The sequence below is a fragment of the Protopterus annectens genome, chromosome 7.part0 (assembly GCF_019279795.1).
Source record: "Protopterus annectens isolate FY-2018-M chromosome 7.part0, PAN1.0, whole genome shotgun sequence".
Classification (NCBI taxonomy): domain Eukaryota; kingdom Metazoa; phylum Chordata; order Ceratodontiformes; family Protopteridae; genus Protopterus; species Protopterus annectens.
Genome location: NC_056739.1, coordinates 158,987,537 through 159,131,715, shown reverse-complemented (window position 1 = coordinate 159,131,715; position 144,179 = coordinate 158,987,537).

Genomic DNA, 144,179 nt, shown 5'->3' with positions numbered 1-144,179 from the left:
TTCACAAAAGTTCACAGTTCCTTGAACCAAGTCCCTGGTGTTAAAAATATCTCCCCTTACGTCTTCTTCTGTTGTAACTTTCCTGAGTTCCTTGCTGAGATCGTTGTTGCCTCTCTGATTGGTTGTCACCATTAGATGATTCAGGATCAGGGATACTCACAAAAGAGACACCTTTTTTTGAAGCTAGATCACCAGAGGAAAGTGAGGAATCTTGAGGAATTTCTCGGCCATTCACTGGTCTGTTTTAGACCTTCCTATATGAGACTTACGTGGCCATTGATATAGAAGTCTTGTTTTGAAATCATTCATGTCTCGAGACAGTTTTCTCTTCTTCCTAGTAATGATCTCACTTTCCATTTTCTCCAATTTTGCTATAATCTCATTTTGTGCTGAAACAACAGTCATAGAGAAATCTTTATACAAGGATTCCTCCGTTAACAAAATATCATTACATATTTTATCTAAGTGCCTGTTGTTATGTTTGACCAAGATTTTTAATGGCAAAATCATCCTCAACAGTTCTATTTATTACTGATGTACAAAAACAAAAAAAGTAGACAAATACTTAAAAAAATTGGAGTACTTGTAGATCATGACCTTTCATTTGATACTTATACAACTGCTACTATTCATAAAGCATAAAGAGCTGTTCAGTTGATCCTCTATGGGGCGAGAGTTGTGTTTGAGAGTTATCCCCTTTATACAGCTGCTATTAAGACAATTATAAAATAGTAGACTTTGTTCTGTAACCTACTTGCACACTATATGGTGCAATCAAACAAGGGGCAAAGATTCAACACAAAATGAAATGAAGGATCTGTAAAACACTGCATTTTTTTTTTATCTGTTTCTTATTGTCTTCCTGCAGTTATTTGTGTCTGTCATACAGAGCATTAAAGGACCCTTTTCTATTTGACATCCTTTGTCCAGAAGAGCTCATGGTGATGTGACCAGAAGAGGACACGTAGCATCAATAATAACTTGTATCATCTGTGACATGAAGCCTGGCAACATCATATCTCAAAGGCTTCAATGCCTATGGAATAAACTCCTCCCAAAATTAAACTTAGCCAATCATTTTATACCTTCTAGAATGAAATGGATGATTACAAAGGCACACAAAAGTTGTCCAGAATATCATGTTACTCAATGGCCAGTAAGTCTTGAGCTTGTTCACTAAACCTATGAACCTAAGGCACTAGCAACCTAGGGCAAGCCCTAGTACTAACTGCTACCTGTGCTATTAAAGAAGGAGCTGCTTGCATGTCTGCACAAGTCAACACAAAAAGTGTAGTTGGTTACTGATCTCCCTAGTAGAACAGATAACTCTTAAACTTTTTAGGTGATTGACACTCAGCATACTGAAAGCTGTATTGCTATGGTCTTAAAATCAGCAGGACAGAAGCTATCAGTGCTGACTACATGGATAACGGAAATTCATACTACAAGGTTAACTAGCATGTGACTAGAAGTAAAAGTCAGATTTCCAGATTTAGCATGCAAGAAAATATGAAAGTTTGACTGCTGAGGTGTTTGTGTGCTTGTGTCTGTGTTTGTATTTGTATATGTAGCTAGAAGGACAACAGATGGACTAGGAAGTTTTATTTCCCATGAATGGGAATCTAGAGTGAGTTTGCATGCAGAAATGGTGAAAACAGCAAAGCAAAGCAAAACTTTATTGTCATTCAGACTGTACAACCAAAAAGTGAACAGCTGAATGAAATTATGTTTCTTCTAGCTCATTTATACACAGCACAGACTATTAACAACAAAAAAACAAGCACATAAAACACATAAACAACATCCACACATACATAACACAAAGCCCAAACAATCGAAACTCCATCTCCACACCAAGACCAATCCAATTCCACCGATCCAGCAGAACAAACTCCAGATCAGCACACATCCAAGCTGACAGTCAGGTCTCCACCATCCAGCCTCATCCAACCCAAATGACCACAGTCTCCACAATCACAGTCACCATCCTCTCCTACACCAACCTTGTCTTTGCCAGCAACGGTCCAGTTCCACTTCCACAAACCATCTGGAACAGCACCCTCCAACAACATCCAGCACTCGATCTCCACCATTCACTCCTCCAGGCTTGTCCTCCTCACACAGGCTCAAATAGCCATGACCAGGCCAACCATTCTGCCACTCCAACCACTTCACACCACCCAAGTGAATCCAGCAACCTCATTGTCCAAGCGATCCACCGATCGACCAACACCATGACCACCTCCTCTCCAATCTCGACCACCAGCAACCAAGAAAAATGATCCGACTATGGGAAACTATGGAAACTATGGAAACAGAAACAAACAATAAAAGCAAACGACAGGAGCCGAAGAGGCAGCTGCCACACAGGCATCTTACGTTTTACGTTGTTTACATATTTTACGTTTTAAAATTAAGCCAACATGTCAAATGTTAAGCTCTGTACATGGATATTTGAGCATTAACATACATTTAATTATGTAAGACCAAGTCTTTTTTCAGGGATGACCTTGAAGCTCTAATCTGGGTATGTACCTTGCTGCAAGTTGCATGAAAGGCAAGTGGAGACTGCTGGAATCAAATACATGACTAGAAAAGATTGTCACAGTTGATAGCCTTGGTCCTCTGTGTTACTCTGTCAAACATAATGGAGTATTTAGCAATAAACATTTTCATGCTGCTATGTTAGAGGTTTACAATGCATCTGTAACCGATCAGAGCCAGAATAGAGCACCCCTTGCTGCCTGGCCATTAGAACTCCAAGGCCCAATACTGCAACTTTTTATTATGTGAGCAACAAACTGGGATTTCAGTAAGAAAATAGCAGACTGTAATTGTCACTCTAACACAATTAAAACATTTTGTAGGGGGCTTAAACTCCTAGTCAGCCAACAACCTTGCTGAATTAGAAGAGGCACCCCCAGGAGTAAACATCTGATGTCTTTGCAGTAAGAATGCATTAGCTGGGAGGGATAAATAAGGCCTGCAGCCCCAGTACTAAGCATTGTAGTTTTAGCAACAGGTGAACATGAAAAAACTGGGTGGGAACACAAACAGAAGCAAACTTTTTACACTATCTTAGCTTGTTGTTGCTTATTGTAGTAATAAGAGGGCTGTGTTAGTCCCCCAGAGTATTTGAAGGATTTGATGTTGTGATATTTCTTCTGTCTTATTTCAGTAAGGCAGTTCCTCAATGAAAAAGGAACCAATAATGGCATATAACTGGGTTCATTGTATACAATGTCCCATATTAGTTCCACATTTTAAATATAGGACCACACATGAGGTTAACTCATAATACAGTAGGAGCTGGTAAAACAGTGATGCATATAGAAAATTTTCAAATACATTTTCCTAAGCAGATTGTTGAACTTGTCAGATGTTAGTTAATTTATTCTGTGGTACCTGTTTTATCCCATTCAAGATCATGGGAGCCAGTTCCCTTATTTAATTGATATAAGGAAGAGAACTAGTTCTGGCTGGGATGCCAGTCCACCATTTTGTGCATAGATACACACAAACACATACTCACACACTTAACATCTATGGGCAGTTGAATGGCCCATTAGTTCAGTTCATGTAGCTGCATGTCTCTAGCATGTAGAATGAAAATGAAGTACCTGCTGAAAACAAATGTGGATGTAGACAAGGTAAGCGACTTTGTAGAGAATGTATTCCATCCAAGAACCAAACTAAAGTACCAAGAGTTGTAAGGCAGCAGAGCTAACAGATACAATACTGAGCCCTTGGACACTTTGGTCTTATTAACTTTCCATTTACACAGCAGCATTATCAATGCATAACTATTTTTCAAGAACATATGATTACTATCACAGCACATTAAATATGGTGCAGAAAGAATATATAGAGATATGGAGAAACTTGCTATTTTTACAATGTCTTTTTTTAAGTTAACCAAACCAAAAGGTAAAAAGGCCATAAAAACAAACCATTCTAGTTAAAACTGAAAGAAAGAGCCAGCCAAGCTAAAGTTTTCACTGTATAATAACAAACTTCCTGTAGTGGGGGCACATGGGATATATGCAAATGATTCCAGTGGGCATACCATTCCCATGACTTTTTACTTTTCAGGTCTTCTTGGGTATATTCGGGACATCAAGCTTGATGTTAAGCTCTGTGTTTCTAAAGTTTAGCCAAACAATCCACTTAAGCTGGACTGACATGGTCAGAAAAAGGACAAAAGTGGCATATATACAGCTAGGTTAGGCTTTATTGGGGTGAATGTACCATAAAGACTTAAAAAGTAAAAAAAAATCATGGGAATTCTGAAGCCACAAAGGATGCTAAGTTATTGTTGCTGTATCTTAATACTTTTGCAAACACTTTTTTCTAGCTTGTGAAACAAATATGTAAGAGTCACTGTAAACCAACCTGTCACTTTTACTGAGGATTCTCAAATATTTCTCACGACTTCCATTCTAAGTGAACAGAACTGTGATGTAACAAGAGAGAGACTCGGGAGACGTAATCTCATAAACTGCGCCTGCACAGTGTATTATGAGCATAGGATATTTGTCCCAAGAGGACATACAGGATTAGAAAAAAAGTAAAATTAGTATAATTGTTATTATCAATTTATTTGACATTTGTTTACCATGAAAGCCCAAGTGGGATAATATCCCATTTTCAGCAGAAGCCCAAGAAGAAAATCACCACATTGACATAGTATGTTTACAGTTAAATAAACTCATTACAAAACCCAATGTGGAAAATGACATGTTAACCCAGTAAATTTCAACTTCATTTGTATTCACAAATTCATCGAGATGACAGCAAACACAAAGAGTAAACTCTTTGAACAGATTGACTAGATAATATAGCCTGGGATAAAATTATATTTGTCCTTTATCTAAGAAATATATATATATATGTTCAGAGACAAGGAATTAATCAGAAATATGCTGGGGATAGAAGGAAGGAAGGACTAGTTCAGCTTGAGGTAGTACAGGAGCAGAGCCAAGTCTTATATAGGTGGTCTTTTAGAAGTAGTTTGAACTTGGAGAGGTTAGATCTAATTTGCAGAGGGATAGAATTCAATTCTTAAGCAACAGAATATGAGTAGAGGCTTTGGCTAGAGGATTTGTGGGGTTTATATATGCTGAGAAGATGTTCGTTGAATCAAAGTACTTTATTAGGGTGATATGAAAAGATAATAGGAGTAAACGCAGGGCAGTCACTTTGCTGGTGGAGATAAGCTGTGTGTAATCTAAGTGGTCAGGCAGATCTAACCAATTCAAAGCCTTCAAACAAATTCAAAGCCTTAAGCACACTACAGGGATAGCTGTAGTATTGTTTGTTGATTGCAAATTTTGCAGCCCTATTGCAGCATGCCTTCAGCTTATTTTTAACTGCATTCTGAAGGTTAGTTTGGTTGGGTGCACCATGTGAGAGAGTTGGGAGAAGATACATAGTGACAAGAATGGTTTTGGTGGTGTTGCTAAGGAAATTTTTATGTTTGTAGAACATTCCTAATTTTTGGTGAGTAGTTTTTATGTTAGTTTGAGCATGCAAGTTAAATTTAAGGTTATTATTTTTAATCACTCCAATGAGTTTTGTATGGGAGATTATTTCAATTTCAGTTTTGTTTAGTAAAAAGATTTTGAAATTTGCTTTATCAGGCTGGTGTGACTTGGGGAAAATAACATTAACTTTGTTTTTTAGGGTTGAGTAGTAACTGAGGAAAAAGCTCTTGCATAATATGGACTAGCTGAGGCAGATTATTAGATGCACGTAAAAATATGGAATCGGCAGCATATTGTATCATAGATGCTGGACCAGTGGAGGTATAGAGGTAATTGATAAAAATATTAAAGAGGAGGGGACCAAGAATAGAGCCCTGTGGAACACTAGTGAAGACTTGCTGGTGGGGGGGAGAATATTCTGCTATTTTGCAGAATGAAGCCTGTCAGCTATCTACTGAACCACAGTTATGAAGAAGGGGATAGTCCATGTTGTGGTAGTTTATAGATGAGTTTAGGGTACTGATGGCTTTTGATAAGTCAAGGAATAAGGAGGAAACAAGTATATCTGAGTCCCTCTACTTGTTTATGTTGTCAGTGAATGACAGAAGAGCAGTAGTTTTAGTGTGTATTGGGAAGTAGCCATGTTGGGTGGATATAAAAAGCTATTCTTGTAGAAGAAAGTGGTGGAGTTGCTTATGAATACATATTTAAAGTCTTTTTGAGGGAGTGATAATATTGCAGTCAGTTGTATAAGGAGGAGAACATACTGTAACTAAGGGCACTAAGAATGAAATTTAGATGCATGTAGTAGCATGACAAGTAGATGAGGCAGACATTCATTTCTGTGGTTGGGAGGGGTGAGAGTCTGTGAGTGGTTATTTGTGAGATGGTTATGTTGCTGCAGGTGGGAGGAGTGAGGGGTCCTGTGATAGGTTGGAATTTGGATAGGAAGTGCTAGACCCAGTATAAAAGATGTGATGTCGGTGGTGGGTAGGAATAGGGGTAGGGTGAAGAGTGAGGAACAGCTGAGCATAGTGAGGTGAAGTGGAATAGGATCAAACTGAGTCCTGGAAGAAGGCAATGTGTTCGGATCAGCTGAAGGTAAGTACAAATGTCTTAACAGACTAAGACAAAGCAATAATGATGGTAGTGTTAAAAACTATCAGCACAGAGAAGATAGTATCAACAGGAGGTAAAAATGACAGTGTACCAAATTACAGTGAGAGGGTGATAAAGGATTTAAAACTAGGTCGGGCCAGATGGAATAAAGTAGACAAGGTGTTAGGAGTAAGATATATGCAACAGACAGTGGACTGACAGCAGTCAAAAGATCAATAGTAAGTCTCTGTGCCTTACAACTGAGAGACAGGAGAGCGTTTAGAGTACAGCAGTAGAGTAATAAATAAATGGGCTCCAGTAGGAAGAGAACCAGGTATGGAAAGTATCCCTTAGACACCTCAGTATTCATGAAAACAGGGCAATGCACTTGAGCTTCTCCATGTTCAAATCACTATAGGCAAAATGCCATACCACTTCCTTGCTAGTTATAGGTCCCACTGTATAGCCCAGGAAACTCATAACATGTACTCAAGCTTTTTAGAAGCACTAACCACCAAATCAAATACCATATTCATAGGTGACTTTAATTATCCTACTATTAACTGTGAATCATATACAACACCAAATGTGCAGGCACAGAGATTCCTGGATTTTGTAAACACAAACTCCCTGTACCAGCTTGTCAATACACCAAGCAGGGGTGCAAACATATTGAATCTGGTCTTCAATAGTATGGGAAAGTGCTGCACACCCTCTAGTGTAATGTCTACTCTTGTAAGCTCAAATCACACAACAGTCTCCTTTGATGTAAAAAAATAAAACCCAGAATTCCGGGTAACCCTGAAAAGTTAAGGAACATCTCTAAGGCTAACCTCCTATTATTAAGTGATAACCAGGCAAAATTTTAAGCCCACATAAACCCTGAGAACAATGCTGACTATGTGGTACTTTTCACAGAAACACTATAAAAGCATGTTAATAGCTACATAAAGACAGCTGTACCCACCAGGAAGAAGTACAGTTCTAACTCAAAAAACAAACCACCCTGGTGGAATCACATCATCAATACGCTGTATAACAGAAAGAAGAAAATCATGGCAAAGAGTAGGATGCATATCACCAAGCAGGATTAAAACACTCTCATCAAATTAAAAATTCAGAGGACAAGTAAAGTCTACCAAAGCCAAATTTGAAGTAAATGTGGCCACCCAGGTGAAGTACAACCACAAGGCATTCCATAGCTATGCACACATCTTCGAAGGCAATACACAATTGTATGTGGAGCTCACTGTTAATGGAGCCACCTATACTGAGCCAGAATATATAACAATCCTACTGGAAGACAAATTCATCTTTACCCCTTTCTCCCCTACAATCTCAAATCAGGAAATACCATCAAGTATAACTCCCACTACTGTCACCAGGGAACAGGTTCTCAATGCTCTCTTTAAAGCCAAGAACACTGCATCAATGGGCCTATACAGTATCCCAGGATGCTTTCTAAAGAGCATGAAACATGACCTACCAGGCCATTTGGAACTGCTATTTAACTGTAGTCTCCAAACAGGCTTTGTGCCTCATGAATGGAGAAAAAAAACAACAGTTATCCAGCTACACAAAGGTGAGCCATCAACAGAAACTGGAAACTACAGACCCATAAGTCTCACTAGTTCCATATGCAAAGCATGGAAAGAATTATCATGGAAATGTATTATGACATAGGAAACCTCCAGGCACTGGGCGGTACTCAGTTTGGTTTTGTCAAGGGCAGGCCGTGCCTACTCAACCTGGTAGACTTCAGGTCACCAGAGCAATAGTTGAATGCAAAACAGTGCTCACTGTCTACCTTGACCTGACCAGTACATTAGATAAAATATTCCACTTAGGCATTGTTGACCAACTGAAGAAGTTAGGTATAAACCCTTATGTCACCCGTTGGATAGTCAGCTGGCTCACAGACAGGACCCAGGAACATAGAATTGGGGAGCCCACCTCTACAAAGAGGGCAGTCACAAATGGAGTCCCTCAGGGACTGGTCCATGGACCGTTCCTTTTTGGCATTGTCTTCTCTGAAGTCAAGGCCAAGGATGGCCTATGGCTGGCAAAATTTGCAGATGATTGCAAATTAGAAGCAGTCATTGAATCCCCCAGTGACACAAATGTTCTCCAGGAAGGGCATGGACTAAAACTAAATGCCAAGAAATGCATAACAGTATCCTTTGGAAAGTCATCCAACCTTGGGGACTATCATATTGAAACACACCCTAAGAGTTTACTCAGTAATCAGGGACTTAGGGGCACACACAGACAGTAATCTAGCCTTTGGCCATCAAGTGTCTACAGCAGTGAGGAAATCATTCTGTGTTGTGCAACTTATAAACAAAGGTATGGTGTTTAGGTCCAAGGAGATCATTGTTCCACTGTAGTCAGTATTTATCAGATCCCTAATTGAGCACAGTGCCCCCTTTAGTATGTACCTAACCAGACACATCCAACAATTGGAACGGCCACAGAGGTTCCCCGTTAAAAGAATGCAAGGTGCAAGTAAAATGTCCTTTGCAAAGCACTTCATGGTCTTATCCCTATATTCTGTCTCCTACAGGCTGTTGAGGGGGGAGATCTGTGTCTGGTATACAAGGCATTGTCAAACCCCACCCTGATGGACCTGCATATCTGCAAAACAAACAGCACTAGAATTAACCATTGCAAAAGACTTAAACCTTACCTGGGATATAAATAGGACCTGCTGGGGAGACAGGTATGTATCTCAGAGACTACCCTGTCTCTGGAATAGACTCTCCAGCCATGTGAAACAGAGTTCCTCCCTAACCTAATTAAAGTATAACTTGGACAACTGAATGGGGAACAGGAAAGTCATCCCTGGTTTGGCACCTATGTCTATCATGGTCATAGACAGCCTGTAAATGTCTGATCTCCCAGGACCCTGCTTATTAATGTTTCATCTCCCAAATCCCTGCTTACACTTATCAAGGGTACCAGTCAGAGATTTGGGATGCATGGCTAGGCTTAAAAAAGGCCATTGTGCTTGTTAACCTAGTACACACCTATGAACCTATGAAGCTATAAGGAAAAATGAGTCAGTTGGACTCATTCTAAGGCCGGAGATACCAGCAACAACAGTTACAATATAGGCAGGGTCCTTAATTAAGGCACTTCTTTGTGACCTCTCACTGTAATGACCTCTGGTAATGAAATAACTGGATGTCCTGACCCTGCTTAGGGCCTTGCCTGATATTACCAGTAAGGTCCCTCTAAATTGGGAGGGGGGGGTAGTTGAGCCTAGTGTTGCTGTACATAAGGCACTTCTTTGTGAACTCTCACTCTAATGCGATCTGGCACCAAAATAACTGGCTATCCTTACCCTGCTTCAGAGCCTTGCCCGATGCCACAGATGATGCCACACTGAATGGGGGGGGTTGAGTCTAGAGTTGCAGTACTTAACTACCTGGAGCTGATATGGTGGCACAGCCATGTGTCTGTACAAATTCAGCTGCTGGAAGGTTTGGCTTGTGTAGAACTTTATGATGATTACATTTTTTTTTCTGTTTATACCTGTAAGTGATTCTTTAAAATATTTTCTGCTTGTGTATCTTAAAGTAACTTTTGTGGTTCTTATTTTCCTTTTGTCTTGCATGCATATTAGGTTGGCAGAGTTTTTATTGATGAATTGGCACTGTTGGAATTCAGATTTTCTGATTTTTACCATTTTAAAAATCATCATCTTGGCAAATATAAATTAATTGAAATTACTTTTCAAAATGATATACAAGAATTTTCAAGAAATGCAATATTTGGTTCATGTGGAAAATTGAGTTTTTTTGTTTCTCTAATGTTGATCAAACTTGGAACAAGAAAATTTTAAAAGGAAAGGTGGGGGTTCAAAATTGTGTACCTTTATCCAAAAATATATTGGTTTATTGCTTCCTCTTTACATATTTATATATTTAGGCTTTATTTTTATTTATTTAATTATGTTTGTTCACTGGTAGAGTGAGTTGGTCCAAGGATCCTTTTTAGCTATAACCTGGGTGCTGAAAAACAAAACAGTGGGCATATATCGAGGCACATGAAACAGAATGAAGTTGCAATCTAAAAGCACTTACAGTAAAATTAGCAAATTAAATGGAAAGTATACGTACAATGGCAAAGTCACTGATAACAGAGTTAGGATAAGTAACTTGACTCCAACAGGAAGAACATTTACAAGTTAGAAAGTATAACAGAGCTAGGATAAGTAACTCAAGTCCAACAGGAAGAACACTTACATGTTAGAAAGTGTACTTACATACTCAATTTTCTGCATGTTGTATACCCTAGTTTTTTTGCATTATAAGTAACATAAGAGTAGAGCAACACACTTATGGATTACATACAGAGTATTAATTGAACAAATACATATATATGTCAGATTTATGACATAGTGACTCATGACTATAGTGCACAGCAGAAAAATTATCCCAATGTTTTAGTAATTATGGAGAGAGAAAGGTTTTAAGAACTAAAGGAGTGTATAACTAGAAATGAGTATAGAAAACTTACAGACTGAGGAGAGAAAAAATAATAAGTAGCTGGTAATGAAATGCTTTCTGCATTGATGTGCCTCTCAGTTTTCATTTTTAGTATTAACGATAAACATTAAAACATTTAAAAATTATGCTTGGAAAACTTTTGTTTCATTTTTTTCTATTCATAAAATGATACTTGTAGTATCTGCTGTCTGAACCAGGACTGACCTGCTATAATCTAAAAATATATGACTGGTTTCTAGCATACTCCTTGAAAATGTTCCTTCAGGAAGTAAGCAAAGAGCCAATCAAGCTTTGTTGCATTGCCAGCAAAGCACTAAGTATACGAGGCAGCGTCTCACTGGCTTTAGTTATTCATGATGTGGAGATGCTTGATGCAGGGAGTACCTGGAGGACAGTCAACATTTTACTTAGAGAGGGAGGCTTGATCACCAGTGGAGCAATGAGATGAAGAAGTTTCTGGATGCTGTTGTTTAGACTTTGTTGACATGACCAAGCAGAAAATCACAGACACGAAAGAAGCAGCTGGCATGCAAACATGCAGGTGGGAAAAAATAAATTACAATGCAAAGCTCATCTACAAACACAGTGAACCTTTCTCAAGAAGTGGTATTAGATGGCAGGCAGGTGGTCTGTGGAACAGATAACTGTTTCAATGCCACTGTAATGTTGATAGCACAATACCGTTACAGCCCCCAGTATGCCATATCACAGCTTATGATGGTAGAGGGAGCACTCAAGACCCTCATTATCATGTAATCCCATTATAAACACTTATTTAAAAGCTATTTTAGGGGAAAATGTATAATATGGAGAAACAGTGCTATGTTTCTGCATGAGTTTTTCAGTGACTCACTCCTGTTTCCATTGTCACCATTGTGACTTTAACCTGTTTATGGTGAGGCTGCTGTCACATACAATAAAGCAGAGCAAAGAAACATGGTGCATCTCTGTCCTCTCTGGTACTTTAGCATCTCCAGTAACCTTGTTAATGTTTGTACTAAATCTTTGATAGCATGACAAGAGTTTCCTTTTGAATGCCTACCAACCTGACAAACACATATGCCTGCATGCATGCACACACCTTCACTGCCCTAAATGAAGCTCCTCCTCTGCATCTGTTATTATCATTTGTTTGCCTAACATCTTAATTTCTGTCTCTTTCTGGCTCTTTTCTATATGGGCTAAGTCATCTTTAGTGCATGCCTTAAAAATAAAATTCCTTTCTTTTTAGTATTTTGTGTGTCTAGGGATCCTGCATACCTCCAGCCTAAGAGATTTAGTCATGGACTGAGTACATTCTGTGATGCCCGTGCACTGTCCAAGTAATCAAGGAGCCTCAATCCTCATCACTAACACCAGTGAGGGCATCCACATTGGGAAGGATAACAAATATGCACACAGTAAAGTACAATTTCCCTTATGAGCACACAGAGATCACAGTCAGTCTGGGGCTGGTTTCTCCCTTTCTCTCCAGATCCCCAGTAAGACTCCCCACTGGCACAGCTATAGAGTGGGGTCCTTAGCGAGGGTCCCAAGCCAAGTCCTCCTAGCACTTTCTGTTTCCAACCAGTGCTTCGTGTCCCTGCCCAAGTAGCTGACACACACAAACACACTTTGAGATATGATTTATATACAACCACACAGACACTCCTTGGGAAGGCTGGCACAGGTTCACTAGCTGTGCCCCTTCTTCCAGGCTATAAGGTAGTAATCATTGCCACCAGGACCCTTACTTATCAGCTACTAAAAGGACCTTACCAAAGGGTGTCCAATTATTACTGTGCAATATTATTATCCAATTAGTAAGTGTGACCAGAACTTTTTAAGGCTTATTGGAGTGGCTTGGCCAGTATCACTATATGCATGCAATGTACTCTAGAGCTTAAATTATCTCTACACAAAACAGCCACAGTTGAAAGGTTTAAAAATATTTAATAATAATAATAATAATAATAATAATAATAATAATAATAATAATAATAATAAAGAACACAAGACAATACTTCTTACTACACAGTGCTAGTTAAGAGTTTAGAGATCACAGGAAAATGCTTAAAATAATACAGTACAATAGTTATGATATAAATATAGAAACCAGCTAGTCTAAACTTACTGTTTTCTATCTATTCCTTAAGACAAACACAAAAGTCTAAGATCTTACATACAGACAGAGCAAAGCAAGTGCTGGTGAGTGGTCAGTTCTGAAGACAAATGCAAAATGCTCTCTCTCTCTGTCTCAGGGAAAGTCTTTTAAATTGATAATACACCCTGCTGACTCATTTTAGATTACATCATTCTTAACAATTCTCTGGTTTCCCAGGCTAACAGAAACTCTATATTTACATCTCTTAGTAAGCTTGCACCTGGTCAGGAAACTACAAGAATTAAAGACATTATATATGTAAAATCTAGCAATTAACTCTGGTCTCAAAACAATAGAAAGAATCTGCTGGTTCAGAAACCACTGATCTGAGTTTCAGATCAAACAGTCATACAAGCCTTGACTTATCAGCTTTCTTCCAGCAGAGTACACTGTTGTTACATTTTTGATGTTCAATATTTAACATCATTTTCTTCTATTTAAGAGAACAAGCCCGTGGCTTATATTAATATTTACAAATGACAGTTATCTACAAAATCCTATCTATCTAGGCTGGCAGCCTTCACATATCTTCACACATTCTGCCACCTTACTGCTAAAATCATTCCACAACTACACCACTCAGCTTTACAGCATCATTCATGCTACAGCTGCTGTTTCCTGTAGTATGGATTCATTTGTGCCTTCACTGCATCCTCCTAGGCTACAGATTTATTAATGATTCAAATATACCCTCCTAGCTTACATATCTATTTATTTTCCAACTGCACCTCTACTTACAGCTTTGTCCATGCCATGATTACACCCTTCTGTCTTACAGCTTCATCTGTGCCATGATTACACCTTCTCAACTTAGAGCTACATCCGTGCCCTGATTACACCCTACTGTCTTACAGTTTCATCTGTGCCATGATTACACCTTCCCACCTTACAGCTTCATCCATGCCCTGATTACACCTTCTCACCTTACAGCTTCATCCATGCCCTGATTACACCCTACTGTCTTACAGTTTCATCTATGCCATGATTTAACCTTCCCACCCTACAGCTTCATCTATGCCATGATTACAGTCTCTCACCTTACAGCTTCATTCATGCCATGATTATACCCTACTGTCTTACAGCTGCATTTGTGCCATGATTACACCTTCCCACCATACAGCTATATCCATGCTTTGATTACAGCTTCTCACCTTACAGCTTTGTACATGCTCTGATTACAGCCTCTCACCTTACAGCTCTGTACATGCTCTGATTACAGCCTCTCACCTTACAGCTTTGTACATGCTCTGATTACAGCCTCTCACCTTACAGCTTTGTACATGCTCTGATTACATCCTTCTGTATTACAGATACAGTCATGTTCTGAATGCGTCCTCCCACCTTATGGCTTCAGCCATGGCCTAAGTGTACCATCCCACATTACAGCTTCAGTCATGGCCTGACTCTTTCCTCCCACTTTACACAGCCTCAGTCATGTTCTGACTATGCAAGTCCCTCCTTTCAGCTTCAGTCATCTACTAACTGCATTCACCCACTTTACAACTTCACTCATGGCCTAACTACACCTTTTGAATTTGAAGCTTCAGCTGTAGCTGCACTCTCTTACATTACTGATTAATTTATGCCCTGATTACACTCTTGTACATTACATCTTCACTTCAGGTTTTCACAATACCCTCTTGCATTGAATGTTCATTTGCATTTCCGCTATACCCTTCTACCTTACAACCCCAGTCATTCACCAGCATTACATGTCTACTTCCTGCCTTCTGTGCCTTGACTGCTCCTTTTTATTTTATGCATTCACTCACCCTCTGACTACACACTTCTGCCTTACAAATGTTTTCATGTCACAGCTGCAATGTTCTGCATTAAGTTTCATTTATGCCCAAAGTGTACCATCCGAAAGCAAAGATTCATTTCTGCTTTGATTGTACCCATAACACCTCATAGATCCATTCTTATCCTAATTGCATAATCTGTATCAGTTTTTTTCTATTCCTTGTAAAATCTAGCATTCCAGGGTGAGGCAAGAGCTTTCTGCCCCATTTGTTCCTGCCAAAAAGTCCAGTGAGACCATTTTTTCCCCCAGAAGTGAGAGTAAGGTGGTAGAGACTGGGTCAGCTTATTGGATCACAGGGTGGCCCATACTCATCTGTCAGAGCATTCCCCCTCTCCTTTGGAAAATTGCTGATCCGCAAGGTAAGCTACTGTCACATGAAGCATGTCTCAGCATGCTGAATCCCTGCCGCTTATACAATGGCAGTGCATTCTCGCCTAGCCCATGGTACATGCCACTCATTCCCATCCGTCCCTGGCCAGCACCTACACATGCCCAAGCTGCTATTTGAACCCTGGTTCACAATGGCAGTGCATGGTCTCCTAGCCCTTGGTGCATGTCACTCATTCCTATCCCTCCCAGGTCAGCTGCTACAGATGCCCAAGTTGCTGTTTGAACCCTGGTTGCCTGCATATACACAGGGCCTTATCCCTCTATGCCATAGAGCTGGCTGACTGTGCCATCCTATATTATAGATGCATTCATGCACCAGCTACACAGAGTTGCATTTAGGAAGGAAACTGAGCAAAACTTGCACCATGGGTTTATTCTACTCTACTTGTGGACTGGAGACAGTGCAGATAATGGACTGCCATCCTCGCTGGATGCTACATGTGAGTATGTGCTCTGGTACGTATTTCTTCCTCCACAGACAAATGTCCATAACCATTTGCAGTATACCCTTTTAACCAGGGATGAGGCAAACACTATCTCATCTGCTACCCTCCTACCCAGTAAAAGACAAATAGCTGGCCACTTGAATTATAGTTATATCAGCCAGCTCAGCTGTCTAATAATCAATTCCACGACTCTGGAAAACAGACTGCTATCATGAATTCTGGCTAGAAAGATGGCTATTAGAAAAAATAAATCTTATTGGCTTTGAGTTGTCAGAGATGGGGGTATCTAAATGAAAACAGATCTTAGACATGGTCGCTAGAAATGTAAATGGACATGCATAATAATAACAAAACAATCCAAGCTATAACCTAGGCTCCCCAGAATGCTAATACAGTTGTGTAACTTTAGCACTAAAAAGCAGATGAAACTGTGCCTGCCTTTTAAGGAAATCAACTTTTTCCTCGAGTATACAGACAGTCACTCCAGTGCCTGTGATTACAAAGTGAACAGGTTATGGTAGTTCATGTTTCTACAGAAATCCAAAGAATAGGATTATATATATTCTGCTGCAGTACCACCGTACTTCAGAACAGAGTCATTCAAAGATGCATTCCACAGTGCATATGAGATATAAGCTGAAGGATGCATCAGTCTAAATATTTCCAACTACGATTCTCAGGCAGGCTTATGTGATTACTGTACTGGAGAAGAATATGTGCAGTGCACTAGGCTGAACGGGAGTTTTCCAGCCTTGTCAGAGGAATACTAAGAGTTGGATTCAGAATGCAACATGCAGCAAATATGTGCAAGGCCACATGCAAAGTATAGCAGTCTGTGCTCCATAGAACAACACAATGCAGGCAGCCCTTCAAATTCTGTGCATGGATTTCACCTTAATGCAATGCATGAATGAACTGCTTGGTAGATGTACTGCCTACTGCTGTACTCACCTCCTCCAGGAGCAGTAATGCAGAGGATGGGGATGTCTCTCTCTTCCCCTGAATGGGTGAGTGTGTTTTGGCTGCTCACTCTGCCCACCCCAGCTATCTCCTCCATTACAAAGACTCCTATTAATCCCAGATCATGTGGCTAACACTCAGGACTTTATTTCTCATATAATGGAGTTATTAATTTTGTTGGAACTGCTATGCACACTAAGCGACTCATTTACATCAGTTTTACAGAACAGTAATAGGCTTGGTGCACATTAACATATCTCCTGCATAGCTCTGATATTCTGTTGCATTTAAATTATATACTGGCATTTTTAAATGATCATTATATTGATCAGTGCTGCAGTAGCCTTAGCTATATGAGTTATATCCTGCACAGGACATAACAACCAGCCAGCTTTCAAAGTTTTTCGGAACCTTCCATGCACCCTTAGCATTAGTCAGCTTGTGCATAGCTGATTAAAAAGACTGATTTGTGCACCAAACCCTTTAAAGCTTTCCTGTCACCAAACAGTATGGTCCACTGAGAATGTCAAAGATCAATGGTTGGTTTATGCTATTATTGCTGGTCAGATTTTTTTTCCTTTGGGGAAAAACAACTTTCCTTTTAAACTATTGTTTGTTTAATAACACCTTCTTGTTCAGGAAAGTTATTTTAAAGCTAAGAGTTTGTGATTTGATTGTACTTTTAAATGACAGTGGTCTTTTTTCCTGTCAGTTAAAAAGTCATATGATTTAAATGAAAATAATTTTTTTTTCCTGTGGAGAAATTGGGACTATTTTAATTTTTGTGGCTTGAAAGTGTTTTAAAGTGCTTTTTATTGTATTTATATGTGAAAAAAAGCGAATGTAAGTTTTACTGGCTTTTACTCTTTATTTTCACTAGTAAGGAGGCACCATATTTGGACTGGCTCATCCCCATTTGGGTGACTCTGCTATGGTTATTAGTTGTACCTCAGACAACTTATATTTTACCGCAGATCCCATTGGTGTAGCACTTATAGCTACTGTGGACCTGGAGATAGCCATGTCCTCTGTGACTGTTAGGGGGCCCTCAGTGGGTAACTGAAAGTCACTCTTGTCAGTTCTGAGAGAGGGAGCAGGGAAGGCTTCCCTGTTTTGTCAGAATATATTGCCCATCCCTGGAGAAGCTGCTGCTGCCATTAACAACAGTTAGCCCCATCTTTCCTGTCAAAAAGAAGCAGAAAATTAACGTATCTACTCAAATTTCCTTAGACAGGCGTAGTTTACTGGGTATGGGTCAGAGTTTAATTTAGGCTATAGATCCCTCTTATGAAGTAGTTTCTGGTAAAAGAAAGATGTACACCTCTTTTCCTGAAGAGATTAACAATTCTAAAACTGGACAGGAAAATGAAAGTACAGATAGAGTTTTTTTTCTTCAGTCTTCTGATTAAGTATCAAAAGAGAGCTCAGTTTCTGATGCTATATGTAAGAGTTTCTCCTTCTATGACACTATTTCCAGAATGTGCCAGTGTTTTTAGTGGGAGAACATTATGGTTTCTCAGTCTGTCAAAAAATATCATGAGGTATTACAGAAGGAATTTCCAGAACTTCACCCATTCCTCCAGTTCTGTCAGATTCAAAGTATGTGTGTTTTACTGTCTGCAATTTTCCTGATAGTCAGCCAAGATGTATAAAGTCCCTCCGTCTAAGTTTTTATAGACTCTTCCAAAACTTGACCCAACCGCTATAACTTTAATAAATCCTATTTCTGCAAAACATTTAATTAATTCCAATCCAACTCTTTCTGATAAGGATGGGGAAAAATGTAAGCTTCTGCAACTATGATTTTCAGAACTTTGAATTGTCAGGCTCATATCTTAAAGTTTGTTCTGACTAACTGTTAAAATATGAGGAGTGTTTTGTCTGCAGTTTCTTCTTGTGAGGAAAATCTACTTTAATGTAGTTTTTTCCATTGTACGGAGGAAAATCTACTTTAAATAACAGTTTCTTCCATTATACAAGTCACTAGTCATTATTTATAATGTGTTTATGACTAAGTTAATACTTCTTCCAGGGAGATGGCCATTGGTACTGGTATGAGGAAATTTGGCAGGCTGCACTCTCAGAAATGCCCAGATGATGCCAAAAAATAAATTTTAAACACTCATTTGAACAGAGATTTAGTTTTTGGTCTGTCTGCTGTAGAAGTGAAGAAAAGTGTTATAAGAGGGTTAAGTTGATACAGTGAGTCTCTAAGATATTTTCAGCCCTCTTTTTCCAAATTTTCTAAGTAATTCTATAATCCCTCATCCAGTTTTGGCAAAAAACAAAATAAACAGCCCCAACAAAATGCAGGTAAACAGACATTTAAGATGAAATGGCAAGGGGGTTCCAAAAAGAATTCTGGACCTTCCCAAAACCAAGGACAGTTCAACAAGCCAGAATGACTATTAAGGGACCCTGTTACCCCCACTCCCACCCTGGCATTCCCATTTTTCTTTAAGAAAGTCTGAATCTCCACTTTTCCCTTTGACAACAGAAAATTTCAGGCAAATGGATTCTGAAGATCATTCATCAAGATTACAAGGGGTAGGGGGCTGAAATTCTTCCTGTCCATGGAGTAATTCCTCATCCACCACACCAGACTTTTTTCTTTTCAACTGTGCCTCATACACACTGCCCCAGGGAATGACAGAACTAGTTCCTCCATTTCATGTGGGAAAAGGTGTTTATACATGGATGGTTTTAGTTCCAAAGAAAGAAAATGCTTGAAGACAAGTTCTGAATCTTTTTTTTCTAAACCTGTTTGCAATAGTGCCCAAATTCAAAACAATGTCACTTTACAACCTGTTACCACTTTTTCCTCATTCAACTTTCCTGGAATCACTAGATTTAAAATATGTTTTAAAGCACATTTCTATTCATCCAGAGTTCAGGCATTTCTTAAAATTCTGTGTGTCTGGATCACATTATAAGTTCTCTGCCCTACCCTTTGGGACTATCCACTGCACCAAGAGTGTTTACAAAGGGTCTAGCTACAGCTATAGCTCGTTGCAGACTACATGGTATCATAACTCTCAACCTCTTAGTTCAAAAAATCTGGACAAAGCCTGACATAACGGGGGGACAAAGCCCAAAAATAGGGACAGATTTTAAATATTGCTCTTATAAACTTAGAAAGTTGCTAGAATAACTGGATTTGTGTTAACATGCATTTTATGAAGGATTTGAAATCTGAAACTCAAATGTATGCCATTATGTAGTGAGTTCATTCCTGAGATCATCCCAGTGATTTGCCAGAAAACCACAAATTTTATAAGGCAAAAATCTAGACATTCTGCAAAAATCTGCACAGTTGAGAGATATGCAGGGTATCCACACTGTTTCCATATTTAGACAACTTGCTAATTTTTGCAGTCTTTTTCAAAGTGTCGGGAATCTCTGTCTTGGGTGAGAGACATCTTACACAATCTGGGATTCCAAGAGAGCATTCAAAAGTCTTTCTTGAATATTTCACACAGGATTGTGTTCCTGGGGTGTCAGATGGCACCACTGTTTAAAGAGCTTTTCTTCCACAGGAAGAAACTAGAGCTATATCTACATCAATTTCTAAAGTTTTCCACTCAGACTTCAGTCACTGCAAGGGAATACCTAAGGATTTTGGGTCTCATCACATCTAGGATTCCCATGATAGCCCTGGCAAGACTCCACATGAAAAAGATACAATGGTATCTGAAGTCTCTTTTGTTCTAGCACAAACATCCTTGTATTTTCAAATTCTAATATTGGGTTTGTCAGAAGAGAAATCACTGTGTGGAGAGAGTTGCTATCCTTAAATCCACGTGTCCTTTTCTCCTTCCCTATCCCAAAGCAGTCAGTCACCACAGATGCCTCAATTACTTGTTTTTTAAAATTAAAGGCTTTAGATAGATAATCTTTTATGAGGTTAAACAGTTTAATTATTGTAGATAAATGATCGAATATGAAGAAAAGCTTGGAATTTAATGTATGGTTTTAAATTGAGAGTGTATATATACACATATATGTGCACACTTACACATAGATATACATACACATATTGTATATAGTTTTTATAGTATGTGTAAATATATTTATAAAATGATTTATTAATGCATTATTTCAGTATTATTTTTTATATATTTATGATTGCGTAATTATAATATATGTGGAATAGGTTGCATACTATATATGTATTTATATATGGTTTTATTAAATTTTATATTTTTAATTTCTTGACCCTGTCTTTTGATCATATCTGGCTTTAAGTCTGATAATGTTCTTTATGTGGATATGTTTATATATGGAGATGACTGGATGCTGTTACTGTTTTATTTAAGCTTAGGGATGCATACCTTTAAACACAGCATTTTAAATACTTATGAATTATTCATGTGTTTTGAGTGCTGATTGGTCCACCATTTAATTACTGTATTTTAAAAGTGGTGTCTCAATGGGCATTCTATATCTTGTTAAAGTCTCCAACAATGGAGATGAAAGCACTTGATTTTTTATATATTTCTTTTATTTTGGTTAATAAAGAGTTCTTTTAAACATTAATATGCTGATTCAGATCATTTTTCACTGTCACTCTGTTTTTCACTGTTGCTCCATTTCCGAACTGCCAAGGCTTTTGTGTGGTTGTCTAGTTTGCTTTTATTGGATTTATACAAGTTTTATTATACTCACCAATACAAAATTATTCCAAACAGGGTCAAGGTCCACTGTACCAGGACCTTGGCTTCATTTCTGGCTTTTTGGAAAGGGTTGGATTCTAAAAGCTGCAGCTTGATCCTCTGTACATACTTTTACAAAGCACCATAAGCTTGATTCCTTCTCTAAGTCTAGATTAGGTTTTGCTATGACCATTCTCCAGAGCTCCTGGGCTTGGGCTCTTCTCCTTCTACCTCCCAAATGTAGTAATGTAGGGTAATCTATCCATATACCTAGGGCTACTGCAGTGGTAGATGTTCAAATGATCACTGCTGCAGTAGCTGCTCCCTCCCATCCACCCCCCTTGTTTTTGATTTGTTGTTTATGCCACCTTGGGGCCACTTATTTTTGGTTATTCCTAGCATTGTCCTTTCAGGGCTCAGCCTTCTTCTCTCTCTTGGCAGGAAATCTCTGAAGGATTTGACATCCAAACCTGTCTTATTAGTCAGCTCAGATCAAGCTGACTAATGGTTTGGGTACGTGGAAGGTGACTTGAAGCTTTGGAAGCTGTCCGCCTGTTATATGCTATGCAGGATATAACCTATATAGCTAAGCCTACTGCAGCAGTGATCATTCAAACATCTACTGTTATGGTTATGTTTACTTACACAACTGTATTTTCTTTCTCCTGCATACTCTGTACAATGCTTCTGCATATGTCTCAATCTTCTGTTTCATGCTTCCAGTCGGCACAGCTATCTTTTTTTTCTTTCTCCATCATGCATATGTTTAAAAAATCCCTCCCTTTGAACTATAGTCATATGCCACCATAAGCGGTAGAATGTACACTCTTGATTTCCTTTCCTGGTTATGGCTAAACCTAAGTAGATATCTTGATGGGTCTATATTACATAATCGAAGAGACACTTGAATATGTAATCATCGACCCCTAAACACCAAAATGCAAAAAACGCAATTTTTTTTCCTAGGGAAAAAATTCAGTTGGCTGTTCCCGGAATTTACCCTTTACCCCAATGTAGAGCGATCTCAGAGTTGGTATATTGAGTTAGGGTGTGTGTGAGGGGCACAGCCCCACCACATCGGGGGTTTGGGGGGCAAAGTCCCCCACTTAAATTACATTTGAAATGTTTATCATGTTTCTATGGCCCCACAAATTTTTTCCCTAGGAAAAACTTTGCGGTTTTGGCCATTCGCGGTTTTTGCATTTCGGTGTTTCTGGGTAGATGATTACATATTCGAAGAAGTGTCTCTTCGATTATGTAATATAGACACATCTAGACTATACCCAGTCTGAATGTTAGATTCAGAGAATGGACATCACACTGCAGCATTTGATCATCTGCATTTTTTTCTGTCTGTCTATTAAGTCCCTAGCTACTTGGTAATATAAACATTAGTCCGTGTGACCAAATTGACTAGAGGCAATGTTGACGTAACCCCCCCCCCCCAATTCCATGACACAGTAGAAAAAGGGAGCCATTGACAACTGTGAGATTAAATCTTTCTGGATATATATTTTATGGTGGCAGATCATATAACAGTGTTATGCTGACTGCAAAATACTCCTACACAATACAGTCTAGTGTGAATTTCGCTGCCAATAAAGTGCGTTCATTGTAATAATTACTAGATAAGAATGCAAAATAATAAATCCCCAGTGGTATGCAAAACATAGTGCAGATAAGCGATAAGCTTAGTATGTGTAACATATATATATATATATATATATATATATATATATATATATAGTTTCACTTCATATTGCCGAAATGCTGAAATCTCGAATTTCAGCATTTTGGCAATATAAAGTTGAAAGTTTAAAATGTGGAAAGTGCATAATCGCAAATTTGAATATCTCAAATTCTCGTTTATGACTTTGCGTTATGTGACGCGCGGTGTTTACTTGGGATGTTGTTGGATGTGGTGTATGGGGTGTAGTGTAAGGTAAATGGTTGTTTTAAATGGTTTTGGGTGGGAATTTGAGTGTGTGTCACTTTGTTTTTAAGTTGTGTGTGTGGGTTTAGGGTAGCTAGGTTAACGTATGAGTGTGTGATTGTTGGATGTGTTGCCATTTGTGTGTGTGTGTGTGTGTGTGTGTGTGTGTGTGTGTGTGTGTGTGTGTGTGTGTGTGTGTGTGTGTGTGTGCACGCGCGCGCGTGCACGTGAGGGACTGTGGAATGTCTGGGTGTGAGTGTTCTGTCTGTTACTGTTTGTGCGATCGCGGAGTTAGTATATGTAAGTAGGGTGTGTGGGGGGTGCAGGGTGGCTTGCCCCCCTGGTTTTCTATAGTGTAGGTGTTTGTGTGTTTGGTCTTTTGTTGTTTTGTGTTTGTTTAGTGTTGTGGATGTTGTGGTTTGTGTGTGGTGTAGTGTATACTGTGAGTTCGGTTTTCTGGTTTCGGGTTTCTGATGTTTCGGTGTTGCAATGGTTTCGACTTCATGGTCTCAAAATGCTGAAATTCGAGATTTCAGCATTTTGAGAATACGAAGTGAAACCATGCACATATATATATATATATATATATATATATATATATATATATATGTGTGTGTGTGTAAGTCAGATCCAGATTGTTATTATGAAATGTTTTTGATCAAATTATCAAAAAGCCGGTACAGCTGATCGAACTCTACTGGCTTCTCCTGCACAAGATTGCAGTTTAGCTGCCCCCCCCCCCACTGTAGTACAGTTTTGGAGTTGATAGATGTTTTATTTTTCTTTTTTCATTTTTGAATATTTTCAGGATTGACTATTTGGGTTCCTTCCGTTGTGGTTCGGTGTTATTACATGTGTATATATACACACACACACACACACACACACACACACACATACACACATATATATATATTTGTGTCTGTGTATGTGTGTGTGTGTGTGTGTGTGTATTCATAATACATGCAGCACACTACAGAGTGACGTCTGTTACATAATTCTAATAAGTATCATGTTTTCTCAAGCATTATAAACATTATATAAGGTGCAAACCAGTGATATGTTTTTCTTTTGACATCTAACCATTTAAACAAAAATGATGCTTCCATGATTTTAAGAAGTGAATAATCCCAGGCTATTTCATTAGCTCCACAGACATATGGTCATGCAAAACAGCAATCCTAGATACTAGTAGAATGTTTTTTTTTTTCAAAATGGCTTAGCTTCTGATTTATTTAACTAATTAATTCAGCGCAAAGTTGCACATGATACTTCAAGATAGTTCAGCATATTTATTTAACATTTGTTTACTAGGAAAGTCTGACTAGGACAACGCCTATTTTCAGCAGAGGCCTGGGGAGAAACATTCCAGATGCATGTCTTTGTAATGTGGGTGGAAACTGGAGCACCAGGAGGAAACACAAACACATGCAGGGAGGACATGCAGACTCCACACAGAAGGCACGTGCCTCAGTGGAGAATTGAACCAGAGAACCTCTTGCTGTGAGGCAACAATGCTAACTCCTATACCACTGCACCATCCATGCAAGTTTCACTCTAGAATTTTGCAAACAAGCAAACTACAGTCTATAGTGTTTTTCCAGTGGGAAACATACCTTTTAACTGTACAGATTTTTGCAGAATGCCCAGATTTTTACCTGATATTTGTACTTAATTCCTCATAAAATTTGTGCGTTTTTTGGCAAATTATTGTGAATGGAAGTCACTAAGTAATGATAGACTTTTGAGTTTCAGACCTCATATCTTTCAGAAAATGGATGCCAGTTTAAGACCTTTTATTCTATAAACCTTCTAAATTTATAAGAGCATATTTCAAATTTGTCACTGTTTTTGAGCATTTGTTCCCCCCCCCATCTTTGGCTTTGTCCAGATTTCTTGGGCTAACAGGTTGAGAGGTATGGTGGGAAAGATCACTGCTGATGTCAGTAGGCATTGTGCCCCTCCCCCACTTGTGCATTCTATTGTAGAGGTCCTGGCCTCACAGAAAAATGGCAGAAAAAATAAACAAACTTGCATTTAATCTTCAAAATGGTGTACCTACAGAGTTACAAAACGTAAGTGAAAGATGCCAGGGCACAGACATGAAAGCTATGTGGGAGGCTACATCCCAGAATAAAAGCTTGAAGGATTTTTCTTATTTTCTATTGGATTACAATGTGTTGCACTCTGAAATCTTTCAGTTTACATTCCTGTGCTGTGTTTGTGCCTTGCAAGGTAACTTTGCCAACTTAACATTCAGATTTTGCATTTCTGTACTGCATGTGATTCACATTTAAACAGAATATCTATATTTAGCTACATAAGGCATCTTCAACCCACTGGATTTTTATGTAGGACTGATGTTCTGCTGCGTCTTGGTATTTTAAAGTTACTCATTCAATCCCACAGCAGAAGAGTACAGAGCTGAACCTGTATATAGCTGCAGCTATTGGTACAAAGCTGAACCTGTATATAGCTGAAGCTATCGGTATTTGTAAGGCAAAACCATTAGGCATTTATTGCTTTTAACTGACATCATCTGACTGTTACTCCTACTGCATTAATTCTCCTTTGAAGTGTTATACTTACAGTGATCAAAGATTGGGAAAGTCAGTATTCTGAAAGTGGAAATCATCTGTATAAAACAATTCTTCAGCAACGCTTCAGTCATCGACTCAAACTGATCAATAATAGCATCTTTGACTCAGGTGTAAAACATAAAAACAAAAAGGGGTTTTAGAAGGTGAATAAGTACACCCACATCCCTGCAACTATCTATCTGTAGATAGCTGCATACATACTTATATATAATTGGTATATATATAAATATAGATAGATTATATATGCACTCAAATACGTATAGACACACACACGCATATATATATATATATATATATATGTGTGTGTGTGTGTGTGTGTGTGTGTCTGTGTGTGTGTGTGTGTGTTTATATATGTTTATATATATAAACTCTGACTTCAGAAAGTAACAGTGATAAGGAAGACTTCCCTTATATATATATATATATATATATATATATATATATATATATATATATATGTATGTATATTATAAAATACTTAAGTATATAATCTGTGTGTTCAAAAAATGCAGTACATCTAAAAAGTATAAACATATATATAGAGAGGCTAAGCATAGTAAATATATATATATATATATATATATATATATATATATATATATATATATACTTATGTATTTTATGAATATATTTGTGTATATATATATATATATATATATATATATATATATATATATATATATGTTTTTTTTTTTTTAAATGCATGGCTTTATAAAGGTATTATTAGAGTTTTAAATGGTTAGGATATTTTTATAGTTGTTGACTATTTCATTTTATAACATTAGCACCTTGGTGTGCTCGCGCTTTAATTTGTACTCCACATGCTTTTATGTCTTGTTTTTATTGGTTGCTATGTGATCTATGAGTCTGTTTAAAATGTGTTGTTAAACCTGTTTAATGTTAGTCTGATGAAGTGGGAGTTGTCCGCGAAAGCGCTTACTTTCTTTGTGTTCTATTATATTAAAAGTACTTTTGCTAACATACCTGCTGTGTGCTACCAACGTCTTTTTCTTTGAATTTTTGGTTATTTATTTGTTTATTTCAGTTTGATGACCAGGGAAATCCACTGGGCCTAAGAAAGAGCCCATTTTTCATGGAGACCCAGGGAGAAAAGCTCCAGTAACAATGACAAACATATTAGCATATACACATACAAAGCAAAAAAGTCATACAGCTTTATTCAGCATTTTACAGTAAAAAAAAATTCTACATTCTACAATAATAATAGTAATAAAATTTAGCAACTGTACAGTCTAGGAGTCATTAACAGTGAATTACATTTGAAATTTTACATTCCACAATTATAGTAGTAAAAATCTAGCAACAGTACAGTCTAAGGGTCATTAACAGTGAATTACAGTTTGCATTTATTCCCTTAAAGAAGAAAGCCTGACAAACTAATAGAACAGTTATGTGAATAGCATGGGATTGACTCCTGGTGCAGACAAAATGATAGGCTTATATTGTTGCTCAGTATCAGGTTGCATTTTTTATAAAGTAATGCATTTCTCAACAGTATGTTAGTTGTGGTATGCTAAGCAATTGCAGCTCTGCAAATGCATGACTCATCATGCACTTCACTGGTTGTTTGCCTCCACTGTAGAAATACCTGCAGCTCTGCAAATGCATAGCTCATCATGCACGTCATTGGTTGTGTGCCTCCAGTGTATAAATACCTCCAGCTCTGCAGATATGTGACCCATCATGCACTTCACTGGCTGTGTGCCTCCACTATAAAAATACCTGCAGCTTTGCAGATACGCGACCCATCATGCACTTCACTGGCTGTGCCTCCACTGCAGAAATATCTGCAGCTCTGCAGATACGGGACCCATCATGCACTTCACTGGTTGTCTGCCTCCACTGTATAAATACCTGCAGCTCTACAGATATAGAACATATAAACTTATGCATCCACTTTCTTCTGTAAATATTTTCTACAGTGCAAAACAGTACGATAGACTATAAACATTAATTTTGTCATACATTATTCTGTAGCATTTCCCACAACTATCATTCTATATAACTGTAAAGTGGCCGGCTGAAATTTAACTGTTTTTTTTTTTTTGGTATTTGTGTGCCTCCTAGAATATGGTAATATGATGAATGCAAGTAATGTGAAACAAATGGCCATTTTTGCGAAACATAAGTAGTGATGACCTGCGCATGTGGCAGCCCCTCTCAAACCATAATATACCACTGGCATCCCTTTAATCAACTGGTACTGCCCACTTACACAAGTAGTCACATGTATGGTCTCTGTAACGTCTGTGGTTTGTAAAACTAGGAGTTTCAGTCTGGAACTTCACAGATAAGAGAAAGTACCATAAATGCTATATACAGTGACCAGGCATTGACATGAGGAAAGTGTACCTGTAATGTAAATACACTGTACAAAAATGGTTCATTGTCTGACTTGATCCAAAGTCTTCATTAGCTGACATTTTACAAAAATTACTTCTAGGTTTAATGTGCTGTTGTTTAGAGTCATGGAATGTACAGTGGATATAAAAAGTGTACACACCCCTGTTAAAATGCCGGGTTTTTGTGATATAAAAAATGAGACCACAATAAATAATTTCAAAAATTTTCCCGCCTTTAGTGTGACCTATAACCTGTGTAGTTCAATTGAAAAACAAATCTGTTAGGGGGAAAATTATAAAAAATAAAAAACATACAATAAGCTGATTGCATACGTGTGCACACCTTTAAACTAATACTTTGTTGAAGCAGCTTTCGATTTAATTACAGCATTCAGACTTCTTGGGTAGGAGTCTATCTGCATGGGACATCTTGACTTGGCAATATTTGCTCACTCTTCCTTGCAAAAATAGTTCAAATCTTTCAGATTGTGAGGTCATCTCTTGTGCACAGCCCTCTTCATGTCACCCCACAGATTTTCTATTGGATTTAGGTCTGCGCTCTGACTGGGCCATTCCAAAACTTTAATTTTCTTTTAGTGAAGCCATTATTTTGTTGATTTGGATGTATGCTTGGGGTCATTGTCTTTTTGAAAGGTGAAATTCCTCTTTATCTTCAGCTTTCTAGCAGATGCCTGAAGGTTTTGGGCCAAAAGTGACTGGTATTTGGAACTGTTTATAATTCCATCCACCTTAACTAAAGCCCCAGTTCCAGCTGAAGAAAAGCAACCCCAAAGCATGATACTTCTACCACCATGCTTTACCATGGGGATGGTATTCTTTTGGTGATGCAAAGTGTTGTTTTTGTGCCAAATGTACCATTTAGAATTGTGGCCAAAAAGTTCAAGTTTGGTCTTGTCAGACCATAACACATTTTCCCCACATGCTTTTGGGAGACTTGATATATTGTTTTGCAAATTTTAGCCAGGGCTGGATGTTTTTATGTGTAAGAAAAGGCTTCTGTCTTGCAAACCTACCCCATAGTCCAGATATATGGAGAATACAGGAGATTGTTGTCACATGTAGTATATAACCAGTACTTGCCAGAAATTCCTGTAGCTCCTTCAGCATTACTGTAGGTCTCTTGGCAGCCTCCCTGACCAGTTTTCATCTTATCTTTTCATCAATTTTGGGGGGACGTCCACTTATTTGCAACATCATTGTTGTTCCATATTTTCTCCACTTTTTGATGACTGTCTTCACTGTGTGCCATGGTATATCCAATGCTGTGGAAATTGTTTGTACCCTTCTCCTGACCGATACCTTTCAACAATGAGATCCCTTTGATGCGTTGTAAGCTCTCTGCTTTTGCTGTAGCAGGCAACTGAGTAAATGTCAGGAAAATCCTGCTAGGATAGCTGAACTTTATTTGGGGTCAATCAGAGCCTGTTTAATTGATGGCAGGTGTGTACCCAAGAAGACTGAACGTTGTAATTAAATCAGAAGGTGCTTCAACAAAGTATTAGTTTAAGGGTGTGCACACTTATGCAACCAGCTTATTGTACATTTTTTATTTTTTATACTTTTTCCCCTAACAGATTTGATGGTTTTTCAATTGAACTGTACAAGTTATAGGTCACATTAAAGGTGGGAAAGGTTTTGAAATGATTTATTGTTGTCTCGTTTTTTTATAACACAAAAACCTGGTGTTTTTAGAGGGGTGTGTACACTTTTTATATCCACTGTATGTGATTACAGTTTTTTCAAGGAATACAGCTGTCTCGTAGATGTTGGTACTGTACAGCCTCATTTCTTTTCTCTTTTCCTTTTTTTTCAATTTAGCAACAGGGAACTTATATACAATAATACAGAAACAGCTTAACATCAAGCAAATAGGATATAGTTAAAATTCCAGCTCTCTTGATGTGAACTTTAGATTTCTATATAGAAACAGATCAAGAAGACATGCTTGTGACATGCCTTGTTATTAGGGGAAAAGTTACAAGTTTTACTTTGTCTTAAAAGGGTAATGGCATCCTTGAACATATACTGCAGTTTCTTTTTAGTTCCTAGTCACTTCTGCTTTTTTAACCTTCACTCAGTATATCCTCTGTTTTTCCAGGAGTCAAATTCTTCATTATGACTTGAAACTCAGAGGGAAATGCCTAAGGTATCATGTAGTTTTTACTAATTTTCTCATAATCTTATTATACTTACAATGGATTACATATGGCTTTGTGACTGTCTCTCTGAATTCTTGCTGGCGTGCCTTCAGTATTCCCTTCCTGACAGTTTCGTTTTTGCTACTGCTTCAAAAGTCATCACTGCTGAAGTTAGTGCAAAGTTTATTCTGACTTGCACTTTGATAGCTCACTGGAAGACAGTTTCTCATGGTGTTTGCCCCCTTTCTTTGTGCCCTGTCTTTCCTTTTTCTCACTTAACCCTCATAGCAGGCCTCTCCTCATTAATCAGCTCCCCCTGGACTGCATTGATTTTTGCCCCAGTGCATCTTGTTTGTTCTGATTTCCCCAGTGAAGATACTCCAGATAAGCAGCTACATACATGGAGGACTCCTGTCAGAATATCATAGGTTCATACTAGGCTAACTGCCCTTGTGAGCCTAGACAATTATCCCTTGTGAGACTCAAACCCTGCACCTTGTGTTTGTAAGGCAAACACCTTAACCATTAGGCCACCATCCCAACCGTAAATATGACATGAAAACTCTCAGTTGATAACATTCACTTATGGTGCTTCTCTACTTCTGAGTGCATTAATTATTCCTGTAATGCTGTAAATTACTGCTTCAGAGTTCATAGCAGTAAGGCACATGCATACATGTCTATATCGCATAGTCACACGCTTGTCTGTCTGTATGACTTACTTGGCTCTTTGTGACTTACATCTTGTGGTACTAATGTCTAATACTCAGAATTCACCATAGGTTTCCTCTGAAAAAGGGCAAGTGTCTGAGGTAGACAATCCAGTCATTAATTGCAACAAATAAAAAAGTAAACAGTTATTGTGGAAGTGATTTTAATTCCTTTGGGCTGGTTAGTTTTGGAGGGTAAAGGAAAAATGCATGTGACTGGTTTCTACTGAATTTTCTGTAGTAACCTAAGCAACAGACATGGTTCTGGACATGCACTGGATCTTTAGCACAGCTATGTTGCTTGAAAGGAGTACTGTAGGAAATATAAAGGATTATCATGATAAACCACACTGCTGCTTTAAATTAATTACTTTAAAACTAATCCTTCTTTACCAGAATACCAGATTCATGATGTGTGAAGTGCAACAACACACTTGAAGGTTCATCCACACAAAAATCATTACAATACTGTACAAATGTAGTGCCATGCCATTTTAGTTCAGGAATATCAGTCAATAAATAACAGAATGTTCAGCATTACTGAAGATGGAAGGACCTTGAGTAAACATCCCAGTCAGCTAAGCTTTATGTACTTAGATTTCAGTTTTATTAAAATTGTGGAGTCCAAGTTTATAGTGCATTTAAAAGCACATCATTGTAGTTGTTAATCAATATCTAATATGAGTATAATTATATCAGATGGTTATTATGTGTTATCTCTTGAAGCTTTCTGCATTTACAAAAGATAAAGTCATTCTGATTTAATTATTAGTAGTAAAAGTTGAATCAGCAATTTATCTGGTACTGTAATCATCCTTCACATATGAATTTTAATTTTGTCTTTTTTCACTCAACATTCTGTCTAAACATCTTTTTTTTTCATTGCTTCATAAAATATTTTTGATTTTACCCTATCCATTTCACAGTTCCGTTTTACAGCTGGTTGCAAGCTGGCACTGTGGCAAACATTTGAACTAGTTGCCGCTTCATTTACAGTACTTCCAAGAAGAAAGACAAAGCAGTGATGAACTGATTTGTTGAGCATACACTACTCTTTTATTTATAGCCAGGAACCTGATCCATGATATCTGAACTGTATGCAGACCATCCTTTTTCTTGTCAGTGCAGTGCTACCTTCTGAACATTTGGGGGCGCTATAGCATCTTCTGTCTTTGCAGTGCACAGCATCTAGAGCCAGAAAAGGTGATTAAAACAAAGTAGTAGAATCAAGGTGTAGTTAGACATACTTTTTGTACTCTACTGAGTACAATTTTCGGTACATTACTTAGAGAAACCATGTGTTTTAGGCCATACTATATCCACAAATGTCTAAATTAATGCCATCAGTAAGAGTTTCATAGATTAAAAAATATCTATCTCATAGTTTTAGTGGTATATATATATATATATATATATATATATATATATATATATATATATATACTTTCATGCTCTGGGTTGACATGAGGGAATTACTCAAAGTTAAGTGCTGGGCAGGTTCACTTTTTTAACTGACAGGTCATTTAGGGGCACCAATAAGACCACACAAGTATGACATTATATTGTCTGGTTACATCCCTGATTAGAATCATAGATCATAGGCACAGAAATGAAATTAAGGTACATGTAAATTACTTTCAGCAAACAAATTACCTACAGAATGTGTGAAAAAGTGGGCATCTTTTAAAGATCATGTACACCCATTTTTTTGTACATACCTGCAGTCTTTCTCTTTCTTCTGACCTGATATAATGGATGCCCACTCTGTAGATATACTTCACTGGGTATTCTTTTGTTTCATTTTACTATTTCCTGTGTGCAAACTTTGGCACTCTGCAGAGTTATAAGGACAGTACTTGTTGTCTTTGCATCATCAGGCCTGTCACTTTGATGATACAAGTTGGATCTTTTAAGCATTGGTAGGCTGGGTCTGTTTCCTCACTAAATACGTAAATATTATGTTAATGCTTCCCATGGATTGAGTGCAGTATGTTTCTTACAAAATGGGACATATTTTGCATTAGCATGCATTGCAAAATAAACTATAACCTATGAAACTCTAATATCCAGCATTAGAGTCCAACTATATGAAACATTTTATAAAGGAAGGACAGGATAAAACTGAGGCAAAATCAGAAAGATTCTGTAAAAATGTTGAAGGATGAAAGACAAGATTCAGTGATATTAGGCAAAATCAGACAAAAGTAAGAGTTATGGACTTTCTGCTGCTCTTGATGTGCTTGTCTGACAATAACACAGAAGCAACTGTCACATTTGCTTTTCACACAAAATGAATACAGAATACATGAGGGTTTGAAGAGTGGATTAACCAACAATGTATAACTAACTTCAAACTGAAATTTAGACAAAAGTGCCAGTAAAATTGCCCCAGTCTTAACATTTTCTCTCTGTATGCACACTGGCAGTTAGTACAGATGTTAAGGTTGTGAGCTGTTAAGTCCTGTGGTACAGGGTTTTGAGCAAGTCTCTTAATCAGACATTGCTCCCAGGTTGCCCCTGAAAAGGGACTATGTGTCCAGTGGGCTTATCTGGTTAACAGATGGGATTATTATTTATATGCCTCTCCCTGCTGATGATTAGTTAATGGACTCTACTGACCCTGATGTGATGTCAGCAAGGAAGCAAAACCTCCCACAGAGTAATCAATGAGGTTGCAGCATATTATGGCTATAAGGGACATTTTTATGGAAGACGTCTTCCTTAAAAAGAAACGTGAGAATGCAGACTTAAATGACAAAAAGACAGCCAAGGTAAACAATTACTCAGGAAATGCATTTTGAGAACAGACAGACTTCTTTGATTCTGTCAGTTTGCACATGATTGTTATATTTCTTTGCAAATATTTTTATTTATTATTTGATTCCGTAAATATATATGTATGTCCATGTGAGTATGCATGTATGTGTGTGTGTGTGTGTGTGTGTGTGTGTGTGTGTGTGTGTGTGTGTGTGTGTGTGCGCCTCTCTCTCTCTCTCCCTCCCTCCATATATGTTTATATGTGTCCCCTTCATGTGATCAAACTTTCAAAAGTTCGACTTTCATATGGCCAAGACCATATGATCGAACTTTTGAAAGTTCGAACGTTCATAATGGAGATCTCCATACAGAACGGAACAGGAAGATTTCCCTTTTCTGCACTGTAGTGCAATCCCGGAGTTGGTATATATAAAAAGCAGGGGGTGTGGGGGTGCAGGGGGCCTTGCCCCCCCTGCTAAAACCATTCAGGCAATTTTTTTCTTTTTTTCTTTTTTACTTTTTTATTAGATGTTCAAACTTTCAAAAGTTCAATCATATGATCTTGGCCATATGAAAGTCAAACATTTGAAAGTTCGATCATCTGAAGTAGACCAGTTTATATACATATATACACACACATATATATATATATATATATATATATATATATATATATATATATATATACACACACACACACACACACACACACACACACACACACACACACACACACACACACACACACATCATATAAAACCTATATATATTTTCATACATACATGCACCCACACAATGTACCAGTGATGGTGATACAAAATATAATTAGAATTGTTTTGGAGTCATTAGATGGCACTGCCTAAGGACTGCCTCTCTATTCTCACACTACAAAAAAAAAACGTTGCTTTTCTGCACTCCATAGAAGATGATGCCCTTGTGGCAGAGGTAATATGCAGAACTAGGGCTTTAGAGATTCTTTCCCAGACAAGCTTTATCAGGACTCCTGGAAGGAGCCCCGACTATTCCCCTCTGGAGGCAGTCAGGGGTCATTTATTTATGCACCAGAGAGCCTGGCTATCTATCACAAAAGATTTGTGGGTGCAGAGGATCAAACCCAGAGGTTATACCATAGCATTTTCCCTATGTCCTCCCACACTTGTGAAGAAAATCCCCAATGTTCCACCCAGTCAGAGGGAAGCAGCATTCTTGGAAATAAAAAAGCTGCTAGAAAAAAAGAGTCATCCAAGAAGTCACCTCCCAGACCAGAGAGGGTCTGGAACCTATTCCAAATTTGTCTTAGTGCCAAAAAAGATAGGAGACTTGAGATCAGTTCTGGATCTTAGCAAGTTAAACCAGTTTGTTTAGTATACAAAGTTTTGGATGATCACAGTACAGTCTATTTTGCCTCTATTGTAAAAGGATGATTGGATGTGCTCGATAGACCTTCAGGATATATACTATCACATCAAAATGAACAGGCAGTCTAGAAGATACCTATGCTTCTGGATGGGAGCCAGCCATTTCCAGTTCAGAGCACTGCTCTTTGGTGTCACCACAGCCCCTATGGAGTTCACCAAATGCATGGCTGTGGTAGCAGCTCACTTGAGACTGCTGGGATTCTGGGTTATTCTGTATCTAGAAGACTGGCTTCTTACTGCCCCAACCAGGCATCAACTTCTACAGGCAAGGGAGTACTTGCTTCAGTTGTGTTTTCATCTGGGAATAACGGTCAACTACAACAAATCTCAGCTCACCCCAACATAGAGTCTGAAGTTCATAGGTGCTTGTTTGGACACAGTCAGCCAGTTAGCCTCTCTTCCCTCTGCTGAAATAAACACACTGTGGTCCCAAGTCAAGAAAGTGATCCAAAGTCCATCTCTACCAGCCCAGTTGATACTACAGGCTTTGAGTTCCATGGCAGCAGCTATCAACCTTACCCTTTGGCCAGGTTCCACGTGAGAATCCTTCAGTGGACTCTGTCAACTCAATGGTCCATTCTCTGACATCCATTTTCCATCCCAGTCAAGATCACACAAGCATGCAAAAGGTATCTTTTGTGATAGATTCATTTGAACCAGTTCCACAAAGTCTGTCCCTTTGTTTTTCCCATGCCCAAAGCCATGGTTACCACAGACATCTCCCAGTTCAGGTTGGGGTGCACTACTTGGGAAGGACATTTCAAGGTATGTGGTTGCTTGAAGAGGCCAAAACACATATCAATGTCTTGGAGATGAGAGCTGTCCTTCTAGAGTTGTAGGCCAGGCCGTTTAAGACATTTTCTCATCTGGGACAATTGCAATCCAGATGGATAATATGTCAGTAGTCTGGTACATCAACAAACAAGGGGAAACCAGATCTTACACTCTTTGTCGAGAAGCAATGAGAGTATAGCAATGCGTGATCTCTTCCAATCACTTTCTAATAGCAATGCACATTCTGGGGAAATCCAGTGTGATTGCAGACAAACTAAGTAGGTCTATTATGATGTCTAATGAGTGGTCTCTCAATGCCAATGTGGTGGAGAGAATTTTCTGTCAATGGGGTCAGCCATGCTGTAATCTGTTTGCCTCTCCCCTTAACAACAAGTGCAACAGGTTCTTTGCCCTGATCTCTGTATTTGGGAGTTAGCGAGAGATGCTCTACACCATGACTGGCCATCCGGTTTCCTTTATGTTTTTCCACTCTTGGCACTAATTCCCAAATTTCTCCAGAAAGCAGTTCAGTTGAAGAGTGCAGTTATCCTCATTGCACCATTTTGGCCTCATCAGATTTGGTTCCGCTTCCTCTGGCCTCATCTTCATTATTCACCCTGGATTCTGATTCAGCTCCAGACTTCCTGTGTCACCCAATGGGTGCGACTCATCTGGACATAACTAAATGCATGGTTTCTCCAATTCTACTGATTGCTAGGCAGCCCAGGCTCTCCTCCTGGGTCCACCATATTTTATTATCTTCTCACAAGGCTTCTACTAGAAAGACTTACAAGAGTGAATGGAAAGGATTTGTCTTCTGGGCCCTTAGCAAAGATATGGACCCTTTTGCAATGCATGTGCTTTTGATGCTTGAACTTTTAGCTTCAATCTTCAATGGGAGGCTAGTTTCTGAACTATTAAAGTTTAATTGGCTACCATTTCTAATTGCCATCTTGGCGAAAATAATTCTTCCTTAGTGTTTTCTAAACTATTCAAGGCCTTTTTATGGGAGCTTCTTTTGATTAGGCCACTGTTAAAAGATCCTACTCTTCCTTGGGATTTAACTGTAATGCTTCAGCCCCTAACTCCATCTCCTTTTGAACCTTCAGCCAATGCAGATCTAAAAATTTTGTCTTGGAAAAACATTTTTCTGGTTGATATTACATCAAATAGATAAGTATCTGAACTTTAGCCTCTATCCTCAAAACCTCCTTACCTGATTTTTCACAACGACAGGGGTCCTTGCAATCAAGCCCATTCTTTGTACATAAGGTCATTTCTGAGTCAAACATAAACCAGGTAATTAATCTCCCAGTTTTCTTTCCCAACTTTTCTAATAAGGGAGACTACATACTGCAACTTTTTGGATGCACATAGACAACTTCACTTTTACCTTCAAGACTTTAGGAAATCTGACCAGTTATTTGTTTCCTTTTCTCCTAACAGAAGAGGCAAACCTGTATTTAAAGTTACATAAGCCTAGTGTTTGACTGATTATATAACCTTTGTCCATGGTAAATTAGGATTATCTTTACCTAAATCTCACAGAGCCCATTCCATGAGGTCTGTGATGCCCGTGCACTGGCCCAGTAATCAAGGAGCCTCAATCCTCACCACTAACACCAGTGAGGGGCATCAACATTGGGAAGGATAACAAGTACACACACAGTAAAGTACAATTTCCCTTAAGAGCACACAGAGATCACAGTCAGTCTGGGGCTGGTTTCTCCCTTTCTCTCCAGAGCCCCAATAAGACTCCAACTGGCACAGCTATAGGGTACAGGTCTCAGCCTAGTGGTCAAGCTAAAACCTCCAGCACCCTCTCTGTCCAACCAGTGCTTCATGTCCCTGCCCAAGTAGCTGACACATGCACACTTTGAGATATGAGTTATATACAAACACACAGACACTCCTGGGTAAGACTGGCATAGGTTCTCTAGCTATGCCTCCTTCTCTGCCCAGGGTATAAGGTAGAAATCACTGTCACCAACCACTAATATCAGCTACTTAATAAGGCCCTTACCAAAGGGTGTCCAATTTTACTTTGCAATATTATTATTATCCAATTAGTAAGTATGAAGAACAGCAAGGATTATTGGAGTGGCTTGGACAGTATGACTATATAAATGCAATGTACTCTAGAGCTTAAATTATCTCTACACAAAACAGCCACAGCTGAAAGGTTTAAAAATATTTAATAATAAATAATAAAAACACAAATCTCCTCAATTCAACACAGTGCTAGTGAAGAGTTCAGACACAGGAAAATGCTTAAAATAATATCGTAGAATAGTCTGACATTAATATAGAAAACAGTTAGTCTAATCTTACTATTTTCTATCTATTTCTAAGAGAAACAATGTTCTAAATAACTTACATACATACAGAGCAAAGGCAGAGTACTGGTGATGTTCTCAGTTCTGAAAACAAATGCAAAATGCTCTGATTCTCTCTCAAAGAAAGTCTTAAATTGATAATATATCACTGCTGACTCACTTTAGATTACATCATTCTCAACAGGTCTGATTTAGCTTCCCAGGCTGACAGAAACTCAAAATTTATATTTCTTTTTGTAATGTGCACCAGCAGGAAGCCACAGCAATAAAAGACATTAGACATGTAAAATCTAGCAATTAACTCTGGTATCAAAACAATAGAAATAATTTGCTGGTCCAGACATCATGGCTCCGAGTTTGAGATCAGTCATACAGTGCTTGAGTTATTAGCTTTCTTCCAGCAGAGTGCACTGTGGTTACATTTTTGAAGCTCAGTCCACAATATAGTTTAATCATAATATATAGTTCTCTTTTAAATTTGTAAAACCAGCCTGTGGATTATATTAATATTTACAAATCATGTAGAATTATTTACAGGATTCTATCTGGCTGGGCTGGCAGCCTTTCAGTTTTTCACAAGGTCTATGGCAGTTTCTTCAGCTTTTTGGTCAAAAGCTTCATTAGTTGGTATCTGTGCAATTGCAAGTTGGGCTAATCCTCACACTTTCCTTGTTCATTAAATGTTGGATTTAATTTTCAGGAACAGAGTGGCCTTTGGCTCAGCAGTGCTCCAGAATATCCTTCCATAAGGCCCTCCCAAGGTTACTGTAGCTGGGGATTCTGTCTTATCAGTTGAGGAATGAATGAAAAGGACAATATCAGATATAAATGTTATGCACCCATCATAACGATCCATCTGTGTTGTCTGTTTTCATTCTTCCTTAAATTCCTGCTCACCTATCCATATCCTTTGCTTCTGAAAAGCTCAAATAGTTGCACAGAAACCCCTGTTCCTTGTTTGAGCTCCAGCTTCCTTTTTCCTTTCTACCTCTGTTTTTTTTTTCTTTAATAGGCTGCCTTATTATTTTTAGGGGCAGAAAATGTTAGGTCGGTGGGACATTATGGGTAAAGGGAGGAGCTTGAGAGTTCTAGGATTCAATGATCTGGTAGAAGCAGTCGAGTCGGATCTGAACCCATCATTTGAGGAAGAATGAAAATGGACAACACAAATGGAACATTATGGTGAGTACATAAGTTTTTTATATCGTAATTTGTGGTGATTTCCCTTTGGTCACAGTTATGCAGCTGTGGTGTTAGTATATATAGGTTAGGACTTCTGGGTTCGAAGCCTCCTCATGTAATATTGAATGCATCAGGTGTGTGTGTGTGTGTGTGTGTGTGTGTGTGTGTGTGTGTGTGTGTGTGTGTGTGTGTGTGTGAATGTGTGTGTACTTTTTTTTTGTTTGTTTTATTTTCTGGTTTTGTTTGATCAAAGATATAAACTGTGTGGTTTAAATTAGCAGTCAGTTTAGTGGGATCATCTGTGCCACAGTGTTTGGCATCTTGTAATGCCATGGTTTTAATATGATCATGTATTCATTTACCTGCTCTTACTTGTTATGACAAGGACTCATTTGAAGATTTGTACATATCCACTTGACTTGGTAGCAGATTTTTCTTTTAATGTCTGGAAATGCTTGCTATACATATAGATTTGTTGATAAATACTTTGTAAATAAATGTTTGAAGACTAAGTGGAGTATAAACCCTGTTTATCTTGATCTCTCTACAATGCTGGGTCTGTACTTTGAGATAGTAAACATACTACTGGAACACACATTAAATCATGTTTTAGCTAACTGGACAATTAACCTCTGACTAAAGGAAGGGAAAAAGTAGACGTTAGCAGCCCTAGGTCATAATTAATGACAGCTACCGGGTGATCCAGAGAGCTTGGGTTTTGGGTCCTGGATTGTTTAGCTTTTTTGCATTCTCTCTTTTCTGTTCGTGACTCCAGACAGTAAATTTACAGACAGTAACATAATAAGCTGTATTACACAAAGTGTGAAGCAGTAAAAGGCAATGAACAGTTATTTGCAGTGGTATTACAATATGAATTCCATTTGATGTAATTGAGCTTACACTGATGCAATTCTTAAAGCTCAAATGAAATTCTATTACATCCTTTAGAAGGAGGCCCAGTTAAGGTGGCAGAGAGAATTAGGAATTTAAAGAGCATTCTGAATAGTAAATTACTGTTTAGGAAATGCAGATATTATTATAACTAAGGCATAAATTGGTTATAAGTTTTGATCCAGAGTTCCCGGGCTTTAGAATGAATTATTTAAAATAATTATTAGGCCAGTGCTAAATTTTTTACTTAATCATTAACAGATGCATACAGAATGCAATCTGTTCAAAAGATACATAAAACAGTTTCCTTTTATAAGTTATTTTACAGGAAATTATTTAAAAAGCCGCTTTGTAAGGGATCATTTATAAACTCATCTGAGGGAAATTGTATTTTGGCCTGCAAAGCTTTTCACAATCATTTTTAATGTCTACCTCAGACTTATTTCTCAGTGAAGTGGTTATGAATAGAAGAATGAAAAGGCTAATATTAAATAATAATTAGTATTAGATATTAAAGTGATAGCTTTGCTTCACAGGTTAAACCTAGATTAGAGAATAATTATCAAAGAAGGTTATTTGGACATAGGCATGTGCACTTTTTAAAAGGATGCTGGATGCCTGAGTTAAGGGTTCTGTATCCTGGCATGATAACTTGAGGCACAAACAAGCATATTAACTGGGAAACTAATGCCAGAGATTGTCATTTCTAGCAGGTTGCTTCAGACTTGTAATTCTTAGCAGAAAAGTTTTAGCTACATAATCCATCATAATTTATTTGATAGGTTCATAGGTAATTACTATGCTCACAGCAAAGGACACCATTGAGAACTGCAGCCCCCTCAAACAGTAGTCCTGGGAGGCTAACAATGTCCACCATTAAACTGAATTTCCTCATATATTTCAGCTGAAAATTTGTGATCACCTGTCCGGTAGACTGGCTTTAAAGATTGCTATGGAGATTTTCTGATCTACATGTAAGGATACTCTGTTCCACAAATGAGGAGTATGCTGGGTTAGGTACCTGTTATGCCATTTTGTGATGTTGATGTGGTGATATAGGTTTAGGTCCCTAAAGTGGCTGTTTTCTTTACCGCTGGTTCATTTTAGGTGAAAGAGTTTTGTTTTAGTGGGATATTAATGCAATTACTGGAAATAATTTGTGGTAACAGTAACATAAACAGTCCATGTTCATTCTGTTCATTGTGCTAATTTACAAATAGGTCTTGCTTCTTCTATTCTATTATGGATGTGTGGTAGGATTATGTGGTCTAAAAATTCTATTGAGGCCTGGCTTTTACTCACTATATCACTACATTTATTTACCAGTTTACTTATTTATTTACTTCCAACATTTTATTCTTCTTAAAGACAAACTTGTATCAGTTTCTGATTCATATTTAATATGCTGAGCAAATGCAAAGGTCCAGTATCTCCTGTTTTAATTTTCTTTCATATTTATCTGCAAAAATCATACCCACATTCAATTATTAGGAGATAATGTGGTAACACTATTTATATATGATGCAATTATAGGACAACACCCTATAACAATGACAATTTTCATTATTTTATAGATTAATAGACCTCTTACATATACATGAACATAATGACCATCTTTTCATTATATTAAAATAAGCTTTTCTCCCATTTATAATGAATTGTGCTGCTTATTATAAAACTAACACTAGGATAGCTTTTGAAGGCTACTTGTAAGGTAATAATATTAGAAAAGTGTGCCAAAACATGTGGTGATGGTATATGTAGTAGAAAGAAAAATCAGAACTGTATAGTTTTCCAATTAAAAATAGTACGTTTTAAATGCAGACTTCTGACAAAATGGTTGCCAGACCACATGAGTAAGGAGTCAAGCGATATAGCTGATAGGTGTAGGAAGAGTAATTAGAGACATATGAAGAGGGAATCATTACCTAATTAAAAAACCTCAGCTGGGAATATTTAAAGGAGATACTCCCATGTGCAGTACTAGTATCAGCTGCAAAGCAAATAGGCAACAAAAAGCAATGAAGGCATGGAAAACGTTTTGAGAGGGAATGCAGCGACATGCATGAGTGGACTGTCTGCACTACTAAAGAAATGCAACAAAGAACTTTAAGATCATTTTTTTTTTGTATTCGTAAGAAGCTAAGTCAGTGTACAGAAAATAATTAACTTTTTAGTTATGCAAGCAAATTATTTAAGGATAGGAACTGGAAGGATCAAGTTTTATGGTGTAGTTGCTGTTTGGCATATATTTATTTTTTTTATTATTTCTTATTATGCAGCCTTCTATTGTTTTGAGACAATATACTTTCTCATTTATATTTGGACCATTGATCTGTGCTGCCTATTTTAGGCATTTATCTCTGGAATATATTTTGAACATACGTGTCACATTTATTCCTGCAGGATTTTGATTAAATTCATCTTTGACAGAGCACAGCATCAAGCGATATGATGCTATGTTTGCTTGTCTTGTGACATAGGGAAGTCATTCTTGGGTCCACTGGGAAGGCATAAAGTGGCGTGTGATAGTGACACAAATCTTTGTAAGAATAGTGGCAGTGATGTGATATAGGTGATTGTACTTCAGTAGTACCAATATTTGTGTGACTAGTGAATACCAAACACACATCTCTGGGTCTTCTTAGGCAAGGGCAAATAGGCACTACCATAACAGTGACAGCAAGGAGTACAATATGCTTCTGCTGTTACATTTCTGCTCTTCCCCTGAATAAAGAGGTTCACAAAGGATTAAATGGTCTTATGGGAGCAGATGGTGATGCTGCGGTAGCATTGTCGCCTCACAGTTAGACATTGTCCATTCGATTCTCAGTTAGAGCGTCTTCTGTGTGGCGACATGCGTGAATGGGCATTCCTTTATTGAAGCTTGTGCGTTAGGCCCGGCAAGCCAGCACGTAAAACTCTACTGCCAATCATTAGCGGACCGGAGTTCCGCTGTGGCGACCCCTAACCGGGAAAAGCCGAAAGACACAACAACATGGGAGCAGATGGATACATAGGTCAGTATTATTACAATGATGTATACAGTCCACACGGGTGGAAATCTGACTGTTGGCTGTTAAAGCAAGACATGTACATTTTTGATATAAAGAAATAGAAGTATACAAATGTACATTCACACTAAGCCAAAGATACACACACACACACACACACACACACACACACACACACACACACACACACACACACACCGAACACTTAAAAACACAAAATACTGGATACAGGGATGTATATAAATGTATATATGCACAGAAAGCAGAAGCCGGTCCATGCATGGGAATGCTTAATACAACATTCATATTTAGTGATTTGTTTTCTCAAATAGGTAACACACAAACATGCAAACAATGGCATTTTGTATTCTTCCTTTTAGAGAAAACTACTGCCAGAAGTTTAGAGATGTATATATTTTTTGGATTACTGTAACATATGCTTGATTTTGTCCATTTATAATCCTGCTTTGTGTTCAAAGGAAGAAGCATGACATGCATGTGTATGCACACAACACAGAGATGACATGCATGTGTATGCACACAGCATGGAGATGACATGCATGTGTATGCACACAGCACAGAGATGACATGCATGTGTATGCACACAGCACTGAGATGACATGCATGTGTATGCACACAGCACAGAGATGACATGCATGTGTATGCACACAGCACGGAGATGACATGCATGTGTATGCACACAGCACATAGATGACATGCATGTGTATGCACACAGCACAGAGATGACATGCATGTGTATGCACACAGCACAGAGATGACATGCATGTGTATGCACACAGCATGGAGATGACACGCATGTGTATGCACACAGCACAGAGATGACATGCATGTGTATGCACACAGCGCAGAGATGGCATGCATCTGTATGCACACAGCATGGAGATGACATGCATGTGTATGCACACAGCACAGAGATGACATGTATGTGTATGCACACAGCACAGAGATGACATGCATGTATATGCACACAGCATGGAGATGACATGCATGTGTATGCACACAGCACAGAGATGACATGCATGTGTGTACACACAGCATGGAAATGACATACATGTGTATGCACACAGCACAGAGATGACATGCATGTGTATGCACACAGCACAGAGATGACATGCATGTGTATGCACACAGCACAGAGATGACATGCATGTGTATGTACACAGCATGGAGATGACATGCATGTGTATGCACACAGCATGGAGATGGCATGCATGTGTATGCACACAGCATGGAGATGACATGCATGTGTATGCACACAGCACAGAGATGACATGCATGTGTATGCACACAGCATGGAGATGACATGCATGTGTACGCACACAGCACACAGATGATATGCATGTGTATCATACCTCTCAACCTCTAAGTACAAGAAATATGGACAAGGCCCAAAAAAATGTGGGGTGCAAAGGCCCAAAAATAGGGACATAGTTTAAATATTGCTCTTATAAGCTTAGAAATTTGCTAAAGTAACAGGGTATGTTTTAACATACATTTTCTGAGGGATTTGAAGTCTGAAACTCAAATGTATGCTACTATTTAGTGACTTCAGTCTTCAGATCATCCCTGTGATTTGCCAGAAAACCACACATTGTATTAGGAACAGACCAAAAATATGAGCTAAGAATCTGGACAGTTGCGAGGTATAATTGTGTATGCACACAACACAGCAATGACATGCATGTGTGCACACAACACAGAGATGACATGCATGTGTGCACACAACACAGAGATGACATGCATGTGTATGCACACAACACAGAGATACAACTAGCTTAGAAAAATGTGTTTTGTTTTTAGGGATATTTTGTCACTGGTAGGTTTGATAGTAACTTAAGAGGCTCAGAGGTCACAAGTACAATGTCTCAGTGCAAACTAATATTGGTAGGTTCTTATACGCTATGTGGATAATCAGTATGGACTCTTGATGCAGGGCATAGATGTGATGTAACATCTGGAGTCGTGATATAACATTCATTCTGTTTAGCCACACAGAAGCACCACAACATATTGTCATCTCATCTGTTGCAGGGTAGGATCACTATTTAATTTCTCCAAGTCTTCGGGGTTTCTAATACCATGACGGGAATAAAGGCCATTCCTAAGTCAGGGTACAGTTAGAATTCATGAAATTAGTATTGTTTCAGTTTTTTATGCTAACTAATAGTGCCTTCTCAGTTCCTGCAATGTGTCCAGAATTACCTCCTTCTGTAATTCGTATGGGGTTAAATGTATTGGTAGTATATCTAAATATGACAGAAAACTCTTTTTTATTAGACCTGTTGCTCCTACTACTATTGGAACTGTCAATCCTTCTTCCACATTGCTCTCATTTCTACCTGCAAATTCTGATATTTTATGACTTTGTGTCTCTCTGTACATAAGACGCTGAAATCACTGGGTGTAGCAATTTCAATGAATAATGCCACTCTTGCCTTTTCTTCATGGACTACTATACCTGGTTTTCTTGTATTCATTTTCTGAACTGTTGGTAATGGGTGATCCCATGGGTGATCCCATGTGATATAAACTTCATCATTCTCTATAATGCTTTATAGCTCATGTTTCCAATGCTTCTCAGCTACTTCAAGTATTGTAATGTTTGCACAATCTCCAATGTGACAGTCTTGCTGCATTATTATGCCTTTCAGTATACAGGCCCTCTGCCGTTAGTGTAACACACCCAGCAACAAGATGTGTGACCATTTTCAAATCTGTTTTACAAAACATGTATTTGTCTGTTTCTCCCACTTTTTCAGTGGATTCCGTAAAAAAACATGTAGATAGTCCACTGTCCTGGGCTGCCATTGCTAACCTTTCTAGGATCTCTGTCGTTTTTAATTTCTCCAAGTCTTTTGGGTTTCTAATACCATGATGGGAATGGACCCCATTCCTAAGTCAAAGTACGATTAAAGTTCATGAAATTAGTATTGTTTCACTCTTTGATGTCAGCCAAAAGTGATCTTCGCAGCAGCCGCAATGTGCCCAGTAATGACTCCTTCTGCAATTCGTACAGTGTTACATGAATTAGTCGTTGGGTCTTTCGGCTTTGTTTGCACAATCTCCAGTTAACAGTCTCACCACTTTATTATGCCTTTCAGTATACAGTCCCCCTGCCATTAGTGCGACCAACCAGCAACAAGGTGTGTGACTGTTTCCAATTCGGTTTTACAAAACCTACATATGTCTGTTTCTCCCACATATTCAATGGACTTTGTAAACCAGCATGTATGTAGCGATATGTGTGGAGTCCCACGATTGCAGATCTATACATGTAATCAGTTTCAAGGAGGCCCATCCCTCCTTCAGAATGGGGAATATCTAATCTTGGTATACACTGAATTTTATAAGTCATTTGGTGAGCATGAAGCATCCTTCTTGTTTTAATATCCAATCTAGCCAAAACTTTTTGGGGCCAGTCAGTCACTCCAAAACTATAAGTTAGGACAGGAAGAGCAAATTCATTTATGGATTGAATCTTGTTCCTAGATGTCAGTGCTGTTTTGAGGATTAATTTAAGTCTTCTAAAGTACTCCTTACTGAGCTTTATTCACATTTGTTCATGTTTTATTGCTGATCCTTCATCAATTACCAAGTATTTATACACTCCCTCTTGCTCAAGTTCTTTTATATCACATTCTTGTCCCAAACTGATGTTTTCCTGGTGCTGCAGTTTTCCTTTTTTAAAAGTTGCTTTTGCACATTTATCAAGACCAAATGACATTCCGATGTTGGGTCTTTCGGCTTTTCCCGGTTAGGGGTCGCCACAGCGGAACTCCGGTCTGCTAATGATTGGCAGTAGATTTTTACGTGCCGAGTTGTCAGCCCTAATGCACAACCTTCAACGAAGGTACTCCCATTCACGCATGTCTCCACACAGAAGACGCTTTAGCTGAGAATCAAACAGGACAACGTCTTACTGTGAGGCGACAATGCTACCGCAGCACCACAAACGTTTTGACAACCTGCAGCTGTGCTTTCAGTTCCTCATCTGATGAGCTATACAGTTTTAAATCATCAACAAAGAGAAGATGAGAAGTCATTAGACTTTGTTGTTTTCTAGGAGCCAAATTGTAGCCATGGCCTAAGCTGTTAAGTAAACAGCTTAATGGATTAATGGCAAGGCAGAATAGCAACGGTGACAAAGAGTCACCCTGGAATATCCCCCTTTGAATTTTTATCCCTGGGATAATAATCTGTCCTTTATCATGGCTTAATTGCAAAGTGGTCTGCCACTGTTTCATGGTTACTGTAATGTAGTTAATCAGTGTAGGGTGTATCTTATACAGTTTTAAGCACTCTTTTATCAATGAATGTGAGATATTATCAAATGCTTTTTTGTAGTCAATTCATGCCATACTTAGATTCTTCCCTTTCTTACAGTTCTCCAGTATAACTTTGTTTAACAACAAATGATCCTTTGTCCCATATGACATTCTTTTATTGCCCTTTTGTTCTACTGCCATAATTGAGTTTTCTTCTAAATGACTGTAAGCTCTGTCTGAGTCAATTCCTGTGTATAGTTTATACGTCATCGGAAGACAAGTTATTTGTCTATAATTTTTAGGGTAGCTTGCAGGTTCACTCTTAAGTAAGAGCATTGTTTTTCCTGTTGTTAACCAGTGCGGTGTGTGTTCCAGTTGCGCATATAAATAGTTCTTACTCATGGCTAAATCCTCATGCAAAGAAGTTAATACTTTAAGCCAAAAGTTAGATACTGCATCTGGGTTTGGGGTGTTCCACTTAGATGCTTTTCTCAACTTTGTTTCAATCTCTCTGGCTGTTATTTCATCCCATTTCATATCCTGTACCTTTAAACTTCTTATTCTTTCTTTTACTTCTTCTATCCATTTAGCATATTTGTTATGTTCCACAGGACCTTCATAGATACTTCTCCAAAATGTATCTACTTCCTCTTTTTTGCTCTCTCTCTGCTATAGGAGTGGTCTAATGTTACACACTGTATACAATGCATGTCACCAGATGCACATATTTATGAGGTATCCTAGACAGGAAGCAACCCCAGGGTTTGAGAAGACATAAAACAGCACATAGACTGGGGGGAGTTTGACATTATGCTTCTTTTTAGTTTGTACTGTTGTCCTTAACTTTTGTAACAAGATTAAAGAACATGATAGTTGTATTGAACATAAAACAGAGCATAGGCTATAGTTTCAACATTTGAATGAATGCGATTTAAGATTTTATTTTTGTTTACTGCCTTGGATATGTTACATGTTAATCCGATGGGCAGGGATTTGGACACAAATGTTTTGGTGGTGGAGGACAGTTTCTCCCTTTCAACACTGGGGGTTTGGGCAAAAAGTGAATATTCATAAGTGATCAGCAGAAATAGGAGACAGACAAAACAGCAGGTTGTCACTTGCCAGTCAGCTGTTTATAGCCTAGGTACAAAATATCTTAAAATGTACCTAGTATTGTTTTTCTTTCTTTTACATTTAATATTTTTTATGCCTCTGAAGATTTCATGTATAACCCCTTCTCCTTTTCTTTATGTGCATCTTTTCTCTTCGAATTCAACTGTTACGGTATTACTCTCCATCTGTTGAAATAACAACAACTTCTTTCATCCTGTTCTGGATGTTATACCAAAAAGCCTGCACAATATATTATGTGCTTTGGATCTCAGTGGTATACTTAGTTCTCTGTGTTGTAACGCTCTTTAATCTCCTGGACTAGACATTATGCTTTTGATGTTATCTGTTGGCATTACTTCCTGGAAAAGTGCAGTGACTCAGCAAACAGATCAGAAAAACCTTTGGATTACATGCACTTTTAAAGGGTGATAGCAAATAATTATTACACAGTGGACTGCACTTCTGTTTCACTTTACACACTGGTTATACACACCTAGGCACACTGAACATGTCTTTGAATAGTTTTCCATCAATAAATAATTCAATTCAGCTTTTAGGACCCCTCAGAAGTGAATTAAGCAGCAGACAATCTCCACATCATCTATTTCATTTTAATTTTATATTCTAAGACATCTGACAACTCTAGTACTGTTGTTCAAATCTTTGCTCATGACTAGCTTCCATGGATGCTATCAGCATTTGTTTTACAATAAAAGCATGGCATGAAAGGATTATGCATCTGGATACTAAGTTACATAAAACTAGAAATGGCATTATAAGTGTATGTTACAGTAAATACACCAACAGATTGTGACATAATATTAACATTACAGTTGTTGCTATCTAATTTTATCGTCAGGAATATTCCTAAAAATGAAATTGGCAGACTACCTGACAGTACAGCTGAAGATCAGGAATTTGTAGAACCATTGAATATAGCGAGTGAAAAGTTCACTAAATAACATATAAGAGCAACAGGCTGGTAGTAGTAAGAGTAAAATTAGCTTTTTACATGACCAACCAAACATGATCAGGACATATGTACAACACGTTATGTCCCATTTATTTCAGTTCATGAACAAAGAACAGATGGGCTCAATATAGTATTTTTAGACACCTTGCATATTTTTTGTCAAATGATAATTAAAAGAGAAAGTGGTGTATACTGCGAGGACAATGTTAATCTTTAACAGAAATCAGAATTTAGAAGGAAAAAAAAACTAGAAACTGTATTTTTTTATTTTTTATTTTACTTCACTCTTTAAAAGTGCATGTAATCCATAATTTTCTGATCTGTTTGACAAGTCACTGCACTTTTCCAGGAGCTAATGCTAACAGATAGATGTTTGGGGTAAGATACAGAGCAAATATAAAACTTTCAATGGCCACAAATGTATAATCTTTAAACATATAAAGGTAAGTGATGTGGCTTTAATCACATCTAGTTTATACTTTTATGTGACAAGCCAGTTACCCAGTGGGATTGTGCTTACTTTTAATTTAGTGAGACTAGCAAGATACATGCTGGCAAGATTAAAGAACATGATAGTTGTATTGAACATAAAATAGAGCATGTGCTATATTTCTAATATTGAATGAATATGTTTTAGGATTTTAGTTTTGTTTGCTGTTTTGAATATGTTACATATTAATCCAATGGGCAGGGATTTAGACAGTTTAGTCAAGCTACAATCCAGATGGTGAATTTTTATAAATGCTTTTGCAACCTTTGGGGTCAACTACAGATTTTCTTTGAAATCAAGCCTTTAAACCAACAAAAAAATCAGATTAATAAAAATGCAGTCTTCTTTAAGGATATAAGTAAATTTTGTTAGATCATTAAACTAATGACGGACATATGATTGTATAGTCCTTGTAACAGAATACTTCTTTTAGGAGTCTGAAAAAAAACTATTACCGATAAACAAAGATTGTTTAAGCACTGATGATTTTTTTCTTGCTTCAGGTTTGTTTTAATTTCATAGCATTAGTTCTTTTATCAAATATAATTGTGTTAGTTGTTTGTTAAAAAAGGCATTCTTAACTTCATTTATATTCTTTGCAGACATTTATTTTCCTAGAATCAGTCTTTTGTCATGTAGGATATCATTTCCTTCATAAGTCTTTGCAGTCTTCCCCATGGGTTCAGGTCCCGCTAAAGGCTTGCCAGCTGACTTCAAAGTCATTTAAGCACTGGAAGTCCCTCATCCCTCCAAAGTACCAAATAGCTATAGTACCTGCAAGTCACAAACCTTTAGGATGTGGCCATCAGCCTGGATGAAAATCTATCATCCCCACATTTTAGGCCAGCTGCTTGGAATAACATTCTGGTCCTTGTATTGTAAGAAGACCATATTTTGTAGTAGTCAATGAAAAAATAGATGCAGTCATTGAGAAAAATGCATTTTTTCCATGTTTCCAATGTCATTTTTCTTGCTTATATTTAACTGGAATTTGTAAGGCAATACAACAGGGAAAAGCTATCTGTAAGAAGTGGAGAAAGAATAGATCTTGGTAGCAATTTCTTAGATTAAAAAAATGACAGTTTTAATCTAAGTGTATTTAGGTGTTTAATCCTAATCACTGTGCAGTGTATATAAGCAATGTGAAAAATACAGAGCATGGGTGAAAATGATAATAAAATACTGCTGAAAATGACTAACAAGTTAAAAAAGCAGGCAGACAATCTAGTAAAAAAGTTGTCTATTTGGCTTTTGGCAAACCCTCCTAAATAAATGTTATACAATGAACCTCCAAAATGAAGCGTCAGTCTTATATGCCTAAATTAGTGAATGCAACTGATTCTAAAGGAATGGTATACAATATGCATATTAATTTCCTTGTGAGTTCTGTGCCAGCCTTAGTGATAACTGACATTTTCTTGCCCAAGGATCTGAGTGCCTTGGTTAGGAAAATGGATACAAGAGCTGTTGTAAGAGGGACTCAAAGTGTATGGACACAATAAATTTAAAAACAAGATTTTAACATCGCACATCATTGTAGCAGGCAGTTGGCACAGATCCTACTGCACTAGGGTAATGTGACTGGTGTAAAAGCCCCAATAATCACCCTTTCTGTGGCAGTCTGCATCAAGTTTTGGTGGGAAAGGTCACCATCACTAAGCCCAAAGAAAAGACAACAAAGCCAAAGGCATATCAAATTTTCAGAGTCTTTGGATCTAAACTATCTTGAAAGTTAGATCCAGGGAAAAAGTTTTATATAGTGTCCATACCTGGAACTGAGTCCTAAACCAAAGCACATTATTATAAATGTTTTGTCCTTCGTAGAAAAAGAAGTAATCTTTAGAGTGATAAGTGCCACAAGAGATATTCTGTATTTTGGAAGGACAGTTTAATTTGCTAATGACTTTTCGTCCAAAATCACAGAAAAAAGGATTAACAGGCAGCCCATCCTCTGGTTCTTAAAAGAAAAAAATAAAATAAAACCATAAAAGCCATCACAATGTACTTTACCTGTTTAAATACTTCCCATATTGGAGGGAACCAGAAGTTCTGAGCATACTGACTGGGCCACGGAATTCCTTTTGAAGAAGCCTTCTGGCAGATTCGAAAAAAAGAGTAAATTGGAAAAAAACATTGCAACAAGCATGCCCACCCAAGGAGTTACTTCACCTTCAACATCACCAGGACCTAATGATCCCAATAGCGCTACAAAATGAAATAGGTAGTCTCCCAAAAGAAAGCTTGAATGGATAGTATTAAATGAGCACATTTATATTGTTTAACAATCCCATTTTTGAGAATGCACTTGGTTTCCTGCATTTCTTATGGTATGCATTAGAATTTTAAACTAGCTAGTTGTGATGAATCTGTCTGCCTTTAGATGACGTGTGCTTTTTTGTTTTGTTTTGCGTAGTTTAGGGACTATGCTGCTGTTTTTAACTTACTTATAGGAAGGTGGACATTATACTTTTGTATGTACTATGGAATATGTTTGTGTAGAAGGAAGCCAGCCAATGAATAAGGTGTAACTACATTGAGTAGACATTTAATATGCAGTTTACAACTATCCCTTTTAATGTGACATAGCCCTGTACATTTTGCGTTTATATTGCGTGATTGAACAGTGAAATGTTCGAACACGTAATAATTGACCCCTAAATATCGAAACGCTGTAATGTTGAACAGCAAAAAAAAAAAAAAACGCCCAAACCATTAAAATGCTTTAAGAAGGGGGGCTAACCCCCTGCACCCCCAACGCCCCCCACTACTTAAATATACCAAACTCCGAGATCGCACTACATTGCAGACAATGGAAAACTTCCATGTCCGCACTGTACGGAGATCTCCGTTGAACCGTTTGACATTCTGACGGTTCAATATTTAGAGGATGATTATTACGTGTTCGAACATTTCACTGTTCGATCACGTAATATAGACCCTACATTTCTGATGTATCAGTTTATTTGGAGTGAATGAGAAGCTCCAGGAGAGATAACTAAGTGGTATGCTGTCAGCAATCATCCTATAGTGGGTCAGAAATTAACTTCCTCTTACTATGCATCCATTTCATATTATGGCACATAATCAGCAGCTGGAGGACTTGCATAGATGGCCAAAGACACTGGTCACCATAGTAAGAGCTCGTATCTTCCAGTGTTTAGGCAAAGTCAGATATGAGACTGCGCCACTTCCCGGTAAGGTCAGACTGGTTTCACTGGTATTCGTGGCTTGTTGTGTAAGAAGAAATTCCACTCTGACATGAGTCGAAGTATAATGTTTGGTGTCATCTCATACCATAGCTCAATAACTGTTAAAGGCACAGCAAGAAGGAGTGTGGGACTGCAAAGGTGAACATTTCTTGTGACTGGTACTGCCAGATTTGGTAGGTTGCAACTCGTCTGTTTCTTTTAGAGTCAGCAATTTTGCCTTACCTTTTCTTAGTTTTATTCCTTTGTTGCTCAGCCAGAATGCATCCTCTATTAAAATAGAAGGCTGATGTTGTTAAAATGTTAATGATATCAATCATTAAGGCTGAATATGCAGTTCTGAGTCTATAACGCTTGTTTTTCTGGAGTTTAAGTGACACAAGTTACTTGAGATTACCATGTTATTTTTATTTTTAAACAAGAGAGGGCTGTAAGATATGGCTATATGTAATCCTGATATTTAATTGGGAACATAACAATATAGCTCTGAATATGGTGATGTGCAACATACAGAATCACCATATCCCCATGGCAGAGTTTGTGGAAAGTGAGGGAGAAAGCAGCAACTCCCCCATTGCCTTGAGAGCAACTCATTTTAACACGTATTTAGTAACTGGCTTATGAATGCTTCTTTGTGGTTTAATGTACTAGTATTTCAAACTATTACAGGGTCATTGCATGTCTGTGAGCTCTGGAAGTTTGAACCATATCTGGGTGAGCTAATAGGAAACGACTTAAGCAAACTGAGTTATGCTTACCAGTAGTACCTGGTAGTACCGGTAACAATCCAGGCACCCTAAACATGCTGTAGTAAGCTATTACATATAAATATCAGAGGTCTGTATACATTCATTACATTCATTAAAATATTGTAGGTTTTTACACTCTTTGGGACTCCATCTCTGAATAGTTTAGCTATTCAAGAAGCACATTTCCTGCCTGATGAGCATCTTAAATCATTAAAATAAGGTAGCACTTGTCTGGCATTAGTTGAAAAGGGAAAGGTGTGCTCAGCCTATAGGATTGGTGAGCTGGCTTTTGGTTTGCTGTAATCTATAAACCTTTAAAATTCAAAGTATGGTTATCAATTTATGGCAAAATTCTTTTTGAAGAATAAATTTCAGGTGTTCTTTGTTAAATAAAATCATTTTTATTGTAGTGATATTGTTTTCTTTCCAGGTAGATGAGATGTTTTGTGTTAATGTTATAGTTTTGCAATTGCTGGGTTTCTATTTGTTGGAAAAGGGGTGTATTACCAGCCAGATCCTCCTCTTGGGTAGTGTTCTTCAGTGGGCCAGAGGTGGGCATCCATGGGAGGCAGAGTTTGGGTGGGCCCACTCTGAGTCCCTATCACAGTTATTCACTTAACTATTTACATTCCAAATGTTAACAAAAGAGAGCTTACATATTTCCACACTTCGTCTAATTTGTGCCTGAAATTATCATTCTTCCAATATGATCAAGATTACATTTTATTATAATTTCTATTTGATTGTGGCAATTTTTCCAGTAAAACTTTAAAAATGCCAAATCATAATTGCTTTACTGTTAAGCATATTCTGCAGAGCTTTTGTATGTCTTCCTGAGATCTGCCTTAAAATATTTTACTGTAATTTTTTTGTTTAAGGTTAGTTGATGGTTATAATTCAGTATTTGCGCTGTCTTAAGTTGCTTTTAGTTTTGCTGTTAGACTAAAAAAAATTTCAGTTACAGTGCCACTCAGTGAATTCCAAACCCTTATTATTAGACAGCAGAAAATAGTATTACATCGTAATACAGAACATTTCAGTGATTATCAAGCCCTTATCAACAGAAAATAGTATTATATATTTTAAAATAAAGTCAGGCATAGCTTTCAAAACTTTTTTCAAAAAAAAAAAAAACTTCTTGCATGCTCAAAAGGGAATCTCATTGTTTGTCCATTGTTTCTGGGGGCCTGTAGATGAGGGTTCCTTTAATAAAACATGTGATGATTAAGTTTCCTTAGATTAAGTATGCAGTTGATTGAAAAGGTAATGTTTAGTCCTGGGGTTTTTCCATCTAAAAATCTTATCTGCCTTTCTATTTCCTTCTTTAATTTGTTGTTTTGACACTCTCCAGATGGCTGTGGTTGATTTGTTCTATGATGTGGAATTTAAAGCTGATGTGTCCTCCAGATTCTTTTGCATGTTTGGCCAATGGGTTGGTTCTTCTCCCTTGTTGGATGTTTGTGTAGTGCTGGGCTATCCTGTCTTTTGTTTGTTGATAGTCTTTCCAAGGTAAAATGCTTGCAGTTGCCATAAAATGTGCTTTTAAATTTCTTTTTTGATGTTGGGACATATGGACTTGGATTTATTGTTCATATATTTGTAATAATTACAGTCCAGGGGACCACATGGGTAGGTACCTTTCCATCGGGAGTCATCTTCTGTGGTGTGGTGGCTTTCCATGCAGTTCCTAATGTTTTTTTTTTTTTTTTTTTTTTATAATGGTGAATCTGGTTAGTGGGGGCAGAATGATATTGAAGGCTTTGTTTTTACTGATGATGTACCAGTTGCTTTTGGATTTCTGCATAGCTGAGTAAACACATGATGGTTATGCTGGAGTTCCACTGGTCATTGTGGTTATGTCAGGTTTGGTTCCTATGTTCTCTGTGTAGGTGGTTTGAAGAGTGTCCTAGGATGGGTTGTTTCTTTCTTTCTGGTCTATGATGAGTTTCAGGATTTGATCAATGAGATTTTCACTGTAACCTGAAGTCAAAAAGTCATTTTGCAAGTTTATGGTGTTTTTAGTGAAGGCTTCCAATTCTTTGGACCATATCTGTTTCCACAAGAGTACTGGTTATAACATATGAGGTGGAAATAGCTTTTCTGCTGAATGCTACTGTGCTGTACTTTTGTGCATTTAGCTTCAGACTGTTTTAGTATACCAGGTATGTGCATATTCCGGCCCTTTTTGATGCAGATTAGTATCAGTTGATGAGCAGATAACAGTACCTAGCTGACAGTCATTAGCAAACTTGATCAATCACACTTGAGTGATATTGGCTTGGATGTCTGAAAAATTGTGTGCCAAACAGGAGCTGGCCTATGACTGAACTCTGTGGTACCCCTTCAGTTACAATTTTACATTCAGAGATGACACCAACACTTTTCACTACTTGGGATTTGATGGACACCCAGTTTGCAATCCAGTACACAATGTGGGGGGGGGGGGGTTACATTAAGTTGGCCTAACTTTCTATTTACACTAGTATAGGTGATGGCACCAAAAGCCTTTGCCAGGTCAAGATAAGCAGAATTAACCGAGTGACTTCTGTCCACAATCTCAATATTTTTTACAAATCAAACTGAATGGGGTCTAGCTCCGTTAACTTGCCTATGTCTGCAGAAATGAGTTCTGCATTGATACATTCCATGATGTTGCTTATTAGGCTGATGAGGATGATAGGCCTATAATTATTTGGATCTACAGAGGATGACTCACAGTGGCTGTTTTTCAGGTAAAAGGGACAAATCCTGTGGATAGGATGAGGTTGAACAGTTTATGTAGATGCTCACATAGTACATACATGGCAAGTATTGAGAATGCAGTCTGTTATGTTATCTGATCCCACAGAAACATCATTTTTAGTTTTGACAGGGATCCTAAGACTTATTCCAAGGTGATTACAGATGAAACTAAATTTTCAGGGTAGTAAGTACAACAATGCAGACAGGTAGAGTAAAGTTAGCAGTAAATTTGTCTGCTAATATGTTGGCTATATCCTCGGAGGTCATATGAGTAGTATTACTATGGATAACCTTAGTAAATTACTACAGATAACCTTAGTATGTAATGGGATCCTATCTCGCCTACATTCATGACAGATGGGTTCGGAGCCGATCCATCGGCTCCGACTCGGCAACTTATATACTAGCACAAAGTCTCTCATTGGCTGGGCTACTCCCTATCCCAGGATGCACTACACCTGCTTCCCCAGATCTCGTTTGCCACTTTACAAGCTGGACGTGGTCTCGACTTGGCTGGAGCTAAGTGTTTTATCTTTACCTTTACTGGTCTTTGACCTTGGGGTTTTTTGTCAGATATTAACCAAACAGCTGTTTTAACAGCTTCTTTATTCTATTTGTGAGAGTTTGAGTGCTGAGTGTCGTCTAGTACTTGTTCCTTTTTTGTCGGGCAAGGCCCGTTTTAGTTAGAGGGCCCTTGCCCTATCCTTGTGTATTTTTAGTTAAAAGGCTTTATTTTTCTTTTAATTTAATTCCTTTGTGGTTATTTGTCTTTCGGGCCAAGCCCGTTTAAATTAGAGGGCTTTGGGCCGTTGTTCTGTTTGTCAGTTACTTGTGAGGTAAAATTCTTCTGAGTGCTTGCGCCAGTGAGTCTCGCACTATTCAGTTGGCGCTGTTTTTCTTTATAGTGCTAATTTTTGTGGTGAACTCTATTGTTCTTGAACCGGTACTATGTCTAAAGAACAAAAGTCAGGGTTTAAAAAATGTACTCGGTGCAGTTATAAAATGTCCATAACAGACAGCCATTCTATTTGTGTTTATTGTTTGGGGCCGAAACATCTACAAGAGACTTGTAGCGTATGTCATGCTTTTTCTGCTAGGGTTCTTCAAGAACGTAAGAACAAGCTTATTTTGAAAGGGCTTATTAAACCCTCCTTTGAGGAAGCTTTGAATCCTCCTGTTGCTTCCAAAAAGAAAAGATCGTTGGCTCCGACAAGTCCGTCGGAGCCGACTTCTAAAAGAAAAGTTGACCTCTTCTTCCTCGGCTCCACTGACTTGGGGCCGAGTGTCGAAGTCTGCCTCGATACCTCCTACTTGGCTCCATTGTCTTGGAGCCGCAAGTTGGAGTATCGAGGTGAATCACCTCCATCGGCTCCAATGGCTTCGAGCCGGTGGAAGTGTGCAGCTCAGACTCTTCCCCCTCGGCTCCGAAGAAAAAGGCTTCTTCGGCGCCGATAGTGATCCATGAGTTGGTGGAGTCGGCGCCGACAGTATTGGAGCCGTTTGAGCCGGTCCCCTTCTCCCTTGGAGCCGAGAGGAAAGTCTTCTCGAGTGTCTACCTCCTCTAAATCCTCGAGACTATCGGATTCGGACCTGGATAGGGTTTTACAGAGGCTCTTCCAATCTCCAGTATTTGCTAAAATGGTCTCGGCTCCAGCACAGTTTGCTTCGGAGCCGATCCCCCCCACTACACTTTTGATTCCTCCTCCAACCTCTTCTGAGTTGTTGGAGCCGGTGGTGGTGGAGCAATGTGGAGCCATACGGTCGGAGCAGAGACCCCTATCAGGCCTTTCGGCTCCGACCATGCTTCCTACCCTGTCCTCCGGTTCAGGGTTTGGTACTGCGACCTCTACAGCCGGGCCCGAGGGGAATACCTTGGGATTAGGTGCCTTGGTACCTAGTCTTCCTCTCGGAGCATCGGCTGCTGGAATTCCCAGTGCCATCGTGGCCTCTAGACCAGTGACTTCCTTGGATTCTGGAGGTCCGGCCTTTGAGGCCATGAGGAGAGCGCTGGCCATGCCCTTGCCGGTTCAACTAGACTCTACCTCACCATCCCTAGATTTGGAGACTGGTGCCTCTGTTGCGTTGCAGCCCCCCGGCAGCGGGGCCCCAGGGCCTGAGGATACCCCAATCGGGGGTTCCCTTCTTCCGGGTGGGCCATCCGAAACGGCTTCGGACGAAGCCCCGCGGAAGAAATTGTGTAAGAGGAAGCACGTAGACTCCCAAGATGAGTCTATTACATCGGATACTGACCTCGATGATGCTGAGGGGTCCCCCAAATCATCTTCGGATGATATCTCCTTCTCAGATATCTTGGAGATTCTGAGACAGAGAGGTGATTGGCAAGCCAAAACCCCTTCAACTGAGGAGTCAGTCTTCCTCAAGGCCTTTGGGGCCCAGCCCTCCGCCTCCTGGGTGTCTCCGCCTTGATGAACTCCTTGATTTGATTTCTCGAAGGGTGTGGGAACACCCTGATTCTGTGGAACCGGTGCCTGCGAGGCCCAATAAATTCTTGTCAGCTCCCCCACAAAAAGAATTTCTCACAAAGGGTGTACCGGTAGATGCTTTGGTGGTGGCTTCTGCCACACAGCAGGACGTGGCAGAGGCTTCGACGTCTATTCATCCTCCTAATAAGGATTCTAGGAGTATGGATAGGTACGGGAAGCGTACCCTGTCCTCAGCGGCTTTTTCCTTACGATCGCTGAATTATTTATGTCATTTTACAAGGCTCCAAAGGGATCTTCTCAAAGAGCTAAATGACTCCCTTGTTGGTAATCTACCTGAAGCGCTGGCCTCGACTGTTGGCGCACAGATGACTACTCTTTGTTCTATTGTTAACTTGTCCATGAGGCTCATCTCGTATGCGGCCGAGGGGGCGAGTAGAGCAGCGGGAACAGGTGTTGCCCTTAGGAGACAAGCCTGGTTACGCTTGTGTTCGTTTACGGAGGCCTTCAAGTCTTCCTTCGCCGACGTCCCCTTTGATGGGTCATCTTTGTTTGGACCCAAGGTGAAGGACACACTAACTCGGTGCGAGCAGGAGGGCAAGACTTTGACTGCCGTTGGGGCCCGTTATTCCGCTCCTTCCAGGCCTTATCCCAAGGCTGGGAGAGGAGGGAAAATGTGGTTTAAAAAATCCCAAAAGTCTTTCTCTACTCCACCCAGTGATTCCCCCTCCAGAGGCAGGGGGGGGGGTTTTGGAAGACGCCGCCCCAGAGGTGTTAGAGGCCCCCGTAACTCTGGAGACTGCGATTCCTTTCGTGGTTCTTCATACAACCAGCGTTCCTGAGTGGTTGCCCGACTGTGCAGCTCCGGAGCCAGTCGGGGGTCGCTTTGCGGTGCATCCACAAGCTTGGGAATCCATAACAAGCGATCAGTGGGTGCTTCGCATTATTACCGGAGGATATATCATCCCTTTCAACAAACCCCCCCTTTCTTTAAGGGAAATCCCGGACGTGCCACCCAGTCAGCGGGATCAGGCAGCATTAGAAATTTCAAAGCTGCTAGAGAAAAGAGCCATCCAGCCTGTCCCCACCGACCAGATCGGATCAGGAACTTACTCAAAATTATTTTTGGTACCAAAAAAGACAGGGGACTTCAGGCCCATTTTGGACCTCAGTTCATTGAATCGTTTCGTAAAGAAGTCCAAATTCCGAATGGTCACTCTTCAATCTATTCTTCCTTTGCTGGAAAAAAATGCATGGATGTGCTCCATAGATCTCCAGGACGCTTACTATCACATTCCCATAGCTCAAGAGTCCAGGAGACATTTACGCTTCTGCCTCGGAGCCAGTCATTTTCAATTCTGAGCACTGCCCTTTGGTCTCACCACAGCCCCCAGGGTGTTCACCAAATGTCTGGCAGTGGTAACTGCTCACCTGAGAAGTCTGGGATTCCAGGTGTTTCCTTATCTAGACGACTGGCTCCTTACAGCCACCTCCGAGCATCTACTTCTCCAAGCGCTCAGAGCCATGTTCAACTTGGGCCGTTTCTTGGGGATCACATTCAATTTGCAAAAATCTGTACTACAGCCTTCTCAGCGTATTACTTTCATAGGCGCAGACTTAGACACAAAAAGAATGCGCGCCTTCTTACCGGCAGCAAGAATTCAGATCTTACAAGATCAGGTCAAATCCTGCCTTCACTTACAAAGAGCCCCGGCCCATCGGATCCTACAACTGTTGGGCTCGATGGCGTCGACTATACTCCTAGTTCCCTTGGCCAGACTTCACATGCGAATTCTACAATGGCTACTGTCGGTTCAATGGTCTTATCAGGAACTGCCCTTGAACCACTTAATCATAATCACTGAGAGTTGCCGTCGAGATCTGCGTTGGTGGCTTCTACAGTCAAATCTCGACCAAGGGCGATCCTTTATTCCTCAACGTCCCATTGCCACTGTGACCACGGACGCCTCCCAGGTAGGGTGGGGGGGTCATTACCTGGACAGGTCGGTCCAAGGCACATGGCAGATCCAGGAAACACATTTGCATATCAATGTACTGGAGATGAGAGCGGTACTATTGGTACTTCAAGCTCTCCATCACGCTCTCCCACAGGGCCCAATTGCGATCCTATCCGACAACATGTCAGTAGTATGATACATAAACAAGCAAGGGGGTACCAGGTCTTACCCACTATGCAGAGAAGCCATGAGACTTTGGCACTGGGCGGTAGCTACCAACCGCTTTCTAATGGCAACGCACATACCGGGGAAGTCCAATGTGATTGCGGACAGATTAAGCAGGACCATTCTCTTGCCCCACGAGTGGTCCCTCAATCAGAGTATAGCTGCGAAAATCTTCGACAGATGGGGTCTTCCTTGCTGCGACCTGTTTGCCAGCCCCCACAATGCGAAATGCAGAGAGTTCTTCACACTGTTCCCATCCAAGGGACAGATTCCCAGGGACGCTCTGACTCACGTTTGGCCCCCCAGTCTTCTCTACGCCTTCCCTCCGTTCCCCCTCCTACCGAGGGTGATACAGAAGGCCATTTACCTGGAGAGCGAGATGATTCTGATTGCCCCGCACTGGCCTCGTCAAGTTTGGTTCCCTTTCCTACAGAGGCATGCGATAGAAGGTCCATGGTTTCTGGATCTGGTGCCAGACCTGTTGACTCATCAGTCAGGATGGCTTCATCCATCTCTCAGGTCCCTGAAGTTGGCAGCATGGTTACTCCACTTCCATCCTTAGTCCGAGATAATGCTCTCTCGCCGGATGTGGTCCACATTCTGTCTTCTTCCCATAAACCTTCCACCATCAAACTTTATTCCAGTAAATGGAAAAGGTTTGCCTTCTGGGCTCAAGAACGAGGTATAGATCCTCTCACTGCTCCAGTATCGGAGGTTCTGAATTTTCTGGCCTCCCTTTTTCAGTCGGGCTCTTCAGTTTCTACCATTAAGGTTCAATTAGCAGCGATCTCTAATTTTCATGCTTCTTTTGAACCTTCATTGATGTCTCACAAACTTTGTAAGGCTTTCCTTAAAGGGGCTTGGCTCCTTAGGCCTCCTTTATCTCAGCCTGTTCCCCTTGGGATTTGAATATGGTTCTTGCTGCCCTAACTGCCCGTCCTTTGAGCCAGCTGCTACTTGTGATTTAAAATTTCTGTCTTGGAAAACGGCCTTTTAGTAGCCATAACATCTGCTAGGCGAGTTTCAGAACTTCAAGCTCTTTGTTCTGATCCTCCCTATTTGATTTTTCACAAGCATAGAGTTTCATTGAAATTAAACCCTGCATTTATACCAAAGGTGGCCTCTTCTTTCTGTATGCAACAAACTATAGAACTCCCTGTCTTTTTCCCAGAATTCTCCAATAACGCAGAATATACTTTGCATCAATTGGACGTACATAGACAACTACGTTTTATTTGAATAGAACCGCTCAAGCGGAAATCAAATCAGTTGTTTGTTTCTTTTGCAGCGAACAAATTGGGTCAACCGGTAACAAAAGCCTCCATATCTAAATGGATTAAAGATTGTATCATTTTATTTATTCACAGGCTCATAAAGACCTTCCCTTTCCAGTCAAGGCTCATTCTACCAGGGCAATGGCTACTTCGTAGCTTTTCACTCCAAGTTATCAATAGATGATATCTGTGCTGCGGCAACCTGGACTTCTCCGCACACTTTTATTTCTCATTACAAATTGGATGTGGTTTCTCGAGGCAGAGCTTCCTTTGGTTCCACAGTTCTCAGGAGTGTGTTCCAATGAGCCACCCGGGATGTAGGTGCTAGGGACGCTGTCCCATCTGTCATGAATGTAGGCGAGATAGGATCCCATTACATCTTTTAGTTATGTACTTACCATAACTTCGGATGTATGGGATCCATCTCGCCTACATTCATAAGTACCCACCCTCCTTCCCCCTTCCATTTGGATTTAGAGGAGCTGTAGTCACTTTTTTCTTGGTGTTCTTTCTTGAAGAACTTTAGTTGGTTATAGTGACTAATAGTGTTTTCTGTGTTTACATGGGTGTATGAAAGCGAACAAACAAGATCTGGGGAAGCAGGTGTAGTGCATCCTGGGATAGGGAGTAGCCTAGCCAATGAGAGACTTCGTGCTAGTATATAAGTTGCCTAGTCGGAGCCGATGGATCGGCTCCGAACCCATCTGTCATGAATGTAGGCGAGATGGATCCCATACATCCGAAGTTATGGTAAGTACATAACTAAAAGATATTGTTGGACATTTCCTTAATTTCCAGAAATAATTGAAGAAAGATTTGTAATTTCCTTTGGTATCTGTAGCAACCTTAAGTTTGTACTCCACTTTACATTCTCTAACAGTGCTCTTAAGTAAGGGATAGAAATGTTTTTTATATATATTATATTTAGGGGAAACTTGTGCATCTTTTTGTATGCAGCTAATTAGATACTGATAAAAACTGGAGGTGAATATGCCCTTCTCAGTTGAGTCTATTTGCAGGAGATTGTTGGGAAATTTGCATAGGTCTTGTGTAAGTTGAAGTAGGGTTGCCCTGCCTATGTCCCTAAAATGTAGTGGAGGATGTTGTTAAGCCTGACAAAGAAAGTCACTGATTTGTGAGCATATTTAACCAGGAATAAGGAGATGTCTTGTGGGGTACAGGCTGGAGCCAGGTCATGGATATTAGAACCTCTACTGGGTACATCTTCAATTTGTTCAGTGCATTGGTATTATAGGCATTGGTATTATAGGCTCAGAGGATGTTATAGGTTCATAAGTACTAGGCTAACTGCCCTCATATGCCATTTTAAGCCTAGCCAATTTCCATTTTAAAGGTGAGAATCAAACTGTGTACCTTGTGTCTATCAGATAACTACCTTAGCCATTATAACACCCATACCCTCTAGGCTAATGACCTTGTGGTGCTTTTTATGTCTAGCTTCTCAAATGTATCTGGCAGGTTTTGATACTCTAGAGTTGTTCTGTAGGGTATATGTAGGCTTGATATGAGTGGTCAAGCATTTACAGGCTTCCTATATCTAACAGAGACATGAATGCCAGGCCAGGGTTAAATTTACGATTCCCCATCCGCTGGTCCAAGTTAAACTTGAATTGGGGTTGGGAAGCTTTCTGCTTGCCATGGATGGGACTCCCATTCCAGAGAAGAGGTAGTCTCTGAGTCGGTTTACTATCAAAATGTTGAAATCCATTTGGTCTAACATTCATATGATCGACCTATATGTTCGACACATGAATATTAAGTACTTCATTTGGTCGAGAGGAAGTGCATGCAAATTACCTGTCGACATGTTGCAAACAGGGCAAGGTTTTCTCTTGTCTGCACTATTGTGCAATCACGGAGTTGTAATATATAATTAGCAGGGGGTGTGGGGGGCACAACCCCCCCCTGCAAAAACACTAGTGTTAGTTTGCAGGTGTTTTTCGACCATTTAAATTTAGACATTTTTTTCGGTATTTGAACATTCGGTGTAATGACTTTCGATGTTATGAACGTCGACCATGTCAATTTCATTATTTTGATAGTAAACCCTCTGAGTCACATATCTGTGCCTCTAGTATGTCCTATTTATGGTGCAGCTGAGGTTTAGATCCCTAAATAGGATACTCCAGATGCAATTTGCTTTTTTTTTTCAGATGTGAAACCGGTCCATCAAAGAGGGATCAGTGGATAATTTGTAGACCAGGCATTGATTGCCTCTCAGGTGCCTGTAGGATACAGAGTTCAGAGATAAAGCTTTGAGTTGGTCTGCATATGACATCTTGTTTACACCCTATATTCTTTTTGTGTAGCACCTCTGTGGATGTTGATTGCATATGCTTGGTTAGATTCTTACAAAAGGGCATGTTGCACTTAGTGACTGGTATGGCAAGGGCTGTGAACAGAGCAGCAATGACATCTCTGGACCTAAATGACATAACCTTGTTTATAATTGCACAATATAGAATGCTGTCTTTACTACCATATACACATGATGGTAGAGACCAGGTTACTGTTGCATGCGTTCCCAATTCCCTGACTACTGAGTCTTCTCCAAGGGGTGTATTGTCAACATGGTCATTTCCAGGGATTGAAGTCTTTCCTAAGGATACCATTTTTTAACATTGAGGTATAGACCACAACTCTGACCCCAGTTATTTGTCTCTGTCAGGACTTCTTGGCGGGTATTCATGTATTTGAGGTATTTTATGACTGCACCCCGACTTGCAATTGTCTGCAAAACTTGTCAGCCAGTGGCCCTTGATGTTGGCCTAGATGTCAGAGAAGTAGATGCCAAAAAAAAGTGGCCCCAGCACTGAGCTTTGTGGGACTCCAGTAGAGGATGGCCTCTTTGTGAAGGTAGACTCCCTTAACCAAACTTCTTGAGTTCCATTTGTGAGCCAGATGGCAATCCAGTAGATGACATATGGGTTTATATCTAATTTTGTGAGTTTGTCAACAATGATTGAGTGAAGTATTTGTTAGATTAGGGGCTTCCATTTTAGACATTATGCAGACTAAAAGGTAAAATATGTAGTGTCAGACATTTTAGAAAAGATAGTTTATTAGGAAAGTTAAGCGTGAAATGTGCAGAAAATACAGGAATACAGAATGTTCTTTTCTCAAGGGAAAGATACAATCTTGCCAGCTACAGAATGTTTCTTAATGGAATGTTAGATTAATACCAGTCCTGGAAACCAAGGATGTTAAATTGTCTATCTCGCCTTCATTCCTGCTGTTTGGGATCGGAGCCGATCCTCGGCTCCGACATGGCCATCTTCAATAGCTCGAGAGTTGTTTACTGGCTTGAGGCTACCCCTTACCCTTATCCCATGATGCCTAGCGACAGCTACTCAGATCTTGTTTGCCACTTCAGCTGCGAGGTGTGTCGTTTTCTGGCTCAGGCTTGTATTTTTCAATTTTTTGTGTAAAAATATTCTCTTAGACCCTTTAAACTAATAGATATTTTACTGTTCTTAGTTTTATTCTGTACGTGTTGTTGAAATACTTCATTCCTCTTAGTTTCCCTTTTATTTAGAACTCGTTTAAGTTAGAGAGTTCCCCCCTCCCCTTCTCCCTAGGATAGCCATTTAACTTAGAGGCTTTCCTTTCCTGTTTTGCTATCTTTAAAAAAAAAAAAAAAAAAAGACAGAGATTGTATTTTTATAGGTGTATCTTGTTTAGAATAGTACTTATTTGTCTGTCTGTGTTTACCTTGTGGTACTTAGTTTTACTTTTTTTTTTTGTAGTTGGGTCATGTCTAAGGAAGCTAAAGTATCTGGTTTTAAAAAGTGTGACTCATGCTGTCAGAAAATGTCTCTGACAGATGGGCACACTAGCTGCGTTTATTGTTTGGGCACTGTTCACCTGCAGGACTCTTGTTCTATTTGCCATGCCTTTAGTCCAAGGGTCCTGCAGGAGCGTAAGAACAAATTGATCCTTAGGGGTCTGTTAAAGCCTCAGGATTCACCGGCAAAGAGTTCCCAGCCAGTGAAATCCCCAAAATCCTCTAAACCATCGGCTCCACCTTCGGAGCCGACTCCTGTACAGGATTTGCTGAGTACATCGGTTCCAGCTGGCATCGACAAGACAACCCCTCTGTCAGCTCCATTGGATGTTTCGGAGCCATCTCAGAGCCATAAGAGGCTGAGGTCCCCTTCATTAGAGTCAGTTCATTTGGCTCCTTGGTCTACATTATTGCAAAGTGAATGTAGCCACCATTCATCACACTCCTCTCGATCATCTAGGCTGTCAGATCATGATGTGGAGAGAGTAGTAAGTAGGTTGCTTAAATCACAAGCACTAGCAAAATTATTGTCTAGCCTTCCTCAACAGGTATCAGCTCCATCCACCTCCTCTTCTGTTCCTCCTCTGACTCCATTGAGTTCAGAGCCAGAGTTCGTTGGGGTTCGAGTAGTGGAACAGTCGGCTCCGATCACCATCTGTCCTTCGGTTCCAACTTCAGCTCCAATTACCTCAATAGTCCCTTCGATTGAGGAATCTGGATGCCAGGGCTCCCTCATTGGCTCAGAGGGGGCGAGTGGCATTGGACCCATGTCCGACCCCGTTCTCCCTCTCGGAGCATCGGCGGAGGTGAGCTCGGCTCTAACATCGGCCTCGAAACCATCCCCTTCGGCACGGAGAAAGATTCCTATTTCTTTGGAACCAGAATGTTCTCTGTCTTGAGGCAGGGATGCCTTTGAAGTCATGCGGAGTGTGCTGTCCCCCAAGACAGCTCCACTACCAGCCTCTCCGGCTCTGTCTCCCATATTGTCTGTGCCAACCTTTGGTCCTCCTCCAGACCCCAAGCGTAGGGAACCGATGCCCCAGGACACCCCATTGGGTGTTTCCTCTTCTTCCGAGGCCTTCCCTGATCACTCAGAGGAGCCCCCTCGGAAGAAGAAGTGCAAGAGGAAGCACATTGACTCCCCTGAGTCTGTCACTTCTGATACAGACTTAGATGAATCAGAAGGGTCCCCGAGATCCCCCTCTGAAGATGTTTCCTTTTTGGACATCCTGGAAATGCTTAGGCAGAGGGGGAACTGGAATCCCCTAGCCCCTACCGAGGATGAGTCTGTATTCCTGGACGCTTTCGGTTCCTGAACTTCTACCTCCTGGGTTTCTCCTCCTTTTGACCCACTTATGTTTGTAGTGGCTTGAAAGGCTTGGTCAGCTCCAGACACAGTGGAACCACCTCCGAGGAGACCTGGTAAATTTATTACAGCCCCACAGGATAAGCAATTCCTTTCTAAAGGTGTGCCCGTTGATGCCAGGGTGATAGCAACAGCCACCAAAAAAGAGTTAGCAGAGACCTCTTCATCTGTTCATCCCCCTAACAAGGAGTCTAGGATGATGGACAGGTACGGAAAGTGAATGTTTGCTTCAGCGACCTTCTCCATGAGGTCCCTGAACTATCTATGTCATTTTACTCACCTTCAAAGGGATCTCCTAAAAGAGCTTGAAGATACCCTTCAAGATCCTACAGCTGAGGGAGTACAAGCCAAAGTAGCTTCCTAGCTAGCGACTCTTAATTCTGTACTTAACTCCTCCATGAGGCTCATTTCCTGTGCAGCTGATGGAGCGAGTAGAGCCACGGGCACGGGTGTGGCCCTTAGGAGGCATGCTTGGATGCGGCTGTGTCACTTTGCAGAACCCTTTCGATCATCCTTCACAATATACTCCCTTTGATGGCTCCTTTCTCTTTGGGCCACAGGGGAAAGACACATTGACTAGGTGTGAGCAAGAAGGGAAGACTCTCTCTCCTGTGGGAGTCCATTTTTCCACTCCCTCTAGACCTTACCCCAAGGGTCAGAAGAGCGGGAAGATGTGGTTCCGCAAATCTCAGGGAGCCTTGCTTGACACTCGTAGTGATTTTTCCTCCAGAGGCAGAGGGGGAAACAACAATAATAGATGCCGTCCTCATGGCAGAGGGGGTCCGCAGAAACAGGGCAACAGAGAATCCTTGCCTGACAAGCCCTTCCAGCATCCCTGAAGGGTTGCTCAGCTGCTCACCTCTGAAGGCAGTTGGGGGAAGAATTTCGCTGTACCCAAAAGCCTGGCAAAATTTAACAAGAGACAGATGGGTGCTGTCCATTATATCCGGAGGTTACAAAATTCCCTTCCATCAATCCCCCTTACAGTCAAAGAAGGCCCTTCCAGATGTTCCACCCAATCAGAACTAGCAAGCAGTAATAGAAGTTTCAAAACTGCTAGAAAAAAGAGCCATTCAGGAAGTCCCCGCAGACCAGGACCGATCTGGAAATTACTCAAGGTTCTTTTTGGTACCAAAAAAGACAGGAGACTGGAGACTGATTCTGGATCTCTGCAGCCTAAACAAATTGGTACAAAGAACAAAGTTTCAGATGGTCACGCTACAGTCCATTCTACCCTTCCTGGTTCAGGACAATTGGATGTGTTCGATAGACCTTCAGGATGCGTACTACCATATCAAGATGGACAGACACTCCAGGAGATTTCTTCGCTTTCGGGTGGGGGCCAGTCATTAACAGTTCAGAGCTCTGCCATTTGGTCTCACCACAGCCCCCAGGGTGTTCACCAAATGTATGTCAGTGGTCACGGCTCACCTGAGCCATCAAGGATTCCAGGTCTTTCCATATCTAGACGACTGGCTCCTCACTGCTACCACCAGGCATCAACTCTTATAAGCGCGGGATTATACAATCACATCTTACACCCAGCTAGGTATTACAATAAATTTCAAAAAATCTGCCTTGTTGCCCTGTCAATCCAACACTTACATAGGAGCAGAATTAAACACAGGGGAAATGTTCGCAAGGTTACCACTGGAAAGAGTGTCCACAATTCGTCAACAAGTGCAAATCCTAATGCAGAGCAAAAGGATCCAAGTCAGGTATGTCCTTCAAACTCTGGGCTCCATGGCAGCTGCCATTCTTCTACTTCCATTAGTGTGTTTCCACACGAGAATTCTTCAGTGGCTTCTTTTCACACAGTGGTCTTTCCAGGAGCTACCCATGACTCACATGATCCTGATCACAGAGACATGCAAAAGGCACCTTTCTTGGTGGATGGTCTCCCCACTAGTGACTCAAGGCAGACCTTTCATACAGCCCCCTCCAGTAGCCACAGTGACTACATATGCCTCTCTGATAGGGTGGGGGTGGAGGCATTATCTGGGAAGGACAGTTCAAGGCACTTGGCAACCTCACGAGTCCCATCTGCACATAAATGTCCTAGAAATGAGAGCCATGCTCTTAGTGTTGCAAGCCCTTCAAGACTCTCTTCCTTCCGGGACCATTGCAATTCAAACAGACAACATATCAGTGGTGTGGTACATCAACAAGCAGGGGGGAACCAGATCCTACCCCCTGTGTCGAGAAGCACTTAGACTCTGGCAGTGGGTGATTTTCTCCCAATGTTTTCTGATTGCGACGCACATCCCTGGGAGATAAAACATCATAGCGGACAGGCTCAGCAGAGCTATCCTCATGTCTCACAAGTGGTCTCTGAATCAGGAAGTTGTGGATCTTATCTTCCATAAATGGGGACAGCCTTGCTGCAATCTTTTTGCCACCCTTTCAACAGCAAATGCAGCAACTACTTCTCCCTTCTTCCGCTTCCAGGTCACATTCCCAGAGATTGGCCTCAGGGACTTCTTTATTCCTTTCCTCTGTTTCCCCTGATACCGAAACTCATACAGAAAGCAAAATCATTGGGTTGCAAAATGATCCTCATTGCCCCCTACTGCCTTGACAGATATGGTTCCCGTTCCTGCACCATTACCTTCTCGATCAGCCCTAGACTCTGGACCCAATTCCAGATCTCCTGATTCATCAATCAGGTGGGATGTATCAATCCCTCCAAACTCTCCAGCTCACAGCTTGGTTGCTCTACTTCCAGCCTTAGCCAGGCTTTCCAGCATTTCCCTAGCAGTCCACGAGATTATCGTTTCCTCTCATAAGTCTACAATGAGAAAAACTTATGCTAGCAAATGGAAATGTTTTTCTTGCTGGGCAGTGTCTAGGAATGTGGATCCCTTCTCAGCCCCAGTCCACGAGATTCTGGAATTCCTAGCACAACTTTTTCACTCCAGGGCCGCTTTCGCTATGATTAGGGTACAATTAGCGGCCATTTCTAATTTTCATATCGGTTTGACAAATTCTAGCATCATGTCTCATAAGCTCTGTAAAGCTTTTTTGAGAGGAACATCTCTTCTTAGACCTCCAGTGAGAGATCCCCCTCCTCCTTGGGACCTTAATTTAGTCCTAACTTCCTTAATTCTGCCTCCTTTTGAACCAGCAGCATCCTGCTCCATCAAATTTCTGTCTTGGAAGACACTCTTTCTGGTTGCTATCACTTCAGTTAGGCGTGTCTCAGAACTTCAAGCACTATGTGTTCGTCCTCCCTACCTGGTGTTTCACAAGGACAGAGTTACTCTGAGGACTAATCCTTCATTTCTTCCTAAAGTCTGCTCAGAAAATAATTTAAATCAATCTATAGATCTCCCTGTGTTCTTCCCAAATCATAGCAACAAGGCAGGGTACAAGCTTCACCAATTGGACGTTCATATACAATTATGTTTTTACCTACATAGAACTAAAGAAATAAGAAAGTCAGACCAATTATTCCTTTCTTATGCCTTAAACAAACAAGGTATCCCAGTTTCCAAGGTGACCTTATCCAGATGGTTGTCCCACACTATTACTTTTATTTACCAGTTAAGGAATAAAGAGTTACCAACTAAACTGAAAGGTCATTCTACTAGGGCATTAGCCACCTCTGTAGCTTTTCAGTCTAGGTTGCCCATGGATTCCATCTGTGCAGCTGCCATGTGGGCAAACCCTCATACCTTTATTTCTCATTACAAAGTGGATATGGTCTCCCGGAGCAGAGCTGACTTTGGTTCAACTGTTCTGAAGAGTCTTTTCCACTGAGCCACCCAGGATGTTAGGTGCTAGGGACGCTGTCCCAAACAGCAAGAATGAAGATGAGATAGACAACTTAACATTAAGAAGTTATGTACCTACCATAACGTTCAATGTTAGTTGTCTTCATCTCGCCTTCTTTCTTGCATCCCTCCCTCCATCTCCCCATCCTGGCTGAGTATTCTTTATTGTTACTCTTCTGCCTAGGTCTTCCTAACCTATTCTAGTTTTTAGGATGTATGGAACAACCAGTTTTTTTGTTAACTGCTTTCTCTCATATTATGTCTGGGATTAGCTATTTCAAAGGAGATCTGGGTAGCTGTGGCTAGGCATCATGGGATAAGGGGTAGTCTCGAGCCAGTAAACAGCTCTTGAGCTATTGAAGATGACCGAGTCGGAGCCGAGTATCGGGTCCGATCCCAAACAGCAAGAAAGAAGGTGAGATGAAGACAACTAACATGGAACGTTATGGTAGGTACATAACTTCTTATTACTAAGGCTAATGAGGCATATAAAGCATTACAGGGTTTTGAAAATATACTTGAGGTACAGTTAGGGAAGTCAGTTAATTTTGACCTGACATACAGAAAAGATTAAGCTACAGTGCAGACACTCGAGCCTGAGTACAGAAGACAGGTCAAATAAAGACTGTTTCAGTTGACATTATTCAGGACAATCAGAATAATGTGCAGAAACATTGTATATATTTAGCAGCACTGTCATTACTAACCAACATTCCAGCATTTCTACAGACTGTTATTGTTTATCAGCACTGAAGACAGCAATGTTTATCACCAATGAAGACAGTATTTGGATATTGTAAACATCTAATAAAGCCTTATTAAATGAACTACAGTGTTTGGAGAATTCATTCTAAAAAGTACACAAGACTTGGCCCGTAAAGGAGAGACTGGCACCTGTTCTGCACGAGTTTGCATAATTAACAGATAAAGACTTTTGTTTATTTCTCATTTCGGTTGTTTCCACTTAATTACAGTATAGTACAATCTCATGAATTCTTTCAGTATTGCATCAAATGCTTTGCTCAGGTCAAGGTAGGTAGTATGCACTGTTTTTCCCTCATCTATTGCTTTGGTGACCTTCTTAGAGAAGTCCACCAGGATGACTAGTCATGACCAGCCCTTGACAAAACCAAACTGAGTAGAATCCAGTGTGTCAAGGTTTCTTATGTGATTGTTTATTATTTCAGTGATAATTCTTTCCATGACTTTGTATATGAGACTAGTCTTATGGGTCTGTAGTTACCCTGGTGCACAGATGACCTGCCCTTGTACCGAGAGCTGACATTTGCAGGCCTGTATTCACTAGGTGTGAAAGCCTGCCTGGAGGCTATGGTTAAGTAGGGATTCCAGTAGTCCTGATAGGTCATGATTCATGTTATTAAGGAGGCATCTTGTGATAATATTGGAGCCCATCAACACAGTATTCTTAGCCAGAGAGAATTTATTGAGGCCTGTTCCCTAGTGATAACTGGAGGAGTCATAGCTGAGGGTATTCCATGAAGGATGCCTAGGAAGAGGAGAGTGTTGTAAAATTGTAGCTAAATTTGTCAGCCAGTATATTTGCTACATCTTCTGCCTCAGTATAGATGGCTGCATTTGGGATTAGTTTTTTACACTGATGTATATTTTCATCAAGGTTGCAGACATAGCTAAAGAAAGCCTTGTGATTAACCTTGGCCTAGGTGGCTATTTTTACCACAAATATGGCTTTGGTAGACTTGACTAACCCCCTGAGATGCTTGTTTAGATTGTTAAGGGAGTTTTTACCTTGTTGGCTATTGTACATAAAGTCTAGGAAATGCTGAGCATAGCAGCGTAAATGTGCCAGTTAGTAGTAAGGTACTTGAAATCCCCTACTAAGAAGGAATTTTATTTGATATTTAATTCCTCAATAGTATTAAGGCAATTTCCATGCTCTTTGGATGACATTTTTGGGGATGTCTGGCTAGTAATGAAGTAGTAGATGGCATCATTAAGGGTGATTTGTATCTCCAGAAGCTCCAAGTTAGGGTTGTGGGTAATTTGACCTAAGGTGATATTTTTTCCTGACAAACACACATACTCCATTTCAGTTGCCCAAGGGCCTGAAGGCATGATAGGTGCCAAACCCTGTCATAAAAGGAGTGCTGTCATTACACTGAAACCATCTCCCAGCAACTACACAGATATAAATTTGTTCAAGGTTACAAGAGGGCCACAAGTTATGGTGGCTCTGGCAAAAGAGGAAGGCCTCCCAACCATCAGCTCTCATGCTGACACAAATGGTGCAAACCATTCCTGGCTAAAAAGGAAGGCATGCCAATCATCACTTTTCATGCAAATTCAAACTGGATTCCACTAGAGGGATACCAGTTAACCAGATAGTTGTTAAAAGCTAATTATTTTTTATTTTAATTGAGATATTATTCTTGGAGATAGCAGAATGCTGTTTAAGACCATTGTACACGAACATAGCAAAATCCATCTACTCTTTCTTCGTTTCCTTCTGGCAGGGCCACCCAAGATCATTCATCCCCACCTGAGCAACCACTAGGTCATAGTAATTTTTATTGGGATGGAGGGATCTAATGGCCCTTATCATATTCTAGCACAATAGAAACAAATTACCACCACCATTTCTTCTCTAGCACAGTGAGGATAGAATCATTGTGCTTAACTGTAGAGTCACCAATGACTAGGACATTACTATGGGTGGGTGCAGACATTCTAGACCTTAAGGGTTTAATCTGCAATACTGCTAACTCTGGAGGTGGTATGTGTAAGTGATGGAGGCATGGGCAGTGTGGGTGTATGTGTGGTAGTAAGATAAGGTATCTGAAGCCTCTTGGTATGACAACCAGGAGGCTTATATAACATAAGTTAGGTTAGTGGTTGTTTGTTATGCAGCATGTCTGTGGGGATTATTGACTGTAGTTCAATGTGAAACATTAGCCATCAACTTGTTACAGATTATATTTGTGTTAGGTTGCAGCAATGGCTGCTGGGAAGCACAGGACAGCTGTTACACTGTCTCAAAGTGTCAAGAAGCAGTAGGCTGGCTGCAGTAAGGGGCAGTGCAGACTGAAGGCCCCTGCGTCCACAGATAAGCAGTAGACAAGGTGGACAAGCAATAGACAAGGTAGGCAGGTGATAAGCAAGGTTGGCTAATGGTCTATTATGGGTAGCGGTTATAGCTGGGTGCAAACAAGATAGGTTAATAGACTGGTAGGAGCTGAGTTTTAGCTGATGCAGTTAAGAGAAGATACTTTTAGTTAATAAGACACACAAGATTAAAATAGTCCATCAGTATAAACAAGCTCATCACTGACAGACAAAACATGGAGACTCTATTCTCACTACACCAGCAGAAAATAATTTGTAGATGTTTTAACCAGTTTTTCCCAAACCTTTATCCAAAGAGATGATGTCTCTCACTTCTCTGATTCAATCTTTTGGGGTTCTTTTAAATGCTATAAGTACTCAACATTTTGAAAATGGGCAGAAGCCCATTGGAAGTATTACAACCACAAGTTACAAGCCCTTCGGGGAATATTATTAGTATCCTGGGTCAGTCAACACACAGACCACAAAAAGACAAATACATAATATAATGTTATGCTGGGGGTGTGTACAACTGTACAGGGACCATTTCTTCACTGTATCTGAGAAGGAAGAATTGTGTTCACATTTTTGACAAGTGGTGAATACATTCAAGGTGGGTTTACAACTTCACCAAGGGTATGTTTTATCTCCCCACCGTATTGATAGGATATCAAGGAGTAGTCTGGGTCTAGACAGTATCCAGCTTGGTTATGGAACATTGTTGTTTGCAGGTGATGTTACCCTTAGAGCCTCAATTGACTCTGATTAAGATGGATTAACTTTGTTGTTTGCAGGTGATATTATCCTCAGAGCCTCAAGGGACTCTAATTAAAATGGATGCACTGCAATTGCTTGCTGCTGAGTCTGAAGTGACTAGGATGAAAATTGGCACCTCCTAAATCAAAGGTCACTGCTACCTGCATGAAAAGACTGGATTACTCTCTGCAGAACAAAAAGAAGCAGCTATTATTAGTAGAGGAGTTTAAATATCTTGGGGGTCCTGTTCAGGAGTGAAGGTAGAGGGGATCAGGACAATGACTTGGACATCACTGACTATTTGATGGGTACAGAGGCAACAGTACTGCAGCCATTGTTTTGGACTGTATAGGATCATAGGATCATAGGAATTTACTAAGCTAATGGCCATATGGCCCTTACAAGCCTAGCCAAGTTCTACCCTTATTTCCATGATCAGTACCTATTGCCCCTATCCAAGTGGGACACAGGTAGAACCCCTGGGGTGAATTTATGGTTACCCATCCAATCATCCAGATTGCATTTGCAGAGGGCCAGTGAGGTGCTCTGTTTGAAATTAAGTGGGAGTCTGTTTCAAAAGGCTTGGTAACCTCTGGGAGACAAATCTGTTCCTCCAGCAGGTTTTATTAATATCACATACCAGGTTAAAGTCTTTAGAGCGAGTAACCCGTGTGCCATTTGACTTGCAGATATGCAGCATTTCCAATAAAGCAGGGTCAGAGATTGCCTTATATGCAAGGCAGAGATCACCTCTGAGTAGTCTGTATGAAACAGAATAAAGTGACAGTGATTTCAGGTGCTCCACATAGGACAGATGCTGAAGACCTTGAATTTTCCTTGTGAGGAACCTTTCTGATCTCTCCAATTGCTGCATTAACAAAGCTCTAAATTTACATCTTGATGTACTTCTCCATCCTTAGTTATGGTCATGAACTTTGGGTAGTTACCAAAGGATGAGATGACAGATACAAATGGCAGAAATGAGTTTCATTTACAAGTAGTTGGGCTCATTTTCCATGATAGAGTGAGAAAGTCAGCAATCCAGAAGGATCTCACAGCCTCTGGAATCTTAAGATGATATGTGTCAGCTGAAGCAGAATGAGAATCTAATGAGGACATCCATGGCCACCTCCTGTGAAAGGTATACCAGAAGCTGCCTACGATTAGGAGGCAGAACTGACCCAGAACATGCTGGAGTAATTCTACAACTCAGCTTGTTTGTGATTTCTAAGTATCCCATAGGAGAAGCTGTAGATTGAAATATTTGCTATCACTGTGACCACGAATAAAACAAGTGACTTACAATGATGGATGAATGGATGGATGGATGGATGGATGGATGGATGGATGGATGGATGGATGGATGGATGGATGGATGGATGGATGATTTCATTTCTTTTACCACCTTTTTTTAGAAACAACCACAACTGCTGGCTCGGTTGCGATGAGCATTTGAAGCTTTGTTGTGAACACTGAAATAAATCCAATCTTTACTTTAAAGATTTTATTTTAACAGTTATAAGTACTTTTTGTTGCCTTACACAGCTTTAATTCCGTTTTTGGCTGATATCTCAAATTCTTTTCATCACGATAAATATTGTCATTAGGTGAATCTGGTCTGTCTGAGTGCTTCTTAAATAACAAGCTCAGGCTGTAGAAATGTCTTTGTTGTTTCATGAATCAGATTCCACTAATTTAACTGAAAAAATGTTGCTAACTATTTTATGAACAGCATACAGTGTTAAGGGCCATGCCATTAACTGATGCAAACAAAAGAGAGAAAACAGGAGTTAAATACAAAGCAGAATATAGGGCATTTCAGTCTGGTGCCAGGTAATCATGTACAGGCCACGCAATTTGTGCCATACGCTTTTGGTAATAACTAATTTTTTTCTACAATGAAATATGTTGAATTTAAATTTGTTTTAACATTGGTATATTTAACAATGTTTATGATTATATGATTTACTATTTTTTCAATATGTGTGGTTAACTGTTTTTTCTGCTTAACCTTGTCACATTTTAAGCAGTTAAAAAGCATAAAATGCTTGGGGTTGGACCTACACTTGTGAGTGAGGGGTTTAAATTCTGAAAGGTGGTGTACAATTTCAAAAATCTAGGATGTACCTATGGTAGTGTTAATAACCACCCTGTCATGTTTTAAAATGCATTTTAAGAAATTCAGTATAAAATAAAAGTTTTCTTGAACTTTATTTGGGAAGCATGTGACCCCTACAATTACAAACATTTATTGTAGCGCACGACTGATAGGAGTGCATGGCTTGATTACTTTGCCAACAGTAGCTTCCACTTGACTCCATGTTATCAGGACTGATACAGTATACTGCCACCAGATGAGCTAGTGACAAGACAAAACATAAAGTCGGTTATAACTATATAATTTGGTAACAATCCTTTGGTGCTGCGCTAAAAATGGTCCTCTGTTTTATTTTGCTTATATGTTTTATTAACTGGATTGAGGCCCATTTTCAGTGGAGATCCAGAAGCATTGTTTAGAAAAGTGACTTACTCTGAGACTTACAATAAGCAAGTGAAGACTGAGGGAATCAAACCCAGGACTACAAGGAGAAGGTTGATAGTAGCTTGTAGCCTTAATCCTCAGTGATAAACTGCCCAACAGTCTTCAGTCATTTTCTATAATACAAAACATTCTGCATAGATTACTAAGAATCTTGATACTTGCCTTGTTGATTGTAATGCTCATCACATCACCTCAGCAGCTCATGACTTTTTGTTCAGTTCAGATATAAGGACATATATGCTGACAGCTGCATCCTAACTGGAAGAAGTAAATGCCGTTTACAGTCAGATTTTCTTTTTGTGTAGTGTAATGTTTATGTTTAAACCATTTTCACTTTTGTATCAAAAGACAGACAATCTCCATGAAACAAGGCAACTAAATATAGTATACATATTTTCAACAACTTAGATGCCTGTATGCATATCATATTGTAGAATATGTGTACAGGTTTTCTGTTATCCAAACCTTGTACTCAGACAGCAAGAGATGCCCCAATTTTAAATGCTTTGATCATTTATCACAAAACCGATATGTGTACTTAAAAGTACTACCTGCATTGCGAACAGCAACCAGTGTAGCTATATTCAGCACAAGCACAATCATTGTTGAAGCTTGATGTAGTTAGGTTTAAATATGACTGCCTCACTATGTAACAAAGATAAATGTTGTCATTTTGGAGGTTGATACCGGTGCTTCATGCAAAGGAATTCATACTATCTCAACATCAGCTACTCAGGCAAATAGAGATTAAAACTGCTTAAGATTTTTTTTATTCTTTGTTTTACAATTGAATCATATGTGGAATTTGAAGGGTAAAAATTGCCTCCCATCATATTCTCTCAAAGTCCAAGGATACAAGTTGTGAAATTTCACTGAGACATGAAAGGAATAAAATAAACATGAAATGTCACAGCATGCAATGTGAAAACCTCATGTTAACATGAAAATTAAAAGTGGATCTTTGAGTATGTTGCATTAAGACTGATGTAATTATACTGAAAAATAAGTTGCACCATTGACTATTATGTTAATGACATTTATTTTAGGGCAAAGCACATGGCTTTGCAAGAGGACAGACATATGCACGGGTGAATTATTTGGTGTGATTTATGCAGTGGAACAATTTTACATGGCAACATTTTATACAGAATTACTCCTACACAGAAACAGTTTTCAGAATATTCAACTGTTTAATTGGCAAAAATGAAAAGAGATTATTGATTCTACATAAACTTAGTTTAATCAATGAACTGTTATCTAAGAAAGCATAAACATTTTATATAACAAAATGCTTATTTTTCATAGTATACAGAAACAATTCAGTCAGACTATTTTCTGCACCATAATTATAAGCATAATAGCATTTGATAAAGTGACTTTTGTATACTGAAATAAGGAAAAAATTGCTGTCCAGGACCAAGAAGGAACAGATGCCAAATTGGAAGCAATCTCTCCTTGGCCTAAACAGGCAAATAAGGGTATTAGGGAAGTTGTCCAAAGCTAACTTCCAGTCCAAATTGTCCACATCTATTAAAGACAATCATAAGGCCTTCTTCACATACATCCACAATCAAAGGGGACACACCCAAATCTGCTCAGAACAGATGGTCAAGGACACTGCGTAGACAAATGCTGTGGATATAGCCAACCTGATGGCAGACAGGTTCAGTGAAAATGTCACCCTTCTGTCACCCCATCAGTAATCCAGGATAGCCCCAGCACCTGACTCCACCCCTTATCTCTAGGGAACAAGTCATTACCACCCTCTCTAAGGCTAAAAACACAGCTTCCATGGGACCCAATAACATTCCAGGCTGCATCCTGCATCAACTCAGGGAAGAACTCACAGCAACATTAGGCACCCTATCCAACCTAAGCCTGAGTACTGGTTTCATCCCAGTTAAGTGGAGGATGGCCACTGTCTTCCCTCTGCACAAAGGTGGAGCTTCCACCGATCCTGGGAATTATAGAGCCATCAGCCTAACTTGACCGATTTGCAAGGCCATGGAATGCATTATTGTGGACCACATTAACAAGGACATTGGCAACCTCTAAACGCTTAATCCCACACAGTTTGGTTTTGTCAAGGGGAGATCATGCCTATTAAATATGGTAGACTTCTTTGAGTCAGTCACCAAAGACATGGATGGAGGGAAGACGGTGCACGCCACCTACCTTGACCTGGCCAAGGCCTTCAACAATATTCCCACTTGGGCATGATAGATAAACTATCCCAGCTTGGCATAAATCCATATGTGACCATATGGGTAGCTGATTGGCTCACTGATAGAACTCACTCAGTCAAATAGGGGAAGCTACCTCAAGTAGTAGACCTGAAATGAGTGGCATACCCCAGGGATTGGTCTTGGGGCCCCTAGTGTTTGGGATATACTTCTCCAAGGTGCAAGCCAAAACCAGAGGTCTATGGCTGACCATGTTTTCAGATGACTGCAAGTTGGATGCTGTCATCAACTCCCCTAGTGATGTAGACATACTACAAGAGGGTCTCATCCAGATACATGACTGGTGCCAGAAACACAGCCTCAAACAAAATGCCAAAAATGCATCATCTCCTTTGGGGAGAGTGACATCTCCACAAATTATTACACTAATAACAACATCCTAAGCATGCAAGCAGTTGTGAGGGACCTGGGCAACCAAACTGACAGCAATCTAAGTTTTGACCACCATGTTGCCTCCATTCTATGGAAAGCTTTCTAAATGGCTCACCTCATTAGTAAGGGTATTTCTTCCAGGAACAAGGAAGTCATAACTTCCCTGTATTCCTCCTTTATCAGGCCCATCATTGAGCTTAACACCCCTTTCAGCATGTACCTCGTGAAGCACATGCAGCAGCTGGAGAGATCACAGAGTTCCTAACCAAGAGAATCCAGGGCTTCAAAAATGTATCCTGCTACATGGATAGGCTAAAAGTCCTGTCCCTCTACTCCATCTCATACAGACTCCTTAGAGGTGATCTATGGATGGCATACAGAGCAATCCCTGACCCCACCTTGATGAAATTGCTGCATATTCACAAGCCAAACTCCCCTTGCATGACCCACACACAAAACTTCATCCTGGTCTGTGACATCAATAGGCCTTGTTGGTGGGACAAATTTGTCTCCCAGAGACTCCCCTTCTGTGGAATAGACTCCCTCTCCACATTAAGCAGAGTACTTCATTAGCCCTCTCTAAGAGGAACCTGGATGACTGGATGAGATATAGAAAATACACCCCTGGGATTCCACCTGTGTCCCTGCTGAATAAGGGCATTGGGTGCTGACTTGTGAGAACAGGGGCTAATTTATTGGTTAGGCTTATAAGGGCCTCTGGGCTAGTAGCCTAGTAACTTGCTATGATCCTAGGATTGTAACAGAACTTGCATTACTGCTCAATATGATGGGGCCACTGTGCAATTTATTAGCATCAGATAACCTTGCATTAAAACCATTCCAGATCTTGTCTACCTTGCAAAATAATTTGAGTAGTTATTTCAGACTAACTCAGATTAATAACATACAGATCACTGTTTCAATGGACTGTAGTACTGAGAAGATTAGCTGATGATTGTCAGTTTGTAGGTAGATTCTTGACCCATTAAGTAGCATATCTGTGGGTAGCGTACATTCTCAGAAGATTTAAAAATATACAATACACCAAACTTACAGTGGGAATGGAAACAGCTGCAGGGGTTACCTCAGAATTGCCACTATATGCAACTGATTTTCAGCTTAATTAGGTATCTTGTGGACATTCCAAGAGACAACCAAATTTTTGGACAAACAAAGTAATATACACAACTACTGCTAAAGGAAAGTGCTACAATAGATGCCCTAAGAAGAGCCATGCTAAATGAGTGCACACTGACAAGGATGACAAAAAATGCAACTGATAAATATGAGGGACCGCAAAACCATGAAAAATAATGATGGTGCTTAAGATGATTATCACAGACTGTAACACCAAATCAGAGAAACCAGACTATGATGAAGCAGCAGGCAAAGATGACTAGTCACATTTGCAATTATATGCAATGAATGAAGATGGTTGTAAAATCACATCAGTCACATTAACATAGCTCAGGTAAAGAACGGCAATACAGTCTGGGGAAGCACAGCCAAAAATTTATATTCCTCATGCAAAAAATATTTTTAAAGAAATGACATCTCCAGTTAAATATATAGTTATGTCTATATGAATGTATGTATGTATATATATATATATATATATATATATATATATATATATATATATATATATATATATATGGGTCCACTACAGAATCCTGAAAGCTCATAATCCCGAAGCCCAAAATCCCGAAAATTCAAAATCCCGAAAGCCCAAAATCCTGAAACTCAAAATCTTGAAAACACAAAATGGACATACTGACGTCATTGTGGCTTTGCTATTGTTAGCCCTATGGTATTAGGTCATGTGTTGGGTTCAGGTAAGTGTGCGGTTGGTTTTATGTTAGGGTTAGGGGCGGTTTAAGTGAGTTAGGGTTAGGGAGCAGGTTAGGCATGTATGCAATAGTGACAAATATTGGGGTTGGGGGCGGTTTAAGTTAGTTAGGGTTAGGGCGCGGGTCAGGTGAGTGTGCGATAGTGATGGACCTTAGGGTTAGGGTTAAGGTCAGGGTCAGTTGGTAGATATTAGTGTCTTTATAGTGACATATTAGCATTATTTGTGTTTTCAGGATTTTGAGTTTCAGGATTTTGGGCTTTCGGGATTTTGAATTTTCGGGATTTTGGTCTCAGGATTTTGGGCTTCGGGATTATGAGCTTTCGGGATTCTGTAGTGGACCCATATATATATATATATATATATATATATATATATATATATATATATATATATATATATATATACAAGAAAGAGATGTACAATTATTAAGCCATAACTACCTCACTGCAGGGTCTGCCAATACCCCACTATATGTACACGTGCACACTTTTGCACATGCAGACAAAGAATACCATCATTAGCTTAGGTAGCCACAGTATATGACCCCCCCCCCCCCATTGTCTGCTTTCCATGCTCTTGGAACTCCAGTCTTAGCACTGGAGTGACAGAAGAGTTAGTTGAAAGCTACTAAAAGCTGTTGCCACTCATTTCCCTTTGCCCATCCTTGGTTCCTCTAGTACCCAAGTGACTGTTTGAATGCAGGTCATCCTAGCTGTAGTTGAGGCTTTAGCCCACTGTGCCATATTGCTAAGTATATTGCAAAATAACTGAAACTGTATTGTTTAAACATTTGACAGTTTTTTTAAACACAGTGTTAGGTATTTTGGGCTGGCAGGTTTAATAAGACATCTTAAGTTCATTAATAATTGTAGTTGTTGATACAATCTGTAAGATGAATTATGTATTGTGTTGTGTGCGGACCCTAATACCATAATGTTATTTAAATTAACAGTAGTTTTTACAGTTTCTTTCTTCTCTTCTAGAAGCTCCTTTGCTAGTTTAGGGATTAATATTTAGGTATACCAATCTAATATGCATTGCCTTGTTTCTGACATAATTTGATTTTTGGAGTACTAATTCTATGAACCCTCCTCACAGTTTGCACAGCTATACTTCAGTACATGTATTCTATATTCTGTTTGGAGAAATCTTCTGCTATTATACATCTAGAATAGGTTTTATAGCTGTGGACAGCTCACAGTTTGGAAGTGGTGTTAATATTTAACTTATTGCTGCAGTATGTCTCAGGCCAACATACCTTAGAAGAAGACAGAGCAGGGAATCTACATGAAGTTGCACTGTCATGGCTTGGGGAATGCTTATGTTATGTACAGCTAAAACCATGTACCACTATCACAAATTTTATGTCATGGCCTGTACTACTCCTCAGTTTTCATGATGCCTGTGGTATGTGCTACTTTACGACAGGATGATATAGTTTATTTTGCAATATAAATTTTTTTTTTATAAAGATCTGGCATATACCATTATATCATAGTCTTCAAGCAGTGTCAATACTCCTTCTGTCTCTTACTTCATACCCCCCCAAACATGCATACAAATAATAATTAATGCTCCACAAATACTGTATTTTTCTATATTCTTATTTCCAGTGACCATTCAATGTACAATTTTTTTTAGCTGTAAAGTAGGAGAAAATCATCAGTCCCTGTCAATTTATTTCAAAACAATGCCAGTGCAAACATCAAGCCCACTATCAATGGAAAAATCAGTATGACTGTAATGCTGCATGCTTTTTATATTGATGAGTGCTGCAGTAGCTTTAGCTATTTGGATTATATAGTCAGCTTGCTGCCCCTAAATAGACAGAACAGCAGCCCAACTTCCAAAACTTCATGTCTCTATTCAGGCACTTGAACTACTAGGCAGCTTGAGCTGAGATGCCTAGAAAGACATGTTTGAGTGCCAAGCCCTTCAGAGCTTTCCTGCCACCAAAGAGAGTGCTCCTGTAAGGGCTTTCGAGGATCAACGGGCGGCTTGTGCTGTTCCATTGTTGGGCAGATAAATTTCCTTTGGGAAAACTTTCAACATTTAAATATTTGTTGTTTATTTGTACTTTCCTGTTTAGGAAAGTTATTTGTTATATTAGGAGTCTGTGTTTTAATGGATTGTCTTGAGACTTAACTGTACTTTTAAATTGGAGCACAATTTTTTCCTGCCTGTTTAAAAGTTGTTTAAAGTACTTGAAAAACATTTTTTCGTTGGAAAATTTAGTTCATTTTACTTTTTTGCTCTGGCAAACTGTATTAAAGTACTTTTTACTATGTTTTTATTGGGATAAAGTGATTGTTTACTACTTTAAATTTTTATCATACTTTGCTCAGCAATTTCCTGGGAAAGAGGCCCTATTTTCGGCCTGACCATGGAACCAACTAACAGTCCCATAGTCAGTCTTTCTTGCAGCTGGAAAAAGAAAGAGTTAAGCAAACAGCCCTTACCATCACAACAGGCTAGCAGTTTGTCTCAGCCACATGTGGGTGAATCCACTGAGACCAAAGCTGGGCTCTCAGGCAACTCATCTTTTACCCTGGATCCCTCTAGTGTAGAACTTACAGCTTCTGTGGACCAGGGGTTATCAACATCCACTGCGACTGTTGGGATCCCCTTACTGGGCAAAGGAGGACCAGTCTTGTCTGTGCTAGGGGAAGGAGCAGAGAAGTCTTCACTGTTTAGTCAGAATGCCTGGGGAAGTTGCTCTTGTCATTAACTACACTGTTGGCCCAATTCTTCCTCTCAAAAGAAACATATAACTAAACATGTATCTGCTCCTGCTCAAACTTCCCTGGACAGGAGTAGTTTACTAGAGCTAGCTCAGGGTTTAATTCACGCTGTCAATCCTTATAAGGTGGTTGCTGCTAAAAGAAAAAAAATGCCTCTTTTCCTGAAGAGGTTCAAGGTTCTGAATCTGGACGGGAGACTGAAGGGACAGATGCAAGGTTTTCTCCTCAGGTTTCTGATTCAGATGGTAGAGGCATGGTATCTGATTCTTCCTGTCTTTCTATGACTCTGTTTTCTGTATGTGCCAGTGTTTTCAGTGGTTGAATACTGAGGTTTCTCAGTCCCTCAGAAAATACTGCACCACTACAGGTGGAATTTCCAGAACCTTCCGGCATTCCCCAAGTGCTGTCAGCATTGGAAGATGTGTGTGTCGCTGCCTGCAAATTTCCTGATAGTTGGTCTGCTGCCCCTAAAAAGGCAGAGTGTATAAAGTTCCTCAGCCTTTTACATTTTTATACACTCACCCAAAACATGACCCAACAGCAATAGCTGTAGTTAACCCTACTGCTTCTAAACATTAGTTAATTCCAACCCTACTCTTTCAGACACTGATGGGAAAACAATTGATAAGTATGGGAAAAGGTGTAAGCTTCTGCAACTTGGATTTTCAGAATTTTGAACTGTCAGGCTCATATGTTAAAGTTTATTCTGACTAATTGTGAAAGTATGGGGAATGTTTTGTCTGCCGATTCTTCTTGTAAGGAATGATCTGCTTTAAATAATTTAGTTTGTTTCTTCTCCCAGGTCGACCACTCATTGTTTAAAGTGTGTGTATGATTCTGTTGATACTTCTTCCAGGCATACTTCTCAACTTCTTGGAGCAAGAAATCTGGACAAAGCCCAAAATAATGGGGGGACAAAGGCCCAAAGGATAGGGACAGATTTTAAATATTGCTTTTATAAACTTAGTGAGTTGCTAAAATAACAGGATTTGTATTAGGATGCATTTTCTGAAACTCAAATGTACGTCATTATTAAGTGGTCAATCCTCAGTGATTTGCCAGAAAACCAAAATCTTTATGAGCAACAGATCAAAAATATCAAGCAAAAATCTGGACACTCTGCGAAAATCTGGACAGTTGAGAGGTATGCTTCCAGGGCTATGGCCACTGGTACTACTGTGAGGAGGTTTATCTGACTACATTGCATTTTCAGAACCTCCCAGAAGATGTGAAAGATGAGATTTTAAATTCTCCTATGGATAGAGATTTATTTTTTTGTCTCTCTGCTGCAGAGGCCATCAAAAAGTGTGATGAGGGGTAAGCTGATATAGGGAATCTTTCAGATTTTTCAGTCATCCTTTTCGAATTTTGATAAGAAACAAAATAAACACTTGCAAATTTCTGGTAAACAGACATTTAAGAAGCAATTGCAAAGGGGTTCCAAAAAGAAAACAGAAATCCCCCTGAAACTGCATTTGTACTTATTTACTGCCTGCACTTTAAAAAAGTCGTTTTTGTTTTAAATTGCATTATTTAACTGTTATTGGCTTCACACTCAAGTGCGATAGCCGTTTCTGTACTCTAAAAGTGTTTTTTCTGCTGTATCTGTGTTATTTAAAAAAAAAAAAATCTTCCTATTTCCCGCCTTTCTAAGCTAGAAAAGTCTGGTTTTCAGATATTTGTTGTTACCTGAACTGTGTTTAAGCTTCTGTGTTGCCCATACCTTACTTGGATGGAAGGAAATTACTCTATTCACCAGTGAGAGTGGGGAGCTTTAAACAGACTACCTGTCCTTGGAGGAGTGGTTTCAGCCCAGAAATTGCAGTTTTATTGGCCATTTTGGGCTAATTTCTATCTCTTTCATCTTTCTGATATAAAAACACATTTGTGCATTTTTTGCACTTGTATCAGCTCGGCAAGATCCTGCCCAGGTGCTCTGCAGAGTCCTACAGCACCAGAGAGAGAGAATAGAGAGACTTTGGAGTGTTTAAGTACTATTTTTCTGCTTTTTCTTGCTGTTTTTTTTGTTAATTCTGCCTAAACGCTCAGTTTCTGGTATTTATGATACTCAAACAGCTTGTTTTAACTGAATTTGCACTTATTTACTGCCTGCACTTTAAAAAAGTCATTTTTGTCTTAAATTGCATTATTTAACTGTTATTGGTTTCACACTCAAGTGCGATAGCCGTTTCTGTACTGTAAAAGTGTTTTTTTCTGCTGTGTTTGTGTTATTTAAAAAAAAACAAAAAAACAAAAAAACAAAGAAATCTTCCTATTTCCCGCCTTTCTAAGCTAGAAAAGTCTGGTTTTCAGATATTTGCTGATACCTGGACTGTGTTTAAGCTTCTGTGTTGCCCATACCTTACTTGGATAGAAGGAAGTTACTCTGTTCACCAGTGAGAGTGGGGAGCTTTGAACAGCCTACCTGTCCTTGGAGGAGTGGTTTCAGCCCAGAAATTGTAGTTTTATTGGCCATTTTGGGCTAATCTCTATCTCTTTCATCTTTCTGATATAAAAAACACATTTGTGTGGTTTTGTGCATAGCGCAGCGGTGGTTAGCTAGGGTTAAACTATTCCCGGCTCCACAAAGTCTGCTCTTCAGTTTTTCCCTTAGTACTAGCCAGTTTTTCCAGTTTTAGCAGGCAAATCAGCGCTTTCCGACTAGCACTTGTGCAAAAAAGTGACAGACGCACAAATAAACTATAGCACTCGATCCCCAACATTTATTTGTAGGGAACAGTCAAATTACTCTCCCCACCAGCTTAACAAGGAAAAGTTCCTCAATCCATTCAGGCATGTCCAAAGGCCAGTTCCCAGTGTTTCATCTGTTAGCCAGATGAATCTGGTTATCCTGAGGCAATTTCACAACTGCCTCATGTAGACAGACAACCCTCTCCTCCTACACATGATACCAAAATCTGCGAGAGATGCATTTACACAGCCAAATATGAGCAAAGCTCTCTCCAGCCATGACTGGAATAGACAGTCAAGAGGAGAAGGTAACAACCTGCAACACCCCACTTATTACACATAGAACCACCACACCTCCAACTGCAAATCCCACGCACAGATACACAAAGACATACTTGGAGGCTCTAAATAAAAATCTGTGGAAACAACAGAAACCTTCAAAGCAGACATGCAAGCAACCTCTGTCCACAAACATACCGCAGCCAACACATAACCTCCAAAACCAGTGTGCCACACAACCACAGCCCATAAGGCATAACATCATACCTAACACACTTGTAATAGGAGACTCCATAGTTAGGCACACTGATGTCCCACTCACCAGGCTGGACAAAGAGAAGGTTACTGTCAGCTGCTTGTCTGGCGCCAGAATCTGCCACATCACACAGACACTGAGGTCACTCCATAACAAGTACAAATATGACTCTGTCATTTTCCATTTTGGTGTGAATGACCTGAGATGTACCTCCGTGGACTACATGAAAAGAGACATAGAAGAGCTCTCTGATCATGTAACCAAGGTGTGTTTGACCCTAACCCTGAGTAGCATCTTACCTTCACCAAGAATGATACCTCAGTACAAGGAAAAAAATGATATATTTCAACAATTGGCTAAGCTTCTGGTGTCATTCAAAGGGGATCAAGTATCTGTCTGCCTAGGATGACATGCTCAACAAGCCACGATGTTTCGCCAGAGATGGCTTGCACCCGTCATCCCTGGGATTCAGGATACTGGTCAAGGCTCTTGCTACCCCTATAGTGCCTTTTTTAGGCAAGGCTCAAAAGACAAACCCACTACTGTAATAAGTACCAGTGACAAAAAACTGAAGGTAATGCTGCTCAACACCAGGAGTTTAAACCTCAAAATGCCCTCACTCGAGGCTCTTCTCAAAATGGAGAACATCCATATTTGTGCAGTAACTGAGACCTGGTTCAAGGCTCAAGAGAGCACCCCAGCGATTCCAGGCTACAACTCATCAACTCATACCACACATTTCAGCCACAAAACCTGGACCGAAACACCAAGAGAGGAGGCGTATCCATATTCATCAAGGATAACCACACCTCCAGACTAGTTGCAAAATATGATGCCTCAGAGATCATCCAAGTGCAACTGACAATGGGCAAGACTGCAATCCAAATTGTAGTTTGTTACAGAATAAAATCCCTGCCCCAAGACCCCCACTCCTCATTCCTCGAGGTACTAGAAAACATGAGGGTCCAACTAAACACCCTGATATTGGGTGATGTCAATTACCCAAACATCAACTGAGAAAACTATTCAAGCACTAATACCTTTACTCAATGCTTCCTGGAATATATTAACTCAAATGCCCTGGACCAGCTTATCAACACCCCTACAAGGGGCAAAAATATACTGGACCTGGTCATCACCAACATGGGGGACAAGTGCTCCATACACAAGGTAAATTCCTTGTTGGTTAGATCAGACCATAAACTCATCACCCTCGATGTCCACATACCACCCCCCCCCCCCCCAAGGAAACCACAGTGAAAAAACTCCTCCAAAGCAAACTTTATGCTACTTAAGATGGATGTGGCAAACTTTGATACTCCCATGCAGAATGACAATTTGTTGAATCTGCTGTAGCCTACACAAAAGCACTCTACAAGCACTTATATGAGTGCATGCACCGTGCTATCCCAAACAAAACCAAAAACCATTCCTCCAAAAAAGGAAACCAGTCTGGTAGACCCAGGCCATAAACAAGCTCTATAATAGAAGGAAGAAATTATTACAAAAACGAGTAAAAACCCAGGAATGGAGGAGCTCCCTGACCAACCTTAGCAAAAAGCTAAAATCCTTTATAAAATCCTCAAAGGCGAGCTTTGAAAGAAAAATCACAACAGACACCAAAGACAACCACAAAGCATTTGTTAGCTATGTCAAGAACCTAAATGGCAACTCTCAGATCTGCACTGAGCTGTAGCATAATGGTTCAAAATTCTTGGAACCAAGTGATATCGCCAATATGCTGGCAGATAGGTTCAGTGCAAACTTAACCCCACCCTCACCCCCTAAAGGGCCCATATCTATACCAGAAGATTGCACTGCCCCTGTAATCACAGACACCCAGGCTGCATGTTACATGAACTCCAAAATGAACTAATCCCTCACCTAAATACCATGTTCAACCACAGCCTCACCTCAGGCTATGTGCCCACTGAGTGGCACATGGCAACGGTTGTCCCACTTCACAAGGGAGGAGCCACCAATGACCCCGGGAACTATCGCCCCATCAGCCTGATGAGCCTTGTCTGCAAGGCCATGGAGCGCATCATCATGGAAGCTCATAAACAACAACATTGGGAACCTACAAACCCTAGACCCTATACAGTTTGGATTCATAAAGGGCAGGTCATGTCTTCTAAACCTGGTTGACTTTTTCAAGATGGTCACCAAAGCAATCGATGAGGGAAAGGTGGTTCACATGGCATACCTCAACCTTGCAAAAGCCTTTGATACCATTCCCCACTCAGGAATTATAGACAAACTCAATAACCTAAATATAATCCCCTACATTACAAGATGGGTTGCTAACTGGCTCATGGACAGAACCCATACAGTGAAAATAGGAAATGCTAGATCCAACTCCAAACCTGTGACAAGTGGAGTACCCCAGGGCTCAGTCTTGGGACCTCTACTGTTCGGTATTTACTTGTCCGAGGTACAAACAAACACAGAGGGACTATGGCTAACAAAGTTCGCAGACGACTACAAACTGGGTGCCATAATCGAGACTCCTACTGACATAGATATCCTTCAAAAGGGTCTCACTGAAACAGATACATGGTGCCAAAATCATGGCCTCAAGCTAAATGCCAAAAAGTGCATTGTCATTCCCTTCAGGAAAAAACAAGTACCTACGAGTTACCACATAGGTGGCAGCTCACTTAACACAGAGAGTGTGATAAGAGACCTAGGGACCCAGGTGGATAGTAACCTCTCCTTCGATAACCACATCGCTAAAGTGGTTAGAAAATCCTTCTACATGGCCCACCTTATCACAAAGGGGTTTGCATCTAGAAAAAAGGAAGTTATTGTCCCCCCTCTACTCATCACTCATTAGACCCATTATTGAGTACAATGCCCCATTCGAGATGTACCTTACTAGACACCCATGTAGAAAACAGAAGCAACCAAACCGCTAAAAGGATATGCAGCCAAACAGAGCAGGTAAATCAAACAAATAAACTGAAGATCCAACCACGATGTAAAATCCAATATAGAAAGTAAGAGATCCAAACGAATTCTGAAGCTGAAGCAAAACCTTCTTTATTTTGACATGAAAAATGTGGTAAGCGCTTTCGCGTAGTAATACTCACGCTTCATCAGACAACATTATGTAAAAAACAAGCTCTTAAATACCTCCAAAGGCGGGAAATCGTTCAATTAACAGACCAATTAATTAAAATATATCAGGCTAGTATAAAGGTAAACTACACTAAAGAGCACTATAAGATCACGTAAATATAAAAGTGCATTGAAAGCTGTGCAAATCTGCATGAAAAATCTTCATTTCAGGGCATCATGTACTTAATAAAGAAGGAATATATTCCTAAACACGTAAAGATGTATACAGATTTAATAAGGAAATACACACCTAAATACAAGCAAAGTATATAACCAGATAAAAAACTATAAAGGGAATATATCCATATGCAATCAATAAAGTGTCTGTAAGACCTAATATAAAAGTACGCTATATTTAACTAATGAAAACATAAATATAAAAATGAATACATATAAAAATGATAACTAGGCACATAGTGTATAAAACACACCATCCTAGGGTAAATAACCAATCTAGTGGGCATTGTCAAAAATATAAAAAATATATATAAAAAATATATATATATAAACTTTATTAAAAGCGTCTAGATTCAAGGACAGGTTTAATAGATATCTGATTATTCAAACCTGGGGCTAGGTGTGCACCAAGCATTATGATCCACTTTAGCTCAACGGAGGATAAATCATTGCTTGTGTTACCACCCCTAGGGTTTACTTTCACTACTTGTAGGACCCTAAAATGAAACACATGGGAAGGATACTCCAAAACATGTCGTGCTAATGCATTGGTTTCATTACCTTTATGTATATCGTAAAGGTGATTGTATATTCTGTCCTGTAACCTTCTCTTCGTCAGACCCACATAAAAGGCTGAACAGGACTGACAGTTAGCAAGATAGACTAGGTTCCTCGTATTACATGTGGCATAAATGCTAGGAACAAACGTAAACTTTGTAATAGGATGATGAAAATCTTGAACTCTACTAATATAAGCACATCTACTACAATTGTTACATGCATAAGTGCCTAAAGTCCGAGTCATCGGGGTAGTGGACTTGCACATATAAACATGATCATTACACAAGATCAATTTCAAGTTGTCACTATTGGTATATAGAAATCTTGGTCTGTCACTAACAATCCTTCTGGTTGGGGAGTCCAAAACTAGAACTTTCCAGTTACGTGCAACAACTTGCTGTATATTATTAATATCACTAGTGAATTTAATGTTGAATCTTAAAATATTGTCTATACCAGGTGTTATATATCCATCTCTATAGTTCATGTGACTCAACATAACAACATTCGTCGCTTGAGATGGCATGCCTAAGCAACTAATATCCCTCAAAACATTATTTCTAATGCTTCTGACCATATCTATAGGGTAACCCCTATATACAAACAGAGATTCCATAAAATCTGCTTCAATCTGAAGGGAGTGTGCATCCCTACATAGTCTTTGTATTCTCACGAATTGACTCTTGACAATGCCATAGAGCACATGTCTAGGATGCATACTGTCATAGGTCAAAAAAGTGTTTTTCCACACCGGTTTCCTATACAAGGACGACACAATAGATCCACTATCAGTAAGATTCAGGGTGACGTCTAAAAAATGTGCCTTTGTATTACCTCTTTTGTGAATCGGAGAAAAGTAGTAGTTGTCTCTAGATAGCATAAGAACTGATCAAAATTTTGTACAGTACCCTCCCATACAATAAGTATGTCGTCAACAAAACGCTTATAAAGTTTAATATATTTAAACATTTCATGTGGAAAAACATGCGTTTTCTCCCATTGGTACAATACCAGGTTCGCATAGGTATTCGCAAGAGGGGTGCCCATGGCTACCCCCCACTGTTGCAGATAACATTTGTCTCCAAACATGAATGCATTATTGTATAAAACAAGTTCAAGTAACTGACAAACTAAAGTGTTCCTATCATTAGTAAATGAGGTTTCACTAACCAACAACTGTCTAACATACTGTATACCTATCTCATTTGGTATAACTGTGAAGAGATTCTTCACATCTAATGTTATAAGTAAATAACGTTGGTCAGCCACATCTAATGTTAGGGTATCTATACTTTCCAAAAGATGATAAGTGTCCCTTAAAATAGACGGAAATTGATTGACAACAGGCCTAAGTAGATGTTCAATAAATTTGGAGACATGGGAAGTCACCCATCCTTCACCAGAAACTATTGGTCTCATTGGTGTAGGAATAACCCCTTTATGTATCTTGCGTAGTCCCTTGATGATAGATACTAGACACCTGCAACAACTGGAGAGGCCTCAAAAATACGTCACCAAGAGGATAACGGGCCTAAAATAGATGCCCTATGCCACCAGGCTAAAAAAGCTTCAACTGTACTCGGTTGCATACCGGCTACTCAGAGGTGATCTCTGCCTGACATACACGGCTATGTCAAACCCCAAATTGCTGGAAATGCTCCACCTAAGAAAAACTCAATCTACCCAAGCTACACACTCTAGGGACCTTAACCTGACCTCAACAATAAACAGGACTTGTTGCAAGGACAGATTTGTGTCCCTGAGACTCCCCTTGCTCTGGAATAAGGACCCCATATATGTGAGGCAGAGCTCCTCATTAGTGCCCTTCAAGAAAAATCTTGATGAGTGGATGGGGAACAGGAAATTCACCACAGGAATCACTTCTGTGGCCCTACTCGACAGAGGGGAAGGTAACTAAATCATGTGGGAGGCGCAAGCCGAAACATTTTGGCTAGGCTTACTTATGCCCTAGGGCCAATAGCCTAGTACAGGGGTCTGCAATCTTCACTATCAAAAGAGCCATTTTTGGCCCCTCTCCCACCAAATAAAATTCATTGGGAGCCACAAAACCTATTTGACCCCTAAAATGAAGATAACACCGCATATAAAGTTTTATATGTAGTTGTACTAAATATAAAAGAAGTAAGTTTATAAGAGCAATATTTAAAATCCATCCCTATTTTTGTTCAGTTGTTGGGATTGCTTGATCTGTGTGTGTGTGTGTGTGTGTGTGTGTGTGTGTGTGTGTGTGTGTGTGTGTGTGTGTGTGTGTGTGTGTGTGTGTGTGTGTGTGTGTATGTGTGTTGTGCGGTAGAGTGGTCATTATTTTTCAAAGCTACAGGGAGCCACTGCAGAGGGGTGGAAGAGACACATGCGGCTCTAGAGCCACAGGTTGCATTCCAGATCCCTGGCCTAGTACCTACCTATGAACCTATGAAACAAAAGACAGTCCAACAGTCAGAAGGACTATTTAAGGGACCATGTCCTCACTTACCTCCCTGGCAGAACCTTTTGCCATCTGGAAAGTGTGAATCTCCACTTCTCTCTTTGGTAACACATAGCTTCAGAAAACTGGGTTCTGAAGATCATTCATTAAGGTTACTGATGACAATGGGAATAAATCCCTCATTTTGAAGGGTAATTCTTCATCCACCAGACCAGATTTCTCTATGTTCCCCTGTCCTTCAGCATATGTTGTCTCATGGAAAATTTCTTTCTCCCCATTTTGAGAAAGGTTTTTAGTCAAGGATGTTTTTGGTGCCAAAGAAAGAAAATGCTTGGAGACCAGTTCTGGATCTTTCTTTCCTAAACCAATTTGTGATAGTGCCCATGTTCACCATGATGTCAGTTCACAACCAGTCACCTCTTCTTCCTCATTCACATTTTTTGGTAACACTAGATTTAAAACATGCTTATCATGTTCATCACATCCCTGTTCATCCAGATTTCAGGCATTTCCTAAGGTTGTATGTATCTGCATCACATTATGAGTTCCCTGAATTACCCTTTGGACAACTCACTGCACCAAGAGTGTTCACAAAGTGTCTAGCTCCATTTACAGCTCATTGCAAGCTATGGGGGATCCACACGTCCACATTCAGATGACTTGCTTATTTTGCAGAGTCTTTTTCACAGTTCCAGGAATCTCTCACTTGGGTGAGAGATCTCTTATACAAGCTGGTATTTCAAGACAATATTCAAAATTTTTTTTTTTTTACTCCAGCACACAGGACTGTGTTACAGGGGTGTATGCTAGACACCTCCATTCAAAGAGCATTTCTTTCACAGAAAAATAATACATCTCTACCTAGCTCTATTTCTAGGGTTATCCTAGCTCTATTTCTAGGTTTACCCTAGCTCTATTTCTAGGGTTACTTACTTAGTCTTTGGGTTCTGCAAGGGAATATCTCAGGATTTTCAGTCTCACATTATTTATAATTCTCCTGATACCCCTGGCAAGACTCCACATTAGAAAGATGTAATGGTATTCAAATTCTCTTTGGTCCAGCACCAGCATCCATTATCTTTTCAAATCCCAGTTCTTGTATTCGTCAGAAGAAAAATCACATAGTGGAGACTGCAAATATCCTTAAATACAGGTCTCCCCGCAATCCAAAATAGTCACCACAGATGTTTCAGAGTTTGCCTGTAGAGCAGTTTGAGGAAGGAAAAAATTGCACGGTGTTTGGGACAGCAAGGACAGATGCAGGCACATATATATAAATGAGATGCTTGCTTTAATCAAGGCACTTAGCTCTGAATCATTTTTGGTCCCCTGGACTTCCAAGTTGTTACAGGCAATACCATAGTCATGGGTACATCAACAAGCAAACAAGCAAGGGGGATCCAGGTCTTATACTCTTTGTAGACTAGCCACATTAGCTTAGAATATCACTTTACAGCTGAGTCTCACATTTCAGGTATCCAACATCCCTTCAGAGCAATATTCTGTAGCAGACAAGTTGAGCTTCAGAAAGACAAATCCAAGCCAAATGCTCCTGCTTTGTCAAAGGATATGTCACCTAAACTTTCTCCTTTCTAAGTATTTCTCCTGTCTCAAGATTTACTGAAGATTGGCTCACTTTAGAAACTAATGTCTATATTGTATATTACAGTCTGCTTGATTGCACATTGCACTGTCCTTGTTCACTAGAATGCATATATGCATTTTTCTATGTAATTAGTCTGAACTACTTTGTTATTGCTTACATTTACGTATTTTTGTTTGTGAGATGTTTTGTATTTCACCCAGGTTGAGTCTGAAATTGGTCAACATTTATCAGGGCGCTGCTCTTGCAAATGAAAATAAATAAAAGGCAGACTTTCACAAATGGGGTCTTTCACAGGGGGTCTTCCAAAACTTGATCCATCTGTGTGGAGTTCCTCAAGTAGATCTCTGAGCAATCAGCTGGCAAAATTCTGCTCCAGATCTCCATGCAAAAAGACCTGGAGGACAGATGCTTTTTCCTTTTCTTGGACAGGAATGTCATAGTATGCATTTCCACCCTTTCTAATATCCATGGTACTTCTGAAAATTCAGAAGGAACCCCCCAGGATCATTGTGGTTACTTCCTTCTTTTGGAAATGGCCAGCTGCAATTATCACAAGTTTTATTACAGAACGTATCTTCTCACACAAGAACAGGAGTGTTAGATATACCCTGACCCAATCAACTTCAACTGACTGCCTGGATGATAGTATCTTAATTCCCTTTAGGCACCTGTTTACTGAGGATGTGCAGCAGATATTAATGGAGACATGAAAGCCTGCTACTAGAAATGCATATATTAGCAAATGGAAAAGGTTTTCCAGTTAGTGTGAACAACATAATCAGCACTCTTTCAGGTCTAGTGTTTTTTTTTTTTTTTCTGGTTTTACAAAATTTGTGTGAGCTACAATCCTGTGGCTTTTCTTACTTCTCTATTAAGGTTCATTGGTCAGCCATTTCAGCATGTCTGCCCATGGATTGCCCTGTTTCAATGCATCCTCATGTGAAAAGTTTTTCATAAGAGACCTCTAAGAAAACTGGTGGCACTGGCCCTCCTTGGGATTTTAATTTTATATTCTAGAAGCTAACACTTGCTCCATTTGAACCAGCTACTACAGCAGTGGTCAATATGAAGAATGTAGTACAGTTGTGTAAGTTGAACGTAGCATAATAGTAGATGTTTGAATGATCGCTGCTGCAGTAGCCACTCCCTCCCACCACCCCCTTTGTTTTTTAAGTATGGTGTTTGTTAGTATGTGTGTATAGATATATATATATATATATATATATATATATATATATATATATATATATATATATATATACACATATATATATGTGTGTATATATATATATATATATATATATATATATATATATATATATATGCACATATATTTTTATTCCCATCTATGTGTTCTCAGGGTTTAGCCTCCCTTTCTTAGTTGGCATGAAAAATCTGAAGGGTACTCAAACCTGTTAGGCAGCTCAGCTTGAGGTTTCTAATGGTTTCAAACCGTGGAAGGTGCTCTGAAGCTTTGGAAGCTGGCCTGCTGTTTTATCCTTGGCAGAATATAACCAATATAGCTTAGGCTACTGCAGCGGTGAGTATTTGAGCATCTACTGTTTTATTAAGTTTACTTACACAGCTGTACTATCTTGCAAACACACACAGACACACACACACACACACACACACACACACACACACACACACACACACACACACACACACACAGAAACCAATATACACAAATAAAAGATATTGGGAGGATGGTGGCAAGCCTCCTAAAGCCTCGTCTTACCTAGATATACAAAGTTCACATTCACATAGCCAAGGATCAGGGTAAGTTTGCTCAGAGGACTAATGTGACTTTAAATTCAACCCCCACATCTTGTTGTCCCTGATAATACACATGAGCTGCAGCTGCATTTCAGACTAGAGTCTCCTTCCCACAGTGACATTCAGCTTCATCAGCACCACTAGTAATAAACATACTTCACTTCTACAAATGAACGGTTACGGCCGGCACACCTGAATTCATAATTAGTGGCACAACAAAAGGCTCTCTCTCCTTGCACATCAGTTTAAAAGTGAATCGTCACTTGCCGTTTTTCTAAATATGAAATGCTTGATACTGTCGGCAGCCTGAGTGTAGCATCTAGGCATGTTAGAACTGATATATGACAGTCTAATAAAAAGGCAAATATTCTTACCCAGATACTGAGCATAAGCAGCTGAATATCCCAGCTGACACAGTGATCATGTCATTGTTACATTTATTCAAAGTTTAGTTCATAAATTATTTATGAATGCAGAACTATCCTGAAATGAACACAGCAAAGTCTGTGAGATCCAGATCTCATCACTAAACATATCGCACAGGTTACTAGCTCTACTCCAGATATGAAAGACTTTCTAGATTCCATTTAGGCACTAAGCCCAGAAATTTTTTACACCTTAGCACTACACTCCATGAGATTTTACCCTCACTATCATAATATTACTTCATATCCACTATCCTGTTCAGAACACCGTTCACATGTATTCAGGCTTCATCTTACACAGTTTTGGGGAAAATGCAAGAACTGACCACCTGGAGCAGCATTTGTACTTCTCAACTCCTCCGCTCCACACCACAATAGTGATGCATCATAACGGTATGAATTATTCAGAAAAATACTATCGTATCAGACAAGGCTACACACATAGGTTATACCAAAACTAACAAATGCACCAACAGCAGTGCATGTTAACACAGGTCACACAAGTTGTGTTCTGGTTTAATAAGCAGTCGTATGGCTGCACAAAGAAAAGCAGTGGAGATCTGCTACCTGAGTAACCTGCATCAGATGTCAGGAAAGTGATGAGTATTTACTGGGTGTGGAATAATATTTGGCTGGAGTCATTATGATATGAAGGTGGGCAGCAGACATTTTGTACCATTAAGTCCCGGAATCTCAGTAAGAGCTGTTAAAAAGGAATACCGTGCCTTGTTAATACACGTTTGCCAGTCAAGCTCAACTAGTTCCTCCTGCACTATAGAAAGGAGAGTCCACAGTCATTACTGAACCCTTGCTGAAATGAGAGGGAAACCCCAATGATATGCAGACTCATCATAATGTTTTATGATACATAGGTTACATAACTGCATCACCATCACTTCTAACATACTACATTCATATAGTATACATATATCATTAGAATAAGTAATTATGATGCTCTAATCACAATTTTCTCTGCAGCATTTAACTTCACTGTTAGTGTGCACACTAACAAGACTGTTTTATTATTTGTGAACATGCATCCATGAACTGTTTCCTGTTTTTATGCTGTTAGTGGTGTGCATTTAGGATATGGATAATCTATAATGCTAACTATCCTTGCCTTTAAGGGTGAATGAACAGTAATGAGTCTGATTTTTTTTTTGTAAATCTATCATTGTTTATTTTCTGTTTTTTGACTGCAAGGGTGAATATGTAAGATTAGTGTCAGTCTTCTGAAAGCATTTACATTGAATGACATTTGGTAGACAAAAATAGCCAAAAAAGCCCACTTTCAACAATCTCAAAACAAAGCTTTTTTGTGGGTGGGAAGCCCTGTCTACTACCTGATTTACAGTGGATATAAAAAGTGTACACACCCCTGTTAAATGCTAGGTTTTTGTGATATAAAAAATGAGACCAGAATAAATCATTTCAAAACTTTTCCCACCGTTAATGTGACCTATAACCTGTACAATTCAATTGAAAAACAAACAAATCTGTTAGGGGAAAAAATATAAAAAATAAAAAACGTACAATAAGCTGGTTGCATAAGTGTACACACCCTTAAACTAATACTTTGTTAAAATACCTTTTGATTTAATTACAGCATTCAGTCTTCTTAGATAGGAGTCTATCAGCATGGCACATCTTGACTTGGCAAAATTTGCTCACTCTTCCTTGCAAATGTGCTCCAAATCTGTCAGATTGCAAGGGCATCTCTTGTGCACAGCCCTCTTCAGGTCACCCCACAGATTTTCTATTGGATTTAGGTCTAGGCACTAGCTGGGCCATTACAAAACTTTAATTTTCTTCTGATGAAACCATTATTTTGTTGTTTTGGATGTATGCTTGGGGTCATTGTCTTGTTGGAAGGTGAAATGCCTCTTCATCTTCAGCTTTCTAGCAGATGCCTGAACGTTTTGGGCCAAAAGTGACTGGTATTTGGAACTGTTCATAGTTCCCTCCACCTTGACTAAAGCCCCAGTTCCAGCTGAAGAAAAGCAGCCCCAAAACATGATACTGCCACCACCATGCTTCTTCATGGGGATGCTGTTCATTTGGTGATGCAAAGTGTTGTTTTTGTGCCAAACATACCTTTTGGAATTGTGGCCAAAAAGTTCAAACTTGGTCTCATCAGACCATAGCATATTTTCCCACATGCTTTTGGAAGACTTGATGTATTGTTTTGCTAAGTTTAGCTGGGCCTGGATTTTTATCTTGCAACCCTACCCCATAGTACAGAGATATGGAGAACACGGGAAATTGTTGTCACATGTCTTACACAACTAGCACTTGACAGAAATTCCGGCACCCCCTTCAGTGTTGCTGTAGTCTCTTGGCAGCCTCTCTGACTAGTTTTCATCTTGTCTTTTCATCCATTTTGGAGGGACGTCCATGTCTTCTGCTGTAGCAGGCAACTGAGTAAATGTCAGGAAAATCCTCCTTGGACAGCTGAACTTTATTTGGGGTTAATCAGAGTCTCTTTAATTGATGGCAGGTATGTACCCAAGAAGACTGAATGTTGTAATTAAATCAAATGGTGCTTCAACAAAGTATTAGTTTAAGGGTGTGCACACTTATGCAACCAGCTTATCGTACGTTTTGTATTTTTTATATTTTTCCTCTAACAGATTTGTATTTCAATTGAATTGTACAGGTTATAGGTCACATTAAAGGTGGAAAAAGTTTTGAAATGATTTATTCTGGCCTCATTTTTTTATATCACAAAAACCTGCCATTTTAACAAGGGTGTGTACACTTTTTATATTCACTGTATATATGTTAACTCCAAGGCTGTTCAACAGTTGGGAAAGTTGCATCCTCAAAGATCAACAAAAGTAGTTTTTGGTTATTTTTATTCTATGAAATGGCATTCATTACAAATGCATTCAGTAGACTGAAGTGTTCCTAGTAAGTATACTTTATGGTGTCCACTATGCACAAACTTGGAGAAGATGGAGAAAGTGAGAACACTGCAACACTTGCCTTCCATGACAAGGTGCTAGTGATCTTTCAAGTTCAATACTTTGAATGTTGATCACCTGGTCAGCAGTAAACAATAGGGCTCCCATATCTTGTGTTTAAAATGTGTAAAAGTTCCCGTTTATGTAAGATAAACATCCATTCATTCTTTCTTTTATTACCTGTGAAGATGAACAAGATAAAGCCCATCTTGGCACAAGAAGGTGGAAGGCAGAAAAACTAATCCTGTATAGGACTTGTAGGACAAGTACACACACACATGTGCACGCGTACGCACACAACATACTCACACATGCATGCCCATCCATCTAAAGGCAATTTTGAAGAATCATCAGGTCAATTACAGCATGTTTTTGGGAGGTGAGAGTAAACCAGTGCCTCTGACCAAAGCCCATGAAAAAACAATAGAAATTCCAGCCAAGAACAAACTTGAATTAGGTAATGAAAACAGTGATGTGACAGCTGGCCTTGAAAGGCATTTCTGCGTACAACATACAGTGCCACAAGGACACTGATGCTACTAGCATCATATAACTGCCCCATAACCTTCCTCTTCATTTCTACTGAATAAGTGTACAACTATGAGATAAACTGGGAGATACTTTTTAAGACTGTAATATATTCTGACAATTATATTATCTTACTGATTTTTGTCTCATTAGACCTCTTAATATATCTTTACAGCTTAATGAATGATCTGGAGTAGGGACTTAATTTGTCTGCAACCTGTGGGTCTTGGATCCGATATCGGATCCGAGCCGGCAACTATTTATACAGCTATGGATCTGAGCTCCTAGCTCCTCCCCTCACCCATAATCCCTTGCCAACCCCAAATGACCTCAGATCTAGTTTGCCGCTCTAAAGTGTGTCAGCTGGATTGCGAGCTCCTGGCAATTTGTTATAGATAAGTGAATTTTTCTCAGTCTTTTTTCATAGTTTAATCAGTGTGAGTGTGCTAGGTTTTCTTTAGCCTGTTAACTTTTAAATTTTTGTTTTTTTACCCTCCCCTCGCTGGTGTGTGCTTGTGTGTGATTGCGTTTGGGGCCTAGTGTGTTTGTGTAGCCTTAGTTTAGGTATGGCAGAGGCCCCTAAGCCTATTTTTTCTAAATGCACCGAGTGTAGCCATAAGATCTCTCCGGCAGATGGCCCCACTCGGTGTGTTCGGTGCTTTGGGGTTGAACACCTGTCCTCGGGCTGTACCATTTGTGCAGCATTCAACCCCAGGGCACTGAAAGACCGGAGGTCAAAGCTGATCCTGGCGGGACTTCTGCCCCCGGATTCGGCTTCGGCCTCTGCTCCTCCCGTGGTACCTCCTCAGCCTGTGGTGGTGGCCACTCCTGCCCCCCTTCCCCCAGCCGGGATTCAAACTCCCACTAAAGCACCGGAGGACAGGGAGGCCAGGAGGGAGAAATGGAGGGAGAAGCACCACAAGCGGAGGGCCGAGGCCTCTGCTTCGGCCCCCCCAGCTAAGCGGGCTTCTCCCTCCACGGCTTCCAGGTCTCCTCCTCCTCGGCTCCGATCTCCTTGCTTCTCCCCGGGACCCGAGGTGGAGGAGACCCGATCTCCGTCAAGGTCATCGAGGCGGCATTCCAGGCCTGCCTCGGTGGCCTCTTCGAGATCAACCTACAGCCTGTCTGATGCAGACTTGGACCGGATGATGAGGAGGTTCATCCAGGCCCAGCTGCAGATGGGAGTGCTCTTGCCTCCCCCCCCTTCGGGTGGGAGCTCGACACCTTTCTTTGTTCCGATTGCTCCTTCTCCGACCCGCTTCCCGGGTTCAGAGCGCTCGGAGCCGGGCAGTGTCGGAGCCAGGGGTGGGTCGGCGCCGACAGTACTGAGTACTTCGGATCCGACCCTGCCCTCGAGTCTGTCGGTTCCATTGTCAGATCCAACCTCTCAGAGCTGTGGGGCGAGCTTCAGATCCGAGGGATTCAGTGTGCCTTTGGCTCCGTCCTGGTCGGAGCACACTGGTCCCTCGGATCTGACGGTCTCGGCGCCGGTTCCGATCCCTTCATAGGATCTGAGTGGGAGTTGACTTTTGGAACCCAGGGAGAGCGGCTCCCCCTCGGCCTTTGATGCAGTGGAGAGGGCTCTGTCGAGAGCATCCGGACCCCCGGCCCTTGTCTCGGCTCCACCCTGCACTCCCTCTCTGCTGGGTCAGGCTCCCATCACCCGGCCACAAGGACAGCCTGCTTTGATGTCCCAGGTTGTTCCATTGGAACAGGATGTTGCTGGTGAGACCTCCTCGGATAGCCCCCCCCCGAGGAAGTGCCTCGCAAGCACAAGTGTAAGAGGAGGCACGTGGACTCCCCCGAGTCCTTAACAGAGGACACGGATTTGGATGAAGGGGAAGGCTCCCCAAGGTCACCCCCTGAGGATGTCTCCTTTGGAGACATCATGGAAATGCTCAGGATCAGGGGGGGTGGTCTGCCCCCAAGGCTTCCTCTGACGAGTCCGTGTTCCTGGAGGCATTCGAAGCAGGCCTGTCTACCTCTTGGGTGTCCCCTCCAGCCGACCCCCTGGTGGACCTTATTACCACCAGGGCGTGGAAGGAGCCAGACACTGTGGAGCCAGTCCCTAAATGCCCAGATAGGATCTTGAGCCCCCCCTGCAGACGGGTCCCACTGGAGCAAGGGTCCCCCCGTAGATGCTATGTTGACGACAGCAGCCACTAAGAGGGAACTAGCTCAGGAGAGCCCCTCGGTCCATCCACCGAGCAAGGAGTCCCGCTCGATGGATCACCTTGGGAAGTGGGTATTTAGTTCAGCGACCTTCTCAGTAAGGTCCCTGAACTACATGGCACATGTCATCAGGATGCAGCGAGATCTTATTAAAGAATACGCTGCTTCCCCCCCAGAGTCCATGTCGGCGGAGGACAAGCAGTTGTACTCCACTCGTATGGCCACTCTAAGATCTATTTCCAATACCTCTATGCGGCTGTTGTCCCACGCCACTGAGGGAGCTGCTAGAGCTAGCGGAGCAGGCCTAGTTATGAGACGCCAGGCCTGGCTCCAACATTGTGACTTCGCGGAGCCCTTTAAGGCGTCCTTTGCGAATGCCCCCTTTGATGGTTCTGCCTTGTTTGGCAAGACCATTCGCGAGACACTTGTCCAGAGCAAGAAGGACGGGAAGACGTTGTCTGCCATCGGAGTCCTCTTCTCTGCTCCCCAGAGGTCCTTCTCCAAGAACCAAAAGGGACAGAAGAAGATGTGGTTCTGGAAATCGCAACATTCCCAACCTGCTCCGGACAACCAGTCCTTCCGTGGCAGAGGAGGACAGGGAGGACGCCGCCCTAGAGGCAGAGGGGCCCCGAGAAATTTTGGGTCCAGAGAATCTTTCTCTAATTGGCCCATGCAACAGCCCTGAAGGGTTTCCTGACTGCTCCACTCTGGAGGCAGTCGGGGGGCACTTCTCGAGGCACCTGGCGGCATGGGAGTCCATCACGTCAGACCACTGGGTGCTTCGTATCATATCCAGAGGTTACAAAATCCCAATGCAACATGTCCCCAGACTCAGAAACCTCCCCGATGTACCACCCGGTCAGAGGGAGGCTGCAGCTGCAGAAATCCAGCAGCTGCTAGAGAAAAGAGCCATCCAACCCGTCCCCCCAGACCAGCTCGGATTAGGTTTTACTCCAGGTTCTTTCTGGTGCCAAAAAAGACGGAGGACTTGAGACCAATTCTAGACCTTTCCCTCCTGGTCAGTAACCAAGGAAAAATTCTGAATGGTCACTCTTCAATCCATTCTCCCCCTCTTGCGGGAGAATGACTGGATGTGCTCAATAGACCTCAAGGATGTGTACTACCACATTTTAATGGACAGACGATCCAGGAGGTTTCTCCGCTTCCGGCTGGGAGCCAGCCACTATCAGTTCAGGGTCCTTCCCTTTGGCCTCACCACAGCCCCCAGGGTGTTCACCAAAGTTTTAGCAGTGATAGCAGCCCACCTGAGACTCCAGGGAATGCAGGTCTTCCTGTACCTGGACGACTGGCTCCTGACCGCCCCAACAAGGCATCTACTCTGCTCAGCCAGAGATTTTTTTCTTCGCCTAGCCCCCCAGTTAGGCATTACGATCAATACGGACAAATCCTCCCTTGCTCCAACACAAGTGATAGACTTCATAGGGGCCAGATTAGATACAAGAAGTCTGCGAGCCTACCTCACTCCGGAACGACTACAGAATCTGAGTTTGCATGTGCGGGCCATCCTCCAGTCAGAAGCTCCACCCGCGGAATTGGTCCTGAGAGCACTGGGCTCTATGGCAGTGGCAATTACACTCCTTCCATGCGCTCGCCTAAACATGAGGGTACTACAGTGGACCCTTCAAGTACAATGGTCCTTTCAGCTTCTTCCTCTCAATCACCCTGTCTCTATCAACAAGGCTTGCAGGAGGGCCCTGTTATGGTGGCTTCATTCCCCAGACCTCCATACAGGTTGCCCCTTCTGCGCTCCACCTCCTCTCGTCACGGTGACCACGGATGCTTCTCGCCTCGGGTGGGGGGGGGCATTGCTCAGGCAGAACAGTCCAAGGCACATGGAACGACACAAAGACCTCCCTGCATATCAATGTTCTGGAGATGAGGGCAGTGCTGTTGGCGTTGCAAGCACTTCTCAACCTTCTTCCCGTAGGAACTATTGCGATACAGACGGACAACATGTCAGTTGTCTGGTATATCAACAAACAGGGGGGAAACCATGTCTTACCCTCTCTGCCGAGAGGCCATGAGAGTGTGGGAATGGGCGATCTCCACTAACCGCTTTCTGATCGCAATGCACATTCCGGGACAGTCCAACATTCTGGTGGACAAACTCAGCCACACTATCCTTTCCCCTTACGAGTGGTCTCTCAACTCCCGAGTAGCGAAGTGGATTTTTGCAAAATGGGGGCAACCCTGCTGCGATCTTTTTGCCTCTCCCTCAAATATGAAATGCAACAGCTTTTTTGCCCTGATTCCCCCACCAGGGGAAGCCCCGAGAGATGCTCTAGGGCATGCTTGGCCACCCGGTCTACTTTATGCCTATCCTCCTCTACCCCTGATGCTAAAGATGTTACAGAAAGCCTCTCAGTTGGGGAGCAAAATGATCCTCATTGCCCCATTCTGGCCTCGACAAACTTGGTTCCCTTACCTGTGGTCTCACTTGGTGAATCCTCCCTGGATTCTGGATCCCAGCCCGGATCTGATCTCCCACCCATCAGGCTTACCGACCCCGAATCTGGACAGCCTGAAGCTGACAGCTTGGCTGCTCCAGTTCCACTCTTAATTAGGACTCCCGTTATCTCTTCACCAGTCAAAGCCATCTTGGTGGCAGCGCATAAACCTTCCACCAGGAAGATTTACTGCAGTAAATGGAAGCGCTTCTCCGTCTGGGCGGAACATCATAATCTGGACCCCTTCACTGCTCTGCTAACGTCTGTTTTGGACTTCCTTACCGGGCTTTTTCAGCAAGGGGCTAGCTGTTCGACAGTCAAGGTACAATTGGCAGCCATCTCCCATTACCATGTAGGACACGAGACAGGTCCTTTGATGTCAGCTAAATTATGTAAAACCTTCCTCAAGGGTACTTTTCTGCTCAGGCCCCCTATCAAAGAAGCCATACCCCCTTGGGACCTATCGCTAGTTCTTCAGGCCTTGACTGCTTCTCCCTTTGAACCAGCTGCCTCGGCTGATCTTAAATACCTGTCTTGGAAAACAGCATTCCTGGTAGCCATCACTTCTGTGAAAAGAGTTTCGGAACTTCAAGCTCTTTCCGTAAAACCCCCTTACTTGGTTTTTCATCAGGATAGAGTGTACCTCAGGACCAATCCATCTTTTCTACCTAAGGTGGCCTTAGAAACCAATATCAATCAGTCCATTAATCTTCCTGTTTTCTTCTCTAATTATCAAAATAAAGGAGAATACAAGCTGCATTCCTTAGATGTGCACAGGCAGCTGCATTTCTATATTCATAGGACTGCTGGTCACAGACAATCTGATCAGCTGTTCATTTCCTTTGCCAAATTCAATTTAGGTAAAGCCGTTTCGAAGGTCACCTTATCACACTGGATTTCCCAATGTATCCTTCTAGCTTATGAGACTTCTGGGAGGCCCACACCTCAAAGGGTTCATGCACATTCCACTCGCTCCATACCTACTTCTACTGCATTCAGATCTAGAGTACCCTTGGATGATATTTGCTCGGCAGCCACTTGGGCCTCATCTCATACCTTTATTAACCACTACAAACTGGATGTCATTTCCAGAGGGAGAGCATCCTTTGGCTCCACAGTGCTCCGGAACATCCTTCCATGATGGCCGCCCAAGATTCAGGTAGCTGGGGACTTTGTCCCACAGGTTGCAGACAAATGAAGTCCCTACTCCAAATTAAGAAGTTATGTACACACCATAACGTTCCATCTGAGTAGGTGGCTTCATTTGTCTGCAACCACCCCCCCTCCTTCCCCCTGGCCTTCAGAAGAGTTAGATGATGGTATTTTTCCTGCCTTTTCCTGTTGGAATACCTTTTCAGGTATATAGGAGGGCAAACTTGATCTGAGGTCATTTGGGGTTGGCAAGGGATTATGGGTGAGGGGAGGAGCTAGGAGCTCGGATCCGTAGCTGTATAAATAGTTGCCGGCTCGGATCCGATATCGGATCCAAGACCCACAGGTTGCAGACAAATGAAGCCACCTACTCAGATGGAACGTTATGGTGAGTACATAACTTCTTATTTCTTTTCCTGTACACATAGACAAATCTAACTACGACTGAAAAATGTTATCAAATGTCATTTACTCCAGGACGAAAAACTGAGTAACAGTTGATTATGACAAAAGGCATCTAGCTGTATCTTACAAATGACATTTGATTGTTTACCATTGTAACTGCAGTTTATGTACTTTCACTTATTTGGATGTGTCAATGTTTTCTGAAAGCAGCTCTTATTGGTTAATTGTGCCTGTTTTGTTTTTCCTTGACTAGTTCACTACAAGTTGAAATGGTATAGTTTGGGCAGCTTTTAATGTGCAATCTAGAAGTAACCAGTAACTAGCTGTCACAGCCCATCACCCAGAGCTATAAGGATGGAGGAGATGGTGGGGTGATTTCCCAGGGTGTAATGTTGCAGGGGATCCCAATTGTGGAAAAATAACTGAATTTTTATTTTAATTTAGGCATTTCATTTTTTTCACTGTTCCCCGACTCCCTGAAAATTTCTGAGGATAGATATTCCACCTCATTATATCTCTGTTACAAGGCAACATAGAACCCCAAGAATGTATGTTAAATGAGACTATACAATACACAGCTGAGTGAAAAATAACACAGGTTTCAATGGAAATTTCAGTTTATTTCACTCCCTGAAATGTTTGGAGGCAGCAAAGTAAAATGCCATTGCAGTTACAATGCTAAGAAAAAAAACATTGAAAAATTTGACAGGTTGTAGCAATTCTAACTGCATGCAATAAGATGATACATTAAAAGACAGCAGCTTGTCACAGCTGGAAGAAACAGCTGTGGGTCATAATGTGTATAGTACTAGAAAATTACTGCTACTACCTTTTTTACAGACCTATAGAGCATGAAATCAGATCACATATAGCTCAACAGCCAAATTCAATAAAGCTTACATAGTCCATTTGTACCGTGTGCGTGTTGCTCCATGACGTGCACATGGTAGTGCAGTGTTATGGATTCAGTAAGCGACTCTACATGGTGTATAGAGCTGCATACTGCTGTGCAAACATGTGGCATGCAAATTACTGTATAAGCAGCTAACCTGTATGCTGATCAAGCAATCCAAGATGGAGGAGCTATTCAACAAGCTATAAAACAACCATGTACACTCAGTGTTGGTTTTCCCTGTGAATTCCAAAACCTATTAGAATACAGCCAAGGAAAGGAATCTACACAGAAACCATGTTAGGGGCTACTGTTGCTTTAATTCATATGTATGGGCAACAGGCTGAAGTCTATGCTGCTGCTGCTAATAGACCTTGGCCAAGAAGGAGAAGAGTTTTCAGACCCTGCATAACTTATCACAATATACATGATGTAGAAATTGTAGTGCTACAGGGTAGATAGAGACACACTACAGGAACTCTGCCACCTCTGTCATCCTCAATTCAGAGCCAGTGCAAACCGAGGGGAACCCATCCCAGTGGAGACAAAGGTATGTGTTGCACTTAGAATCTTAGCTACAGGTACCTTTCAGAGACCAACAGAGGGCACGCAGGGGATGTCACAGACATCAGCATCCAGGATCCTCCATCAGTTCTTGAATGCTGTGCTCCAACATGCAAGTGACCACATATATTTTCCCTGTACTGCTGAGGATAGGGCCAGAAATATGCAGGAGTTCTACCCTGTAGAACACTACCCTGAAGTACCAGGTGCCATAGATTGCAGACATGTAGAAATTAAGGCACCAGTCGGGGACCAGGGAGGGCTCTACATTAATGGAAAAGGCTTCCACTTTATTAACTGCCAAGTCATGTGTAATGCCAAGGCAATCATTCTGAATGTGTGTGCTGGCAACCCAGGCAGTTACCATGACTCATATATCTGGCTATCCTCCCAACTGTATCAGATGTTCAATAGGGGGGATATCCACAAGGTCATTTAATTTGGAAGTTATGTACTGGAACCATGGCTAATGACACCCGTCAGAAATGTACACACACCTGCTGAAAAATGCCATAATGAGGCATCAAATCAGAAATATCATAGAGCATCTGTTTGGGCTGCTGAAGTCCAGGTTCTGGTGCTTAAATACATCTGGTGGAGCCCTGCAGTACAATCCATGGACATGTACTGAAATATTCACTGTATGTGCTATGCTACACAACATCATCCTGAGAAAACAGCTTCAGCAGGATCAACAAGGGGAAGGAGTACACATCCCACCACCAATGCCAACACAGGTGATGAGTCAGAGGTGGAAGCAGCCGCTGCTGTGGGTGTAGGAAAATGTAGGCGTGCTCAATAAAAAGTCTTTTGGCTTTTCCCGGTTAGGGGTAGCCACAGCAGATCACGGTCCACTTATAATTGGCAGTAGATTCTTTATGGTGTCGAGTTACCAGCCCGGCGCCCGACCTTCAGAGAAGGCACACACACACACTCATGAACCTACCTGCATGTCTTTTTTATAAAGTTTAGTTGATCACAGGGAGGGCATGCAGACTCCACACAAAAGGTTCTCCAGCCCAGAATCAAACTGGAAAGCCTCTTGCTGTGAGGTGACAACGCTAACCGCTGCACCACCATGGCCGATGTAGGTGTGCTCAATATGCCCTCCCATTGACTAAGAGACAATGTATAGTACACTCACTCACCACATAAGGGCCTATAATATTCCTCCTATGCACATACATATAGTAACATTAATGCAAGGCAACTTTTACAACCTTTATCTCCCCATGTATTGGCTGTATACTGCTAACATCACACAGAGTCAGCCCTGAACTAAAACTATTGCAACTGCTGGAATTACAAGTTAAGTTTTGAACCTGGAGTGTATCATGTAATAATATGAATGACTGGCATATCCTTGCATTTTGCTACCTGGCAGTGTAAGCAAGTAAAAGGTGGGAGATTTGTACAGAAATGACCTTAACATGTGACAGCAGAGATGTATTTAACTTATATGTGTCCATTATTAAATAGTAGGCCTCAGGCATCAAAGATTCACACAGTCATACCTCTCAAAAGTAGTGATGATGACTGCATGCCTTCAGTTTAGCACCATACATGTGTACTGGAAAATCATTAAAGAGAGAAGTTAGAAAGTAGTGATACACATTGCAGTTTCAGACTTCACAACCCTCACAAGTTCATTAACAATAAAGATGGAAAACATTTGATGCTATCAACTGTTTAACTTTTAAGACCAATATAAATCAAAGGTACAATTACCAGTTCAACATCACAAATGCAGATATACTAAGCACTAAGTCAGCTATGCATCCTGAGCATCAGAAGCAAAGCTTATGTATACCTGAATCTAAAAGATACAAAACAGGGATATGGCACAGTTATCATCTTTTGCACAGGGTGTTGTGTGTGTGTGTGTGTGTGGGGGGGGGGGCAGGAAGTCTAGGGTGACACAAAAGGCCAGTGACTGTGTGTGAGTAGAAAAGAGAAGTAGGCAGACATTTGGATAAAGCTACAAATGACCAGTGAGACAAAATGAGTTTTAAGTTGCAGAACCATGTGACTGTTGTGTGTGTGTTTGTATGGGTCCTCCAGGTGAAATTGGTGTGTGAGCATCTGCATGAATGCAGCCAAGCTCTGTACTAGCTCTATATTTTGGTATGTAAGACAGGTGTGAGCCATGCATGGTAGAGGCTGCAGTCCATCATTGTCATCTTCAACCACAACAACTATCTATGTCATGAGTTGCACTGGCATGTCTATGACCATCATCAGACCAACTGATGCTACCTGAAAGTGACTGATGTCTGCTGGATAAGCTCCCCAGGACTACAACTCTATGGCCTGCCACATCTGGGTGTGGACAGCTCACCCTCTGACAGAACAGTGGAAGTACTGTCACTAGGGAAGCGTGATGGGGCATGGCCACATTGACAGTCAATGATGTGTTTGACCTTTGTCCATGAGGATGCCGTCCCCCTCCCAGCAGATGTTTCATCATAGACACTACTCATTCTACAGTGTCATTCATCCAATTCATTGACTTGGCAACACAGTGGAGGCAGTCATGCATGTCAGCCTGTGTCACATCTGCAACCTTAAGAATTTCTCTGGACCACCTATGAGAACATGCCTGTGCCTTTATGATGGCCTTAAACATACATTGAATGGGACGGGAATAGACGCATGGATCAGGTGGAGGATGGACATCAGGCCTCCTCCGAGCACCCCACCTTGCCCACACTTTGGCTATGGCCAGAGTCAACAGGCACTGAAGCTACAGTAAACACACTTGCCTGATTGATTGTCTTGCCCTCCACCTGTCCAATTTCTGAGGGCTCACTGGAATGGGTAGGCATAGGCCTACTGGCTGTGTCTAATGGAATTTCAGGGGATGGCTGCATGCCAACATCAGTGTCAGAGTCAGACACTGCACCCCCTGACTGTGCCTCTTTTTGGCCACCATCATGAACAGTGTCTGCTGATGCTCTGACATGAGATGGTGGAAGTCCCACACTGCTACTTTCATGATCACCTGTGATAATAAGGAACACACACAGGAACAATTAATACCCACACTACTTTAGTCTGACATATGGTAACAAAATAACAGTGGTGCCATTGTTAGACAGTACAGTACTACACACAACAGTCCTGATGTTAACATCACAAACTAAAATATTTCTTTGAATTGCTCATCAGTACTGGCATAAGATGTTTGGCTTACCATGTGCAGATGATGGTATGGTCTGTATGCCAGATGGTCATGGAAGAGGTTAAGCAAAAGGGAAGGACAACATTATCAGAATTAACTGTAACAGAGGGAGTAATACTTTATCCCATTTATATGCCCATTAACTATACTTTCAGCAAGAACTTGGATGACAAGTTCAACCTAAGCTTATGTGTAATCAATCAGAATGTGCTGTTAACTGTAGTAATCTTCAATACCCCCCCAAAAAAACTTTCTTGGGAAACAGAACTAGCAGATCGATTTATTTTTTTTACTATACAACAGTATTTAATAACTGAATTACAAAAGCCTATCTGGAGGGTCCTCCTGAGACATGCTTGCTGTCCCTGAAACAGTAGCATGAATGTCAAGGACATGCTGTTCTGCACTTTCCTGGGAGCTGTCTGGATCCCTGACAGTTGATAGGAATTTTTTATTTGCTGTTAATGGTGGCTTTGTCACAGACCTCCCCCTGTACCCATCTGATCACAGGCCACTGCAGCTGCTCTCCTCTGTGCAGATGACATAATGTCAGTGGTCATATGTTCCTATGGCACACCTGGTCATATGTCCTGCTATGGCCACCCACTGCATTAACATCTGTGACTATCTGCTGCCAAATTTGCATTTTGCCTGACATATATCCACATCCCCTCTCAAGCAGGAAGGCACCATGTTGCCTAAAAGCCTCAGGAATTACCTGATTCTCAGGGTCAGTGAAGGATGGTTTTCAAGGATTGAGACACCTGGCTGTCATAGTCCTAGGTGTCCTAAAAGACAACAGAAGGATAATGTACATATGTATCACATAACTACAAAATAACTGTTCCCAGATAAAACAGAAAAGGTAGCATTTCAGTATTACCCACTGGAAAAACATAAAACAGTGTAGAGATTTAAAATATGAACAATAGGCTAGATGCAAAAAAGGAGAGTAACAATAGCAACATATCCATATGTATGTCATAACAGAAATGCAGCTTTGCTCCCCCACCCCCAAAAGAATAGATAAATGACATGTTTGAAATGCTAAAAGTACTATCAAATGAACTGTCCCTGAAACATGTCAACAGATTTAACACAGAACATTCCATGTTAAGGAATTGCTAATCATGTATACCCTGACAAACATACTCATGCCATCAGCACACTTCTAATGCATACAGATAAAAGTGTAAAAGTCTTTGCTAATAAAAATATATATAAAAAACTATTAAACATATTTTTCTTAATTACATTTCAGCTTATGCAGTATGTAGCTGACAAAATGCAAGCATACCTTCTCAAGTTCAGTAATCCTCTGTGCAATATATCCTGAAGTAATAGCCTATTTTCTATGTTCTCCACATATAAAAGTCTCCTTACCTTCAGATTCCATAGCTGCATGGTTGCATTTTTATGGTGCATATTCAGGGCTGTTAGCACACTGAAGATGCAAATGAGGTGTGAACTCATTAGAACTGCTGAATCCTAAATGCTTGGCTCCTTGTAGCACATGTAAACATAGTACAGGCACTCCTCAGTGTTTATTTTTGATAGATTGCAACTGTGAATGATTACTGGTAGGGCAAAGGAAAACACAACTGCAATGTAGAGTGTTCTACATCTAGTGGGCATGTCAGGTTAGACTTACAAAGTGTTAGATGTAAGTTTGTCAAGGTTAGACATGTAAGTAAGCAGCACACAATTCACAGGTTCTGTTTATTAACATCCAATCTCCCTTAATTTGTTAGCAACTGCATATTATATTACTGCCATTTAATATCCTCACACATTTTAAAGAAAATGATAAAGAATGGCTTACAGACTACATGTCTCAGATTACTGGTCAGATAAGAGACGAAGGAGCAACAGGCACAGAGAGGTAAGACAGAGCTGCATATTTGCAAGCACTACTCCTAACTGGTTGTGTGATCACTTAGTGCATTACATCAAAAAATAATAAATGTACAAATAACACTTGTATTGTTTCATATTAATGTAGATGATGTTGCAATTTGTATGCAGACTGATTTCAGTTCCTTACTGCAAAGCTGTTTGTGTGGTAAAGAAAGACAAGGCACCCTTACTGTGTTCTGAAGGTTCACTAGAGAGAGAGTTCAAATCCAGACCTATGTAGAAATATTGCATGTGTACTAACAAACATTTTGTAGTGTTTATTTCATAGATTGCTTTTCTTCATTTGAACTACTTTTCTCTTTTATTTATGTTTCAGTTCCCTGCTAAAAAGCTGTTTGTGTGGCATAGAGGAATAAGGCACCCTTACTGTGTTCTGAAGGTTCATTGGAGAGAGACCTATGTAGAAATATTTCATGTGTACTAACATCTTGTAGCATGTATGTCATAGATTGCTTTTTTCATTTCAGCTGCCTTTTTTTTTTTTTTTTTTCATTTTTTGGGTGGGTTAGTGCTTGAGTGATGCACTGCTTAGTGCAAACATGGGGAATGGAGAAAAATGAATGTCAGGTTTGGCTGTGCTTATCTCATTTGTGCGAAGCATGGCAGTTTGCAAACTGGACTAGTGGCCCACCTGGGTAGCAGACAGAACACATGCAAGCAGGGTGTCTGTAAAAGAGCAAAGGTCAAAAAATACATTGTTGCAATATTAGTTTTCCATCTTGCAACTGCGCTCAGCAGCATTCTGTGGTGGTTAGCAAGGTTACCCAGCAGCTGCAGCCATCGAACACCTGCAGACAGGACTCAGATAACCAACAACTGAAACCGGATACATTCAGTTAATTCTGTTGGGCACCACATGAACCTGCTAAGTGGAGATGCACAGCGGTTAACACAGAGACCTTAAGAATGATTAGGAAATTAGAAAATGTCATGTAACTAGTCCTGTGGCAGCAGGTGTAAGTATAGGGCTGGAGTAGAGCTGGTAGTGAGTTCTAGTATAGGGTATGCAGCCTATTTTTACTGTTGTGAGAGAGTGCAGTTTATAACAATGGACTGAAAAATAGACAGGTGTTACTTCAACATTCTTGTGGCAACAGGTGTAAGTGTATGACTGCCATACACATGGTCCTGGGTTCTAATACAGGATATTCCATACAGTTTTACTGTTGTTCCACTTCCCATTATATTTACTCTCACTTATAACTCTTTAAATAGTGGAACTAATATGAATTATATGTATGAGGGATGAGACATCATTATTGCTTTTTCAGATGTATGAGTGAGGGTATACTGTCTACTATATTTCTGTGAGTATAATTCTACTATCTGGACTTGCATGAGCTTCACGATTACATAAGAAACATACACATGTGGATATATATATTATTTATATATATATATATATATATATATATATATATATATATATATAAACGCACACACACACACAAACGCACACACACACACACACACACACACACACACACACACACACACACACACACACACAATAACCTTGTTAGGTCACAGACATAAATGTGTAACAGCTCAAACTGTCACCTGCATTTATGTAAGATTCCAGACTATGTCTGAGCTGCACTTCTTTTGTGACAAAGATGGAAAATCAATACTGTGGAAGAAAATGTTTTGTCCCTTATGCCTAGGATTCAATCCCACAGTATAAAATCAGTTTTCCTCAGCGTATAAAGGTAAGAACAAATGTGTCAGCTCATTACATTATGCCTCCAGTGCATGTCTGCAAACTTAACTCATCTAACAGTTGCCTTCTAATTTACAATATATATTTCTGGGCTACATCAGTAGACACCCTTCAAACTAAGGCCAAGTATCAGCTTAACCTTCCAGTTTGAATTATTTAATTCCTCCTTGCTTGGCACTGCTGCTTTCTGCTTAACATGACACAAATGCTGTTGGCATTTTTGCTCAGATTTGCACACTACCAGTAAATGTGATAACTGCAATTGGCAGGAAAGCATCAGTTTCCATTGCTCTAGTTTGGCCAGTAGACATAGCTGGCATTAGAGAGGAAGGTGCCAAGTTTAGGGAACAGAGGTGGGGTGTCCAGGAGTCCAGGTTATTTATTGGACTCCTGGTAAAGTGCCATAGCTAATGACTTCTGCAGAGGAAGTATTCTGGCTCCCAGTACAAGTCTGAACCATGGAATAGTTTGGCCCAGGCTGTATCCAGTGCCACTGCTATCCTATGCAATGGACAGCAGTGTAGGCATCATTTTAATGACCAATGCAGGTGTAAAAGGGATACTCTCAACCATTGGTTGCATGAGTTTGAAAATGTGGACATCATTATAACAATAAGAGAGTACTTGTAAGACTTAGAAAGCTAAATATAGGCAAGACTGGTATGCATAATGCTCTTCAGTTCTTTTCTGTTCTTTCCTCAGCTCCCACCAAATGTGAGTTCAATTGGCAGGCTCATGTTGCTCAACAGGAGAGGCTGAGGGAAACAAGTGGTATATATGCAGCAGAAGAGAAGTGTTATTGTAGCTTTAAATGTTAAAGATAACTATTTTTGGTGCTTTATAGAGTTGTATCAAATGAGCATGCATATCCCAACTATAAACACAAGTATGCATGCATTAGTCTGTAACACAAACCAGTTGTAGGAGTTCAATATTAGACTGTACTTTGAGGTTGTTGGTTCAAATACCATGATTCACAACTATACAGTACTGTTATTTCTTCAATAATATTTACAATAAATTAACAACTCTATACCAGTGGGACACATGCCCTGCTGTAAATTGTAATCTGTATAACTGGAACATGCATATGTGCAATATATGCACACTTCATGGATTACTTTCAGCAATCTGTAGTATAGTTTGTATCTGTTAGGGCATAACTTAAGTGTAATACTTCAGATAAAAGAGTTGTATAATTTTATTACTGCATTGTATGTCACATATGATGGTACTGATTTTATCTATTTTTTTTCTCTCACCCCAGACCTTATCTCTCTTTTTTTATTTTCTGTTATGTGTCATTAAAATTTCTCCATGTCATCCATGTGTACCCCATCACTAAATGCTACACAGCTCAGCAAGGTAGGCCAGTCTCAGTGGATCAACCTGCCCCTGTTTCACTGGCTCCAGCACTGATGCCCAGCACATCTGGGAGCCAACCTGGCAGCACTGCCTCTGCTGCCCCTGCACTACCTGTGCCCACAGATGGTACTGCCCTGGGAGCTGATGCAGTGGCACCCTCTGGGAGCAGTGGTGGTGGTGGTGATTTCATCACCCACTGGGAGATGCCAGGGTTGGTGCATAGGGTCATGTGCTGCACACCTATGCCAGATGGAGAGGCTGCTCTCCCTCATGGTCCATAGGAGGAGAAGACATCAAGCAGTCTGACCACCAGCAGAGTTTGTGGACAGTGATGGCAGTCTTGTGGGTGAGGACTTGATTCTCACTGTCTCCAAGCTTGACAGGCATGATCCTGGCTTGTCCCCCTCCCTCATTCCAGTCATGGGGTCCACCAGCCATTTGTGTCCCTCTCCATCCCTGTTTCTTGTCTCGCTTGTCTTGTTTGTGCTGTTTGCTTGCATTTGCTTCCTCACCTAGCCATCTTACCTGACCAACACATACCTACATCCCTTACCCAGAAGTCCCCTCTTACTAAATTAAAACAAAACAAAAAATAGGCACCTGTCCCACAAAAAAAAAATTGTCTCATACATAGCTTTCAATTTCATACACCTGTCTTCTTGACACATTTGATTCAGTCCAATTGGCTATACAACACAGTTATGTTGTTGTCACCCCTCTCTCTGGAAGTGACAGTCCAAATTCAGCTAATATTCTGCAGATATGATCACTTTTTACTATTGAAGAAATGGATAGCTATGGTTCTTTCCTACTTCCCTCCTGCACATTTCTGTATTGCTTTCCATTTGCTCTTCCATTTCACCACTTTCCTATCTACCCCATTTTAACACCTATAATCTAGTCAAAAAATAGCATCATTCACAACACAAATAAGTAGCAGAAAAAGCAAAGGATCCCTTCACTTTTTGGCCTCTATGTTTGCGCGTAGTTTTGCATTGCCAGGTGACGGTGAGCGGTGGTACACTGCTGCAGTTATCTCCACACAATGCTGCTTAACCCATTGTGCTATGCCAACACACAGCAACACATGTAATATAAAGAATTCTTGTCATTGGATTTCACTGTTTATTTAAAAGTATTGGGTACACCTGGATTTGAACCCAGTATCATCTGGGCTCAAAATAAATGTGTCAATGCATTTACACCTGTTGCCACAGAGTCAGTAAAGCAGGTCTGTTTCATATACTTAATAGTAACTCTCAGACTTTAGGAATGCGGCCCGCATTTGCACACTGCTTAACTACGTGCAAACATGGAAAGTATTGGAAATGTGTATCTCACATGCACAAACATTTTGCCAACCATCGTGCAAACCCACTGCTCTATGGAAATGGAAATATTATTATGTATTACTGCTGTTTATTGTCCATTTCCTGTCTATGACATGAAAATACATGTGGAAACATAGCAAACTGAAGGACCCATCTAATAATATGTCACATATTTACAATACAGGCATGTGTTGCCTCCCCCCAAGCACTGCAACCCTGGTGTCTCAGTACTTTTTTCACACATATATCACCTGCACTACAGAAATTAATGTCAAATGTTGTGCGATATGCAGTGCACATGAATTTGTTAACATGCAGAACTAGAACTAATGACCCATAAGCCTAAAATGTCTAACCTGCAAGGATATGGAAGGAATCAGTATGGACCTTATCCACAAGACAACATAGGTTACCCTCAACACACTTAACCTGACCCATTTTGTTTTTTTCAAGGGTAGATTTTGCTTATTAAACCTAGTGGATTTCTTTGATACTGACTCCAATAACCTGGATGAGGGATGACAGGGCATACCACCAATGCTGAGTTATCTATGGCCTTTGACACTATCCCCATTCAGGTATCATAGAGAAAATCTCCCATCTGGAGACTAACCCATACATGTATAGCCAACTGTCTCACTTGACAGAACACACACTGTCAAAGTTGTAGACTGCACCTCCACCACTAGCCCACTTATCAGTGGAATACCACAATGATCTGTACTAGGCCCTCAACTGTTTGGAAACTATTTCTCTAAAATCCAGGCAAAGGTAGATGGCCTGTGGCTTACCAAGTTTGGAGATGACTGTCAGCTGGGTGTGGTCATATAAAGTCTCTCAACTATGTAAACATTTTGGAACAAACAAACCCACTAAACCTTATGATAACAAACAGCAACAAATTCAAGAAAAACAAAGGAATAAAAACACAGCTAAAAACTGCAAAAAAGCTTTAATCAGGTAAGCGCTTTCACACCTTTCAAGGTGCTTCTTCAGACCATAGATACAAAGTACATGCAATGAATGCTTTAAATAGAAACAAAGTATCAGTTAACTGCGCTTAAATAAATCACAAGTCTTGAGAACAGGTTTTAAAGATACAGTTCCATTCATACCAAATCTCTTGTCCGCTTGTAGAATAACAAGCCACCTAAGCTGATTCTTTTCAGTGTTATTCCTAAAAGTGCCTAATCTTAAATCATTATGCATTAGCTGGAAAACCATAAAGGAAAAAGAATGTGTAGAACCACAATGACTTACACATCATACCATTGTAGGATTTTGGTCAGCAAGCTCCAGGAGTTGCATCCGTCTTAAACCACAAATGAAAATTTATGTTACTTAGTAACAGCACATGGTTATATGCAGAGCCACGCTTTATCATTAAGAATAAATGAAGCCTTCTCTTTAATTAGGTTTGACTGCTGTCAAAACAAAGACATAATGCTGAGTGTTCATGCTTTGATGCCAGCACTCCGTGTTACATTGCACGGACACATGCACACAATCAAACATTTGAAATAATGCAATAAAAGCAAAGGATAAAAGTATAACAATCCTGTATTTCTCAAACTGTGTGTTTTTAATGTTACATGGCTGTATCAATAAATATAAGGCAGATTTACTACACACTACATTCACATGATCTCCCATAGACTGGAAACATTTTATTTCACAATATTTTTTAATGGCATGTGAGATGTGAAATGTGACATCCAGCAAAGCATGCGTTAAGCGCATGCAGAAGCATTCCTGTAGCATGGAGATGATCACAGCTCAGTGTGCAGTGAACAGAGACAGAAATGTATCCAGATCAGGCGGTGCAGTTAAAGGAGGGAGAGGCCAGTACAGTGAGATACCATGGTATATCATGAAGGAACTTACACAGAGACCTTCACCTGCCCAATAGTAAATCCTCTGGCAGGGCAATAACAACCCCACAGGACATTTGACATTTTAATATTTTTTGTCAGCACCCACTGCCCAAGAGGGAGGGACAGGTGGTAACCCCCACCCCTCAGTGCTCAATCTGTAAATCAGAAAGAGCAGTAGACCACTCCCTAAATGCTTTACAGTCAGCCCCTCCCATTCGTTAAAAAAAAAGAACAAGTTCTTGAATGTTCTCTGTCTTTACTGACAGAGAAAAAAGAGCTCAAATTTAGTACTGAAGATAAAAACATTCTTTCATAGGTTCATAGGTAGGTACTAGGCTATCAGCCCTGGGGCCTATACAAGCCCAGCCAAAAACGTACCCTGGCTTTTGCCACCCAAGAAAATTATTTTCCTGTGCCACTGTCGAGCAGAGCCACAGAAGTGATCCCCGAGGTGAAATTCCTATTTCCCATCCAGTCATCAAGATTTTTCTTGAAGAGTGCTAATGAGGAGCTTTGTTTGATATAGATAGGTAGTTTATTCCAGAGTATGGGAAGTCTCTGGGACAGGAATCTATCCCTCCAGCATGTTCTGTTTATTGTGGTGACAAGGTTTATGTCCCTAGAGCATGTAGCTCGAAGGGATTGGGATTTCTTTAAGTGGAGCATGTCCAAAAGCTCTAGGTTTGACATAGCTTTGTATGTTAGGCAGAGATCACTTCTGAGTAGGCGATATGCGATGGAGTAAAGTTGGAGTTTTTTGAGACGGTCTGCGTAGGGCATCTGTTTGAGGCTGGTAATCCTCTTTGTGAGGTATTTCTGCGGCCTTTCCAGTTGTTGTAGATGTCTTGTGAGGAACATACCAAAAGGGGTGTTGTACTCTATAATGGGTCTAATGAGTGATGAGTAGACGGGAACAATGACCTCTTTTTTTCTGGATGAGAAACCTTTTGTGATGAGGTGTGCCACATAGAAGGATTTCCTGACTACTGTGGCGATGTGATTATCAAAGGAGAGACTACTGTCCACCTGTGTCCCAAGGTCTCTTATCACACTTTCGGTGTTAAGTATACTATCGCCTATGTTGTAGTTCATGGGTACAGAGTTTTTACCAAAGGGGATGACAATGCACTTTTTGACATTGAGCTTGAGGCCATGGCTTTGACACCAGGCATCTGTCTCAGTGAGGCCCTTTTGTAGGACGTCCACATTGTTAGAAGTTTCGATTATGGCTCCTAGTTTGCAGTCATCTGTGAACTTCATTAGCCAAAGACCTTCTGTGTTAGCCTGTACTTCAGAGAAGTAGATACCAAACAGGAGAGGACCCAGGACTGAACCCTGTGGTACTCCACTTGTCACTGGTCTGAACTCAGATTTGGAGCCTGCTACTTTTACAGTGTGGGTTCTGTCAGTGAGCCAGTTGGCAACCCATCTTGTGACATGGGGATTTATACCTAGTTTAGTGAGTTTATCTATAATTCCAGAGTGGGGGATGGTGTCAAAAGCCTTGGCAAGATCTAGATAGGCTGTGTGAACCACCTTACCCTCGTCTACGGCTTTGGTGACTGCTTCAAAGAAGTCTATCAGGTTTAGGAAACATGATCTGCCTTTTACAAACCCACACTGGGTGGGGTCCAGAGTTTGGAGATTACCAATGTCTTTGCTTATAAGTTCCATGATGATATGTTCCATGGCCTTGAAAACCAGGCTTGTCAGGCTAATGGGGCGGTAGTTCCGGGGGCCATGGTGGCTCCGCCCTTGTGGAGTGGGATAACCGTCGCTGTGCGCCATTCAGCAGGCACAAAGCCTGAGGTGAGGCTATGATTGAACATGGTACTTAGGTGGGGTGCCAGTTTGTTCTGTAGTTTGTGTAAAATGCAGCCTGGGATGTTGTCTGGTCCCATGGATGCTGTGTTCTTGGCTTTGGAGAGTGTGGTTTTTACCTGTGCAGCCATGATTACAGGAAATTTGCATTCTTCCAGTATAGAGATGGGCTCTTTAGGGGGTGAGAGGGGGATGAAGTTAGCACTGAACCTATCTGCCAAGATGTTGGCAATATCAGTTGGGTCTGTATATTTAGTGCCATTGTACTGTAACACAGAGTAGATCTGAATGTTGCCATTGAGATTCTTGACATAGCTATAGAATGCTTTGTGGCTGTCTTTAGAATCAGTGGCGATTGTGTTTTCGTAACTAGCTTTGGATAATTTTATCAGGGATCACAGCTTCTTACTGAGGCTGACCAGGGAGCTCCTCCACTCATGGGATTTTACTCTCTTTTGCAACAGTTTCTTCCTTCTGTTGTACAGTTTGTTTATGGCAGGGGACCACCAGATTGGCTTCCTTTTTTTGGAGGATAGTGTCTTGGTTCTGTTTGGGATAGCACAATCCATGCACTGATGTAAGTGCTTATAAACTGCAATTGTGCAGGATTCAGTAGTCATAACTGTATTGTCCATCTGCATGGGTGCCATGAAGTTCACCACTTCTGTCTTAAGAAGCATGAAGTTGGCTTTGCAGAAATGTTTTAACATGGTTTCCTTAATGGGGGGTGGGGGCAGGATGTGGATATCTAGGGTAATTAGCTTATGGTCGGATCGGACCAATGAGGCATTGACTTCAGGTGTGGAACACCGGTCACTCATGTTGGTAATGACTAGATCTAGGATATTGTTGCCCCTGGTGGGGGTGTGGATAAGTTGATCCAGGGCATTGGAGTTTATGAATTCCAGAAAATGTTGAGCGAAGGAGTTGGTACATGAGTAGTTTTCCCAGTTAATTGTGGGGTAGTTGAAATCGCCCATTATTATGGTGTTTGGTTGAACCCTAATATTTTCCAGTACATCAAGAAAAGAGGAGTGGGAATCCTGGGGCATGGTGGGGGATCTGTAGCAGGCTACAATTTGGATTGCAGTTTTGCCCAGAGTTAGTTGCACTTGGATAACCCAGGCTGTATTATGCTGAGCAACTAGCCTGGAGGTGTGGATACCCTAAATTAATATGGACACACCTCCACCTTTGGTGTTCCGGTCCAGGTTACATGGCTGAAATGTGTAGTATGAGTTATAGCCTGGTAGTGCAGGGGTGCTCTCTGGAGCCTTGAACCAGGTCTTAGTCACTGCACAGATATCGATGTTCTCCATTTTAAGGAGTGCCTCGAGTGAGTGCATTTTGAGATTTAGACTTCTAGCATTGAGTAGCATCACCCTCAGTTTTTTCTTGCCTGTTCCTGTTACGGTAGTGAATTTGTCATTTGTACCTTGCCTAAAAAAGGCACTATAGTGGCAGCAAGAACCTTAGATAGTATCCGGAATCCCAGGGGTGACAGGTGCAAACCATCTCTGGCATATATATGGTATATCACTCCCACTGATAAGTTAGAAGGCTTCCCTCCAACACAGAAAGTTTGGGGGGGGGGCTCAGAAGCTTACATACAGTCCTGGATACAGCAAATCTGAATCTGGACTACACTAGTTACAGGAAAGGTAGGAAACAGGCTTATATATATATATATATATATATATATATATATATATATATATATATATATATATATATACAGAAAAGTAGCTAAAACAGCAGTAAAAACAATTCAAATGAAGTGCAAGCTAGCACACTTGAGTATGTAGCAATGTTAGACCAAACAGTTTAAAAATGCAATTAAATTAAAAATGACTAAAAAACAAGTGCAGAAGGAGTCTATTAGGTAGAATGAGGTAAGGAGATGGGACTGGAGGGAGTGTCCCAGATTAAATCTACAGTGGAGGCAGGCAACTGCAAAAACCTCCAAGTTTAAATAACAAGACAGGAATATGGAGGATGGGTAGGGGAAAACCAACACCTTCAGCAGAGATCTGAAAAACTATACAGTGAAGCAAAAATAACAGTGCACAACTCTGAAGTCAGCCAGCAATTATATAAAATTAGTCAAACAATTAACAGTACACAACTCTGAAGTGCCAGAAAAATATACTTAGCTCTGTATACCTCCAGATAGTTTGAAGAGCAGTCTGTCAGGGCGCAGGAAGGCTCCAGCAATGATATATCATATCATAGGGAGCAGTGTTGCCTTTGAAAATTCCCTGTTCCTAATAACCTTACAACCTCAGTGGTGACCTTACAGTCCCAAGCAACCATTCCAGACTTATAAGTTGCCCCACCGTCCCCATCCCTGACTGCCAGAAAAAGTTAGTGAAAGATGCTTTCCTTTTAATATGCATATCTTCTTAATACGAACATTCTTTTAATTCAGTCAAACATCAATAGCGCAGGGATGCCTTCACCCACTGCTTCTGTGGATTAGAGATTCAGTTGAGAGATTTAGTAAATGAGGCTTGGTTTGGTATTATTACACGCAGTAGAATGAATTACGAGTGCAGGACAGAATGATGGACACTTCAGAATGAAACGACCAATCAACGAATCAGTGATTTCAAAAAGTTTCAGTCAATATATACAGCAAAGAAGTACATATATCAAGAAATGTTTAAAATTGTGGTTGAATTGTAGTACTTCTTTAATTATACACAATATTCAAACGTAGTAGGTTAATAATATATAGGCCAAGAACTTTCACTTTATATTTGTCACAGTTACAGTAACAAAAGTAATATTTTCAGGGTAGTTTATTGACATTTTTTTCTCACTGTCATTGACCTTCAGTTCTTCAGCAGCCAAAGAATTGACTTAACTCATAAAACTGAGTCATTCTTCCTGTTCAAACACCTTTTATTTAAAATCAGTGCTCATTATGCTGTACTTATAAGCTAGAAAGCAAAAGAGCGTGTAGAATTCCTGCTAATTTCTAACCTTTAAATAGCTTGTTCATTGGTTCCTATTGCTTTATGATACACCTTAATTAGCACATACAAGTTACTGGAATTTAGGGCAAACATTTTCAGTCCAAATATTTACAACATATCTATCTTATTTCCAGCACAGATATGGACCCCAAAATGCAATTATTACTAACTGGCTTTAGCATAAACTGTACTACAGACTTAGAACTTCTGTAATTATGTGCAGTATCCATTTTTTTCAGATACATTTATATTCTACTCCATCCTGACTAGCCTTCGCCTGTCCACAGACATACCTTATATCAGGAGAGTTTCACTTGTAGAAAATTCTGCACAGATTCAAGGTCAAATAAACATGGTCAGTGGTTAAGCATGTTGGCTGTGCTCAAGCTGTGCTACCTACCAGTCATCACCAGATGGCACTGCATATCCAAGGCACCCAATCCTGTAGTTTACAGTATAAAAAATACCAGTGCCACATGAGGCTGTTTTATCACTATGGGGGGCGTGGGTTAAGATGATGTCATAGTTTCTTTTTAGCTTATAGACAACATGTCATGCACCTCTTGAGCAGTAACTACAGTATTAGCTATTCAGACTGTACTGACTGACGAGGCTTATTTTTTATTCATTTGGGGATTGCTGCATACTAACTGAAAGCCCAGTTAATGGGTGAGTGTGTGCGCCAAGACAGATTGGAGTGCATAGACACAACACATTGGCGAGCATTGCTTGCACACGAATGCTCAGCTATGGTAAATGAGCATCACGTCTAAACACAATAGCTTGACTGCCTGTGTAAGCTTTGCTCAGATGCTGCACACAGGGGTGTGTATGGATAACAAAGTGTTGCTGTGTTGAAGTTGCTCCCCCACAGCTGTTATTTCTCTAGTTTTCTTCCCAGATTGGGTGTCATATGTATGAAGCCTGTATGTCCACAATGTATTCATGCAATTGTTTGCTGGGGTTTCTAGTTTTCTCCCATACTTAAAAAGATATGCTCATAAGTGAATTAATGATCCTTTAACATGCTCATAGGTGTGTGTGTGTGTGTGTGTGTGTGTGTGTGTGTGTGTGTGTGTGTGTGTGTGTGTGTGTGTGTGTGTGTGTGTGTGTGTGCACCTGTCTTTATCCTACAGTGGACTAACATCACATCCAGGACTTGTTCTGACCATAACTCCCAACTGTCCCTGATTTTGACTCAAATTTTAGCTCTGTCCCTCTTAATCCCTCTTAACACTGGTGCCTTTTGGACAAAAGGTGGTGAATTATACTTAATAAATAATGACAATAATTAGGTTCATAGGTTCATAGGTGTGTACTAGGCTAATGGCCCTGGAGCTTTTACAAGCCTTTTCTTTTTGTGACTGTAGTCCACATTAATAAACATTAAGGTACAGCTTTTTATTAGTACAGAAAGGGGGAGGGAGGACTGAGCACTACATGTTAGCTCTGCAGTCTGATTGGACACCTCAGACTAAGATCATGCTGGCTTTACATTCTGATTGGGTGGCTAGGACAAAGCGTAATAAAGGTTCATCTTGTAGTAAGGCTAGTTGCTAGCAAACATCTCACTAACTGTAGTCAATGCTAACAATCTTCCAAAGCACAGGAATGCACTCAAGGCAGCAGATAATCCCTGAACTGACATATTACACAGTGGCATCAGGAGGAAAGTTTACAGTATAAAAAAAATCTGCCACGGCCTCCAGTGTGTATAAGCCATTCCCTAAGTTCTACTTCCAGAACTTCAGGGTACTTGGTCATCAGAAAGCTAATCAGAAAACCAATAAGTTGCCTATAGGGAAAGATGTGAACTGTCACTGAGTGCATCCTGAAGTGGACTATAATCACATTTTACTGTGTTTCTGCCTTGTGTAGTTAGCTTGTCTGGATAGGCCCTAATTCCCCTCAACACTAAGCTGGATGAAGAAGGAAAAGAAAATAATTTGTAAACCATGCAGTCTGATGAATTTCTGTCTTTTTAGAGCACATGTGCTTAATGGTTTGTGTTCTATGACATTTTCCAGCCATTAATTGCTAATATTCACTTCACATCTTGATTTATGCTTGTGTTTTTTATTTTCTTACTGAAATATCAAGTCAATGTGATATTTTCAGGGCAAGCTTTTTACTGTTTTTTTTTTTTAATTTTGGATCTTATATATATATATATATATATATATATATATATATATATATATATATATATATATATATATACATACAGAGAAAGAGGTAAATGGCATCCCCCAAATTAGTACAAACATTCTCTGTAGTTTCATCATTTGAAGGGGAGCAAAGTGAACAAGTGTTTGTTTCAATAAGTTAGTCCTCAATCAGTTTGCCCTTATACAATAAATATGAGGAATGTTGCCACTGGAGTCTGAAAAATATTTCAAAAAAGGACCCAACAAAAATTTGCACTTACTAACTTGCTACAAAAATATATATTCAGTAACATAAATGTTTCAACTTTTGCACAGATAACAATGAAATCCGAAAGAAATGCCCCACTTTGCTGTTATTATTCTTTTTAAAAACATGATTAAAAATCTTCAATTATCTCTTTGTGATTCCACCGATGTGATACATATTCTGTATTTACTAATGTCAAGAGATTTCTGCTTTGGCATGAGTATGTTTGTGAAAAATTTTCAGATCAGATTATTTTATTTCTGTTCAATCTCATATTTTCAATTTAGAGAAAGAAAAAAATGTGAAATATTCAAAAACTGAGATGGGGTTTGATAACCCAACTTCGTACTTTTTCTTACGTGGTATGCTGAGTGCTATAGTTGGTTGTTATGAACACTTGATTTTTAGAATACGTTTGAAATTCCTAGTTTTTGTATTTAGTATTTTAAGTGGTGGTGTATTTGTGCACAACAGATTTCAGAATGCAGGTGTAGGCAACGCAAACAATGATGTTTAGAATACAGGAATTTTGCAGAATGAGGAAACCGAGTTATCAGCAATGGGAAATGATGGACCACCATGTCAAAATGATGGGCAGAACACTAAATTGTGGAAATAAGAAAAAGGGCTAGAATGTAGCAATCATGGTAATACTGCTGATTTAATGGTTATCTGAATGGAGAAGGAATTAACGTGTACAGAGTGGAGTACAAGCTCTGTAAACAAGCTCTTATTATGCTCTGGAGGCATTGGATGTAGTTACTAGAATGACTGAGATGGTGAAGTGAGACAGTCAGCCCTAACTGACATGTTGTATTTTCTTAACACTTCATTAATTAGATGTCACAGGCTATACATCTCCAGCCACGTATACAGAGACAGTGCACGATCACTGGTCTGGCAATTCCCATGTAAGACTTATACGTACAGTATGCACTGCCAAAAGAATGAGGCCATCAGCAGTCATAGTGAGAGATGCAAGGCTGAAGGCCTTCCATTTTATGTCTTGTGCTCCCATCAAAACACTCACTGCCATGTCACATATGTTATATATGTCTTAATCATGGCAAATGGATGATGTGTTAATACCAGAACCACGCAGGAGGTTTGGTGTCATACCATGTCAGTCTCTAATATTATTCAATGAAATACCACAGGATGAACAGGAGTAGTGTGAATATGAGAACTCTGCCCTTGTAGCAAATATTGGCATTCCTTGTTTTTCTTGGGATTAATATCTACACTGTGCAGGAAGCAAATGTTATAATTTGTGCTATACAATATGCAGTGCTGCACTAATTCTGATTGGATGCATGGTTTAAGTATTCTGTGCTATACAATATGCGGTGCTGCACTAATTCTGATTGAAGGCATGGTTTAAGTATTCTGTGCTATGCAATATGCGGTGCTGCACATTGGAGGCATGGTTTAAGTATTCTGTGCTATACAATATGCAGTGCTGCACTACTTCTGATTGGAGGCATGATTTAAGTATTCTGTGCTATGTAATATTCAGTGCTGCACTAATTCTGATTGGATGCATGGTTTAAGTATTCTGTGCCATACAATATGCGGTGCTGCACTAATTCTGATTGAAGGCATGGTTTAAGTATTCTGTGCTATGCAATATGCGGTGCTGCACATTGGAGGCATGGTTTAAGTATTCTGTGCTATACAATATGCAGTGCTGCACTACTTCTGATTGGAAGCATGGGTTTAAGTATTCTGTGCTATACAATATGCAGTGCTGTACTAATTTTGATTGAAGGCATGGTTTATGTATTCTGTGCTATACAATATGCAGTGCTGCACTAATTCTAGTTCAAAGCATGCCGCATGTTAACAACATGATTGTTTAATGGTGGAAAACTGAATTCACGATTCAGATCACTGACACTTGTGCAGTTCAGACTGCATTTGTATATTGTGCCTCAATTGTTACAATGTGCTTCAAGAAGTGCAGTCTTCCTTTGATTGTTAAACTGCACACTGATACATCCTCTTCAGTTTAGATGTCTACCACTTTAGACCTTGCTTCCCAAGCAAGCCCTACTCAGTATACTTGTGCAGTTGGCTATGTCATTATCAAGCAATGAATACTACTCACCTCCCAAATCCAACAAAAGCACATTCAGTATCAGTTTAGTCTGACACTCTGGAGAGCAAATTACATCTGTGAGACCTCTTCATCTTAGAGTTTGATTTTATCCCACTTTTGAAACACTCAGATTAGTCTGCATTCTATGTATTTGAAACAATCAATGTTAAGTTGTCCCATCTTGCCTTCGTTCTTGCTATTTAGGTTTGGAGCCGATCCTCGGCTCCGACTCGGCTTACTTCTATTAGCTCAAGAGCTGTTTACTATCTCAAGGCTAACCCTTATCCCAGAATGCCCAGTGTCAGCTACCCAGATTTAATTTGCCACTCCAGCTGCGAGGATGCTTCGTTACTGGCTCAGGCTTAGTATAGTTTTTTCTATTATTATTGTTGTTGTTTATTCTTCAGAATTTAACATGTTTTTGTCTATATAGTTCTTTGTATCCCCTTATTGCCTTTTCTTGTGTGTTGTGTTTTGTTGGCCGTCTCTCAATACTCATAGGCCCTTCTGTTTCCCCTGAACTCATTTAAATTAGAGTGTTCTCCCCCTCCCCCTTAGGACAGCTGTTTTAAGTTAGAGGCTTTCCTTTTTTTTAAAAAAAAAAAAAAAAGACTGTTTGCTTCTTTAGTTTAGTTGTTGAAAGATGTCTAAAGAGGCCAAAGTTTCTGGCTTCAAAAAAGTGTGAATCACGCTGTCAGAAAATGTCTCTGACAGATGGGCACTCTAGCTGTGTTTATTGTTTAGGTGCTGTGCACCTGCAGGACTACTGCTCTGTCTGTCATGCATTTAGTCCAAGGGTCCTGCAGGAGCGCAAAAACAAATTAATCCTTTAAGGATTATTGAAACTGCAGGATTCCCCAGCTAAAGGTTCTCAGCCAGTGAAATCCTCTAAGTCTGTCAAGCTGTCGGCTCCATCTTTGGAACTGACCCTTGCGCTTGAACAACTAAGTTTGTCAGTGCTGACTAGCATCAACAAGACAACTCCTCCCTCAGATCCAACTGCTACCTGGAGTCATCTCAGAGCCACAAGCAAGCAAGGTCTTCTTCATTGGAGCTGATCCGCTCGGTGCCACAGTCACCCATACTAGGAAGTGAAAGCAGTCATCGTTCTTCATCCCACTCCTCTCAATCCTCTAGGTTAGTGGATCATGACATGGAGAGAGTAGTCAGCAGGTTGCTTAAGTCACAGGCCCTTGTGAAATTACTTTCCAGCCCACCTCAGCAGGTTGCGGCTCCATCCGCCTCTCTCTCCATTCCTCCTCCGACTACACTTAGTTTGGAGTCGGAGACCGTGGACGCGCTGATAGTAGAACCGACCTTGCCAATCACCTCCTCTTCGGTTCCGACGTCGGCTCTGATCACCTTGATTGTTTCGTCCATCGAGGGATCTGGGCGCTGAGGCTCTCTCATTGGCTCTGAGGGGGGTGAGTGGCATCGAACCCTTGTCCGACCCCACTCTTCCTCTCAGAGCTTTGGCGCAGGTGAGCTTGGCTCCCACATTGGCCTTGGAGCCTTCACCCTCGATGCGGAGAAGGACTCCCATCTCTTCAGGGCTGGAGCTTTCTTTGCCTCAGGGTTGGGATGCCTTCGATGTCATGCAGTGTGTGCTATCCCCTGAAACAGCCCTATTATCAGCCCCATTGGTTCCATCCCTCGTAGTGCCTGTGCCAACCTCTGCTCCTCCTCCAGCCCAGAAACGTAGGGAACCTATGCCCCAGGACACCCCATTGGGTGACCCCTCTTCTTCTGAGGCCTCCCCTAATCACTCAGAGCAGCCTCCCCAGAAGAAGAAGTGCAAGAGGAAGCACCTAGACTCCCCTGAGTCTGTCACCTCAGATACAGACCTGGATGAATCGGAAGGGTTCCCCAGGTCCCCCTCAGAAGATGTTTCCTTTTTGGGCATCCTTGAAATGCTTAGGCAGAGGGGTGGCTGGTCTTTCCTAGCCCCTACCGAGGACAAATCTGTATACCTGGAGGCATTCGGTTCCTGACCCTCCACCTCTTGGGTGTCTCCACCTTTCTATCCACTCATATCTGTAGTGGCTAGAAAGGCTTGGTCAGCTCTGGATTCTGTGGAACCTACTCCGAGGAGACCAAATAAATTCATAACAGCTCCCCAGGACAAACAATTTCTCACTAAATGTGTGCCAGTTGATGCCATGTTGGTAGCAGCAGCCACCAAGAAAGAATTAGCAGAAATTTCTTCATCTGTCCATCCACCAAACAAAGAGTCTAGGATGATGGACAGATATGGGAAGTGAATGTTTTCCTCAGCAACCTTTTCCATGAGGTCCCTGAATTATCTCTCTCATTTTGCATGACTTCAAAGGGATCTCCTAAAAGAGCTTGGAGATACCCTATAAGATCCTACAGCTGAGGGAGCATCAGCCAAAATAGCTTCCCAGCTTGCGACTCAATTCAATAGTCAACTCCTCCATGAGGCTTATTTCCTATGCAGCCGATGGAGCGAGCAGAGCCACAGGTGCAGGAGTGGCTCCAGGAGACATGCTTGGCTGCAGCTGTGTCAATTTGTGGAACCCTTTCGGGCATCCTTCACAAATACTCCCTTTGATGGCTCCTCGCTATTTGGGCCTCAGGTGAAAGACATGCTTACCAGGTGTGAGCAGGAAGGCAAGACTCTCTCTGCCATGGGAGTCCATTTTTCCACTCCTAACAGACCTTATCCCAAAGGTCAGAGGGGTGGAAAGTTGTGGTTTCGAAAATCCAAGGGACCCTTGCCTGACACACGTGGTGATTTTTCCTCCAGAGGCAGAGGGGGAAACAACAACAATGGCAGACACCGCTCTCGTGGCAGAGGGGGACCACAAAATCAGGGTGACAGAGAAACTTTCTCTGCCAAACCCTTCCAGCATCCCTGACAGGTTACGTGACTGCTCACCTCTGGAGGCAGTTGGGGGAAGACTTTCGCTGTACCCAAAAGCCTGGCAAAATATAACAAGAGACAGATGGGTACTATCTATTATATCCAGAGGTTACAAAATTCCCTTCCATCAACCCCCTGTAGAGTCAAAAAAGTCCATCTCAGATGTTCCACCCAATCTAAGGGATCAAGCAGTCATACAAGTCTTAAAACTGCTAGAAAAAAGAGCCATTCAGGAAGTCCCTGCAGACCAACTAGGATTCGGAACTTTCTCAAGATTCTTTTTAGTACCAAAAAAGGCAGGGGACTGGAGACCAATACTGGATCTCAGCTGATTGAACCAATCTGTACAAAAAGAAAAGTTCTGGATGGTAACACTGCAGTCCATTCTCCCCTTTCTGGGTCAGGACAATTGGATGTGCTCTATAGATCTTCAGAATGCGTACTACCATATCAAAATGGACAGACGCTCCAAGAGATTTCTTCGCTTCTGGGTAGGGACCAGTCATTACCACTTCAGAGCTCTGCCCTTTGGTCTCACCACAGCCCACAGGGTGTTCACCAAATGTATGGCAGTAGTCATGGCTCACCTGAGACGTCAAGGATTCCAGGTGTTTCCCTATTTAGATGACCCGCTCCTCACTGCTACCACCAGGCATCAACTCTTAGAGGCATGGGATTATACAATATCAACCTGCACCCAACTAGGCATTACAGTAAATTTCGAAAAAATCTGCCTTGTTGTCCTGTCATTCTGTTACATATATAGGAGCAGAATTAAACACAAAACAGATGTTTGCAAGGTTACCTCAGGAAAGAGTTTTCATTATTCGCCAACAAGTGTCTCTTCTAATGCAGAGCAGAAAGATTCAAGTCAGACGTGTCCTGCAAGCTCTAGGCTCCATGGCAGCTGCCATTCTTCTTGTTCCATTAGCATGTTACCACATGAAAATCCTTCAGTGGCTTCTTTTCATGCAGAGGTCCTTCCAGGAGCTACCCATGTCTCACATGATCCTGATTACAGAAACATGCAAAAGACACTTCTCTTGGTGGATGGTCTCCCCACTGGTGACTCAGGGCAGACCTTTCATACAACCCCTCAGGTAGCCACAGTGACCACAGACACCTCCCTGATAGGGTGGGGGGGGGGCATTATTTAGGCAGAACAGTCCAAGGCATGTGGCAGCCTCATGAGTACCATCTGCATATCAATGTCCTAGAGATGAGAGCGGTGCTCCTAGCATTGCAAGCTCTTCAAGAGTCTCTTCCTTCCGGGACTGTTGCGATCCAGACAGACAACATGTCAGTTGTGTGGTACATCAACAAGCAGGGCGGAACCAGGTCCTACCCCTTGTTTTGATAAGCCCTCAGACTATGGGAATGGGTGATTTCCTCCCAATATTTTCTGACAGCAATGCACATCCCTGGGAAATCCAACGTTATAGCGGACAGGCTCAGCAGGGCTATCCTCATGCCTCATGAGTGGTCTCTGAATCAGGAAGTTGCAGATCTTATCTTCCGCAAATGGGGCCAGCCTTGCTACGATCTATTTGCCACTCCCCTCAACAACAAATGCAGCAGCTACTTCTCCCTGCTTCCTCCTCCAGATCAAACACCCAGGGACACTCTTGTCCACGATTGACCTCAGGGACTCCTTTATACATTCCCCCCATTTCCTCTAAGTCCAAGACTCATACAGAAAGCAAAATCTTTGGGTTGCAAAATGATTCTCATTGCTTCCTATTGGCCTCGACATATATGGTTTCCATTCCTGTACCTCCACCTCCTAGACCAGCCTTGGATTCTGGACCCGGTGCCAGATCTTTTGATTCATCAGTCAGGCGGGTTACACCAGTCCCTTCAGACTCTCAAGCTCACAGCTTGGTTACTCCACTTCCTACCTTAGCCAGGCTCCCAAGTATCTCTGCAGCAGTTTGTGATATTATTGTTTCCTCTCATAAGTCAACTATGAGAAAGACTTATACTAGCAAATGGAAAAGATTTTCATACTGGGCAGAATCTAAAAACTTAGACCCCTTTTCAGCCCCAGTCCATCAAATTCTAGAATTCCTACCAGAGCATTTTCAGTCGGGTGCAGCTGCTGCTACCATCAGGGTACAACTGGCTGCCATATCTAATTTTCATACTGAATTCTTAATTCTAGCATAATGTCTCATAAGCTCTGCAAAGCCTTCATGAGAGAAACATCTCTTCTTAGACCCCCAGTGAAGGATCCACCTCCTCCTTGGGATCTCAATTTAGTTTTGACTTCTTTATTTCTGCCTCCCTTTGAACCAGCAGCATCATGTCCCTTAAAATTTCTTTCTTGGAAAACACTTTTTCTGGTTGCTATTACCTCAGCTAGACGTGTTTCAGAACTCCAAGCACTCTGTGTTCGTCCTCCATATATGGTGTTTCACAAAGACAGAGTTTCTCTAAGAACCCCCATCCTTCATACCAAAAGTCTGTTCAGAAAACAATTTAAATCAATCCATTGATCTCCCTGTCTTCTTTCCCAGTCATAGCAACAAGGCAGAATACAGTCTTCACCAACTGGATGTGCATAGACAATTACGTTTTTACCTCCATAGGACCAAAGAGCTAAGAAAGTCAGACCAGTTATTTCTGTCCTATGCTCACAATAAGCAAGGCCTTCCAGTTTCTAAGGTGACCTTATCCAAATGGTTATCTGACACCATTGCCTTTATTTATCATTTAAGACATAAAGATCTACCAGCAAAACCAAAAGGTCATTCTACTAGACTACTAGAGCATTAGCCACTTCTGTAGCCTTTCAGTCTAAATTGCCCATAGACTCAATTTGTGCAGCTTCCACTTGGGCAAACCCTCATACCTTTATCTCTCATTACAAAGTGGATGTGGTCTCCCGGAGCAGGGCTTCCTTTGGTTCCACTGTTCTGAAGTGTCTGTTCCAATGAGCCACCCCAGGTCTTTAGGTGCTAGGGACGCTGTCCCAAGCAAGAAGAAAGAAGGCGAGATGGGACAACTTAACATAAAGAAGTTATGTACCTACCATAACATTCCATGTTAGTTGTCCTTCATCTCGCCTTCCTCCTTGTGTCCTCCCCTCCTTCCCCCTTCCTGGAGGATTGAGAGGAGTTCTCTATGGTTTCACTGACTGATTTCCTTTTTCTTGGTTCACATGCCAGGTAAACTTTTGACAGGTTACTCTGATCTTTTCTTTTGGTAAATCAGTTTTTAGGTTACTGGTTACTTTATATGTCTAGTGTGCGCTATCACAAATGAGATCTGGGTAGCTGACTCTGGGAATTCTGGGATAAGGGTTAGCCTCGAGCCAGTAAACAGCTCTCGAGCTATAGAAGTAGGCCAAGTTGGAGATGAGGATCGGCTCCAAACTCAAACAGCAAGAAGGAAGGTGAGATGAAGGACAACTAACATGGCACGTTATGGTAGGTACATAACTTCTTTATCTTTGTCATATTCTTTGAAATAGTCATCTGCTTTTATGTATTTATACAAATTTAGTTTAGCTACCTTCTTTGGGTAGCTTTCTATGCTGTTTTTATCTTCAACATGAAAGATTTCAAGGTTAGCTAGCAAGCACCAACCATTCAATGACTAGCTTTGCAAGCCTGAAAGTCTGTGAAGACATTTTTTGAGCATTTATAGACCACAAAAATTGCATACTGAAGTCCTCCAACACTGCCATGATACAAGGATAGACCCCTTGCACAGCTTCTAATATTAATAGTCACTTATTATTAATTCATATTAATAGTAATAATCAGCTTGGAGACTGCTGCATCTTGGTGAAAGGGATTTACCCACTAACCCTTACTATTATATCAACTGACCCTTTGTAAATAAATGTTCCTGTATAGCTGTTTATATGTAAACAGTATGACTCTCTCAATATGGATGGGAAATGTGACTGTGGGAAAAGAAAATCCTTCATCAGTCTAGTATGGATCTCTTTGTTTCAGAACATTTTTCATATTTCTGATTGCAGTGTAGTGTATGTAATGTAATGTTTTCTGTGACTATCATATATAAATGTGTTGCATCTTTAACATAAATAAAGCTATTATTATTATTTTAAAAGGGGGGGCTAGAAGGGTGTGCTGCAGTTGTAGAGAAATCACATTTTACAGCCTCCCTGAGAAATCCTATACTTTTTTTTTGGAAAAGAGAACAGGCCCAATAATTCAGCCTCTTATTCAGCTGTAGGAATGTGCACCAACTCTTTGCTCTTTCACAGGTATTGGAGCAGTTGGAGAATTTTCCAGACCTCTCTGCATGTGCTTTGTGAACCTAGAGAAAACATATGATGTAGTAGTCTGGAATATTCTGAGAGAGGTTCTACTGCAGTACATTGTTCTGGAGTTGCTGTTTCTATGTCATTCTGTCTGTCTGTCCATGTGCGTGTAGTGTGAAAGTGGTATCTGCAGCCTTGGTGTTAAATCACATAACATTCAAGGTAGGCACAGAGTTTGCCATTGGTGAGCCTCCGCTCCTGTACAATTCATGACTTTCAAAGAATGGATATCAAGATAAAGTCAAATCACGGGGAGCATCCAGTCTGCAGATTTGAAAGATACATTGCTCTTGTGATGTCTTTCGGCTTTTCCCAGTTAGGGGTCGCCACAGTGGATCACCGGCCCACAGATTGATTGGCAGTGGTGTATTTACTGTGTTGAGTTGACGGCCCCATCCCCAACCTTCACAGAAGGCACACACATACACACATGCACCTACTTGCATTCTTTGAAACTCACTCAAATGCAGGAAGGACATGCAGACTCCACACAGAAGGTGCTCATGCCAAGAATCGAACCAGAGAACCTCTTGTTGCTAACCGCTGTAGTTAATAAATCATGTGACTCTCTTGGCATCAAGTGATGGTGGTTTCTGGTGTGTACACTAGATTTTCTCACTGCTGAGTGTGAATCAGCACTTGTAAATCAGTGGCCACTGTTCTCTCCTGGAGAAGGGTGGCTTATGCTCTGTAGGTGAGGGTGAAGTGGCCACATGAAGAGGACGAGTTTAAGACTCTCAAGATTTTGTTCATGAGTGAGGTTAGTGGAGACTGAGGGGCTGACCAGTGATGGCTGCAGCTGTAGCAGTACTGCAGATATTGTACCAGACTGTGGTAGTGATGGTGATGGTGTGACACCCTAGCCCTAGGACAAGCCTCTCAATTTATCAGTCTGTCTAGGTTGTCATCATCACCCAAGGTCATGAACTTTAGGTATAGACTACAATAATGTAACAATGGATGGAAGCATCAGAAATTACATTCCTTTCTAGGGTTTCTTGACTAGATTTTTTGGTCAGAGTGAGAAGTTCAGCAGACTAAATCCTATTGGGGTGATTTGGGCAATGGGTGAGAAGGCCACCTAGATGTTTCACATGGGAGGTTTGTCATGCTCAGCTGGCTACCATAACAAACACTGCCAGGATAAGTAATGTAGAAATTGGACAGATGGCTGGACAGATGTATGGATGGATGGAGTTATTAATTATTTTTATATTGTCCCTTCCATTTCTGTATTTATTAAAAAAAATAGTTCATGGTACAACATTACTTAAAAATGAAAATGTCTTTCCAACTTCTCTTAAGTGAGTTAAAACTAAAGAAACTAAAGAAAGTGATTGCTGTTCATGCCTGAAAAATGTAAAACATCTTTCTACCCAACAGGCAGTAGGTCACAGCCCAGACACCATCTGCTGGGCAGACCTCATAAAAATCCTAAATGTGATTCATAGTAAACAGCGACCAAGGTTGAATTAGCATATGTCATTTATTCATTCAGTATAATTGCATTTTATTTTATTTTATTTATCTCACTTGTTAACTTTGTCTGCCTAGGCTAAAAGCCCATTTTCAGCAAATTCCAAGGGAATAGAGCTTTAGTGATAAAACAAAAAATAATAAATCAGACATAAACATTACAGTAAATTTACCCTGTTAAAACTACAACACTGCTTGTAAACAGGATGATGATGATGCACAAACTGTATTCCTCCCGTAATTAGCTGGTAGTATACAAACATGTAACAACTGTTTGTACAGACATTTAAGTAGCAGTGGAGGTTAAAAGAAGAAAATGTACCTTTTGAGATGGTATATAGTTAGAAGAAACTAATGGTGTGCAGTGAAGAGGAGAGTGTAAATGGGATTAGGAAGAAAGGTAAACTGGAGAGGATTAAACAGAGTTACACAGAAAGGTAATGAGAGAGGATGGAGAGGACAGAACTGAGTAAACAGAGTTACACAGAAAGGTAGTGAGAGAGGATGGAGAGGACAGAACTGAGTAAACAGAGTTACACAGAAAGGTAGTGAGAGAGGATGGAGAGGACAGAACTGAGTAAACAGAGTTACACAGAAAGGTAGTGAGAGAGGATGGAGAGGACAGAACTGAGTAAACAGAGTTACACAGAAAGGTAGTGAGAGAGGATGGCGAGGACAGAACTAAGTAAACAGAGTTACACAGAAAAGTAGTGAGAGAGGATGGAGAGGACAGAACTGAGTAAACAGAATTACATAGGAAGTTAGTGAGACAGGATGGATAGGATAGAACTGATTAAACAGAGCTACATATGAAGGTGGTGAGACAGGTTGGATAGGCTAGAACTGATTAAACAGCGCTACATATGAAGGTGGTGAGACAGGATGGATAGGATAGAACTGATTAAACAGAGCTACATATGAAGGTGGTGAGACAGGATGGATAGGATAGAACTGATTAAACAGAGCTACATACGAAGGTGGCGAGACAGGACGGATAGGATAGAACTGATTAAACAGAGCTACATATGAAGGTGGTGAGACAGGGTGGATAGGATAGAACTGATTAAACAGAGCTACATACAAAGGTGGTGAGACAGGATGGATAGGATAGAAGTGATTAAACAGAGCTACCTACGAAGGTGGTGAGACAGGATAGATAGGATAAAACTGATTAAACAGAGCTACATACAAAGGTGGTGAGAGACAGGATGGATAGGATAAAACTGATTAAATAGAGTTACATATGAAGGTGGTGAGACAGGATAGATAGGATAAAACTGATTAAACAGAGCTACATACGAAGGTGGTGAGACAAGATGGATAGATAGGATAGAACTGATTAAACAGAGCTACATATGAAGGTGGTGAGACAGGATGGATAGGATAGAACTGATTAAACAGAGCTACATACAAAGGTGGTGAGACAGGATGGATAGGATAGAACTGATTAAACAGAGCTACATACGAAGGTGGTGAGACAGGATGGATAGGATAGAACTGATTAAACAGAGCTACATTCGAAGGTGGTGAGACAGGATGGATAGGATAGAACTGATTAAACAGAGCTACATACAAAGGTGGTGAGACAGGATGGATAGGATAGAACTGATTAAACAGAGCTACATACGAAGGTGGTGAGACAGGATAGATAGGATAGAACTGATTAAACAGAGCTACATACAAAGGTGGTGAGACAAGATAGATAGGATAGAACTGATTAAACAGAGCTACATACAAAGGTGGTGAGACAGGATGGATAGGACAGAACTGATTAAACAGAGCTACATACAAAGGTGGTGAGACAGGATGGATAGGATAGAACTGATTAAACAGAGCTACATATGAAGGTGGTGACACAGGATGGATAGGATAGAACTGATTAAACAGAGCTACATATGAAGGTGGTGACACAGGATGGATAGGATAGAACTGATTAAACAGAGCTACATATGAAGGTGGTGAGACAGGATGGATAGGCTACAACTGATTAAACAGAGCTACATATGAACGTGGTGAGACAGGATGGATAGGATAGAACTGATTAAACAGAGCTACATATGAAGGTGGTGAGACAGGATGGATAGGATAGAACTGATTAAACAGAGCTACATATGAAGGTGGTGACACAGGATGGATAGGATAGAACTGATTAAACAGAGCTACATATGAAGGTGGTGAGACAGGTTGGATAGGCTAGAACTGATTAAACAGAGCTACATATGAAGGTGATGAGACAGGATGGATAGGATAGAACTGATTAAACAGAGCTACATATGAAGGTGGTGAGACAGGATGGATAGGATAGAACTGATTAAACAGAGCTACATATGCAGGTGGTGAGACAGGATGGATAGGACAGAACTGATTAAACAGAGTTACCTACAAAGGTGTTGAGACAGGATAGATAGGATAGAAGTGATTAAACAGAGCTACATACAAAGGTGGTGAGACAGGACGGATAGGATAGAACTGATTAAACAGAGCTACATACGAAGGTGGTGAGACAGGATAGATAGGTTAGAACTGATTAAACAGAGCTACATACGAAGGTGGTGAGACAGGATAGATAGGATAGAACTGATTAAACTGAGCTACATACAAAGGTGGTGAGACAGGATGGATAGAATAGAAGTCATTAAACAGAGCTACCTACGAAGGTGGAGAGACAGGATAGATAGGATAGAACTGATTAAACAGAGGTACATACAAAGGTGGTGAGACAGGACGGATAGGATAGAACTGATTAAACAGAGCTACATACGAAGGTGGTGAGACAGGATAGATAGGAAAGAACTGATTAAACAGAGCTACATACAAAGGTGGTGAGACAGGATGGATAGGATAGAACTGATTAAATAGAGCTACATACAAAGGTGGTGAGACAGGATGGATAGGAGAGAACTGATTAAACAGAGCTACATACGAAAGTGGTGTGACAGGATGGATAGGATAGAACTGATTAAACAGAGCTACATATGAAGGTGGTGAGACAGGATAAATAGGATAGAACTGATTAAACAGAGCTACATACGAAGGTGGTGAGACAGGATAGATAGGATAGAACTGATTAAACAGAGCTACATATGAAGGTGGTGAGACAGGATGGATGGGATAGAACTGATTAGACAGAGCTACATATGAAGGTGGTGAGACAGGATGGATAGGATAGAACTGATTAAACAGAGCTACATATGAAGGTGGTGAGACAGGTTGGATAGGCTAGAACTGATTAAACAGAGCTACATATGAAGGTGGTGAGACAGGATGGATAGGATAGAACTGATTAAACAGAGCTACATATGAAGGTGGTGAGACAGGATGGATAGGATAGAACTGATTAAACAGAGCTACCTACGAAGGTGGTGAGACAGGATAGATAGAATAGAACTGATTAAACAAAGCTACATACAAAGGTGGTGAGACTGGACGGATAGGATAGAACTGATTAAACAGAGCTACATACGAAGGTGGTGAGACAGGATAGATAGATTAGAACTGATTAAACAGAGCTACATACGAAGGTGGTGAGACAGGATAGATAGGATAGAACTGATAAAACAGAGCTACATACGAAGGTGGTGAGACAGGATGGATAGGATAGAACTGATTAAACAGAGCTACAAACAAAGGTGGTGAGACAGGATGGAGAGGATAGAACTGATTAAACAGAGCTACATATGAAGGTGGTGAGACAGGATGGATAGGATAGAACTGATTAAACAGAGCTACATATGAAGGTGGTGAGACAGGATGGATAGGATAGAATTGCTTAAACAGAGTTACATATGAAGGTTTTGAGACAGGATGGATAGGATAGAACTGATTAAACAAAGCTACATATGAAGGTGGTGAGACAGGATGGATAGGATAGAACTGATGAAACAGAGCTACATACAAAGGTGGTGAGACAGGGTGGATAGGATAGAACTGATTAAACAGAGCTACATACAAAGGTGGTGAGACAGGATGGAAAGGATAGAACTGATTAAACAGAGCTACATACGAAAGTGGTGAGACAGGATGGATAGGATAGAACTGATTAAACAGAGCTACATATGAAGGTGGTGAGACAGGATAGCTAGGATAGAAATGATTAAACAGAGCTATATACGAAGGTGGTGAGACAGGATAGATAGGATAGAACTGATTAAACAGAGCTACATATGAAGGTGGTGAGACAGGATGGATGGGATAGAACTGATTAAATAGAGCTACATATGAAGGTGGTGAGACAGGATAAATAGGATAGAACTGATTAAACAGAGCTACATACGAAGGTGGTGAGACAGGATAGATAGGATAGAACTGATTAAACAGAGCTACATATGAAGGTCACAGCCCAGACACCAACTGCTGGGCAGACCTCATAAAAATCCTAAATGTGATTCATAGTAAACAGCGACCAAGGTTGAATTAGCATATGTCATTTATTCATTCAGTATAATTGCATTTTATTTTATTTTATTTATCTCACTTGTTAACTTTGTCTGCCTAGGCTAAAAGCCCATTTTCAGCAAATTCCAAGGGAATAGAGCTTTAGTGATAAAACAAAAAATAATAAATCAGACAAACATTACAGTAAATTTACCCTGTTAAAACTACAACACTGCTTGTAAACAGGATGATGATGATGCACAAACTGTATTCCTCCCGTAATGAGCTGGTAGTATACAAACATGTAACAACTGTTTGTACAGACATTTAAGTAGCAGTGGAGGTTAAAAGAAGA